The following is a 103,435-nucleotide window of genomic DNA, read 5'->3' as shown; positions in this document are numbered from 1 at the left end:
CTCATTGTTCTTTGTCAAGGAGAAATTGTGTTCCCTGCTCCAATATGCTGCTGCATATACACCTTTGTAAACACTAGTCCACAGCCTTTGTCAGCCATCTGTTTTACACTATTGCTGTGTCTTAAATTACTTCTCTATTGTGAGCATCTTCAGTCACATCAATATATAATATATGGGCCTTTATGCTTTAATTCCGGGTACTGATGCTCCTAAAAAACACTTGCAAAAATATGTATGATTGAAGTGCACTATCCAGCAGAAGTCATGGGTGAGATTTAAAAACTCCTCTGACATAACCAGTATTTACTGTCAGGTGTAGTCTACCATCACAACTGTATGCAAATACCAGTGGCATGATAGTCATGTAAGCTAATTTGTGTTTAGTGCCAGAAGAAATGCTAAAGGGCCTAATTAAATACAAATTTCACATGTTGTACCAAAGTGAGTATTTTCTGTAGTGGGGTTCTTATGATCAGTGTAACCCTAAATACCACCGTGTGTGTGTGTGTGTGCGTGTGTTTGTTAGGTATGTGGGTGCACGCTGGTTGTTGTGATTGCCTGTATGCGTGCGTGTTGATACTGTCTCTATATGTCTTTCTGTCTGATTGAGGTTTGGATTTCTCATGTTATGCATTGCATGATATTGCTGTATTGATTTGCACTTTAATGAATATTTATTGGAAAAAAAATAAACATAAAAAAAAAATTCCGTCTTAACGTGCTTTCATAGAGTCACACAAACTCACACCCACTACAAATGCCGGTTGCAAATGACCTCAAGTAATCATCACATTATGTTGTTTATCTATAATACTTATTCATCTGTTTATAGGGAACTGTTAGTGTCAGAGGCAGGTAAAAGCTCTATAAAAAGTAAAGAAAATTCAGTTGATGGATATCCCTCTAGAAGTTGCAGCTATGATCAATACAGAGCAAATGCTATATTTTATACCTATTATATTACACAGCATGCTGGTTATTTGGGTCCAGTGAAAAAGAAGTCAAACTCAAAGGTCATATGTATTGTAGCATGAGTAGTTACATAGTCCCTTCCAAATACCACAGTTGACACTGAAAACAATAATGAGTGTACAAATTACAAATTAGCAAAAGCTTATGTGCAAAAAATACAAACAATTTTTTTAAATGGCTGGAGTACTGTAGATAAACATAAACCAGGAATATTACTGGTATTAGCTCACATTACTTGCTGCTTACAGCTGGTTAATTGTTTCTAATGGATGCATCTTAAAACAAATGAAGCTTTTTCCAGTATTTCTTAGCTACACACACTTCCATCTGATAAGAAAAACCGCTGTTTCCATTCCGTTGTTCTTTCCCTTATTTCCTCCACTTTAAATGTATTTTCCATTCTGGTTTTTGCACAGAAAGCAGTTCATTGTCCCTACGAGAGTTTCCAGGATCACATTGTCCACAAATACTGTGTGTGTCTGTGCAACGCAGTTCACCGTGATCACTTAAAGCAAGCAGATCAACTGTCCCATGCTGGTTCCACATTGCAGCATTTGAAAGAACAGAAGAAAGATTTCCGTTTGCCCAGATGATATAATTCTCATTGTTGTTAAATGTAATTCTACTTCACGAATGCAGTCATTGGATAAATAAGATCATAGTCCAGCAGGTAATGCTGCAGACAAATGCAGTTCCACCTGGGGGAGTTTCTGTTCAGCTGTTAAGACAGAAAAACATCATGTCATCATGGCATGTGCACAGTGATGGACAGTGAAGAGTCCGGGTGATTCATCCTTGCCTTGTTGTATGATGGCCACTTTACCTTCACTCCACTCCATCGGCATACATGACAGGAGGAGGTAAAATGAGTGTATCAGGAACAAAATCTGTATCTCCTGCTGACACAGCCTCAGGCCTGTAGAAAAAAAAACATGAAAAAAACTCAGTCTTTCATCTATCACCTTATATTCTTAACCCAGTAACTCATTCTTCCCTCGAAGGGAGGGAGTATGTAATTGGTTCTGTTTCAATCAGCTCGAGATGGTTTTATTTTGGTGAAATTCTGGTCAAGGTCAAGGTCACACCAAATGTAAAAAGCAGTAAAAGCTTTATATTACCCATGGAAATATTGGGTATATTGAGTATATGCAATATACTCTTCTGTGCTCTTCTCTTTAAGTGCTCTTGTTATGTAAATGCTGTCTGTTGCACTAAGCACAGAGGAGGGACCTACTTGAGAATTAACAACTCATTGTTCTGTCAGGAGTCAACCTGGCTTAACTTCCTGGTGGCGTTAAGGTGGAGTTAAAAGCTTTCTTTCTCTCAGAGATTAAAAAAAAGGAAGACATTTACTCTTTTCATGCTTATCAAGCTGTTCCAGGCAAAAAGGAAGGAACCCTCTCCGTCTACAGGTCGGACAGCATGTTTGACATTTTTCTATGTGCGTTATTCTTTCTGTACTTACGTGTGATTTGCTTCTTGTGCTGCATTCACAGAATCTGCAGTGTAACCTGAAGATGTATTGATATTGCAATTTAAAAATCAATTTATAAAAACTTTATGATAATACTTTATGAATGTTTTTTTTTTAATGCTTCTTCCAGCATAAGTGTATTGCCTGAAAGTGCATCAGCATTAGGTTTGAAAAAGTAGTACATTAGTGACTTTTTAAATGTGATTTTTAGGGCATTACTTACTCATTACTGGTTCATCAGTGCTGTTAAAAAGAAGAAAAAGCAAAAATTGAAAAGAAGCTCTGGATGTGTGTGTACATGCACGCTCGTGGATGGACAACATTGTTACATTTTTCTCCACCATGCCTACCTTGCAGCTGGCTCTACATTTTTTTGTGAATGGAAAAATGTGGACAACCTCTGAAGTGCTCTATAAGGAGAAATAAAAAGAATTATATGAGTCTGCGCGTGTCTGTATGTGTTTCTGTAAGAGTGAAACAGGTGAACTCACTGGTTGTGGGAGCTATCATGACCCATGTCACTGTGACTGTGCTGGTGGTTCACGCTAAGGTCTTTGTTTCCTAAAGGCGAAATCACACAAGCGACGGATAAATAACTGTATACAAGTGAACATACAACAGTTACACCTAGGAAATAATTCCTAAGTTACCAGACCTAAGATTAGCCATTACATATTTTACTAGCAGCTTCCTGTTTAAGCACCTGCTTGTCTAATGAGTCACATTGCAGGGAATTAACGTTTAAAGAATGCCGTAATGAAAAGTCCATTGTTCATTAAAGAAGTTTAGAAGGGTGCAGTTTTGTAATTTCGGTAGTTGTGAAGAAATTATAATTGGATAGAAACTTGATACAACATCCAGAACATCAGTAAGTCCTCAAGGACTTGTTTATGGACTCAGATTGAGTGTTTTTTTATACTGAGGGCGCTCACACACTCGCAGTTGTGTTGCAACCTCACATAAGCCTTCCTGTGTTTCTCTGAAACAGCTGCTGCAAAATATAAGTCTGTAGTATCTTTGTTTACTGTATCTGTTAACCCACATCAAGATAACAAATTGAGGAAATCAACATGACAAACACAAGTGTCCCATTTATTTTTGTAGTGTACTGAAAGGTGACTTTTAAGTGAGTAATTCACTAAGTGATTCATTATGCTTTGTTTAATGTATGTTTCCAGTAAACAATTAAAGATCTTCCCAAACTTGTTTTTTCACAAGAGCTGACTGGGGAATGGTGCTGCCTAAGTTGTTATGTCTTACCCACATCTGGCATGGAGAATGTCCGGGTATGACCTCTGCAGGGAAAAAAAATGCCAAAAAAACTGTTAATAGCAGATCGATCACCTTAACTCTTGTCCTCAATAGAAACAAGCAGTAAACACCAAAAATAGAGCATAATTGAGCATTTACTCACAGTACAGCCTGTGTACTTGGAGAACCAGAGGGAGGTTCATCATCATCACCGCTCCACTCCTCACTGTCGTCTGTGACTGAGCATGTCAACATCAAAAATATTAAACTGCTGTTGAATAATTTCACTGTATTTTGTTATCTTGGGTAGAAACGGGAAACACTTACAGCTTTCTCCTGGTAATTGATAATGGTTTGAGTCACTGGGGGGAATAAAAATCATCTGTAAATAACTTTTTTAACTTAAAAGTAATAACAGTAGTAGAAGGTTACACATGATAGCTTGTTATTGTATGAAACTCTTACTGTGAAATCATGCGGGCACCGTCTGGTTCGATAAAGTTATTGTTTGACTTGGGATGAGTTTTCCTTCCCAGCTCTAACATCTCCTTGATGTCCAGCTCCACGTGGTCAACTGCGACATACCCATCTAAAAACACATTCACATGGTCGTCATTCAGTCATTTCAGATGTCGTTTCAGATTATAGCACTTATGTTTCAAAAACAGGTTCTTGCATCCTTTTATCCTTTTAATCTTGATTGTTTATTTTTTTAACTCACAGCTGTTGGTGCTGTCTCTGGCCAGCCACTTTCCTTTGGGGCAGTTTGCTGTTCGAATAATGCTGATCGTGTCTCCTGCTTTGACGGGGAGATCAGTCTTTCGTCCCTTTGCAGTTACAACTACTCTTGCCTGGTAAAGGGCATCCTCCTGTCCTGTGATCTAACAAACACAGTTACATGTTAACACTGAATATTCCTCCACTTGCACTCAAATAACCTCAATAAACAATATTCATGTAGCACTTTTGAAAACAACACTACAAGAGGCTTTATACCACAAAACAAATACTTGTGTTCACTAGCTGGATGGTGGGCTAATCGTGTAATTTATGCTATTAAAGAGCAGTCTCCTGACAAATAGTTTGTTGTTGTGCAGAAACACTGAGATGACTCCCATTTGCCTGATGCATACTGTTACTCTTCATTTTAACAGTCAGAATTTACAGACCTATAGTAGACTTCTTAAGTGTCAGAGTGGGAGGGGCAGTTTATCTTTAACCTGCTGTTATGTTCACAGTACTTACTCTCGATACGTGATTTTGTTCCTGATAAGTAAGAAATGTGTATTATTTTTTACAAAGGCATCTTTCTCAAAGCCAACAGGCTTGCATTTGCTGATCTGAAGGTATTTGAGTGACAAGACTGCCATCTAACTGCCCTGTGGAGGCCCAATATAATCTGATCAAGGATTTTTGGAGAAAGCTAGAAACAACCTTCTCTGTCTCACTCCTGTGATCACATTTTTGCAAAAGGAACACATACACACACACACACACACTCACACAAAATACAGATCTGTAGAGCACCGTCTTGTATGCTCACAGTTTTCAAACCACATCGGTACAAAATGTGGTTTTGTTTGTTTGTCAAAAAGTCTGCTGAGCAAGATTTTACACAGATCTCACTGTCAGTTACACAGAAGCTCCCCATAGCAAGTATAACTGCTGTTTTACTGACACAGGTGATGATTTACTTGAATTCCATCATCTGATTTGGGGGTTCTTGTTGTTTTCTTCTAACTTCTCTCTTTCTCTTTCTCTCTCATTGATCGGAGGATATTTTTATATTTAGCAAGGTAACCATTTCGCACTAATCACAAAAAAAGGTTTAACATATCAAACCATTTAGTTGCCAGATGTATGATATTTACCACAGCTAAGCTGTAAGACTGTCAAAGCATCAGCAGGAGAGGCACCAGGCTTTGAATTGATATGATTATTAAAACTGTCTGTGTTTTATCAATAGAGGAATAGAGCAAAGAAGCAGCACATGATGACATAATAAATGTTGACGTGCTTCTTACATGTACAGTACTTACAGCGTGTGACAAATATGACATTAATCTTGTAATCCTGGGGTTTTACACTTAATGATATTAACTGGGCTGCTAGCATTTACTCCATTTTTTGTGTTTCTGGTAAAGGCAGCTGCCTGTTGTGTTAAAAAAAAAACGAAAACAGAGCTAAAGTAGACACAAAACCGCATTTATAGAGTTGTTGCATCTTTTTTGGGTTCATCCCTATGTTAATTATTACAACAGTTTCTGCTACAACACAAACATTAATCAGATCATGTTCAGAACAATAATATTGTAGAAGAATATGCAGAAATAAAGTATAGCCCATAGGTGTTCTGTCAGAAATATCACAGACAAAACAAATGTTTGCTCGTATTCTGTTTGAGCTTGCACATGTTGCTCACTTCAACTCTTCCACTGCCAGGAATGAATCCAGACAGGTTTGTATGCCCGAACATATACCCCACCCTCCCCCGATGTTTCTTAACCTTCCGTGTTCACTTACCTTGAATTTCTTCTTCATCTCGTTCTCCCTCTTTTCCCTCTCTTTCTGTTCTTTCTTTTCCCGTTCTTGTTTCTCCTTTAGCTCCTTCTTCTCCTTTTCTAGCCGCTGCTTTTCTTTCTTTTTCAGCTCCTTCTCATCAGGCCCCTCTGCAGCTGCTTTCTTTTCACTCCTGAGGAAGGCAGAATGAAGAGGATCATCCAGTTAGAAAAGGACTACTGGTTCATAGCAGAGGAGAATATGAGTGAAACAAAAGCAAATCACACTCTCATCGCTAATTCCCCGGGGATAAGAGAAATTAAAAAATCTCTGGATAAAAAAAATTAGGCCTTACTTGCCAAACCTCAACGTCTTGGTTTTCTCTTGAACCTATAAGTAAGAATAAAGAATGTGGATTAATTAACTTTGAATTAAAATTAAGATAAAGAAAGCTTATCTTTTTGAATGAAGAAAAATAAAGTCTTGATTTTACACTGCAGCTTACCGTTACTGGCATTGACTCAACATATGGATCTGTGGTTTAAAAAGAAGGACACAGTTATGTACAATACCAAAGATGCAACCCTTCCAGGCAGTTTCTAATATTACTGTATTAATTTTAGCACAATTCATATTTTTCTAGTATAAATAGTTTCTTACTCTTTGGCTCTTTGCGTTTCTTGACTTTAGTCTTGACTTTTTTCTTGTCACCATCAGGTGTGGCGATATACTCGTACGCATTTTCTGTGTTCTGATAAACATCGTCTTCTGGTTGGGGCCTGCGTGGGACAAAAAGTTGAACAAACACTAATGAATACCAACTTGTCAGGGATTAAGAACCATTTTAATGAGAAATAAAATAGATTAAATTTGCATGTCTTACTCTGATGCCTGTTGTAAGTCCTGACCGAGAGCATGAGATGATTCTGGTAGTGGATTATTTTGGGATATGTCTCCATATGGTGTCTCTGTGTGGATCTCGGTTTGTGGAACAGTTATCCCATTACTGTGAGCCTTTGGCGGGTCATAACCGTCTGGAACATCTGCACCTGGGTACATCTCATACTCCAACTCTGATCCCTGCAGCTCGGGAACAGGAACGCCTGAAGCCACATTGTCAACCTCTGGGACATCAGGGGTGTAGGTCTCTGAAAACTCAAGTGGAGCAGGGATATCTGCAGAAGAGGCATAAAGGATTATGACGCATTACAAGAACAGGCCACTGAAGTTTAGCTTTTCTCTAAATTGTGAGTCTAGCACTGGTGACCACACCATTAACTCCCATGACAGGTGGAGGAATGAATTCACTCAAGTTGGCAGAGTTAAGTATGGCAGGTTCCTCTACAGAAGAATTCAGAAGCCCATTATCTGAAATAGTCATCTTGGGTGGAGGCGGGGGAATCGCCTCAGGGACAGGGTCAGGTCCCTCAGTGATTTCTTGCAACAATGGAGAGGGCTGTCCTGGAAGGAATGACATTACATATGAACATATAACAGTTTAGAAGGTTATGACTAGATATGATTGCTAAAAGATTTTGAACTTTAATCTCATTTAAGTCAAAAAGAACCATTCAACATCAAAACTACATCTGAAAGTGAATTTTCCAACACAGAAATAGAGATAGGGCAAGAAAAGAATAAGAATTGCATATGTAAGGAAACAAAACCAGTCAAACCCACTGTGGAAGTTGTTCTTGTATAACTCTGTAGAGCGGAGCTAATGCATTTATAAGAAATGTGCAGTATAATTCAATTTTGCTACCTTAATTACAATACAAAACACATCTCTAGAAAAGGCTAGCTGCCTTTTGAAGCTGTACAAAACTGTTTGCTGTTGCAGAATAAAAGATTAGAAACCATGTCAAAGGTACTCATCTGTAATTTGTAACAGTAGACTTCATCATATTAAACGAGCTTGACATAAAAACCTGTATGCACAATTTCAAAAATGCAATGCAAATTAAACAGAGCAGCAGGCTTCCTGCTCTTTCTGCACTGTGCTTAACAGACGTTGAACTGTTTGTCACTGCACCTCTGACATAGCAAACATACCTCTGCAGCTCTGCCCTGCCTTCTGCTAAGTTGTTTCTGGCACAAAAGAAGAACGTCACCACCTGAGGCGACCCTGTGGCCAGGTATTTTCTGCAGCTAAAACTCTAAGCTGTTAAATTATGTTTTGCAGGCCTACAGCACATACCTGATGATGATGAGATAAATTCTTCTCAACTTCTTTTGAGGTGAAGTAAATCCACGGAAAAGTAAGAGGTGGGGAAGAGAGGAGGGGGGAGGGGAGCTCTACTGTGGTTATGTTAATTGGACTTACGGTGGTCAATGCCATTGACTTGTGCTGGTTTCGATGGGAAGGCATTGCGTGTCCGATCTTCATAATCAATGGGTGGGAGTTCTGGGAGACTTTCAGTGGGGCTCTGACACTGGGAGGATTCCTCAGGTGGAGGGGTAACAGAATAGGAGTGCATGTCACTTATCAAGGGGCTAAGAGCAGGTGAGAAATTACATCTTGTTAGTGACTGAGCAGTAAACAGAGATGTTTCTTCATAACTGCTGGAATGAAACTGTGTGTGTTCCTGCTGTTTGTGTTCTTTACCTGTTGGTCTTCTTGCGTGCATTCTGTAGAGCATTGAAAATCCTCTGGTCACCTGGTGGTGTTCTTTTTCCAGGACTCATATCCTCTGCCCTCTCCAGGGCAGAGAGTGCTGAGACTGGACGTTCTGGTTTGGGAGATGGTGGAACAGATGGAGGGTTTGTGGCTAGAGAAGGAAGTTTCTCCACAGCAGTTATATAAATATCATCTTTCCCAATCTCAGATGTAATCTCAGGCTCGGGGGGTGATGGAGATGGAGAAGAAACCAGGGAAGGAGAACCAGAGATGACACAGCTGGATGGAAGAGGTGGAGAGACACTGGGTGGACTGGTAATAGCTTCATCTTGGCTAGAAACAGGAAAAGTGGGATTTTCTATTTCAGGTGGGATTTCACTGGTCAAGATTGGGATTTCAGGTGGTGGGCTCTCAGGTATGAGAGGAGGAGGTAGGTTGAAGGCAAAAGATTCAAGAGTAGTAGAGGTTGGGGACATTTCTACATCAGCACTGTGATCTGGTAAGGTGGGGTTGTCTGGTAGATGGGGCTCTGATGTTGAATTAGGTATTGTTTCCCCACCAGATTCAGAAGGCACTGGGAGGAGTGGAGCTAGTCCAGCAATATCTGAGCTTGGGGTGTCCAGAATTGGATCAGCTGAGATCAACACTGAATCTCGTTTTGACTTTTTGAAAAGACTGAAAGGCTTCTTTTTCTCTGTTGTGACTTTAGGTGGGGGTGCTGCTGGCACCAGCTCTGCAGTACTCTCTTTCTGAGTTACAGGGACAACCGAAGGAAGCGTCTTGTCTTTCTTATTAACTTTCTTTTGATCCACGGAATCTTTAAGAAGATTCTCCCTGCTCCCTTTGAGTGTTTTGTGCTTACCGCCTTTCCGTTTCCCTTCACTTTTGTCTTTATTGTCGATGAGAGGTTTTTCGCTCTCTTTCGGATCATCTTTGAAGACCACTCTTGGGGCAAATAGTGTCTTTCTTTCCAAGTTCTCATTAATGGTGGTCAGCAGGGAGGGGCGTGCACCTGAAGGGAGGTAATGACTGGGGCTCTGGGGAGGAGAGACCACCTTTGACTTCTCTGGGAGAACAGGTTTTATCTTGGGTTTCTTCAGTATGAATTCTTCTTGTTGAAACTTGGCCCTTATGGCCTGAAAGTCAATCTGTTCCTCCTGATGAAAGTATCACACAGTACAATAGTCTCAATACAGGACCTAAATAAGGTAAATTTTATTTCCCTAACATATTTGGAGTAAGAACAAAATCCCAAATCACTTATTATCAAGAGGAGTTTAATTCTGGTCTTAATCCGGTAAGATAAACTATGTCATCATAGTAGTAACAACGTTACAGCGTACAGAGCTAAAACTCTGTCTCACTTTACTTAATGTTGTTGTAAGCTTTGATCTTTTTTTTTTTTTCAAATGTCAGTTTACAGTATTGCCAGGATTTATGTCCGCTAACACAACTTTAAATATATCAATAGCATATTATCCAATCATCATAATGTTACGAGCGTCATGGGACATACCTGTTCCATTGCGCGTTTTAATATCCACAGAAACGACAAAAAAAAACCCTCCTTTACGAATAGAGATCGTTCTCTTATTCAGCTTCTCATCCTGTGTCCGTTGGGAGAAAACAAAGAAATTAATTTAAAATAAAAAAGGAAGAAAGAAACTTTAAATAGTGTATTCACTGTTCCAGGTTCCTGCGTGCTTCACCTCTGATCGAGACAAATCTGCGTCCCATGCGCACCCGAGATGGTTTCAGAGGAGGAGTGCGATTGAGTAAAAAACAGTCGGGCTCGTCAAACTAGTCCTGCTGAGCATTTTACGCCACAGCACGATGACTGTCAACAGCTCTCGGATTCTTCTCCCTCTTCTTCAGGAATGTCGCCCGGCTGGCACGACGTGAGTCACTCTCATGAAACCAAGCGGATGGAGATTTTTTTTTGTGTTTATTTTCAAAGTGACTCATTTTTTTAAGAATGCTCATCTCTCTTATAAGAACAGTGTATTTTGCTGTTATGAGAGGATGTGGTATAAAAGTTTAATCTTTGATTTATTAACTGTCGCCTAAACGAATCATTCAAATTAAACGTAGAGAAAATGAGATGACCGAAGAGATGTGTCAATAATGTGACATAAATACATTCTGTAAGCGTTGTCTTTATTTGGCAGCTTTGTGACTGTAGCAGACTATAGTCTCTCATACGCTTAACTCACTACCAAGTTGTGTACACTCACCGGTCACTTCATTAGGTACACTTTACTCGTACTAAGGAGGATCTCTTTTTGTCTTAATTCTCACAGATTCAACATAAGTGCGGGAAACTTTCATCAGAGATTTTGGTCCTTACCAGCATGACCGCATCACACAGTTGCTCTATTGGACTGAGATGTGGTGACTTTAGAGGCTATTTAAGAAACCACTTTGAGATGATTTGAGGTTCGTGACATGGTGCATTCCTAATGGGAGCAGCCATCAGATGGTAGGCACACTGTGGTCATAAAGGGATGGACAACAACAGTGCTCAGATTGTACTGTAGTTTTTAAACAATGCTGAGTTTGTAGCCTACTAAAGAACCCAAAGTTTTTGAGATATCCCACACACCATTATACCAACACCACCCCGAACTGTTGTTGCAAGGCAGGAGAAATCTATTTTTGATGCTGTTTGTTGTTGCAGAAATCCAGACTCATCAGTCCAGGGAATGTTTTTTCAATCATCCACTGTCCAACTTTGGTGATGTAGCCTAAATTTCCTGCACGTGGTGCCACTACTGCTGTAGTGTTTCAAGGTGCAGTGTGTTCAGAGATGCTCCTCTGCATACCCTGGTTGTAAAGGGAGTTATGTTCTTTTCCTTTTAGCTCAAAGATCATGTCTACGTGTCTAAAAGGAGTCAGCTTATACAATGTCCCTGATTAGCTCTGTGTGTTAACTATTAGTTGAACAGGTTTAACTAAAGAAGTGGTCAATGAGTGTAGATTTCAAGTTGTTTGGTGTACATAGCACGTCTTTGCTCAATCTAGTGGATAAATAATATTCTTCATTCTATAAATAACAGAATGAAGTCTTTATTTTGCGGCCTTGTCCTTTGAAATGTATTATAACTGGTGCATGTTTAAGGTGATTGTATTTGCATATTTAAATAAAACATTCCAGAAAATTTGCATTACAGAAGAATTAAATGATTGTAGGTAATCTTGTAAACAAAGAACAATTTTTGTTTTTGCAACTTTACATTGGATACCTTTTAACGCCATTTCTTTTCTTTTTTTTCAGGGAAAGATCTAAGTTTTACTCCCATCTGTATGTGGAAGGTTTTTACCGCATCCTTCATTCAAAAAACTTTGAGTATGTGATTCATGGTGCATTCTATTCCTAGAAGCATGTTGAAAATCGTATCTTATCTGTTGACAAAATTTTCTCAAGTAAAAAAAATGAGCTACTCAAAATCAGATCTGTAAAAACATTTCACACTGATATGCTAACTTTAAACTGGCTTCATCCAGTGCACAAATTTCAAAAGGCAAATTAGAAGATATTTAGATAGCGGATACATTTGATAGTTAAAGATAAGGCTCATCGTGTATAATAAAACGGTTGTCTTGATAGCGTTCGGTTTTTTGTTTATTATTAACCTGTAGCATCTGCCTTTAAACATGTCTGTAACTTTTTGGTTTCTATGGAGAAGACTATAGATGTGGTGCTCTCTTGAAAAATACATAAAGATGGTCAAACTGCTGCTCATCTTTCCAGCACAGCCTGCTGCTCATCTTGGACAATTTGCAGATGTCAGTTTTGACAGCTTTCACAGCTGAAATGTTCTCAAATAAGCTGCACACAGTAGGGTTTATAGATTATGGAGTACCCAGGACACTGTTTGAGGGAAGACAAAAGCTGTCAGATATAATTTTTTAATGGTTAAGGAATAACAAGAAAATTCCATTCACCTGCACAGGTGTCAGAAATCCTACAGATAAGCATCTCAAATACCTGTCACTTCAAATTGAAACTAATCCCACAACCAAATAGCACAGTGAGAGCCTTTTGTGTGTAAAATGGTTCATTTAAAATGTGTAAAGTTCTAGTTCAATTGAATTTACAGAACAGTGCATTAAGGGTGTACTCGTGTCTGAACCCTTTCTGTGGGTAGAAAGTGAGAAACAGAACAAGAGTAGGAAGGTTAGAGTTCTTGTTTTGCGGTTGCTTGCTAATAAAGCTTATGACAGCTTGCAATAGAGTGTAGCAGAATGTGACAGGTCATTAAAGCAGTGTTAAATTATTGCAAAATGCTGTGGCACTTGATGGTGGAGGTGGTGGTGGTGGTGTGTGTGTGTGGGGGGGGGGGGTCACCTCTGCTAGGCACACACCATTAGGCTCACTCTTTCTTGCTCGCACACAAAAGCAGAGGCATAAACACACGTATTAGTCATTTGGGATGTGTTTATTTGTAACAGTAATACATGGTGGAATACGTAAATCAAGATAGAACCAAAAAAATCATCTAAAAACCCACTGTAGAATGTCATATTCATAAAGATAAAAATAATGTGTCAATTTACATTAAGAAACTGTTAGCTGAGGTAAAGTTAAAATAGGTCTAGAAATGTTATGTACTCAAACAGCAACGTTTCCCTTTTTATTCAACGTCTTTGCTCATCATCTAGTTCTCAAAGTTTTAAAGTTAATCAGCTTCATAGTCCAAAAGAGTTCTCGAATGATATGGGGACTCTGGCCATAAAATAGGGAGTCATTGGCATCACAGTTGATGTAGTTGTAGCAGAGGATGCTGCAGTCCACACTCAGACAGCAGCAGTTTGGCACCTGACCAACAGACAGACAGATGGGCAGAGCATCGCTGTTATCTTTGAGACTAGTCTGGGAGAATGCGATGGAGGAGAGGAGCAGTCTGGGCTACAGTGAGTGAGTGAGACCCTGACTGTTGCCTGCAACATAAAAATGATAGTCTTGTGATACAAAAGCTCAGGACCGCGATATAGTGTTTTTGGGTGGGAACTCAAGAAGACACAGCAGGGCACGGTGCAGGCTTTAGGGCTGGAACCAGAGTAATTAATGGTTCACAACATCTATGCACAAAAGAGGGGGGGGTGAGGCGAATGAAACAGACAACAGGAAAAAGAAAACATATGTTGGTATTGCTTGGGTTAACGTCAAGAGTTGCATAACTGAAGCCTTCCTATTTTATGGCACAGAAGTCCAGTGGACAAAATGGTTGTTATCATTATTTACAAAATGAGTTTGGCAAACCAACGATCAGATGCCTTAAAGCCATGTTGACTCTATATCTCCTATAGAGCTGACCCCAGCGGCTTGATTGACTTATAAAATAAAAATTCAAATTTTTCAATTTCTTCTTCTTTTTTAATCAGTATTGTACAAAAGCTATAGAGAATGAACAGTTCAATCACAGAATCTGTTTAACTTGCAGCACTTCCCTCTCAGTGTCTTTTCTTCAGCATGTCTGGTCCTCTGGCCTCTGTATGAGTCTGTCTGCGAGGAGAGACGTTTGGCAAATTACTGTGTGTATGCATGTCAGAGAAGGTGGACTGTGTGTATGTGTTTGCATGTGTGAGAGTATGTAAGCTGATTCCTGTGTGCAAGATGTATGTCGTTGGTGTGTGAGTAGCTCCCAGAGAGTCTGTTTCTGCATAGTGATCCAGCAGACACTCACAAGGATGGGGTTAAACTCCCCGAACCAGCCAAGCAATCAGAAGCAGTGATCCCAGTAACGGGCCATCCCTGATAGGCCCATTAATAGTCTAGCTCCTCCTATGGGATCTCCTCACTACAGATGCAGATTCTGTCCATTAAAACAAAAGGTGATCGTTCTAATCCCGATGAGCGTGCGTGTGTGAGGGAGTGTCAGAGACGGGGAGGCACTGCATGATTCAGTCCCTTCTTGGCAGCACAGTCTCTGGCCAGACACAGGAGGCAGAGGAAAGAGAGCAAAGGAGGAGGAAGGGAACGGGGGGGGGCAGAGAGGGGAGGAGCAGGTTCTATCTGTAAGGCTGGGTGTGAGTCGCCACAGGGAGAAGGGAGGAGAGGAGAAGACTGCGCAGTGGAGGGAGAACTGGATCCGTCTCAGTGATTGATATCCCTTCCTGCCTGGAGTGAATGACCAAGAGGGCTCTCCCCTCTCAGGAGGAGGAAAGACTGCAGACAGGAGGAGGAGGAGGAGGACTGTGGGAGTGTGGAAGCTCCTCCTGGGAGGTTGTTAGCTGAAGGAGAAGAAGAAGGGCTTGGCCAGGCGGGGATGTGCCAGACATGCACGCACACACGCACTCACACAAACAGAGGTTAAGGGTTCTCCTCCTGTTCTCTCAGTGCTGGTCAGGTCTGTCTTCCTGTGTGTCTCTTTATTTCTTCCCTTTGTTAATCTGGGCATAGAGAGGGTCCTTCCTCTTCTGTCAATGAAAGAAAAAAAAATTACCACATTTTTACTTTGTTTTTTTCAAAGGCTTGCTATATCTGTAATGTCAGTGTCTGGCCTCTGTGTTTCATCTGAGTGTTACATAATAAAAAGGGAGTGCCCGGATTTATGATTCATTCTCTCAACTGACTGAACTGCAAGTATCAGCAACCTGCAAGCCCTGACAAGTTAGCTCTAGTTTTGCAGTGGTTTGCAAGTTCCTATAACTGACATCACCACCAGGTGGCAGTAGCACACTGCATTGAAGGAGACCTTCGGTCACTTTTCCTCTTACCTCTTAGGCCGTTCATAGGTCCATCACTCTCAAAGCCATTTGTGTGCGCGTGCCTGCATGCGTGTTTGTGTGTTGTTATCACAGTGTCCATGTAAATGCATATTTTCTCCCACCTCAAACTCCCTCCAGGACCAGCAAGAATCAGAGGTAGTGCCTTGAAAAACCAGTTATGAGTCATCATGTCTGCATTTCTCTCCAGCTGAGCTGGAAGACAACAGTGGATGATGGAACACCCTGCAGTCAAAGCACCAACCCTGCTGCAGTCACTCACAATGGGGTCGTTATTATTGTACACATAATTATAGCCAGCCACTCAATCTGCCATGTAGACAACTTGATTGGAGGCTACTGACTTTCCTATTATATTCTGGGAGACTTCTCCAGAGCAGAGAACTCATTTAGAGTTTGGGGCTGCCCACAGCTCACCTATTAGAAGAAGGTTTAGTTGAGCAAACTGCTCGTAGTTACGTGTGTCTCTGTCACAGTATGACTCAACGTTGGGCTGTTCTGTTTTGGAGGCTCAGCTAGATAAAAAGAAGTCATTAAAATATGTTAAACTGGGTTCTGGAAAACCATTATGTTTTTGTTTTTTTTGAATATGCTGTTTGACATTTTATAGATAAGCAACGAATGATTGAACCTCTCACTTCTACTTGTGCTTAAACTTACATAATGCACAATCTGCAACAGCTTTCATCTACAAAAAAAGAATACTTGGGTTGATGCTGGGAGAGCTGCTTTAGTTAAGGCTTTGGTCTTTGGCATACAAAGCTGTAACTGCAGGGCTGGCCAAGGCCAGACAGTCAGCAGAAAGTAGCTGCCAGCAGCCCCGAGAAAGGTGACAAAGAGGCTGAGACAAGCAGTGACAGCAAGCACACACTGCTCAGCCAATGCACCAGAGCCACAGCCCAGCGGTGTCACCCTGCATCATCTAACAGGCACTGCCATCTGAGGCGGCTTCAGCTCCTTCATCCCCAGCCGAGAGAGCGAGTACAAGTCCTCGGTGGAGGTATGAGTGATTTGCTGGCGTGGCAGCAGCCTCAAGGCCAGAATATCCGGCCTGGCTGGTACATGTGTGGACATTTATGTGCATGCGTGTGGTGGGCCCTCGGCAGGGGGAGCAATGTGAGATTGGTCAGTGAACCGTGGAAGCAGGCCATTTCATGGCTGAGACTCGGGAGCGTTCACTGGACATGATGAAATCACCCCAGAAAAAACACTTACACTCCCACTAGCCTGAACACATGTCTGTCGGAGACACGCAGTGGGAGGGGGAGGACAGGACAGGCGGTCATGGCCAGCAGCAACACACTCACACAAGCACACGCATATTTTTGGCTCCAATATGAGCACAGGTGGTGACAGTATCGATCACAGGTGTGCTTGTCCAGGGAATAGCCGGGACTACTGCACAGGTGTGTGTGTTTGGGAAGATGTCTAAAGCCGATGTGATTGAGCAAGTAAACACCATATGGGAACAGCGTAATTGGACCAGGACCAAAGCAGTCCACCTACTACAGAGGACAGACTAGAAGCTTCTGGCCATAACTGCTAGATCATAACCAGATTTCCTGCTCAGTACTCTAAAATTCGTTCTCGTACTTAAGTGCCACATCCACCTGCTGCCATGCAGCTTTCATAGCGTCTGAATGAGGAGCAAGGCCAACAGGGGAGGGAAGCTGCTTTGCCCCCCTCCTCCTCTCCCGGAGTGGGGAAGGACTTGAAGGCTCCTTGGGTTTTAATTAATGCCAATTATATCGGGGCAGTCATTAATCTTGGCGCTCCAGTATTAGCTGATGAAAACAAAACCATCACATTTTTTTCTGGTGTGAGTGCCAGCAGCTATCATTAAGGAGCCACAGTCGGGAATTGTGTGGGAGAGGACACCGGGTAGGGAGGCAGGGATCAAAATGGCTCTTTTTCTTGGAGTGTGTGTGTGTGTGTGTTTGTGTGTCATTGAATAGGCAAACCGCATATTGACATGCTTCTCATAGAACGTTCAAGCTTATGAAAGTTGTGAATTTCACTGTAGAACAAAGTGCAAAAAGTGTGAAAACATGCCCGTCATCAGTGACTGCCTGTCTATATCGCTCAACGTTTAACATTGGTGCCTGGTGCTTAAGTGACATTGCACACTGTATATAATGCATAAAATGTGAGCATACATCCTGATCAAATTAAGCCAAACAACTGAGATCAGCATATTGCACACAAATCCCAAAAGACATCCTGCTCACTGAAGTGCACAGTTTCTGATTGGCTGTCACACGCTATTGAATTTCCAAGTGAGACGTGTGCTATTTAGAGAACTGAGCGTGATTTAGGTGCACATCAGAATGACAGAACACAATGAGAGCACTATGGCCAAAGTGATGTTGCGTGATGAACTTGTCACACACTGTTTCCAATAAGTCACACATGCACAACACCTTCATCATCAACAGATACTTACAAAACAAAAAATTCCCACACATGATAAAGCATTAAAACCAAACCACACGTGTGCCATCCTTTGAACTTGTGTTAACGAGGCAATGAAAACAGGTAAAACAGTGAAAATGTAACCACTGATGCAAAAAAAACAGAAAGATGCAACACACTTATGTAAGGGAGGTGCAACAGTAAATGAGAAGAAGAGATACATGCAGAGAGTTGAAGGAGTTAAGAGGGGAAGGAGAGGTATTGATACCTACCTTGCCCTGCTGCTATCTAGCTCCCAGCCTCTGGACTGGCCTGATCTGGGCTGGGCTCTGCTGTCTCGCTGGGGCAGGGCGACCCAGAACCACATGCCTAAAGAGTGGAAGACGGAAAGGAAGGAAGAGGAAAGGGTGGAAAGGAAGGTCCATGGAAGAGTATAAGAAGGAAATAAAGGGAAAACAGACAGAGAAGAATAAATCTGAAGGACAGAACGCTTGATTGATAAACTACAAGAACAGAGCAAACAGGAAGCAAAGAGTAAAGCTGTTAATGCTCTGAAGGAGAAACACAGACACTTAGAGTAGAAAACCACAGCCCATCGCAGCTTTTCCTTTTATAGAAACTTCTTTGCAAATACACACAAACAGTAAACATGCACTCATTTACAGTGGTGTGTTATGAAAACCTTTGTGGAGTTACTTCTATTGATCCACTGCTTTTTTTCCTAAAACACTTCTGCTTTTTGCACCTCAACCCACAAAAGGGTGGGAGGTTGTTTTTCTGCGTTTGCTCCATCTTTCCAGTCCTCTCGCGTTTTTTTTTTTTTTTGTAACCTTTTCGCCGCACTCACTCAGTGCCGCCACCAATGCACATGTCTTTGGGTTGGTCAAAGCTTCTGTGTGTTATTCAGGGCTGGTGACATTTTCAGCAGTGTGAAAGTCCTCTATTTTTTCAATAATAGCTGGATTGGAGGCATAAAACTAATGTTTCACGCCTGGGGAGTGAAGGACGAGAGGGAGGAGAGAAGCAAGCTTGAAAGAAACAAAAAAAAGAGTAATTGGAAGACAGGAAGAAAATGGCAGGGAAAGAACTAGAAAAGTCTTGGTTCTTAGAAGGTCACAGATTCTACAAGGACTTTGGTCAAAGGCACTCCCTAAGAATCTGACGTTCTATCCTTCTTACCCCCATTTTCTTTCGTTTTATCTTTCTATTTTCTCTCCATCTTCTCACTCCTCCTTAATTTCACCCATTTTTCTGCCCCAGATTACGGTGCTACAGGTAAAATAAATATTAATTGCCCCTGGAAGAAGAATTGGGGCACTACGCTTCCTATATCTCACCACAGATGAGTCTGTCCACATAGAAGTAGTGATGTATGGATGCTACCTTGCTGGTATTAATAACAGCTTAATGATGTCTCTGACAATTTCACCAGCTAATTTAACGCTGTGTTGACCATGCACACACTCAACCCAATACTCATGCATGCTGCTGCTCATTTTTCCACAGTAACCCACACTGGACGTGCACATTTTCATATGCACTGACACAAACACCAACACACACTCTCACACTAAAGGACACAACAGCGTCGGCCCCCTAATCAGCGAGAGTGATTACCTGGCCCGCCAACACGGCTACAAAGGCTATTTATCAGCAGATCTCAACAAGCTGTGCAGGTTATAGCAGCATAAGAAGTGACTTATTAAAAAGGCGCACACACTTGGCTTACTCCAAAAATTTCTCACACACCAAACCACACCACACTTACAGCATCTTCCTCTCCACTGCGACTGGGACTGCCCTCTGCCTCGCCAAATGAGTCGTCGGTGGGGGGGTCTGTGGCGTCGGTGGGGGGGTCACTGACGTGAGAGGCTGAGGATTTTGAGGGAGAGCTCTGCCTGGGAGCTGGGGTGGGTGCTGCAGAGGAGGACAGAACAATTAAGGCGTAACTACACGCTGGATGGTGATAAGAGAAAAAGCGTGTTACACAGCACAGACAGACACGGAGAGAGCGCTCACGGGAGTTGGTGGATGGTGTTGTGGAGGTGACTGGTGTCAGATTCATCTGAGAAATGTCAAAGTCATCACAGTCATCTGTGTCCTGGGCAGTGCCCACACGGCTGAAGTAAGAGCTGAACGCCTCTGAGGTTCCTGTTAAACTGGGCTGATCAGCCTTCTTCGAAGGCATGGCCGGAGGCTTCGCCAGCTGAAAATCCTAAAGGAAGACAGAGACTGGTCAGCAAGGTTAACATTGAAAGTGTGGACAATCAATTAGTGACCTTTGTTTCAGGTTACTGTACAAATCACTGCCTGTTTTGCAGCCTTTTTATTGATGAAAACACCACCAGACTGGGGAAATACGTTCTCTCATAGACGAGATTTTACAAGTGAAAAATTCTGATATGAACATGCATGTATTTACACTACAGATTAGTTGAATCCTAATCCTAATGAAAATGTGCATTTTTGATGTGTTTGTATGTGGCCTAACTATGTGAACCAAAATGTATTTCCAAAAATTTTTTGGAAGCCTTTAAAGGGTTAAATGAGACTAATTTGCTCAACATAGCTAAAATGATCAAATACAACCCAAATATGTATGACTGTCCATTTGTACTTACATGTCCCACTTTTATGACTCTTTGCACCCTAAGGCTTGTTTCAGACTTACCCAAGCAATTAAAAACTGGTCCCAGACATAGTGCAACTCTAAAAAAATACTTAAATTAGAAAATTAACTGTGATTAATTATTCAAGGAGCAAAAACGAATATTTAGTTTTTATTTTGAATGGGACTATGAAGACTATTTGTAAAAATCGTCTCTGTATTCATCAGTTCCCCACCTTGAACATCTCCTTTCCCATCTTCTTTCCTCTCTCCCCATGCTGTGGACTCGAAGATGCTGAAGGGGAAGGAGCTGAAGCGCTGGCTCCAGTGCTCGAATGGCTCTCGCCGGCTGGAGTCACAGTCGTGACGGGGGTGAGAGTCTGGAACATGGCGGCGGGCAGGGTGCCCACAGGCTGGGCTGGGAGGTAGGCTGTGGGGGGGAAGGCTCCTGCTGCCATGGCTGCCCACTGCTGCTGGGTGGCAGGGAAGATGTTGGCCTGGCCCCAGATGAGAGGCTGGCCACCTGGCAGCACCTGGGCTACCGGGCCTAGAGGAGATTGGACCCCGAAGGCCAGCGGAGTCTGGGCAGCAAAAGCCTGCTGGGACCAGTGGCCAGGAGGTACTGCTCCCATCGTCACATAACCTGGTTGTGAGTGGATTGAGATAAGTTATTTCATTTTTTTTTTAAAAGAGTAAGAAAAGAAGACAAAAGAGAAAGTGATTAGAATATCCACAGTGCATAGCCTGCTTTTCCACACACAAACCTGCACATGCATCACCAGAGAGTGCTGCCCTACTTTTGCCCGCGGCTAATGCAGTGTCTCTTAATGGTCATGGTGAACTATTATAATTACCTCCAGAATGAGGCAGAGTCATTATGAAAAGGTAGAACTCAACACACTCATTAAAATCACTCAGATTCATCAGTAAAAGCTGTTTCGTATTTCACACTCACTAGTCTCCTGGTTCTAGTCTCTGCTTGCTAACTACAGCGGAGAAAGTTGACATTTAACCTTGGCTGCTCTGACACATGCACAGAGAACGGAAAAGAGGAGGCAAGCAGAGGTGCTGAGGGGAGTGAATAAAGAGATGCAAAACCTTTATACCAATTTCTAAACACACAGTAGCTCTGTGCACAAAGAAGTCTTCACTACAATCATCGCGGCATGTTTTATTACTTTCCCCCTGTCTGACGCAGTTGGCTCAGCCACAAGTAAATCAGCAGCATCTGAGGCCGCGGGATAATAATGCTTTTCATATTCAACACACAACCAATGCCACCTTTTCTCCTCTTTCTCTCGTCTACGTTTCGCTTCTGCTCCATCGCTCTATATTTATTTCAGCACAACCCCTTTTCTTCTCTTCTTCAGATGCCCCCTGCATCTGAATCTTCTTAGTCTCCAGTTTGCCTTCATGTCTCTCCTGCTGAGCTTGTTACCCACTGGCTTTTAGAAGCCTTGTATTTAAGCAGAACGTAAACAAGGTCTTACCTGAGGGCACAGACGCAGGATTGAAGGGAGCAAACAGTTCCGTGGGAGGCTGCAAGCCCTGTGAGGGGTCCAGGGTGTTGGCTGGAGAGGCGGGAGTCTGTGCAGGTTGTGGTTGGAGGTCAGGCGGACAACGAAAAGGAGACAACTCAGTGGAGATGCCGGTATGATTTTAAAAGACGTAAATCACAGACTGTGTATGTATAACGGCTACTCACAGATGGAGAGGTGATGTCAGGAGGCGTAGACATGTCTCCAAAAATTTCTAATTGGTTGATATTCTGAGAATTAGAGAAAGAGCATAATAGCAGTCAGGCACAATCGCGGGAATATTAGACTACATGCAATTTCTGAATCGCTCTACATTCCAGTGCAACGTGCATCATACACCACATGCAACGCAACATTAGCTCGGTATGTTAAAGTTACCTACCTGAGGACTTTGGCAGCAACAGAAGAGGTAAAAGAGGGGTGTGGAGAGATGGGATAATGAGATGAAATGATTGATTATGATGGCATACCTACCAGGAGTTATCACAATCTTTGTCACCTGCTTCAGATAAAGATTCTTTCCATCAGTGGATCTAAAAGCAGACTACCACACCCTCTAGTATCATTATTGTAGCAGCGTCGTCTTTTGGACAAGTCATTAATGTTTCCTTCTTGTGGAAGATATGTGGTATGTCCCAGAGGGAATAACTATCGGAGACAGCAGCCTTTGTATTCAATCCGGATTGGTTCTGTACCGCTCTGTTTCCTTTCACAGTTTCACATGATCCTTCACTTTAGTATCTTCCTCTTTTTTTGCACATTATTAATATCTTTAGGCTGGTGGCAAGTGAAGGATAGTCTATTTTTAGTTGATAAAGGAATTTAAGCCTTGAACACATGGTCAGAGATTAGCATAAATCATGGATGCAGATAAATTCTTTAGAGATAATGAATGTTCTTAGAATATCTTCCCTTTTGTTCACTCTCCTGGGTCACGCATAGACCACAAAGTTCTTTTTACACGTATCAGAAAATGGATCTGTGAGCATGGTGTTTTACATTATGAGTCTAGAAGGCTTTTTTTTTTTTTTTACTAAGAGGGATAGGAAGTTGTAATATATACTACTGCTGCAGCAGAGTTTAGCAAAGCAGACAAAATGGAATCAACAAGATAAGCCAGATATCCAAGATAGACAAAATAGTGCATTCACAGGCACTGATAAAAGGATTTCCACTCACAGAACACATTTTAAGAGTTTTTCTAACTTTACAATAAATTTCCTCTGGCATTCATCAATGAATCATTCGTCAATGACAGAGCCCGTGCTGATGTTCTTTAATGTGAAACCACATGCACGGGGAAAATGTACTGCAGAGAGTGTTCAAACAGCACAGGAAGTTGAATATTTATAGACCTTCTGTCCAGTTTCCATTCGCTCAATATTCTTTACGTGTGCGGCGGCGGGTTGGTGAGGTCAGGTTGCTGTGATTATCATAGTGTTATGAATGCTTTATTAATGTGCTCGGAGCCGCGATGACCGCTGCTGTCGGCTAACCCTGCTGACCCCCACACCAGTTCTCTGACAGACACTCTGACCTTTACGTCTACTCCGCCCTTAAAGGACCTCCGCTCTGAGCTAAGTGAGAGTTTTTCTCTCTATTCCATTGGCTTGTCCTCTTTCACACATGGACACCACGGCGGCGTGAATGCATGGGTGCACCCGTGCGGCTCTTGACTTTACTCCTGCCTGAACCTGGTTACTATGGCAACAACAAGGTTGCATGTTTTATTCATAAATGACAGAGGTTAAGAGTTGGGGTCACTTATGACTACAGAAGAACAGAGTTGGAGGTACAGACGAGGATGCGAACACCAAAGATCATCTGAGGACGTGATTAAAGAGTAGTTCACGGCAACTAACGCTCAGGACAGTATGTTCCCTGTTTGGAGCTTTGAACATTGCATTAGTTTGAACTACAAAGTGCATGTTAGTATACTGTAACAACTTACCTGAGTCACCATATCCAGGTCTAAGTCTATCATATGTGACTGCGACTGCTGCTGCTGTTCGGTTTGTTCTTGGTGAAGGGGTTGTTCATGAGAATGATGATGTTGATGATGGTGATGGTGGTGGTGGGGTTTTCTTTTATGTCCATTCTGCAATCACAACCCCAGAGTTAGATGGCAGGTGGGATGAAAATGTTCTCGCACACAAACATGTTAGTTATCTTTCATACACGCTGAGAGAAAGAGGAGGACAGAGGGAGGTGGAATGAGTCTCTTTAAAGAGAGGAACATGATGGATTGCAGGTGTTCTAGTGATGCGCACACACACGCACGCACGGACGCGCACACACACACACACACACACGCGCAGTCACAGAACAGTGTTCTTCTTGTCTGACTTAGACCAAGTGAAGATTTAAAGAGGTTTAAAGATCATCCCTACCTTTTGTCTAAACTACAGCACTGAGCTGGGGTTTAAACCCTATTTGTGTTTCTGTAAAGCCTGCTCCCATGTGTCAGGAACCACAGTGTGAGACTGACAAGCAGGCAGACATAGAAAACAGAGCTGGTTTAACTAACATGCTTCATGTGAGAGCACAGTGAGGGAGTACATAATTGGAAAAAGCCCATTTGCCATTAAAAACCTATAGCCGGGGAAAATAAGACATGTGAAAGGGTCATACCAACACACTACTCCCATGTATTTTGCACTCCAATCTGATTGCACAAAACAACTACATTTTGTAGGCTACAGCACAGTGATGGGCTTTGCGGTTCCTTTCACCAACACTGGCACTAAAAAATGACGTCAGATCGGTCTGGCAGAGCTATAGTATTCACTGAATGACAGCAATCGTGAATGTATTATTTTCGTTGCAGGAAAGCATGAGATATGGCCAGCATTAGTTGACAGTGAAAAGAACAATAACAGATTGCTCAATACTAACCATATTAATTTTTATTTAAAATCTAAATTTTAATCCATCTGATGTTTTTTGGATGGGTGGAGCATATTTTAAATCATGCAGGATCTGCTGTGTTCATCACTTAAAGCTCCACTCTGCTGCTGCCTATTTCTCTCCATCTTTCTTCCTTCACTTTCCCAGTCTGACCAACCCTCTCTCTCTTTTGCCCTGCCAATTATCCCTCTGCGCCCATTATACACTCTCGCCATCTCTTTGCCTGGCCCTTTATCTTTATCAGTACTGCCGCCACCTATCAATTAGCCGTCTCTAGGGAAACAGTAATTACCTGTGCACATGTGTTCTGCATACAATTAACGCATCCCCTTTAATTAACACCACCTTGCTGATCCCCTGCCGTGTGACTGATCACATTGGCACGCACCAAAAAAAACCCTGCTGACCTGCCACACGCAAAGCCACACACACACACACACACACAACGAAACTCATAACACAACCGGACACACAATGGATAACAATAACTAATTTTTAGAGCTCTTTTTCTCCCTTTCTGTCTCACAGGCCACCACACACACAAACACACACAATGTAATTTATAGAGCCCGACCAATATGTATGCCAGCATCAGTTGTTTGGTGATATATAAATAAAGAAGGCAGAGAAGAAACGCCCATCAACCGTGTTATGAGTGTTGCTATTGGATAGTTTTTCCATCATCTTCCCTGTTGGGAATACTTGTTCCAAATGCCACAAAATCAACAACAAGCTAAATATTTGTGATGATGTCACTGATCATGCTACTGAAGCCAATGCATGAGTGCCAATATCTGCAGTTCTGCAACTTTCAAATTCAGGTTGATACCAAAGTGAGTCAATCTCCTTGAAGTCCAGTGTTAAAACACCCAATTTTAACACTGGAATAAACACATTCACAGCCTTCTACTTCGGGTTTCTATCACTCATTTCCCCCTTCATATTAACTGTACTGAAGGAGATGTATTGCAATTACCTAACAAAAAATATGCCTTTCTGTGTGCTTAACATACAAACAGCACAAAGTCTGCACTTCAGTTTTATTAAGGGCAATCTTGTGTTTTACTAATAAGTCACCAAGTAATCACTTGTCCATCTTTTATAAGCAGTCTACAGTCATATTCTATTAAGGTAGTACAGTGTTTGAGTTGGCCATGATGTGTGGTGGAAATACACTGACCTCTGCATGTGAACTCTAAGGTGTTGAGGGCTGCTGTTGATTCAACAGACTCGCTCAGGTCCCAGAGGGTCAAGGGCTCAGTAGATTGGAATCGCTTTATGTGTGCGTGTGTGTGTGTGTGTGTTTTATTGATTTGCCATCATTTAAGACGGTGACAGATTAAACAAGAGAAGAGACTGCTTTAGACAGGAGGTCACATTTCAGCCGATGAGATCATTTCATCTAGGTGTACTGTGTACATCGATGTCATGTTGCACTGTTGTCTACTGTCAGTCCCTCTGAGAGGACGGTGAATTTCTATTGTCAATAAAATAAATATTGAATCCACTACAAATAACAAACCTGCTGCTGTGTCTGGTCACTCAGCTACCAACATTTCTGCTATAGACAACAGAATAAGAAGATTACATCCTAATGTCTATGTTTACACATTATTTCAACTTTATTTTAGCAACACTGAAAACCAAGTTGTCACTTCATATAACCATAAAATTTCCCTTAAATTCCTTTCACCATAATAACTCCATATTTACCAAACTGGATCTTTAGATCCACAGGTAGAGCTCTTTTTGTGATTCCACGCACCCGTCTGAAAACTAATGAGAGCTGTAAACTCCAAACCTGTGGAACAGCTTACTTCTCTCAATTTGCACCCTTAACTCTGTGGTATCCTTTAAAAAAAATCATATTCAGACAGGGTCATGTTTTTGTGTGTGTTACTTGATTCAGATGTGTTCATTTTGACTGTGTTTTTAACACCTTAATGTCTTAAAAGTGCTATATAAATAAACCTTACTTGGACATCAGGAGCGTGCATATATTTACGATATGATAAGATGGCTAGAGTTTGACTTCTGGTGTCACACTACTGACTGAAGAGCAACATGCTCGAAACATTTAATCCACAGAGAGATCAGCGCAGCAGCACTTTTTAACCCTTTGATGCCCGGATTTTATTTTTAATTTAAATGAAAGTATCTGCAAATTACCCTACAAATTGTCTGCCACAAAGGAAATTAAAAAAAATTCTCTGGTCCATTTATATTTCTGTGATCTATGCTCACATTCCGACTGACTGGGAAGCAGAAAAGACTTGAATCTGCTTTATTTAAGCCACAATGGACTGACTAGCCCAATTGGTTGCACAACAAGAGAGAAATATTGGATTTGTTCACGTTCAGACACCTGCCAACACAAAGGCAATCCAAATAACAGCATGTGTTGTGGGCTGGGTGAGGAGAGAACAGAAATACTATAGTGCCTGTAAGCTTCTTACTAAATCTGGGGATAATATACAGCCAGAAAACTGCGAGACTGATTTCAAGACTACCAAAATTCATAGAGTGAGATCGTCACTGCCAGTAGTGACGTTGAGGAGTCCAGTTTAGCGATCTATTACAGCAGTGGAATACACAAAGAGATTGCAGGCACTGGTGGTGAGCTCTGCAAAATAATTAGAGCTAAATGGGAGTGTGTGTTCAAATAATATAAGCTCAAATACTCATAAACCAAAACACACACCAGCAGATCAACAGCTTGATTATTGTGAGTGTGAAGATTTTAGTAGATTAAATCAGGCCGCAATATAACTTCCATCTTTATGGGCAGATAAAGAGCAGCTGAGGTATAGCACAGCCTGACAGTGGTCAAGGTCATCTTTCATTATAACTACCGGCAGTGTGAACAGAGGCTTGCATGTACACACGCAAACAGGAATACAGATTTCCACTGCAAACATTCACTCAAAAGGCACAGACAGGGTGAAAAACTGCTCAACAAAGCTCAAGTATATTTTAAATATATGATGTCATGCACATTTACAGTCAGACGTAATAACATCATTTTTACGAAAATATAACAGTGACAAAATACGTGATCAGTGCAGTCTGGGATAACATCATGCAAGCTTCATGACTGGCCAAACCACAGCCAAGCATGCTTCACTGAGAAAGCTGACATGACACAAACATCCAAACACACACATTATCCCAGTTAACCATAAGGAGCAGGCACCACGGGGCACGAGGAGAACGGCACCAGCCACCATAACTACAGCACAAGCAGTACAATAGCACAGCACACTGCATGAGGCACTGGATCCCAGCAAACCTCTCAGGGGAAAATTAGACATACTGATCACTGTGTGGGAGATATATTTAAAAGGAAGTAGAATAAAATGCGAAATTAGAGCTTCCACATGACCGCATGATGGGGGAGCGCTGAAGCAGAAAGGCTTTCCACGTTGAGTAACACGTGGGACAGCTGAGAGGTTTGTCTGAGAGGGGGAGGCAGGCTGAGGGGGGGTGGGAGGTCGGGCACGGGCATACACACGGTCACTCACTGGGTGTCGCTTTGGGACGTCATAGACCCCTTCCTTCTGCTGACTGGTGGGAACCTATACAATCGACCAATAGATTCAGAGAACAGCCAAGAGAGCCTGTTACCTCTGGAGTAATTAAGCAATAAAACTTTACACTTCATCACTGTTCCAGCACTGCGACAAACTGGATGCCAACACAAAACCCTGTAACCTGCCTCTCCTGGAATTACATCAATCACTAGTAAAGTGTTTGTGTGTGTGCAGGGATAATCAGAATTAAAATCTTTTGAGTGAGAACTCATTTACTAGGTTAATCAGAAGACTATCAGCCTGTGGCGATGGTCTCTCTCTCTCTCTAATAAAGAATGGATAAGGCAGCTTATCACATCCACAGACATGTAATAACTCACATTGTCACACACATGGAGACATGTAATATTTCTATGTCACACAGTCAGATAGATCTGAGTCTGTGTGTAATGAGAAGAAACAATGAGCAGCGATAGCAAAATGCTGATATGTATGAATCCTGAGATTCCTACGGTTTGATTTCTCCTACAGTGGCACAAGGCTTGAAACAAAGTTTTATTCTTCCCCAGCTGGATGTGCTCTAATCAGAGTGGTAAATGAAAAACAAAAAATAGCACAGAGGAAAAATGTGGATATCTATCTAGCACAGCCTGTCCCATTCTTTCTCCTCCTTTCAATGCCTTGTTTACTTCTTTCACATGTTTATTTCCAGAAGCTGCCATCTTTATTCATACATTAGTTCCTCTGTGGCTGGAGGCTGGCTGAGCCGCACGTTTTTTACGCATGATGTGTGTGTGGGGGTTTGTTTGTACGTGTATTTGTTTGCGTACGATTGTGCACGCGCCAGCGCTCCCTCTATTTCAATCCATTTTATTTAAAGATCAAACGAGAGGCTGGTGATTAATCTTTCTTTCCCCCGCTTTCTTTCATCTTCTTGGGAAAAGAGGGAGGGGAGGCGAGAAAAAGAGGAGGGGTCTTCCTTCCACACACACAACAGGAATAACCTCCACATCCCCTCCACGCGCACCCAACCCTCCCCCTCTTTATCCCTCGGAGGTCTACCCACATCTCTGAGGAGTGCACCCAGAGAAAGCCTCATCTCCCAGGAGTAGCTAGCTTTAGCTATCAGGGCCCTCTGGAGAGTGTTGGCTGGTTGTTTGCCTCAGATTCTTAAAGTCTTTATTTCCTGTATCTACAATTGCTGTTTTCATGTGTAAAAACGGCAATTAATTCTATGAGCAGGCCACAGTATATTTATCCCATTAAAGAGTAATGCACCTTGTACCGATTGGACAGTAAATAGGTGATTAAATCTCTGTAGCTTAAACGCTTTTAGGAACTCCCTGTCAGCAGATTAACCACAGTAACTGTAGTTTAAAGCTACATAAGACACAAGCAAACAAGATGAGCTTGTGAGTACCTGATAAATGCTCTCTTCTGATTGGTCACGGATGGGCTCGTGTCCCGCCTCAAACACAATGTACTACAACGTCAGCAGCACGGGAAAGAGAGGGGGAAAAAAGAAGCAGGAGGGAAATTGGAAGATAAAGAAACTGAGAGAAAACTGCAGAGGTGATTAGTCAAACAGCATTGTCAATAGGTTCTCATTAAAAAGCAGTTGAAGAAGAGATCCCAGTGACACACGGAGGAGGCTTTAAGCAGTAATAAATACCCAGAGCAACTGAGAAAACAAACACATCTCTCAGCTAATCATGCACCCACAGCTACAGACTCACGAACACACAGATATGAGTGTTTCCTACTGGCTCTTTGTATACATCGGCAAACCCCTAAACAGCGTGTGTTGTGCTTATTACGAAGATCTACCCAAACAGGAGCTGTCTCCCCACAGTGCACACACAGAGGAGCAAGCTGACTGGCTAGAAATGCAGCAGGTGACAGCAGCAATGGGATTGGTCAAGAAGTTACCTGGTAGACAGGGTCCTCCAGATCCTCCTCCAGTATTGTCTGCGGATGAGCGGCGGCAGCAGGAAAGAGAGGGAGAGATCAAACGGGGAGGAGAGAGAGGAGCAGGGGTGAGAAGAAAGAAGAGAGGGAAGAGGCGGAGAGTTAAGCCGGTGAAGTAGAGAGAGTAGGCGGAAAGCACAGCGAGACATAGCGGCTTCCCAGCATTCAGATAATCATTTGGCAATCATCAGAGAGAGAGCGAGTCAGAGAGATAAAGAGAAAATTAAACAGGAGACGTACAGAAGACAGAACAGAGGAAGGTGAATAAGCACAATGGGCAGATGGTACCACTGATGAAACCTGAAAGTGGGTGCTCCGTATGTTACTCTTTGATGTTTTTTTAAGTCTTACCTGACTCATCTGTCAAGAGTCTCTCACATGAACCTCATCATACTTATGGCAGATGATTAAGGAAATTGTTTAAAAGAAAAAAAAAAAATACCAGAGAGTTGAGAAGAGTACCTGGTACACCGCCTGCTCACACTGCTTGTCTTTTTGGGCCTTCTTCTCCTTCTCCTCTCTCTGCTTTATGTCATAGATAAGCTGGAACAAGTCCCGCAGGTCCAGAATCACAGGTTCAGCCTAGGACGAGGACACATTATCCAACCATTAACACAGGCACACACATTAACAGGAGCACAACACCGATCAGAACTCAAGAACTGCATGTTCATTCTGGTTATGTGGTGATTAATTTCCCTGCCCAACTTCACGACAGGAGTTTAAGGCCATGATCAGACTGACATGAACAGTGCGGAAAAAGATACCACCTCATTCACTTTAATGATGCAGAGGCCTCAGGCCAAAACATTTAATCTGTCCCATCTCACTGTCACTTTATCACACACCCTGCTTTAAATTCTAACAAGTGCACATTTCTCTTCAACTTTTTTAGTAAATTCTGACTTTTAAGACAAGTAAAGGTGATTCTGATCATTACCCTTGCAAGTTTTTCAGATTTGCATTTGCAATTTGACAAACATGCACAGAGAAGAGGCCTCTTCTGTGTCTCTACTGAGCTTTCTTTTTGAGTTATGAAGCTTTCCGTGAAGATGTGAGTGAGTTTGACATGACCCATTAAGAGACCCTGATCGCTGACTGTGACCCAAATACAGAACAGCTGTTTCTGGAGTAAAAGGTGGAAGAAAGCACATCAGTCAGGAGTGTGACCAAGAGCAGGTTCTGCTTTTTACCTTCACAGGGTTGTGCACTCTGAGGTAATCCTCCAGACTGAGGCTCTACTGTAATGTCTTGAACCATGTGAGGGACAACACTCACCGGAAACACCCTGAATTGTGGTGCCAACTAATTAGATGTGGTTCCCCAAGACTTATCAAAGGGCCACCACTTCTAGACACTAGAGGACATCCAGTATGCATTGCAGGAAAACAAGCACAACTGGTTAGAACAGGACCATAGAGTGATTTAACTTAAAAGGAGAAGTCATCTAGGATAAAAATCAGGTTTCTTTGCATTTTACAGACAGAGTCGTGCAACTTTTTAAATGCTCCTTGTAGATTTAACTTGTAATTCTGTACATACATAGTAGAGATAAAAAAAAGAAAAGAACAGGCATTAGAAACTGCTGTACGGGATCTGACAAGTTTTCATTCTCAAAGATGTATTACACAAAGTGCTCTTCTTTGATTATACTTCAACTTCTGCCTACAGAAAGCTGATCCAGCAGAATACACCCTCATAATTTAAATTGCCCAAATAAAACTGTAACAGAAGAAAGACTAATTGCCTAGCTTTTCAGGAATCTTTTCCCAGTATAAAAATAAGAAAAAATGTAATTCAATTTTGTTCATCACAACATCAGTCACTAGTGCTGTGGGATACTGCAGATTTTAGTATCGATCCGATACCAAGTAAACCAAGTGCTGATACCAGTACCGATACTTTTAACCTGTAAAGGCAGCTTATGTTCGGGAGACAGTGTGTGATGACTTAAGAGACGGCTCATCACCACTAACTCACTCTGATTTTTACGTTCTATAATACTTAGTTATCACAACAAAACACATCTTCCAACTTCTCTAAAGCGTTTTGGGTCAAATTCTGTTGTTTGACATGTTTCATAGTGCGTGTTTGAGGTGTATTGTTTAATTCCCCCAAAATCTATAATTTAACACAATTCAGTGGGCTACTTACTGAAACAAAGTATCGATCCTATTTGGTTAGTATCGATCCGATACCAATACCAGAGTTGGTATCGACACTATCGATATTTGGATTGTTCCACCCACCTCTAACAGTCGCCTCAAGGCGCTTTATATTGTAAGGTGGACCCTACAATAATACAACAGAGGAAACCTCAACAATCATATGAACCGCTATGAGCAAGTGCTTTGGCGACAGTGGGAAGGATGCCAAAAATTCTGTGCCACTTTTTTTTCTGTGCCACTTCAAGTAATTAAACACTGCCCTTGAGGCGTAGGGGACGTAACTCAGAACACGTAAATATGTTTAAGACATTGCTGTCTGCACACTTTCATGGAAACGGGCAGGGGGTGAACACAGTCACTGCATGATCTATTGCTTCACGCAGCAAAAATTGTAGCCTTGTGTTACCTTTGTACCTCTTTCCTCGAATGAACAAAAGTGGTGACAACAAACCAGCGAGATGACTCACAACCTATAACTACTGTCACAGCGCAATAACAAAGAGTCTTATAGTACAACGGTCTTTCAAACCCAATCAATTATTGACTGGAGCTATGCGGAGTGCAGCCAGAGTTCATAGACTGAATGTTGTGCAAAATGTAGTTCTATTTTAGTGTTGGCTTTCTGCAAGATATTCTGAGCCGAATAAGGCACATGACATACACGCTGGGGTAAACTTCTCTCCCGCTGAGCCAACACTGAAACATACTGTCACTCTTTTAAATTCAGATCCGTTTTACATTTGACAATACGTGCTCTAATCCTCACTTCCTCTTGTGATTTCTCTCCCATTCTTTTTTGCTTTTCCTCGATCAAAACCTCAAGGCATGAAAAGAGAGTGAGCAGAGAAAATCACTGAATTCTAAAAGTGCTAATGCAGAAAACTTTGAGGAGGAGTGGCCTGCTCATAGGACCAGAGAGATGAGATAACCTCAGTTCAGCACAGATGACTAATTCATAGCCTACGGCAAACCTGATAAATGATTCCAACAAAAAGTAACGATAAAGACTTTTACTGCAGACACAGTTCTAATAAAATCTGCCCGGATCAGGATTTTAGAGCAGAAGATGAGTCTCCAATTCTACTAAATATTAATGCAAGAGATTCACTCTCATTGCCCAAATTAAATTCTGCTGTTGGTTGTTAGCGGAATATCTTGAGGATATTCCTGAACGTATTTCTTGGTGAACTGATTTTTGTTAAACCTGTCTTGTCTAAATTCAATTCAATTATTTCGGTTTTATGAAATTCAGAAAATCGTTAAATCTGGAAGTCATGTTGAAAACCTTTAGGAGAATTTACACGAGGAAGCATGTGCATTAGAAAAATGATCAGAAAAATAAAAACGAGGATGTGCAAAAGTGGACTACTTAGAGAAAAAGACTCATGTTGTTAACTTTGTTTAAATAATTTCTATGGGCTCAAAATAAAGGATTTACTGGCTAAATCTGTTACTGTGTCATAAATTATGTAATACATTAAACTACATTTGAACTCTCTGTAGCCTCTCTACAAATTGAAACCTAGGTTTTGAAACAACAAAAGCGAGTCATGCTAATTACAGCTGCAACTTTTTTAGAAAAGTTATAACAATGACTGACAATCCTCTATTCACAATTAGAGTCTTGCTATCTTCACTAAAACTGGCTAAATAAAAACTGGTCTTTCTTGTCCTGAGACTTTGATTTGAGTGGTAAGCCAATTACTTTTGAACGCGACCTTAAATTGGCCTGTTCGGAACATCTTTAAGTCTTAGTCTTCATGACAACAGAGACACTTTGTTAATTCACATCAAAGCAGTTACTTTCCAATTACAGCCTCGGCCATGAGCTCTGTGCCTCCATCCCTCTTATTGTCTGCTCCACAACTAATAGTCTGAGTGTTAGTGATGGCTGGTTCAAATCCTGAAAATGGAAGTAAAACATAATTATGACCTTTCCTCAGGCACACATCAGGCAAAAGGCAGCATAGCTGACGGATGAGAACTTACCGTTGTGCTTCACTGTTACGCAGGGTAACATTTTCTGAACAACTGTTTTTTAATGGAAATGCGGCTGCTGTATTTGTGAGTGCAGACTGGCGCATATCTGTCTCAGTCAAAGAGCCACGGTTCATGGCCCTAGGAGGATGGATATGCCATTAGGGCTGGTGACACACACTCAAACCCTCATCGACTCACTATGGGAAATCAATATGGCTACAGAGAGAGCCAGCTGAATCCAGACGAAACAAGCCAGGCGCATACAACAACAGCAGCAACAATCATAAAAGGTCTGAAAGAAGTACTCAATATTATATAGAGTATGCCGACGCAGAACCGAAGCTGCGCTGTTCTGAACACACAAAACCTAAAGCTGCAGATCTACTCGGTAAACAGTTTGTTTGATGAACAGCACAAAGCGACACGAGCTGGTATTCAAGGGTCCTTATCTAAATGTCAAGAGGTTCATGTTACTGAGCAAAGAGCCTGATGAATCATAAATTAACCTAAACACAAAGAGAGCTGGGCTACACAACGTCTTTTTGTGTCGTTGGATGAAAAATCCATAAAATACCATATTGTTATTCATGCGGGGTGAGAGGAAACAATACTGAACATCCTCTGGGCTCTGTTTTCAGTTTTAGAAAATCTAAATCATGACCAACAGTTCAGAAGCGCCAAAGACTTCAAGCTATAACAGTGGAGTAGGACTGTAACATCAGCACTGGCCAGCATCACTTATTTTCTATGTTTAGATTAGTGCCGTCAGCGTTAATCTCATTAAAATGACATTAACGCCATAACTGCATTAACGCGGCAAATCTCTATTAGCGAGTTAGTGCTGATCGCCCCGTGCGTGGGGCTGCAAGGCATCAATGCATTAGCGCGGTTAGCTCGTTAACGCATTAGCGCTGTCCAGCCCCATTCACGTCATTTTAACGAGAGTAACGCTGACAGCACTAGTTTAGATATTTCCAAATGTAAATGTCGGAAGAGCTCAGAAAATGGTGAAGGTGAAAGGTGGGGGTTTGGGTTCATTTTCCGCTTATTGGACTGAATGTACATAAATACTAACCGACTGCGCGGTTTTGATAGCCACAAAGCGGTGGTTCCCTTCTTTTCCGCAGACATAGCCAAAGGCTCGGTGGTCCGTGATGTCCTTGGCAATGTAAGAGATCTCATGGACAGCATGGTGGTGTTGGAGGACCTGTAGCAGGGAATGACATAATGATACAGATGAGCTTTAAACTGTAAAGATGCAAACAAAAAGCCCTGTATTTACATATATATATGTTTTAAAAACACATACGAAGCAAACTGACTCTACATCTTTATAAAAAGCAAGTTTATTTATTCTTTCTTAATAATTAAACTGTCTGCTGCAAACCGGTAACTTGAAAAAACTTATACCAGAAAGTTAGGATGCACTCATCTATACTTCCAAACCATGTGGGAAGCATAATCATCTCATGTAAACCCCCTTAAGTATATACTCACAAAAACACACAGTCACACAGAGACCTTGTATCCTACATTAAATTGTTTCTAGCTCCCCTGCCCTCTCTAGTTTAGTCTGGGTGGGGAGTGCCAAGCTGGCATTGCCTGTGCCCCGTGGCAGATGGCACTGTTTTTCCCGAGGACAGAGGGGGGGATCAGTGACAATCACAGCTCGGCAAGCTGTCGACTTGATCACTTCATCTGTGCCCTCACTCACAACACGCACAAACACAAACACACGCTCACAATTCACAGCATAATATGCAATAGCCCCTCTGTTAGTCACACTAAATGTCTGCTTTGTTGTTATTGTCTATGCCAGATGCATGCTGGGAGCAGAGACACAGAGTCAACATAATAACCCAGTAGCCCTTGAGTGCATGCTAGGGGTTGGAGCCTTATACATCAGAGGCTAAACACACACATCTGCTCTCTCTGAAGCTACTCCAGAAGTGCGACATGGCAGAGTAGAGTGACACTATTATAACATGGGACCTATGACACACAAACACACACAGAGAGACACCAACCACCTCAGCAGAAACAGATAATCATTCTGTGAGTCATGTCTTCTAAATTTAATAATTGGAGTAATGATTATTATTATCACCTCTGATTGACCTGAAATTGGCAGCTAAGGATGTACATGTGCACACACACACACACGCACACACACACACGCACACAAACGTACACACACACACACACACACACACACACACACACACACACACACACACACACACACAGAGCTCATTTGCAGAGGTTATTGAATTATCTCTGGGTGGGTGGTGAGGTGACAAAGAGGGACTCTGATTCAAAGAGAGCAGAGAATTAAATGACTGCATAAATTCAATTGCTTCACTTTGTCTTGGTAGCAAGTAGAGCTTAGACAGTAGAAAAATACATATAATCAATACCAGCTTTTTTAATAAAAAGCTGAAAACGTTCACAGAAGCTTTGGTCTAATTAACGTCACTTTTTTAGCATTAAAAACACATTACTGACCTCCCTTTCTGGTTTTAGGTTCTCTGTGTGCTTGACATCTAAGACAAGTACAAAGGTGAAAGTGCCACCTTTCAGAAGAAAATTTAGTGCAATGGGAAGACGGCTTCCTCCCACCGTCCAAATGGACGGATGGATGGATGGGAAGATTCAATAAGTTATGATAAAGTAGCGGACCTCGGTTCTATCTGACATATCTGCCAAACTCTAATTAGAGTAGAAAAATAAAATCAAAAGTCTACTCACAAAGGTAAAACAAGTTAAGATGCTGGTCGTGGAAGGAAATGAGAAATTGAACTTTACACATATAATTTCAAATTTTGTCAAAACACCACTGAAGCTCCAAAACTAGTGATGGAAATATTCAACACTTGACTTCACTTCATGAGACATTTATGCCAACAAGACTGTTACTAGCATTTTTATGGTGGTTTGAATGTTTTTGTAGTGTCATGCTAGAGAAAAGGGTAGAAAAAACAATGTGACAATGCTGCTTAAAAGCATTGTTTTCTTATCACAGGTAGTCGTGGATTACTTTGTCCAATCTGCCTGACTCTGCATGGATAAGCTGGATGTGTGTTGCCATAACTGTCCTCTGGTGGATAAATTACATAACGTGTGTTTCTCCCATTTCTTTAATTTTTCATTTTCATTTATCAGATTATATACTGGCTGATGTCATCTGATGTTTTGAACACGGCCTGCTTTAGTTGGATATAGATGCTCAAACACTGCGTAAAAGCAGGGGTCTGAGGTCTGCTTTTCTCGCTGTTGATGTGCTGTACCAGTCTCACAATCTTTCACACACAGCGTCGGTGTCTCTGAGGGACTGTGGACAGCATGCCCTTCAGCAGTTGCTGGCCACTGAACCAAGATATTCCTTGTTATTCTGGGAGTGAAGAGGGGAAACAGCAGGATACTGTCTCTCTAATATCTCCGATCGTCACATCTCTCTCTCCTGGAGGGGAGACATCATCAAAGGGCCTGTGGAGGCCATCCAGCCTTAAGCCAGTAGGAACAACATGATGGGAGATTAGCAGTTAAACTTAAAGATTTAATTAGCTTTTTTTTTTTATCAGATTCAAATCAGGTCTGGTTATTTAACCCAGGTTTCTTTATTTCTTGCTTTTATTCTGTAATATACGTGTGTGAAACAATATTTGAACTGAATTAAACATGGAAATAACTCCATTAGCTTGTCTATATAGAATAAAGTAGCACACTTTTTACTTTTTGAGCGTATTTTTTGAGAAAGGCCATTATTTTTCCTTTGTTAGACATTAATCACGGTGAGCTGACTTAGGTTAGCATGGTCTGAGAAGCATGCATGCTGGGTTAACTGGTTAGTCTTGTGTGTGGATCTTTGCGTGTGAGTGATTGTCTGTCTCTCTATGCTAGCCCTGTGATGGACAGGAGTTCTACATCTCACCCTGTAACAGCTTGGGATAGACTTCAGCTATTCCACAACCACCAAGTTGGACAAGTAAATAAATTGGATGCATATAAATCGTGTAACTTTTATTTATGTATTATTTTTTAAATTCAAGTACATTCTGAAGATCTGGCGCCATGTTATCTGGCCGTAGCCATGCACCTGCACTACTCTGTTCATAATAGAATAAAGGCTGAAGCTACAGCAGGAGATTGAAATGATCAGAGCACTTGTGGCCTCTCTGTAGGTGTGTTTAAAAAGTGCTGGCGGCTAATATTAATAAACCAGAGCACAGAGTGTAGCAAACTTTCATTCGCAATCACTGGTTTAAGGTCACTACATCAGAAAACTGTATGAATATAGAATCAAAGAAAGAAGCATGATACTAATTTTAATACTATATACGCACAGTTCATCATGCATTGGCTGAAAATAATGGATCATGTAAGTGAAATTAAAAGGACACAATACTGAGGTGTTTTTTTCCTCAACTAAAGGCACTAAAGATGTGACTATAACCATATTTTATGAAACAGATTTTGAACTACTGTGGCCAAGCTGGGCATAAAAGTAAAACTAATTTGGTTAAGATATGCTCTGACAGACATAACCCCTCTAATATGCTAAAATCAGGCAAGCTATGAATTAACACTGGTGTGTGATTTGTGATGTGTACCCACGCCTGGCCAGTGTCAATCAGATCACATATAATCGTTAATGTGTGTAAGGATTTCCTTTTTTTCCCTAACCTTTTCCTAAAGTACTTTTTAAGATTAAAGCATAAACCTACATGTCTTTTTCTATTTTTTGCATTTGATTAAAAAATAAAAAGCAGCGTCCTGTGCCCACCTCTACACTGTAGATCAAGAGAGTCCACTGCTTTAAATAAAAAGAGTTTCTGTTAGATGAAAAATAATTGCATACTTGGAATTTCAGAAATTTTGATTATTACTGGTGGTTTATATTTCTTTTAAATATTTGTTTTTAATCAGCTACATTTATTATGGGAACTTCATATTAAACATTAAATTGATTTAAAAAGCACATCTGCAGCGATTCTTTAAAGTTTTGGAAAAGCATCTGAACATCAAACATAAAATAAATGTATTTAAATTTTAATTGTAGAAGGAAAAGAGGGATGATGATGATATAACAAATGTGATTTTCTGTCTGAATGCTTGTTTTGAATAGATTCATTGTGACATTTATAAATAGGAGCCCACTCGTAGAATATATTATTATGTAAATGTAGTATATGTTTAGCACAAATGTAGGGTATTTGTGCCAAACACAAAGACAAATCAGTACAGAAGGATGGTGGATGCGTGATATAGCTGGTGGCATATCAATGACAGCTTAGAGCACGAGTCCAGTTTATTTTCAACCCGGCTTATTTTCCATTGTGGCTCCTGCTGAGTCTCCTGCTAACTTTGCATTTGTGTACAACGAATGCATGAGTGAGGATAACATGCACTCTTGTTTGGCCTCATTCTTAATGGTGAATTAGTTTGTAGTTACGTTGTGACCACCTGGCTTCTCTCCAACAAGAAGTCAAGGACCATTTACGCAGACAATGTTCAACTTCCACGTGAAAGAGTCTGGATGTGAAAAGGCTGAGTTGTGTTTGACAAACAGATGCCAGAGCTGTTGGAAAATAGAGTTCAGGGACACAGAAATTGCTTTATCAGACCTGTTCGCTCTTTAACCACACTGACAAGGTTTTAAGGCAACAGTGGGGAAAGATGGTTGCATACCATGTTTAAAGATGTTCGTGATAAACATCAGAGCAACAGATCTGTTTGATTTCTTAGGCACAGTCTGACCTAAAACTTGTTCTAACCCTCTGCCTTCCAATGTAAAATGGGCCAAGTTCGTTTGCACAGAATTCCAATTGGTGCTCACAACCTTCCTGGTGTTTTGCCAATGGAGCAGTTTTCTTACCGCATGCTTAAAAATGATCGAATACCAGCTTAAGTTTGGTAACATTACAAGGCTATAGGTCTATTTTCGTATTAAAACCTAAAAAGAATTTGTCACACATCAGTCAGCACATGTTCATAGATAGTTGGGATTTAATACAAATTTTGATGTCAAAAATCACATTCCTGTATCCCCTGTTTGCCACCTTCTCTCATCCTTAGTGTAAAACGATTAATGATGAAACTTGTTCATTGAAAACAAGCACTGCTTAATTCACAGCCACCCCCCCAAGGCTCATCCTATGGCCTTCTCTAATTTCAGCCCCTTTCATTCCTCTAGCCCCACAGACCAAATAATACTATAAATTGGGTAGGTCCATTCAGTGACAATATATCTGATAAGACCCAAATGAAATTTATTGAATTGTCTGGACGCCAGTTGTTTGTAGTCTTTTCTACTGGCAGAAAAGTTGATCTTTCTGATCTCTCTGAGGAGCAGCGTGCAAACTAACCATTTCAGCAATTCACTCATGCTAGTTTTTCATCTGCCTTGGTATTGTCTCCTTTCTGAGACTTGGCCAAAGGGGTTGAAGAGGGTAGTAATGCACACGTGTCTATGTATATGCACATGTGTGTGTTTTAAGAGAGAGGCTGACAAGAAGAGAGGCATGCTGGCCTGCCCTCTGTTAGATTAATGTCTCCCCTCTTATTCTCCTCCATCTCAAGCACCACCTCCCTCCATCCTGCACGACCTTCCCTACTCCAAGAGAGAGGCCATCCATCCATTCGTTCACCCATACATCCATCCGCCCATCTGGCTGACTGATGCACAGGAGGGGAATGAGACTGTCAAGATCCCTGAACCTCAGCAGAGTCATTCTCTCTTTCTTCCCGTCTCCCTCTCTCCCTCCCTCCTTTGCCATTAGGAGTGGTTGAAGGGCTGATAGTAAGGACAGCATATCTCTATAGTTAATATTAATGTGCAGAGACAGAGGACAAGGTCTCCCTGTAGAAAGCTTTACTTTGACATATGCTTACTGATTCTCCACCTATCCCTCTAACTCTGTTTCAGTCTGCTTCTGCTCCTCAATCACGCGCTTCCTCTATTTATCTTTTTCACATCCTTTTTCCCCCTCCTCCTTCCCCTTGGACTTTTCTTGCTTCTTCTCCTCCCAACTCTAGCTCTCTACTTCTGCATCTATCACTCACTTTTCTATTTAGCTCTTGTTATCCTTCAGTGTCTAAATTTTGAGCCATCAAGAAGAGAAATACGATAAGGATTATGAGTGTTATAAGAAGAGGTACAAAGGATTGAATGTGCTTGTATTCAACATGGCTGCCACGTGGGTGGTCGTTGTTTACTGAGTCTTGCCTGTCTAATACAAGGTACTTTTGAATCACTGCTGGGTACACACACATACAGTGTCAGCTCATTCCGGCTCCCGACAAAGTGTAAATCTTAGGCTTACCGTGTCAACCACTAAAGCTCGGTATGGAGCGGCGAGCTTTATATTCTATCTAAACCAGTCTACATTCACAATCAGACACACTCAGAGCCAGACAGTGAAACAGACAGCTCACGCTGCATATGTACACATCAAAAAACAGTTGCTGTATTATGTTTAAAAAATAAGCCTGGTTTTCTGCAGCTGCCAAGATGAATATAAAAACAAACATATGGAAAGAATTGCTGCAGCACAACTCAGCCAAACACCTCAAAATAACAACATTAATTCGTTGGGACAGATTTTTACACGTTTATAGAATTTAACTCTTTTCCATCATAAAGGCAATATTTGATGACTTCCTCTGGACCCCTAACGAAAACATAAACAAATATCAAAAAGGATTTGGTTTGACAACCACTGCAATATTTTCCCTGTTTTTCCAAGGGCAGACACCACCCTCATTAACTTCTGATGCAATATGAGAGAAACTTCTTTAAGGGTTACTCCGAGTAGGCTTTCAAGGGGTAAAGAGTTAACAGGGAAGTAATTCTACATTATTAGACACAGAAAACAGGGGGGAAAGGCCACTTTAGTCACCAGAGGACCCATATTCTTGGAAAGGTAGATATTATAGTTCTTGATTAAGGATACAATGACAGGTACCACAGGTTTGAGCCTAAATAACACCAATCAAATAATCCTAAACAAGCCTGGTCATTTTCCCTGATTTACAATCATATTTACTCTGCAATGGCATTTAAAGAACCCTGTGTAGGTTATAGGCATTACCTATTACCATAGATGGAATATGGTAGTCATAATTATAATAACCTGCAACTATGTTTTTGTATGCACTTCCAAGGAATCCGTTATGTGCAACGGCCTTGTTTCTACAGTAGGAGTAGTAGATTTGAGCTGGGAAGCAAGAGGAAGGAAGGTCCATTAAATTTGTTCCAATGCAAACCTCCACTAGAAGCCACTAAATCCTACACACTGGCCTTTCTATAACTACATTAATCTTCTTCTTTACTTGCGTCTGCTTCAAATATATCTACGGGTTGTGGGTACTTGCCAGTAAATTCAATATTACACTTCTTGTTTTATTGCTTTTTTGCATGGATTTAAGTAAGTCTTAGATCTTATCAGCCACTGGGAAAAACTCCTAGCAAATTAAGTGATAGAGGGAGAGTCAGGGTCAGTTAACAGACAGTAAACAGAGCTAAAAAATGAACCAGGGGATTGACTGAAAACAGTCGATGAAGTCTGGACAGATCATATCGGTTAACCAAAGAAGAAGCCATGTAAGATGGAAAATGCCTAATCCTGGGGCATAATATAAAACCAGTGTAGTTGCTGTTTGCACACAGGAAGACAATGGGACGGCCATGTTCTCTCATCTACTGAGGCCTTGTTCTCAGGGTTTCAATTAAGGCCTCCTGATTTCCCCAGGGGCCCCTCCCTCTTATGGAGATGCCTCATTAATAGATGAAACACAAGTGCACGGACACACAAACACACACACAAACACAGACCCACAAGTAAAGAGAATCAAATTTGCTTCAGAACCTACCCCTGACTTCTCATCAAAGATTTTGATCCCTCCAAAGGAAACGGTCAGGAACACCTTCTGTTTGTGTTCTCCTTTAGACCGTGCCGCTGCAGCTATTCCCTGAGGATGCACACACACAGACACACACAGAAACACAATCCATACAACCATGTCAGAAGCAGTATAGAAATGTACATGCAGTTGCCAACAACTGTCAATAAAGGTAATAACTATGTGTTTAAAAAATCAGCAATGAGTTTCATATACTGGCATCAATTTATAATCTTTAAATTATTTGTGGCAGGTTTCTCATTTATTCTCATCCAACAAACAACAGTTTACTATATTGTGTACCAGGGCACCATGCAGTCTTTCTACAAAACGACTAGGGATGATGTGAAAGGAGATCGATATCAATTACTAGTTTATTGAGAATGACAGAAATGTTATGATAGTTTTTATTTAATAATAAAAAGTTGCTTTGCTTAAAAATAGCTTGCTGCTGAATGGAACAACTTAATTTATATAACTTGTTTAAAAGGTTTGGGAACGTGCTTTTAACACAATACAACTGCTACGATGCACTCAGCATACAGTCAAACGACATACTGATTATTTATGGCTGTAAGTATATGTAAAGGTTTAAGTTTCTCTCCATTTTCACCTCGTCACCATTTGCATAGGCGAGTCACAAAAAGAAGACAGGAGAGAAGCAGGATCACAAAAACGACAGATCCCGGATAGAAAAGGGAGGAGCAGTATGAAAGAAAAGGTGGAGAGATCAGAGAAAAGGAGTTGATGGATTTTCTGTCTGAATAAATGAGGAGGAGGGAAGCTGTTTGATCAATGAGCTGTCGGTCCTCTTCTCACCCTTACGGGTCTCCGCTGGATAGAGTTTTCACTACACGTAAACAAAGCGTAAATGTAATTTTCTCAATTCAAATATCTCCTGCAATATGATTTAAAGGGAAATTAATAATGAATGAGGCACTCTTCACTCCGACAGCGTTTTCAAACTCTTTCAGCATACATTTGTAGAGACAAGATGCAAAATCTAGGTTTTGTTTAAAGATGCGACTTCTTGGGGAAAAATTTCAACATTTTTTATGTAACAGAATTTCAAAGCCTGTTTTTCATAATTCTGCAATCAATTATTTCAGAAAACAAGGTCGTTCATTAGGCCTGAATAGAAAATGGCCTATTTTTCTTCATCTTCATCCTCACTCATGTCTCTCTTTCACCTATCATCCAAATGATTCCCCTCCTATATGCCATCTCCTCGCTGCTAACTGCCCCATCTGTCTACCCCTCCCTCTAATTGTTTCTGTCCTTGCAAATGAGACATTCATCCCAATCCCCTTCTCATCCATATGGCTAACCTCCTTTACTTCCTCTTGCACTGATCATCGTCATCCCTATAAATTATAACAACCCCATTTTCTATCCTTCCTATTCAACTTCTCGCTTATAGCAATTTGCATAGAAAGACGGCAACAAACTCTATATGCATGCGCACACCGTCAAAAGCGCAGTAATGCTATGATGAACAAAACATGCATATTTAAATGTTGAACTTCAGAATATGCATGAAGCTGGCAACTGATGTCTTTTGTGGGTCACAGAACTTCATGCAGCTGCAGGCTGTAATATAACATTAATTCTGGGTGTTGACGTCCTCTGGTTTTTTTTTAATTGCTCGCAACTACCGTGGAAAGTTTGTTTTAACAGCGAGTTTAAAATGGTACAATTAATTTGTAATTTGAGACAGATCAAGAGGAGGAGAAATACTCTTCTTACCTTGAGCTTCATCATCGAGTCCTGGCAGAGTTTGTCTCCACGGGCGGCGGTAACCTCGTCCAGGCCAATGAGCTTGGCCTTGTAGCGGACGCCATCGCCCTTAAAACGCCTGATGAGAGCTGTCTCGCTGCGATCCTGCCCTGCAGACACACATACACACTCACTTTGCAGTCTACAGTACATCTTCAAGTCAAGGACCTCAATCTACCTCAGACCAGTGCTATTACCTCAGGATCATCAATCACACAAACCCCAGAATACTTCAACAGTAAAAAAAAAAATAACCCAACTATGGTATAGTTTAAAGCCACTAATGTCCAAAACTAACTCAGATCACATGCACTGAACTGTGGTATCATATGAATGATAATGGGCAGTACACTCATTGACGCTCAGTGTTTGGCAGGATTAGACGAAACTCTGACTGTTCACATCTTTGGCCATTTCTCATACAAAATAATGGTGTGACATTTCCTCCTTATCTTCCCCGTCTCCAGCAGTCCCTCGTCTCTTCTCACTTGCTACTGTGTACCAGATTGCCAGCACTGTGCGCATGTATTAGTAAGTGTCAGCGATGGCGTGCATGTGTTGACCTTGCTCTTGTCCAGGAAGTCTCTGTGTTATCTCCTCCAAACCTCTTTACACACAATACAGAGCACAGAGAGAGGGAGAGAGAACAGTTACTCATAAGGACAAACTTTTTTGTGTCATACTCTCTCATTCTTTCTTCCTCTCAGTTTCTATTTCTCTGACCTGCAGCGTGCACGCACACACCAAAAGTTGTACAGACAAACACCAGAGCATCTCTGCATGTCTCCGTGTTCTGTTTTTGAGTGTGTATATGCGAGACTTTGAGTGTGATTCTGAGAGAGAGGCATAATGATAATGCAGCATATTCAGATAATATATTGAGGCATTAGTTCTGTACTCTATAAGAGCGTGACTCTTGGAAGGTCACAGCCGGAGTGATGGAGAGGTCCCACTCCTCCTTTCGTCTTTCTTTCACACTCCCTCCATTCACACCGAGTCCCTACAGCGTTGCAGCATAAGAGAAATGTGCCCTTTTAAGACCATCACGTTACGTGCAGCTATTGAATCATTTTTGTGCAACACAAACCTCCCACGACTTCGTTTGTGTGCCCTGACGCGAAAACAAGCGAACACGAGTATTTTTTAAATCTGCATTTGAATCATTGAATCAAATGATTTAACAAGTTGGAAAGTATTTGAGGACAATTCAATATAAGGCCTCGTTATCACACGATGGTCGGTTAGCCTTTGTATTAATAACCCTGCTTTGTTAAAACCGCAAATAGAAACGTCCAAGGCTGCCACAGATTATTTTGTGAATATTAATTTGTCTAAGAAGCTTCATCCTATGGGAAGAAAAACTTGATAAACTACAAGAAAGGAAGAAAAAAAAAAACCCACTTACACCCTATTTTCCATTGATAAAAAAATAACATACACATACAGAGAGACACACTCAAAGGCTGCAGATGAACTCATACCTCTGAATCATTGAACAGACACACTCAGTCACACTGCTACTTGGAGTAAATCACGACTGTCTGTCTCATAGTCCTAAGAGACAAAAGAGCCGAAGAATATCAGTCCTTATTTTGGGGAGAGTAAGAGAGAGCAGCTCTCTCTACTGTGTCACGTCTCAGCATATCTGAGATCAAAGTAAGTGACTAAACCTCTGCAGGACTGTGTTGTTCAACAAGGAGATGTTCATTTTGGAGACATTTAAATATTGCCTTCATTAAATATGAAACGATGCTGTAAAACGAGCGCGCGCGCACACACACACTCATATAAGTATGTTGACAATAATACTCTGGTAGTGTGATGGCAACCCCCAGATTTCCACACCCACTAGTTCCACATCATCTCTTCTCACTGTGACAATGACATGAAACATACTGCATGAGCTGTCTGTCAGGAAACATTCACAAAAAAAATCGCTCCAGATCTCAAAAAGTGTCAAAAACCTTTCTTCACTGTGCAACAAACTAACAACTCTCTGAAGCTGAGGTTTGATTAATACAATTATTTTTTTAGAGGGGAAAAAATAACAAACAGTGAAATAAAACACATTCTTTTTACTACAGCACTAATTACTTGATCACAACTGCCCCACGAACAAACAATAAGATTTATTTTCAATTCAGCGAATAAACTGAATAATATTCAAACACTGCAACTTTTACAGACTGACATGCTCTAACAAGGCCCGACACCCTTGTACTTGTTTGTGTCGTGATTCTGGTCACAGTTTCAGATTTTTAACACCTCTAATCCAAACCTTCAATTCCAGTAAGCAAAAGCGTTTGCACTGGTAGGAAACCAAGTTCACCAGGCTGAATGTGAAATCCATAAAGCGCAATTTAGAAAACATCCACAATATTCCCACTTCATGGCATGTTCACAAAAATCACTGAATCCTAAAAAAATGTAGCATGTGTGTTCCTGACAGAGAAAGTGGGGTCAAGTTCAAGAATATAAAAGAAAAAGGTGGCACTGCAGCAAAAGCTCGAGTTTAAGTATTCCTCTATGTAATCTCTAAGTAGATTTAATGAAGAGCCGGAACAAGCTCATAGTGAATATTAAGATGATTTAGCCAATTTTAAAGCCCTTAAAGGAAAAATAAAAAGGGGTTCAGATGAGTTTTATATCATACAATTAGAGCAACTTTATTCATTTAATTATAAACCAAATAAACTTGATTTTAATGTTTCATTGAGAGGATTAGTGAAAAACACAATTTGGTATTTTATCTTAATTTAGACTGTTTTGTCAGATACTGTATAATTTGATTGTACTTTTTATGCCCTTCTGAGGATCCATTTGTTCATTGTTATAGCAGTCCACACTGTGTAGGACTTCATCTGTGTGTATTTATATGTACGAGAGTTAAATAACACTGGTTGTGTCCAGATGACTCTGTCTCACTGGAACAGTGATTTTCATTTGAGTTTGACATTTAAGACATGCTTGCTCCATCTGCACCCATCACCATTACTGCTGCTATACTTAGCTCACAATGAAAGGACGAGTGAGAGAGTGAGATAGACAGAGAGTGAGAGTGAGAGAGAGAGAGAGAGTGAGAGAGAGAGAAGTTGAAATAAAGTCAAGATGGGAAAAAAGAAAGGAAAAGGTAGAGAGGGTCCAAGGTTACCACTCCTGCTGAGTGGTTTATAATATTACCTTTTGGGAGCATGTTCCATGAAAGACCTCCCTCTGTGTGTGTGTGTGTGTGTGTGCCTGTCTGTGTGTGTGTGTGTGTGTGTGTGTGTGTGTCAGTCAGTGGGGGAAGCATTCAGTCTGCTGTAATTAAATGTCCGCTGTTTCTGTGACCCTGCTGAGCTTCAAACACAACTAATGAAAGAATCTTCCATTTCATCTGTCACGGCTGCTCCACAGACACACAAACGCAAACTCGTGTGCCTGCCTCACACTCGCACACAAAGCACTTGCAGACTCACGCTCACACGCATCCCACCTACCATACCATAACACTAATGAAAGAATCTTTTGGAACATCAATCACGGCTGCTCCGCAGGTCAACAAACACACAAAAACATGCAATCTTTTCTCGGATCTGTGCAAACTACACTGCAGTGCTACGCTGCTATCGCAATATCTGGAATTCAAGTTTTTACGCTACAGTCAAGCGCTGCGTATCGAGTGTACGTGTGTGTTTGCGGTAGCACTTGGTATGCAGGGTTTGTTCATAACTGTCTGTCTGAAGCAACAAGCAGAGAGGGAGGGAAGGACATAAAGCGAAGAGCAAAGGATGGAAAAACGTGATGGATGGATGAATGAGCGAAGCCTCCATTGGATAAATGTCAGTCAGGATTAGAGCGATATGACAGGCAGAACCTCCCTGACTCACACACACACACACACAAACTTTCACATGTGATAGATGGCAGGTGACTGCTGGTACAGTGCGTCTAGCCCTTCAGGAAAGCCCCTAGCATCGCCCCTGGCAACTGTAACCTTTCGCCTCCTGTGCGCCCGTCCATCCCCGTCTTCCCCCTTTTCGCCTCTTCTCCCAACCCTTCTTAGTCTCTGCGTAATTCCACCTCTTTACATGGGTGACATATTGAAATCTTATTTACTTAAATATTTGCCAATGTCTTTCTTCCTGGCAAATCAGGTTATTACTGATTTTTTTGTAGTTTTGGCTGTCACTCATTTCAATTATGATGACATTTTACTTACCAGAGCGACTGTCTGGATTTAGAAATCATAGCTAGAATGAAGTCTGACAGGTCCAAGACAACACGGATCATCTACTGTAATAACAACACCATATAAACCCAATGCAATGCACCAAAATCATGATACTGAATCCTCATCAGACAAACTGTGCGCAATCAAAGCTTCTTAAGTGCGCACGGTCTAGGTGGACCACAGCCAGATTACCTGTGGGTTTGTTTACAAGTTGCCTAACTGTCTGTCTTCTAGGTACTTCTCACTTTATCAAGCTGTATCAAATGTATGTTAGACTTACAGATTGATGCAGATACATTCTCATGTATCCAGGCCTGTCACAGATGTATGCAGGGCTCTCCTCAGCAGTGCAGATTTTCATTCAAAAACATTCTGATCATCCAGGCTTAAGGCTGGCAATGAGTGTATAGGTTTTAAGTGTAAGGCCAATAAGGCATAACAGTCTAGTTCATTAATTTCATTAGACGTTAGAGACAGAGGCTATTAGTTTGAGACCACTGAGTAAGAATATGGGAGAGATGCGGCACCTCAATAGCAAAGAAAAGTGAACTCAAGACTTTATTTGATTTCTCGCTGTAAGAGGAGGTTTTTTTGGGCATCATGTCATCTGATATTCCTCGGAAATTAATTAGCTACACAAATGTTGTTGCCACTATCACCCATTTACTTTCATAAGGCCAGCATTGTTTGCAGTGGCTGGTAAAGTGTGGAGCTTGATTCACTGTGCTCCAGATGAAGAAGCACCCAGAGGCTCTTAACTGCAGCTGGGATGGTTCCCAACAAACACTCAACAGCACATGAGGGAACCCGGCAGTTACTCTCCAATTAATCCTGCTTCTAAACCCTGCCGCTGAATGTCTGTGTGCGTTTGTGTCAACACGTGTGGGGTTTTGTGCTTTCCTTACCTATCAGAGACTTGTTCAGATGAAGCGCTCACTCATACCCAATCTCAGACAGACTCTTTTAAATCCACAAAACAGTATGTGCCAAGAAAACAACAAGTTTCCCCTTCAGCTCCATGCTTAATTTTGGCAGATTGATTTGGCACACAAAAGCTCACACTTGACTGAGTATGCACATAAGCGCACGCTACAAAAACACAACCATAGTAGCTGAAGTGAAATAGCTAGCAGCTGTAAAATGAGACGATGAAGCACTGCGGCCACTCAATCAAATAAATGAGCGCTGCGCTTTTGCTCATGTACGTTTTTCGGTCCTATTTCCAACACGACTGCGGCTGTGTCTGCCAAATGAAGTTGCTTCTTTGAACCGTTCGTGTTGCGAATGATCTTGATAGGACTGATTTGTGTAATCAGTGTGACTAACTTAGCATCCATTCTTGAAGAGAGCTGCTGCTCACCTGTTGACTATGAACCACAATCATGAAAGGAGATTTCAGAGGGAGCAAATAAGATTAAACAGGTAGAGCGGTGTCTCCCCCCTTTTCTCTGAATTCCTTTTTTCAGGGTCCGTTTTGTGCTTCCTTTCCCCCACTCTCACCTCTCTCCCACCCACCTGGATGACAGGGACGCAGTCAGAGACCTGAGCTCCCTGCGCATGTGTGTTGCTGCACATGTGTCCTGAGGCATCCAGCCATCCTCGCTGGCAGAAAACACAGAACAAATTAGAGCTGAAAAATAAGTTAGGGACAGACGGAGCACATTGCCCATTACCATCTCACAGGCACTCACACAGTCAGACACTCACACCTTCTGTCAAGGTGACTTTTGGAAAAGCAAACAGAAAAAAAGTTTTGACTCGATTGTATGGTGACAGTTGGGAAAGACACATGAGACCTTCAGATAAAATCTTATTTTTATGGCACACTTTATAGACACATTTATGGTAAGTTTACTTATTTAATTTTTGAAGATCATTTAAATCTGCTGTATTTACTTCTGTAGGGGTTGGTATAATGAGGTAATCCCATATTTCCCCTATCATCATTTCTATAACATGAAACATAATATTGCTAAATTTATCAAAATTATTAGACCACAAATTGTTTTTTTGTTTTTTTTAGAAATCTATCAAAAGCAACTAAATTCACTCAATTGGATTTATATTTTACCTATATTTGAACCAAGACACTGGACTTCTCTGAGAAGTCTAGTAGAACATTCAGCCGCATATGTTTCAGTTTTTCTATTTAAGAATTCAAGTAAATTACTGCAATTTTGCATCTTATTAAAAATAAATAATGATGTGCTTTGCAATTTTTCAGCTTTTTTTGTAAAACAGTAAATCTGAAATAACATAGATAAAAAAACAAAAACTATATTGATGGCAGCTTTGACATAAGCATTTCATTGGTAGTTGTCTAATGACTTCTACTGACTAGTGTCTTTTGACTGCTTGCTGTTGCTATAAATAAAAAAGGATTATTTATTAACTAGAAAATACTTCTGTAAAATATTATTTTGAAACCATAGTTCTTAATTCTATCACACAGTGTTTGGGTTGTTAAGAAGTGTTTTCTTTTATTTGAGCGCACTGTCCTTGGATTAAAATGTTTTTTTATTTGCTTGTTTTTTTAGACCATTGAGCTTTTTATAAAGTCACATTGTAAATGCATCTACCTGACTACAGTTGATTATATCATCTCAAGATGAGTGAAATCAACAGAATGAGAGAGACGTGGAAGGAAGAGTTGAGTTGCATACAGGAGTATCAACTATTAGCCGTGATGTCCTTCAAATCTCAGGACTGTCTTTCAAATTTATAAAAAAAATATTTTTATAAATTTGCTCTCATGTGATGTCTCTTGTTTTTGTCATCTCTTATTGTTTTCTAATTAATGGTGTGTTATTTATTCTCTTTTCTTGAGAAATTCTTTTTGTGCCAATTTGTGTTTTCGATTTTTCAGGACAATGGTTTTTTTGTTTTGGTTTTTTTTTACGTATTAACTTCTTTAACATTACTCAGTTTTAATTCAGTTTATTATCTCTCACTTTCTGTTTGGATGTAGTAATCTGTCAAAGCACTTTGTAAACCCGATTTCAAAAGGTGTTATGTAAATATTTTATTTTACTTTATTTAGAAATACTATCTGGACATTATATGATCAGGAAAAATGGACAGGCCCTGACATCACCTCATCTACTGGGACTGTCCCAGCTTGACTTTGTTTCCTACCGGAAACTATGGTATGCTCAGTTTTTACACTCGCTTGCTACTAAAGCAAAAATCCAGGAAAGCTTTTAATACACTAAAAAATAGCAAAAGCAGCACTGGTCTCGCCTCTATGTTCACAATCCTGTCAGGGATGATTGCATGCTTACTGACAAACCTGTGTTTTAGGTTCTTTGTAATCCTAAAAAAGCATTTAACTCTATGTACTTACTATGCTGATTAGAAGTTCTCACAGATCTTCCTTACCGTTCATTTTCACCTCAACCTTCTCTATTTTCTCCCTGTTATGAATTAATATGATACCTAAACTAACATGAGGCTATGAGTCTTTTTCCTTCCCATATCTCAATCTCTTTTCCCAACTATCCAAGCAGTCCTGTGTATATCTAGAAATCTTGGTAGTCAAGCTCTTTTCTCTCTCTGGCAGTAATTAGAAGGTAATTGTTCTCGCAAGCAAAGGGGAACATGGGGAACCTGAAAATGTGCATGAGTGTGTGTGTATGTAACTGTGTCTGTGAACATGCATGTGCATGTATGTTTTCTGATATCTGTGTATCAGGGGTTGGTGTGTGTAAACATGCAGCTAGCATCCTGTCATGTGAGATGTTGAAGCTGTTCCACCCACAGAGTGCTTTAACGAATGCACCTCAGCAGCCGCTAATACACAAGCAGTCGATTCCACGAGTGCAGAAATGTTCACATCCTGCTGCAGAAGAACAGGTAGCTCTCCAAAGTCCTGCACTATGAGCCTCCACAAAATACCTCCTGTTATCAGAAGAAATAGAGAAGGCACCACTTACTTTTTTGTCATTGTTGTTCCCCTTGTCCCTTTCGTGAAAACACAGACACAGGTAGGGATGGGTATTGAAAACCGGTTCTTGTTGAGAACCCGTTCCCACTGTTTCAATTCCTTGGAATTGTTTGCCATTTTTGCAAACGATTCCCTTATCGATTCCAGTCGCCCCAAATGACGTCACCACGTTGTGGAGCATCATTTACCTGGCAGGGCGCCTAAGCGGCTTAAACGCTCAAAAGTTTGGTTATACTTTACGAGAACGGATGACTACAGGGCAACTTGCAATACTTGCAAAGTAGAGATTTCATTTAAGGGAGGAAACACTACGAATATGCAAAAGCATTTGCTCACAAAACACGCGATGACCTTAAATGAATGTCATGTTTTTAATTCCGCTCCGGACTCGTGAATCTCAACCCAGCAGCAGCGGTAACGTTTGCACGTCCTCTCCCGTCAATGCGGCAGGTAAATAATCAACTAACAGTGCATATTATGTTAGTGCGATCTGCCTTATTACAAAACCTGCCATTACTGTGCATTTAGGTGACCATGATGAGACAGGCAGAGTCTGGCTGGCTCAGATGCTGGCAGTTGTCGCTGCAGTCTACCGGCAGCGTCTCCTTTCAGGATAGACGAATGTCACCGAGCAGTGACTAAGTTTGTGGTAAAAGGCTTGCACCCATTTGCCACAGCAGATGCCCCCGATTTTCGGTAAGTGAATGTGTTTAATTGTAGGCAGGGACATTACTGGATATTCTTGTCTAATTGCTACTGAATAATTTATGTTATACTTTGTTATTGCTACAGAAGAATATTTATTTTATTATTTGACATTTACAATTTTTTTTTCCTGGGGACCCTGTGACACCCCATTGAAGAGCCGTAGGCTGGATCTCTTTAAGATCTCACTGCTGGGTTTGTAAGGCCATGTTACTCCTAAATTTCTATCTTGTTCAAAGAGAAGATATAAAACAAAGTTCTAAGCTAATCGACCTTAGTGTTCTCCTTTTTTAAAAAGAATCGATAAACAATCGAATCGTTAAACAGAATCGAAAATGGAATCGGAATCGTGAAAATCTTATCAATACCCATCCCTACACACAGGTCAGTGAGTTCAAGCACTAAAAGACAAATCTGAGTGAAAAGTGGGAAAACTACTTGTTTCTTAAATTCCGCATTCTGTGTGAACAGGAGGCGTGTTTGTAGGAGGATTGTGAACATCTGTGTGTGTGTGTGTGTGTGTGTGTGTGTGTGTGTGTGTGTGTGTGTGTGTGTGTGTGACTGTCGCTACTGCTTTCAAAGCATTAGGAAACACAGGTAACTCCTCAAAACACAGCAGTCTTCCTTTCATGCCAAAATGAGGGTGCTAGAACAAAGCCTTCTCTCCTCCCTGTGATATATCCGCCAAAATATGGAATCACTTGAAGTTGCTGTCCTTCCCCTCTCTACTTTTCTGTGTTGCATCTTGCTTAATGAACCCTCTCCTTTAATTCTCTCAGCCAGGGTCCTGGAAGAGAGGATGGAGTAAAAGAAGACTGGCAAACATTATTCAGCCTGAAAAAGGAGAGGAAGTTCTCCCATCTGTTAGATTGTTTCTATTACTGTGTGTAATCTCCTCACGTTGTCGTCAACTCTTTTAAGTAAAAGAAGATTTCTTCTCTTTTTTAAAACTAAATGACATGTTTTTCCAGCAAAAACAGTAGAAACAAAAAGGAAATTTTAATTTTCTATTTTTTGTCAGATACATTAACAACAAAGAAACGTGTAAGGAGAGATCTAAAAAAAAATGCAGCGACTGTGTAGTTAGAAAGTATGCATCTGCTAGCATTAAACTTCACATGTATCAGATCATCTGATCACACAAATTTCAGTCTCTTATGTGACAAGATATTTCATTTGCATGCTTCGTGTACACTGGGATTTAAATGTTTCAATTGCACTTCGTATTATCCAGGAGTATATACTTAATGAAATTGCAAACAGTAAGAGACTAGTAGTGATGTGGCACCAGAGAGCATTGAATGTTAAAATCGAGCTACTTGTAGAGACAGGAGTAAAAACTGCTCATAATATAAAGCTGGTGGGTAACAAAGTATCAAATGCCAACTCTGAGGTGAATATGCAATTAAAGCAATAACCAATGGGAATGTAGGCTACAACTAACACACATATAATGGAGCAGGAAATGTATAAACAGGATTACCTGCACAACCACAGCCAGGAAAGTCTACTAGGAAACTGTTACAAAGGAAAGGCCTATAAGAAAGGGGCTTTTTTTCCATGTTGTGCTGCACCTTGGCTTGAAAAATGTGCTTCAAAAGAAACATTAATGGAATGAAAAGTGCACAAAGTGATAAATTATGCGGAAAAAAACCAATGCATAGTTCCCCAAGCTATTTAGCTGTAAAAAACTTAAAAACTTACCCAGCTCGACCAGTTTAGATGATATCACTGTAACTAAAACATCTTAACCAGCAGAAGTGAATACACTACCAAACTGGTACACCAGACAACCTGCAATCAAGTTGAGCTGAAGAGAGATTTTAGCCATATCTCCAAGGTTGTTTTGTCTTTCAGTACAAATCAAAATGAAAATAATAAATGTGACAACACTTGTTCTCTTAAATTTCCTTTAGAGACACAAAATGACATACAGCGTTAGTAGAAACACACTGTAAGAGGATTACATGTACATGCACCTTCTTAAAATAAAATTTGCAAAGCAGATTTTTCTTTTTTTCTTTTTTTATCTGGTTTGATGGAGTGTGCAGAAAGTCAAAGACAAACAACACGGGGACACAAACATGCTGCTGTGCAACAATAAAAGGTCAAGAACTCCATAGCAAACCTTTAGCTCACTTATAACCCCTACAAGAGAATGAAGTGACTGAGTTATACTTTTCAAACAAAGTAATAATTTACAGCATAGATTTAGCTATATTTTACAGCATGTCTCTTAAATGAGCCTTAAACACACTGCGTTATGAAAATGGAAATAGAAAACAGCAGCCTACCAAATCTCTAACAAATAAGAAATGCCCTTTCAGCACACAGTCCTTAAACCAGCACAGCAGGGTGAGACTATCGGCCTCTATTAGAGCCTGTGCGACATTGGGACATTTTCCTTTTGTGCAAATTATGAGCAGGGAGCAAACTGTTGCTATGGAGACAGTAGTTAGTGATGCGGTGAGCAAAGCCACACCAACTTGTGTGGAGGAGAGGACTAAGCTGAACATACTGTGAGGATCACAAGCTCCTGCAGCCACACACACACACACACACACACAGTCCAAGACTCAGGAAAGCAAATAAAAGGCTTTTACCGATATGTAATTTTCTTTCTGAGTCAGGCATTCTGAATGCTAATTTGGTGTGGTCACATCTTAAACCTTGGATGAAGCTTTTTGAACACTCGGGAATAAGGGCAGAAGAGCGTATCATTGAAGCTGCTGCACAGTTAGAGGATGTGGCTTTGCTGAGAGGAATGAGACACCTGCTTGGGAAAAAAAAAAAAACAGATCACATCTCACCACCCTTAGTGCCCCTCTTAAGTTATTATAGGGAAGAAAAAAGTGGATGGATAAATAGAGCACACGTTTTCCAGGGATAAAATGATGAGAGGGGATGACAGGAGAGGAGATAGAAGAGGCAATTACCTCTAAATATAGTTTTAGTGCAAACTGAGAGAAAGGCCATGTTTGCAAAGTGCGTGTCACTATGTGAAAGTGAGTGTTGTTTTTTTGTCTTATATCCCCAAGTATTCACTATTGGCCTCCAATGACAACCACAACAGCAGACAGCCAATTCAATTCAATCTCTGTCTGATTGGAGGGAACAGATCTGATTACCTCTCATAGAAGGCACACACACACACTCAAAATGCCGTTGTTTGTGCTCTAAGATTCCCCAGGGAAAGATGTTAGAGTAAATGGCTGCGGTGATTGTGCCAGATAGACTGGATGTGTGCATAATATCCACACGAAGAAGATAATGTGTTTGCTAATCGCACACCAGAGACAAGCAAACACACACCCACACAATCCACACACACTAACACAAAGGCTAACAGCTGCACAGCTATAACCCTTAACCACTCTTTTCATGCCGGTGGCTGCCAGCTACACTGTAGAAACACCCTCCCACACATCCAGCCAAATCCCGAATCGTGATTTTTCAAAGTTGTGATGACTGCGAGTTTTGACAGCAGCGGAAGTTATTATAACTTGTATTCATATTTGATGTCGCATTAGGAAAGACAGACATGCACTAGTCGATGTTTTATTTGAGCATTTGATAACGTTATGAATGCAATACCGCAAATGAAAATGACAAAACTCTGTATAAGTATAAAAGTCAGTTTTGGAATGTTTACATGTAGCGGTTAGGAAACGAAGCACAATCAAATCATCCAAATGATTGATGGTTACGTGCCAATGCGACTGCTTTTGAAAGACAAGCTTAAGAATGACAGTAACAATTTAGCAACATTTGACAAGCCGCAAACGTTCATTCACGAATCCGACAATGACCACACTTGTTGGAACAACAATACGGGCACAACGCCAGCTTCAAAGAGAAAACCAGAGGGGTTTTTTACGATTTTAAGTTTTTCTTCCATTTAGTTTTATCAAAAGGCAGGAGGCAACATGAAAATTTATGCTCCATCAACTGTGAATAAACGATGCAGGCAATTTGTTTTTGTTCAATGTTATACGAGTGACTCAACCTACTCTTGTTTTGACAAGAAACTTTAGATCCTCTGGTGGGTGAACCAAAAGCATAGCATGCATTCAGTACCCATTCACTAACAGCTTAAATCTATTCAGTAATTATTTTAACTGCACTGCATTTTTCACAACTGCATCGTTGTTGAAAAGCTACAGCGATGTAATGTCAGAATGATTTGCGGTAAAAGGCGAAAATGCAATTCAAAGATTCTCCAGAGTTCGGCAATGGTACATCACACTTCATTAGCAGGTGGGCGCTGAAATGTAAAAGTTTAAAGTGGAGACAAAACTGTCTGCAGCTGTTGGCTCTTCACAAATGTCAAATTGGCTTGCTGTTCTAATTTGACATTCACATAAAAGTGTTTGTACTGGCAGACTGTCAACTCCATGTTTTATTAATAATGAAGAATATCAAAATGAGTTTCTTAAAAAAAAAAACGTTGGCATACTACTGGAGTCTGCTCATCCCCTTAACGTCAAGGTTGGAATCAGCAGAGAGGGAAATAAACAGCGTGCAAAAATGTGATACAAACAGAAGAGGAGGGAGGCGATAGGAAAAAGAAATCAGAGGGGAATAGCAAGGTGGAAAGATCCAATCTCTCTGGATTTATTAGGGCTTAATAAAGACAATTACGTCTACTTCAGGGATCAAGTCTGACCAATAAGACTGACTAATTTACTGTTAGAGTATCACAACTTGGCAATTATTTCACTACGGTCATGTAAATGCTAAATATCAAAGGTTATCTCTACCCTGTCATAGTAATTCAATAAAACCTTCTGCTAGGGAAGAAAAGAGCTCTTAGAAAAGTGACCCCTGAGCTAACAATGGAAGCGTAACTGCACTTGTACAAAAAACACATGCGCACAGACCCACACACCGATCACACAACATCTGTGATAAATGTATGACACATAGCAGTCCCACAGTCTTTTTCATTACATTCTTCTCCGAAGAACTCAGAAACAAAGGCCCGAGATTAAACAGCTCTCATTCGCAATGACTCATTAGTCTCACTCACTCCTCACTCTCTTCATGATCAGTCTCTGCTCTGTGTCTCACTTATACAGGACAAGGTCATTTAGGAGTCTGTGGAGTGGGAGAAAGAACGATGAGAACGGGAGAGGAAGGATATTAGAGGAGTGAGGAACTATCCTTCAGGGATTTTCACTACAACAAAACCACTATTTACACCCTAATGACAACCATCTATTCTGTGGATCTATTTTCATTTAAATTCAGCCACTCCAGAGGGACAGAAACCAGAGGACTGGACAAAAACATGTATATGTTCTGCATAAACACAGGTCTTACACATGAAGCACATTAAGGTTTCCTATTCCAAAATCATGCCCGTTGCTTGTGTGTGGTATATGATTGCATTTGACTTTCATCACCCTGCTGAGAGTGTGTGTGTGTGTATGTGTGTTCATGTCTGTTTGTGTAGATTGGGTGTGCTTGTGTCTGCCTGTTTAGGAGAAAGACCCAGATCAGAAGAGAGATGAATGAACCAATGCATGTGAGCCAATCTCAACAGGTCTGTGGCTGAGCAAATTCTACATCCCATTTGTAAGAGAGACATACAGATAGAGACGAGTTATAAGGTGAGATATATGTACAACTGTGTGTGTGTGTGTGTGTGTGTGTGTGCGCGCGCGCGTGTGTGTGCGAGAGAGAAAGAGGGAGAGGGAGAAAGAAAGTGAAAACCCTTAAGTCTCAATGCTGAAGGCAAACCATTCATCTTCCCTCTCATATGCTCTTCTGGGCTTCAATCCCAGTCCCAGTGTGTGTGTGTGAGTGTGTTTGTGTGTGTGTGTGTGTGTGTGTGTGTGTTCGCATCTTCCAAATATGGAGAGCAGTCTGAATGATGAACATGATCTCCATTGCAGCAGAACAATACTATTTCTAAATAGGACATGAGAGGCATTCAGTGTTCCCTCATACACTGTGTATGGGGGAACCAATGCTTGTTTGCAGGGGCTCAGGCGCACCATGTGCAATGAGGCATCTGCTGCAGGTGATAGCGAGTGTGTGTTTCTGTGCAGTTGCGTGCATCCATTAAGTGTCATTCCCAACGGCGTCCAAAGTTTTTGCTACATCAATCAGATGCTTATTCAGAGAATGCTGGGCGTCACTCTTACAGTCGGGCAGGTGGCACCGAGCAGCTGGGTGATGGCTGCCAGCCTGGCCCCTGGCATCACCTCTGCTCTGAGACCGCCCAGGCTTGCTCTCATACACCTGCTAGCTACCTGCCTCTGGAGCTTTTCACACCTGGATATTTTTGCTTCTCACCAAACACAACATCCCCGCACCTGTTTAGTGGAAGCCTACTGTGCTACACCACCAGTTAATTAACTATGAACGGCAGCAGCCCTGCATTCTGTATCCTAATCCACAAAGACACAATTAATAAAGAGAAAAAAGTAGCTCACAAAGCTGTGTTTGCATGTATATGAGTGTGTGTATAACAATCATTTCTAGTCAGGGCTGCAGGTACTACCTTAAAAAGTAGTGACTTATTAAATTCAGAGTAGTCTTGCCTTCATGATCTGATACAGTAATATGAGATTAAAAGGTCACCTTTTTCAATTCTAACATTTTACATATCAGGGCATAATAAAATGAATCATCTGTTCCTTCCCAGGTCTTACATTTTTTTTATAAATGTAACCTCAGATGAAAAACAGCACATAACAAAATTGCATCATGTCATTATTTATGTCACAGAAATGAACCCAAAATGCAGAAGCCACATGTGGAAAAACTAAGTATACCCTTTACTTTTTCTTGTCGGTTGATTGCTGTGGAAACAGAAAGTACTGCTAATTAACTGCACCTCATTAACTGATAATCAGCAAGTGTGATCCTCTCCATAAAAACAGAGGCTTTGGCAGTTTGCTGGTCTGGAGTATTCAGATGTATGTTAACACAACACAAAAAGAAGGAATGACATCAGTAATGACCTTAGTGAAGCAATTGCATCACCACATCAATCTGTGAAGGGTAATAAGGCCATTTCCAAACAATGTGAAGTTCACAATTCTACAGTGAGAAAGATAATTCACAACTGGAAAACATTCAAGACAGCTGCCAGTCTTCCCAGGAGTGGACGTCCCAGCATATTCATTCCCAGGTCAGACATGCAATGTTCACAGAAACTGCAAAAACCCAAGAGCCACATCTCAGACTAAACATGCCTCAGTGAGCATATTAAATATTAAAGTTCATGAGAGTACAATTAGAAAAAGACTGAATGAGTGAAGTGTTGTCAGGAAAAGGCTCTTATCTCTAAAAGATTGGAAAAGCTGCATCTGAATGGACTCAGGAACAATGTCCTTTGAACTGAGGTAGTGATCTCTTGCCATAATCCACAGCACCACTTTTTATTAAACCTGAAGCGTACCAGCACAAATGCCTACTGTCAAGCAAGTGTGGTGGAGAAGTAAAGATCTGAGCTTGTTTTACAGCCATATGACCCAGGCACCTTACAGTCAGAGTAAACCATGAACTTCTCTTTATATCAAATTATTCTAAAGTCAAGTGTGAGGAAATCTGTCTGGCGGCTTAAATTTGGCAGCAAGACAATGAACACAAGCACACCAGCAAATCTATAACAAAATGGCTAAAAAGAAAAGAAAAATTAAAATAAAACACCAAAAATCAATGTGTTGTAGTGGCCAAAGTCCAGATCTCAACGACATTTGTTTAACAAATGGATGGGATGTACTTAACTTTTCACACACTTCTTCTGAATTCTAGCCTAGTTTTTGTTAAAAAAAAAAACAAAAAACAAAAACAAAAAATAAAACTTCAACATATTACAGCTATTAACTGTACATAAATCATGGACCAGTCACCATACTGGGACACATTGAGGTCATACACTGTTTTTTTGTGGATTCCTGTTTTTAAATATCAAGTTGAGCATTTGAAAACAGACAGGTGGCAGATCTGATCCAAACACTCAGGACAACAGAATTTTAGCAACAATCAGTCACTAGATAGCCATTCTTTATGCCATACCCAGCTTTACCACATTTTACTTTAAATGGGACCAGAACACATATTATGGTGTATTGGATAAAACTCAAAACTACCAGCTAAGATCAGAAACTCACTAAGTAAATGCCTACTGAGGTATTAAATCAAACCCAAAAGAGAAAAAAAACATCCTACACTGTCTGACTTCTTTTTATAACCAGAGAAGTCACCCACTGCTGATGATTAGAGAGAAAGCAGACTGAAAGCACCTCCGCAACGGTCTTACTTTTCAGAACCTCGGGCTATGTCTATTTTTTATATACAGTCTGTGGTTACTTGGCTGCCAGTACTGTGCATGCTGAGTCACTTTCATTGTGCTTTTTTGACTTTAATGTCAAAATGCTGCTATGATGAGGGATTTCTCTTGTGATGTGAAACTACTTTCATGTCACAAGAGAAAAAGATTTTTTTCTCTCTTTGCAGAGTAATCAGTGAATTAACCACATTACCCTTTCAGTTACTCATCAGTTAAATGATGAGTAAACAGTAATATCTTCAGAGTTGTTCCTGACTTTGATGCTGCACTTACCTTTCCTCTTGGAGTCCCGTCTTACGCTGCTGGGCCTGACCGCTGGTTGTAGCTCTGTCTCTGTTGACATCCTCAGGCTCCAACTGGTTTAGACTCCGCTCCGCTTGGCTCAGCTGGGATCGGCTGGGCTCCGAGGGTCCAGTTCACAGCGTCAGTGCCGGCTGTGCGTGCGTGGCCGCCGGGTGTGTGCGTGGAGGCGCCAGGTGTGTGTGTGGGCACACAGGCTCATGGGAGAGGGATGGGCTTTAGCCCTGACACAACATCCTACACACACCCACAGAGAGCTGGAGGAGAAAAGACAGGGAGAAAGAGGTTGGCGTCGGTGAGGTTGCGCTTACTCTTGGCAGGTGAGACCTAGAAAGAGTTCTCAGCAGGCATTAGAATGACTTCGTCTCTGATCTGCTTTGAGAAGATGTTGCCAATGGTAACAGACTAGAGAGACCTCCACTACACTTTCTGCTTTCTATCAATAATGTGCCTCAGCAAGAAATTTTCTTGAGAAAATGTTCTTCCTCTTGAAGCCAGGTAACCAGGAGTCAGATTTAAAAGTACTAATAATGCATTCAAACGTTTACACATGACGTAATCTGTTAGATCATTATTATGTTGGTTTTATCTTCCTATACTCCCCAAATGTTTGGCTATGACATGGGAAGTCACTAACCTAATGTCAGACAGGGTAAGAAACAACAAGCAGGTGGAACCAGCAAAGTAGTATCGACAGAATATCTATACCGCTTTATTTGCAGGTAAAGCCAAGCATGAGTTCACCTCCAACATGTTGCAACAATCTCTTATTGCACAGGAAAACTCTGTTTGCACAAACTAAAGGTTTCAGGAAGAAAAATTGTTAGACCCGGTGCCTGTGATAGCAACATCTACCTGCCATACCGCATGCCGCAAAGATAGAACAGTAGAGCAGCATTGGCGCTGCTCTCGCTACTTCTATGACAATGACACAATGCTGCTGGTGAGAGGAAAGAAAAAGACTCACTGGGGATTTTATTTCTCACTTTGAGTCTGAACCAAAAGTAACAGGAAATAACAGCAGGGGAACACGGTTAACCTTGTTTACAGCTATGAATGATTTAATGACCATAAGTGGACCCATACTTGCTGAACAACAAAAGATAAAACAATTATAATTCACAACATTTGCTTTAATTCTTCATAGTTCTGCTAAAGCTTCCAAAGTGTTTTTATTAGCTTGAAAATAATATGCTCGGGTTGAAACATTGCTACAGCACCCTACAGTAATTCAGAGCTGAACCAGGAAGTCGAAACAGTGATAGAGAATTATGACAGACAATTTGCTCCCTTTATCTTTTCTAACGGGTCAATTTTTTTAATATTTATGCATTCTGTATCCTGACAGCAATTATCTGATATCTTAGCAATTAACTTGAGGGTTCCAGTGTTATTATTACGAGCACGAACAGGAGCTTAAACTAACAAGACCAAGGTTGTATTAATTTCTTTTTAATGCTAATTCCAGCTGCCCTTCTTAGGACTGACAGGCCCCTTTGGCCCCAGCATTTTGTATTTTTCCTGCCCATCTGCTGCTACTTATTCCTAAGTGTTGACTGGCAGTGACTACCATAACTTAGCAGCCAAAAACACTCAGATTCACACTTTAATGCTGTTGTGTGAATGCATGAAAGCACGCTCATTTACATGTGCACACAAATCCAGAATAGCTTTTTTTTCTTACTTGGAGATGGTAAAGCACAAAGACGGGCAGCTGCAAGCTGACATGCTACATAATGAATCTGACTACCTTCTGAGCTGCTCTTCCAATCTTCTTAGAATATAAGTCTTGACCTCTCTTTCCTTCTCCGTCTCCATCTAACAGTGGCCGAGTGCCGATTTAAACAAAACCAAAAGACTTGTGCTTCTTGGGGAAGAGGGAAATCTCTCTTATTCTATTCCTCCCCCTCTCCACGGTGTTTTTGTGTGAATAGGAGGCCCCTGTAAGCCTTGGGCGAGAACAGATGAATTGAGAGGCTTTTAATTTGCTGCAGACAGAACAGAACAGAGTCCATTTAATTCTGCCAGCAGAGGCCATGTCGGCAAAATGCTGACAATATTCTTTATCTGGTCCAAACACACTGGAAAAGTGTGAGTCACTCCAATTACAGGCATTATCAGCAGCACTGTTCCACCAAATGGATGGAGAGAGAGTGAGTATGAAGAGAGAAGGGTTAGAGGGAAGAGAAACGAACAGAGTGGAAAGAAAGTGAGGGGTGAGGGAACATAGAGAGGGTGAGAAAGACAATGAGCGAGGGGTAAAAGGGGAGAGAAAAAAGCCCAAGGAAGTAAAATCAGAAAAGAAAGGATGGGGTCTGAGCAGCTTCAGCTTCAACCCTGAACATGTCCCCTGTCCGTCTCTTCTCCTTCCTTTTTTTGTTCTCTGAATTTGTTCTCCTCCTTCTAGCTGTGAAGTCTTTCATGAAGCATCTGGAGCTCGTGTTTAAAAAAAAAAAAAAAAAGAAGCAGTCTGTTAATCCTCAAACTGGACCAGAGACGAGGCAATCCAGCAATTCTCACTGCACACGCACAATCTACAACCAAACGCACACACAAATAAGACCTCGTAGACAAGTTTCTGTAGTGCAACTTTGATTTCACAAACAAATTTAGACCAACTTTAAACTGTGAAATGGGTTCACAGTTTACATCCTGTCTGCAAAATTACTCCTGTAAGAGAACAACTCACTTATTTAAAGATGTTCTACCCATCCAAGCATTACAAGCAAAACAGCCACTACTTCACTGGTGAAAATGAGCAAGAAACAAGATTGTGAGACTGAAAATGAAAAATCTGCTGCAGAACAGCTCTCCAGACATATGGTTGTTTCTCTAGAGACTCGGCGAAGAGTTCTACATCTTAAGCTACCGTCCCTGGAGAGGAGAACAAGCTAATTTCTCAAAACACAGTCCATGTCTAGCTTCAGCTGTACAAATTCCCTGCCTTGAAAGCACGCACAGATAAAGTGAAGGAAAGAGCAGCACCATCAAAAGCCATCGTGAACGCTGTAGTGGTGGTTTGACCTGGAATCAGCGCGCAAGCTAAATGTAGCAGCAGAGCAGGATGTGAACATGGCTTAGTGTGTCTGGATTTAGACAGCAATCTGAAGCCACGCCAGAGGAGAGGCATAGTGCAGGCAAGGAGGAGAAGGGAATGAGCAGTAAATTGGACGTCCGTAAATGGGGCGCTGCCAACAGGCGCTAGCGGGAGATGTGACGATCTGCATGTGTGTGCACGCGCTTCACTGTACTGTATGTGTGTATGACTTCATAAACAGGATGCTGCCAACAGGAGCTTAATGCCCAGAAATCATCTGCAGCTACAGGAAAGTATGCCAAGTGAGTGGAAAGAAAAAAAAGAAAGGGCGTGCTCTCTCTATCCACCTCGCCTTTCTCCCACCTCTCACTCTTACAGGGTAATTGTGTTCCGTCCATCAGGCTCAGAGTTAGATTGCTGGCTCCACTCATTCGGCTCTCCTGCCATCTCAATAATGAATAATCATAAAGACCCCCTCTACACTACTCGCACACGCTGTTCTCAATACTTGTGCTCTGTCCAGCCTACGCGCACACTCACACTTTACCAGTGCTACCTTTGTATCCTGACACCATTGCACCGAGTCCTTATCAGCAGCACGCTTCTCCTCTGAGGTGTATTCGTTGATGAATAACAATGTTGGTACTAAAGGTCAACCAAGTTACATTCTGGTAGGTTTCAGATGTTTTTACAGTGAATGAACGGTGTTCGTTTTAACCATATAAAACAAACAAAATCACATGTAATTTTAAAGACCCAAACGGCTACATACACCTTTTAAATGTCAACTGACAGAGCACACCATCAAGCCGAAGAGAGAAATAAATGTCAATAAATTTCTGTTCTGTCCAGAAAAAGAATAAAACTTAAAGATATAAAACCTACCAGTTCATGAGCCTTAGCAGATAAAAATATATAGTGTCCACTCAACTTCGGTAGTCCAAAAAGCTCAGGAAGACGAGGCGAGGAACAAAACAGTGGAGCAGAAATGAAGGAAATGAAGAGAAGGAAGGGTAAAAGATCAACTAATAGAGGTTGGAAGAGAAGGCGTGCCTATTGGTGTATGATATAAAAGGTTGTTTGCACTTCTGTAAAAAGACTGGGAGAGTGTGGGATTAAAAAAAAAAAGAGCAAAAAACACGAGGTCTGGACTAAAGTCCAATGCTATGCAAAGATGCTGCATATCACTGCACTTTGTCCAGCATATAACAATAAAAGAAGTGTACTTTCCACAATCTAATCTCCTTTTTGATGAGGGATTTGTGCAGACAGATATAAAGCAATGATGAAAAGAAATGCAATTTCCTGATAAATTTTGTATCAGGGTAACTTCATAGATAATAATCAATAAATCATTAAATGCTTTGGACATGTAAAAGTTCATCTGGCAATGCAGAAGTAATGCCAGTGAAGTGGTTGCAGGGATAGTTGCAGAGGCATACTGCACCGCGAAATCATCTGTGAACTCATCAGTGATCAAATTCTTATCATTAAACAACTTTGGCACTAGGATGTTTTATCAGCATGATGACATTTTTATTGATCTAAAACAAGACTGTAACCTTTAGCTGATTAATCAGTAACAGCATTAGCCGTTTTTGTACTTAGTTTTTAAAGCATTATCCAGTGATGGATTTTCACATCAGAAAAATGTTCCTTTTATGTCTTATGTAATAGAAACCAAAAATATTTTGGACTGTTGGTTTGGCAACATCACCACCTTGATACTTTGAACTATTGAAAATATGGTGAGGATATTCAATATTTTCTGACATTTTATAGGCCAACCAGAAATTCATAAATATGATGGAAATACTCTTGAGCGACAGCCTTGATCCAAAATTACCCCAATATCATCAAAAGATGTCGATTTTTAATTGCTTTTTAAAAATTAAAGCTCACTCTAGCTACTTGTGCAGCCACATATTGCATTTGTTAGCATTATCCATCTCTGGTAGAAGACGTTAGATCTTAGCAGTAGAATGGCATCATGGGTCAACGCAGTTATCACACGCTGAGAAGCAACTGTCAAAATGCATGTGATCACAGCTCACCACGCCATAATGAAGCTAAAGTATTATATAGCAGCTGCGTGGTAAAAGGGCATTTTTGACATTGATCTAAATAGCCAGTCCACCCACGCTGCACATTAGCCTAGCTGAATTTCTGAGAATTCCTTTTGGGGCTGGGGGAAGAAAAAGAAAAATTGCAATTCCAACAGCGGTTACATGACAAAAAAGAAGGCCTCAAAATTGTTACTGCAGCTGTCTAGTGGCTGAAACACCAGCCTGGAGTCCTATAAGAACAAGTGTGCCTCTAGTTCAGCAGGCAGTCAGCCAGGCCACCATTCAGCACAACAACACATTGCAAGAGACACGGGTTCTGAGCTGCTCTAGGTGCTCCACATGGCTCCCTGCCTGCATGAATGACTAGAAGGAACATTCAGTGGGGGTCTCATCAGGAAAAGGTAAACATACACACGTGCACACAATCACACACACACTTTCCCACCCACAACCTCTTGCCAAAAATAGAATACGCCACAAGATGACAGGCTCACTTGCACGTGCAGATCACAATTTAACACAAAATATACACATACGGATACAAACGCGCACATCATCTTAACCTAACCTATTTACAGACACAGGGCTGTAGATATCAAAGGGTTGTGCTTTCTTTTGGGATTTCCTCCTTTCTCATGTTTTAAGGGGAAATAGATGAAAACGAATCCCGTTCTCCTTGCACCTCCCCTGTGTATGTGAGTGTGAGTGTCTCCTCTGACTTGTTAATGTGCTACATTTTAAATTGGTCCTGCTAAGCAATGTGTGTAAGACTGTCTTTTTCATGCAAAGAGGAACCAGCAGCTTTTCCGACAGACTGTGGATATGCCTTTATCACCAAACCTGCACTCTGATTCCACCTCTGTGTCTGCATGTCTGACTGACTGATCCTCTCACTGCCTCCTTCATCTCTGCTCCCTTGTTCTACTACAGCAACCCACATCATTCTCAGCTTCTCTATTTACACATGCCCAAACTATTTGCTGATGTGTAAGGTTGGATTTACGGTGTGACATCGTTTAGTAATGCATCCTTTTATTTGGTTGTGCTGTGGCCTTTCTCCTATTCGTCTCTGAAGTGGTATGACTTCGGATGGCCTTCACACAGGCAGACCTGCTGGATGTTATTTCCCATTCCCAACACTAAGCAACATGTGGAAGTGGAATTGTAGCTTCATCCCTCACAGGAATGATTCAGTGATTTATGGTTGCTTGTAGTGAAAAGAAACAGGCAATTGTCAGCAATATGGAAATGGATTTTCACGAATGACGGAGCACTGTGCAAACATACACCATACCCCGTGACTACCATTTCCCTGACCCCTCAGATACAAAAAAAATATATAACTTTTATTCATTTTCATGGGGTCTTTACCTATTTAATTTTATGCATCAGTGGTGGGTGAATGAATAAATAAATTGTGTACACGGAATGACAGAAGGCACAATAAAGAAGTGCATAGGAGGTTTTGCAATGGAGGTAGAGAAATGAACCATGCTTGGCTAAATACTGGCATAATTTAGAGTTTGGCCCGTTGCAGTCAGAATATCCCCAGCAGCTCTAAAGCCAGAGGTCACTCTTTTTTTCTACAAAACCATCATCACTGCATTCTGGTGCTGGCCTGGTAAAAGTGTCTACTCAATATGATTTAGATCCCTTACAGCCCCTCTGGACGCCCATCAGCAGAGCCTAAAGTGAGTGATGGATTTGCTACATATGTGGAGTGGAAGAGAAGAGAGGAGGATTCTGGTGCATAAAAATAGAGCCAGAGCCTGCTGGAGCACAAGAGTAAGACTTAATGAGGGATGCAATCATCAATTATTCAAAACACTTAATCATGGTGTCGCACGGTGCTGTTGCACAAACACATGCACACACACACACACACACATGGACATGGACACGGACATACCACAGGCTTGTCAAACTGTGCCTCTAAAGACAGACATTGAGAGAGAGATTGATGGATGTAAAGGGGAATACAGACATGGGATTACTGTTGCTTTATTGTGTATGTGGACATTTTCTCCTACAAATATTACACAATAAAAAAATAGGATGAAACCTCTCCCACTGCTTATATACAAGTTTTATTATAATGATAATTATCTCTTTAGATATAATCAATAAATTGGTCTTAGTACTGTAATTGATTCAATATATTAGTTATAATGTATTAGCTACTAAAAATCTGCTGTAGTACCAGCAAGTGCCAGTAGCTGGAGACTCTTACTCTGACATGAAAAGAAAAAAACTTATCTGACTGCACTCCAGTTGAGCTATTTGAAGGAAAACATCTATAATGCTAATAGAAGCCACAGCTGAATATATAAGTTGCAGATGTCTATGGGGGATTATTTTGCAGATGCCCGCGCAGAGTCAGTCAGACCAGTTGGACCAGTGGATACCTGCTGATGTGTAAACTGTAACAATCCTGTCAGAAAACTGAGAGCTTATGTTGCAAATGTTCACATCAACTTTGCCTTAATTTCACCCATTTCCAACACTTACCATTACCAGCACAATAATGTGATGAACTACCAGAGACATTGGCCCGCTTTGTCTATGAATGCATTTCAGTGGAATACTGCAAAAAACTGACTGACGAAGGTTGTGCGATATTATTTGTGGACATCTGTTGGATCTGAACAGCTGTCTCCAGCAGCTGTACTGACATTAACTATGATAAACAAAGCACGATCCCATCTTGCAGATACAGTATGCATATTTTATATTAACAGTTAAAACTATTTGATGTGAAGCCATGAGGAGAATACAACTTGAGCACTTCATCACCATTAATAGATTAAAAATGGTTCTGACTGTAATTGTTAGATATGGCCAACAAATCTAGTCAGATCTAATTTATATCCTCCACTGAAGCCATAAAGTTGTGTAGCCATTTGATTTGATGTCATTTTTTTCTTGTTCAAACTATGGAAATTGCAGACATTTTGCATACTCTGTTCAGAGGCACCTGCCAGCTGGTTGATTTAACATTAACCTAGCTTACCCCTGCTACATGCTGCTCATCTCTCTAGGTATTTCAATCGAGTTGACTGAAGTACAGTAAGAGATTTTCAAGTTTGATTTATGCATCCATAGCCACTTTACAGGTTTTCAATAACATCAACAACACACAGACTCCTGACAGATTAAACAGTAAGTAAATGATTGCTATTATAGTGTTAGATGCTTGAGAAATTAGCACATGTAAAGAAGTAATTTTGATACATTTTGAACAGTGCTCCTGGTTGGCACTGGTCTGATCCATGATGCTACAATATGCAACTTAAAGGAGTAACTAATCTGCTAGTAAGTATCCAAATATTGATTGTTTTTTAATAACCCAACAGGAAGCTGGAGCTACTGCGATGGACTGCAAAGAACCAAAAACACATCGGGCATGGTCATAATTAATGTGGATCATTACAGTATTTTCATATGCCCAGTAGTGGTACTCTTTGTAGCATCTCACGAGGATGTTTTAGTTCTTGTAGGTGTAAAATCCCAAAGTTCTGCCTAATCTCTCTACTTGCTTTTGAGTCAGAAAGGAAAGACAGGATACAGAGAAGGGAAAGAACTAGATGTTTGCAGAGCAGAGAAAGTAGAGACTAAAAGAAGCTAAGAATGCTTCAGGCTAGACCTTCAAAAGTGACATCCCAAAACTTCTTCAACTGCAAGCCGCTGGCGAGCCTTAACTCAACAGCTCACTGCCTGCAATTGGTACCAAGACACACATCTGGAGAATTTTACGAATGTCTATGTCAGTCAATCTGCCAGAGCAGAGCAGCAGGAACAGATTCTCCACCTCTGGTCTCTGAGGCCAGTTAGTGCGCTGAGGGAATGCCTAGGTTGAACCCCAGGAAGAAATTCCCAAGGGGGTAGAAACGCATCTCCCACCTAGCACTCCCCTGTGCTACCTTGTACCGCTAATGGCCATCAGTCAGTTACAGCTCCTGCCTCCTGCCCGTGTGTCTAATCGCCCACGCACACTGTCACAGTCGCCTGCCCTTCCAGTTAATACAGACAGCCAAACAAAATCAATCTTAACCGAGCGTCCGTGTTTGATAAGGCCTTGTTGTTTTTTATGGACTCTGACAACATGATCCGCTCCCACCCACTTCACATGGGAGTAACAGCTCCAAATCTAGCACAGCAGGTTGGCTATTTAACACTTTCATATCTTACAGTTGTTATGTACTTTCTGGAGATCCATCCATCTTTCTTTCACAAAGACAGACATGCACATGGCACACCAAGCCCAGATAAAGAATACAGCATCCACTGATGTCATCAGCCTGAAAGTGAATCACAGCAGGATTGTCATAGTCAGGACACGATTTGCATAATTTCCTTCTTTGAATTCCCAACTCTTTTGAACTTGTGGGCAACCATTTCCAGCCAAACACACACACACAAGTACACAACTATGACAACGTGCAAAAATCTCTGTGAAAGTTTCCTGGAGGTGAAAACTTTCTGCCAGCTCTTGAAATAGCCCCTTTTAGCACCCCGTGGTCTATTGGACTGCTGGGCTGTCTGAACACTCACAGAGCGGAGGGGCTATTGGCATTCACTTCCCCACGGGGCTCGGAGTCGATACAAAGCTCTTAAAACTCAGAAAATGCTGTGTGTGTTTCTGAGAGTGAGTGTTTGTATATGTGTATATGAGACCGAAAACAGAAGAAAGAAGGAAGGGATGTTAACATTCATGTAAAAGTCATGCAAAAGAAGCCGTGCAATAGTTAAAGACAGATGTTCAGCTACACACACAGACAGTATCGGTGCGAAACATCCATGCTTGCTTCTGTATGTGCAACCATTTTCACACAAACACTTTGATGTCCTTTTTCACTTGAAGCACACAACAAGAGACAGACTACTTCCGATGAATTCTCACTATCTACAAGACTCCATTCAGTTTAGATGATGGTGCTACCTGGGTAGCAGGTAGAAGAGAATAGAGGAAGCAGTACACACGATACCCACCGAGTGATTTCACAGCTGTTCTCATACTGGTGGAACTGGGCATAATCTGATATCACACAGGCTTTATACCAATATAGCTGACAGGCTAAGAGACGACTGATGTCCGATCCAAATGCATCGGGCGTTTGCATTCTCACACGTTTCTCTGTCACGTCTTGGTAAACATCTAGAAAAGTTCAGGTCTGCAAGTGCACGTGTGAAAATGGCTTATGTGTATGTGGCACAGGTAATGATTGTGTGCTTAAACAGAGCTCCACCCCACTGGGCCTCAGCCTCTTAGTGTCATCCATCATGGTGATGCTGCTAATGATACCAATACATACACCAGCACAGAGGGAAGAGGTGGAAGGAAAGCAAAAGGGGGGGCAGGGAGAAAAGAAGAGGAGAGGAAAAATGGTGATGCAAAAGGTAAAGGAACAACAAGAATTCTAATATTATTTTAATGTCAGTTGGGTTACATAAAGATCATTGTCACGTAAATAAAGCGAATTTTAATTTACATTTGCATTTGAGAGGGAAGGCTGAAGAGGAGGAGGAGGGAGAGGAGAGAGAGAGTGCTGGTAGAGAAGAGGCAACCAGCATGAAGAGGGAAGGAAATGTGCTGTCACAGGCTGAGAAGTGGAAGATAATCTGTGTGACTGGAATAGGCAATCTGATTCTCCCTTTCCTCCTCCTTGCTCTCTTTCTCTCTGAAACACACACTAAAACACAAACACACACAGTGTATACACAACACTGCCCGCTGCCAAACTCACAGAAAAGCTGAGGCTGACTGTGTGCCCTGCATGAGCTCCATTGCATCTGTGTGGATTAATATCACAGCCAGTAGATTCTACTTCAGGAATAAGACACATAAAATTAATTGTAGAATTTGCTTCTATTAAGAGAGAATAAAATTTGAATGGAAACGTGAAGAAGAAATATTCTTATTTTTAGGATTTTTGCACCCTGAAAATACTACCAGTGCTAGATTGGACTTTTTTAATGTCTCACTGAATTAATGTGGTTAAACAGGAAAGAACACCTACATTCATAAATGTCTCAAAATGTCACATTTAAGTCTTACAACGGCAGAGCTACTGAACAAGAAATTAATGTTGGAGTAGTGCATTTGAAAGAACAAAAAGATAACCGCTCAAGGATTTTTTTTGACTTGCTGGAATACAAATGTGATTATTTGATCAGTTAAAAGGCTTTTTTTTTTTTTTTGTTTAATTCTACTACATTCTTAAAAAGGTCTCTCAAATCATCACAAATGTTTAAATATTTAAAGTTATATAAGTATCATAATACTAAAAATTTGGTTTTACAGTATTTAAATAAATACATGCATCTATTGTGCATGGAAATCCCCTCCATAGCATCATAACAGTATATTTTTTAGGTCAATTTTGATTGAAAATTTGTATTTTCCAAACCACCTCGACTACCTCACTCAGAATTCAGCTAGATTAGTCATGAGAGAGGCTGTGAGGAAAAAGGCTGGAGTATTTCTTTCTTCCTTCTCATCTCACTCCCAAGACACGTTGTCCTCTTCACTTCCAGGAGCAGGATGAAGGCCAGCGGGGGTTTTAAATTAGCCTATCAGATGCCTCCACCAGCTAAAGGAGAATTCTGAATATACTAATAGACAGGAGATTAAGATATGTAGCTTGGGGCACAGCCACATCTCCACACACATTTATATTTTACAGACACACACACACACACATTCATATACTCACAGACATACACTAAAACCTTTTTATTCAATGATTACAGAGGACAAAATGATCATTTCAGATCTCAAGAGCAGAGGCAGCTTTTCAGAATGTTACGGTGTCTTTGATAAGGATATGGGTAATGATGAGGATTATTTCTTATGTGAAGCTGGACGAGAAAAAGAGATAAAAAAGATGCAGATGTGAGTATGTATAATGATATACAGAGAGCATAGAGAGAGGCTCACTAGATTACACAGTACTATCTGCTCCAGGCAGAAAGCACAGGTGAGGAAATCCCTCCTTTTCTCGCTCCTTCCTCTTATGTCCTCCATCTTTCCCTCAGCCCTATTCCCGTTATCGCAGCTGTACACAAACAGGTACAGCTCCCCTGACCCGGCAACACCCCCTAAATCTCCCTGTCCTCGATCTGCTTTAACAATCTACCCATGAAAAATATCATTCCTCCCTCTTCTTTGTCTTCTCCTCTGTGTTTCCCTGTGTGTCTGATTGCTCATCTTTCTTCATTGCTCTGCCTGCCTCTCTCCCAGGGCTTGCCATCTGTACAGTAACAGGTGTGCTGTGTATGTGACTGATGTGTTTGTTACCTGTAGCACTGCCTGCAGCCACAGCCTGCATGGAGAATAGCTGCTTCTATCTGACCTACTAGGTAATGCTCTGCTCTCTTTTCACTAATCCTCCTCCCGTGACTCCTTCGGATGGCGACAGAGTAAAGAGAAGAGTAGGAGACGAGTGCGTAATGAGTTAAAGAAGCAACGGCAAGCTGTTGTGTATTTGCATACGCATTTCAATGAGGCTTACCAGTTGTGCTGTGGCAGTGTGTTCACCGTAGTAGAGTTTGGGTAATTAGTCCCACCAGTCTGTGGGTGTGCATGTACATGTGAGCACATATGGGTGTGTTTGTGTGGTGTGGTCTCATTAGTCACACAGGTGAGTGATTAAATGCTCTGCAACACCTGGAATTGTTCCCCGTTTCTTCCTTCCCTCCCTTTTCTGCTGTTGTCTTAATTTACAGCAACACCCTTGAGAATCTTCCTGACCCAGTCACAAAGCACACTTGAGAATGGCTCCACAAACTTAATGACAAACACGTCAATGCTTAAGCCATCCGATGAGGTGTGGCTGTTTCAGTATGAGGTGTTTCAATAATTGCCACAGTCTTAATCGTCCATAAAGAAATCATCCATTTATATAGTCCAGATCACCACTTGAAAATGGCAAAAAAAAATCATATTTTGAATGGTTGGATCTTCACAAGGTTCCAAGTAGAGCTTCAACATGCAACAAGAAGAAATGGGAGTGAGACAAAACATTTTTTTGAGCATGCAGTTTATTGAAAATAACACTTAAACTGAAACAGACCGTTTTACAGCCGATCAAAAGTTTAGGACCACATGCCTTTAAAAGGCCAAATCTGTGCAAAGATGTGGACTCATTGTCATTTCCTGTCAGATAGTCATACTGTCATGACGTTTTGATGGCAAAGGTAAAAAAGCTTTCCCATTCTAAATGCGGTTGGGTTGTTGAACTGAATAAGCAGGGTGTCTACAGTAAGACAGTTATTTGGAATTTCTTAAATGATCCTAAGTGTTTTGGAACAAAGAAGTCAAGTGGAGGACCCAAAAAAATTTCACCAGCACTGAGCCGGAGGATCCAATTAGCTGTCTGTCAAGACACTGGACGATCCTCGACCCAAATTAAGACTGACTGCAGCCCCATAACCATCAGACGCCATCTGAGACTGAAGGGCTTCAAAAAAAAAAAAAAAAAAAAAACTCTTCAAAGCCCTCGTCCCTTTGAACGCCACAGAACTGATGGTTTGGACTTTCTTCCAGCTTTCAATGTCCCATGTTTGGTGCTCTTTTGCAAAGTTTTATTCTCTGATGAGAAAAGAATTTAACATTGATGAACCTGATGGTTTCCAACGTTACTGACATGACAAGGAAATCCCACCTGAGATGTTTTCTATGCGCCACAGTGGTCCCCAGACATAATGGTCTGGGGTGCTTTTTCCTTCAGTGGAACAATGGAGCTTCAAGAAGTGCGGAGGCATCAAACAGCCGCTGGCTATGTCCAGAGGTTGCAGAGAGCATCCCTCATGACTGAGGGCCCTCGTCTGTGTGGTAACGATTGGTGATCTAAATCCACTTGAGAACCTTTGGGGATGGATGGCAAGGGAAGTTTACAAAAATGTACAACAGTTCCAGAGAGTAGATGTCCTTTGTGCCGTCTTCACCACTTGGAGAAATGTTCCTACTCACCCCGTGGAAATGCTTACATCAAGCATGGCGCAACAGATTATTGAAGTGATCAACAATAAAGGTGGAGCTACTCATTACTGAGTTCATGTCTGGAACTTTGATTTCTGTGTTGGTGGGGTTATGGGGTTTTTTTTGGACGTGTGGTCTTAAACTTTTGATCAGCTGTAAAACAGCCTGTTTCAGTTTAAGCGTTGTTTTCAATAAATTGCATGCTCAATGCTTAAAAAAATGTTTCGTCTCACTCCCATTTCTTTTTGTTGCATGTTGAAGCTCTACTTGGAACCTTGTTAAGATCCAACCATGCAAAATTGATTTTTTTGCCTTTTTTTTAAGTGTTCTTAAACTTTTGATCGGGACTGTCTTAAACAATACCGTGTAAACAGTGTAGTTTTTATAAGAATTTGTTTTCACAAGTGTGGAATACAGCTGTAGAAATGAAATCATATTTTAACCAATCTGTAATAATGTCCATCTATCCTTTAAAGTTTGGTACTTTAAAATGATACTCTACAGGAACTGACTCAGTTTTGGAGCCAACTTCATGTGGCCAGTAAATTTCACTTTTACATTGGCTTTATATATTTACATCAGCTACCGTGATATCACCCACTGATTTCTGAAGGGTTGAAATAAATGTTTCAACTATTTCTATCTTGGTGGCATAAAAGCAGAAGTGATAACGAAGGATGGCTCTGACTGTGAGGTTATCCAACACCGAAGTTGTTTTGTTACCGTTTGTGCTTCTTCACTGCAACATTGTACTCAAATCGCTTTAGTGTTTAGCTCAGTAATTTGCTGAACTTCAGCTGTTTCAAACCCCCCCAAAAAATAAAAAAAGAAGAAGTGCTTTCACTTTTCTTTTAGGCTGCTGGAGTGATGTAATATAAACTTAGTTTGCAGCGGAAGCTTTAATTAATGCCCACGGTGAGCTCAAGGGTTCTCTAATAAATGTTCTCATCACTTCCATAATTTATTAGCTGCCTATTTTATACAGTCCAGCAGCGCTCAATAAGTGTGGCTCTGATTCAGTTCCTATTTGCAACACATGTGAACTCTTTTGTAATTTGTATCATAATCAAATGACAAATAACTATGGCAACAGTGAATGATCATTTTTTAAAAATGATTGTGTCCGTGAGAACATTTTTACACGTGATATAAGAAGCTCCCCCAGAACTTAAAACTGGGTCATCCTAGTTACTTCTTGGTTCATTAGCCCTGTGTTACCACAGCCTTTAAAATAATGTGATAGTATTTAAGACTTAATCCAAGCTGAAGGTGTTACAGATTACTGTATGCCTTTTATGAAAAACAGGCTTTGGGCTATTCATGCATGAAATCAACATATTAAAATATCACTGTGTTAGATGATCTGGTGGAAGGTTTTAAGAAGCAGCATACACATTAAGTTGGAAAAATTGGGTAAAAGCAGCTGTGATTAGAGAGAAGGTGAAGGATCAGGAAGGAGTCCTTCAGGATATTGATGGGGTTATGGATACTGGATCATACTGTCAGCCTTACGTCCCGAAATTCTATTGGAGCACCAGAGAACCAGAGCACACGATCAGCTCTACACCTAAGATTTATTCTCATATGAACTTTGGAGAATTATGGGATATATTATTTATGTGACTGAGTTCTCCGAGTAACCGTCAAAATGGAAGGACACATTCACTTCAATTTTATACAGCGCTAAATCACAACAACAGTCGCCCCAAGGTGCTTTATATTGTAAGGTAGACCCTAAAATAATGGACTGATTCTTATATAGAGCTTTTCTACTCTCCCGGAGTACTCAAAGTGCTCTATACAACATGCCACATTCACCCAATCACACAAGCACTGTTTTCTAAAGTTCTTAGTGCTTCTTAACTACCATTCATACACATTCATACTCCGATGGACGCATCAGAGAGCAATTTGGGGTTAGTATCTTGCCCAAGGATACTTGGGATGCAAACTGGAAGAGCCAGGGATCGAATCACTAACCTTCCAATCAGTAGATGACCTGCTCTACCTCCTGAGCTACAGCCACCACCAATAATACATACAGAGAAAAACCCAACCATTATGTGGCCCTCTATGAGCAAGCACTTTGGCGACAGTGGGAAGGAAAAACTCCCCTTTAACATGAAGAAACCTCCGGCAGAAACAGGCTCAGGGAGGGGTGGCCATCTGCTGCGACCGGTTGGGATGAAAAAAAATGATGCTACTTTGCTAGGAGTGAATGTACCAGACCTTTACCTGTCTCTTAGACACTGGCACAAGACCTAACACAGACCTTATACTGGGGAGTGGGCAGATTACAGACCTGTTCATCTCTGAAGATCTGTGTTTTTGAACCACTGTTGGGTGACGCCTAGAAAAGTTCCGGATTACGCACACGTGTGAAAACAGCTTAAGTCGATGTAGGATGAAACATGTTGAACAGAAGATCACAAAAGGAGAAACCACACAGACAGTCATTTAATATACCATGCAGGGATCCACAGCAGCAGGAAAAGAAGTCACATGGCCAGTTGTATGTGGCTGCTCTGATATTATTATTGCACAAGTGTCCCTGAGGGCTGAGGTGTGATAGATGTCAGCGGTGTATGTAATAAATTGCAGGGGTCAATCCACTCTGGTGAAGAGGTCCGCACTCATGGAAGGCCACCTGATAGACAATACAGGTTTCAAATATTCCCTTCAGAACACATTTCCATTCATTCCTCTGGCCTGTGTTCATCAGACAAGGAATCATTAAATTGTTCTCTCAAGAGAGCTGTCATCCAAGGCAATGTGAGGGGATCACGGTAAGAACTCATTTGAGGGGCGATTTACACCAAAGGCCAAGGTAAGCGTCTGTTTTCTCTAGGTGACCACAGTCTCCAGAGAGAAGGGAAAGGGAAGGATGAGACTGTAGACTCATCACCGACTCTAAAACCCATGTTGTGCTTTATGAAGTATGAAGCAGTAAAATAGCCCTTCCATTCTTGGTCTGCCACCTTACATTTATAACATGGCACAAGAAAGTATAAGAAGGAAAGATAAATGAAGAAATCTGTTTATAAGTACAATCTATTCTACAGTACCAGTGCTATTACCAGCTGGCACAGCAGACTGGGGCAATGTGAAGCTGCCAAGTGCAGGAAAAATCATGTGTGCTTTTGTTAATGACAGAAAACCACACACCAAATATGGTGGCACACTCATTCTCGAACAAATTAACAACTTCTAAATGAGTCTCTGTCAAATATTCCTGTCAGGTCCCACCACGGCTGGCATGGCTGTGTGATTGAAACCATCACCTTTACGGTGCGAGTTTTATGAGCTCGCGTGTGCATACAAATACACACAGTCACACACTGTGAACTTGACCTCAAGGCTGAATGGGTGGTCTTTTAACATCCTCATTACCAAAAATTACTTATCATACTCACCAGCCATCAGCTTCTATTGACAGAGAAGTTATTATCTATAAGCATATCCAGCTAATTGAAGGCTTCCTATCTAAATGCTCATACTGAGAATGGATGCAGGGGGGGGGGAGTATGTGTAAAAATGAGCAGGAGAGTGAGATAGATGGAAAGAAGGGTCATGGCCTAGGGGTAAGGGAGCCATGAAATGCACCATTATATTGATATAATTGATATATATATATATATATATATATATGGGTGTGTCTGTGTGTATGTGTCCACCAGTCCAGTCAAGTGTGTCTCTCTGATAGATGCTCAGTCCAATTCGATCAAGAAGCACAAATGACCTGTGAGCAGGTGATTGAATCCTCCATTCGTCCTTAAAGAGGGTCCCTGACACAGGCGCGCACACACACACACACACACACACACATACACGATTGCAGCATCACTAAATCTGCTAAATTCACTTTCGGTGCATATTTACTGCTAATACTTATTCAATGGATCTTACATCCAAGTCCAATGCTTGGTTCGTTTGCCGAAGACACTTTTTAAATTGACAGTGGATATGCTGAGTATCTGTTAGATAAACAGATTGGCAGTCTCACTAATTCCTCTGAAAGTAAACACCTAAATCTGTAGTTCTATACACCTTTAAGCAGCTTTTGCTTTACCGATTTGATTTACTGGTCACACACATAAAAACTATGCCAGTTCATATAAAGCACTACCAACCCACTAGTTCACACAAGATGTTCTTTCCCTGAGTTCAGTGTGAAATTGAATAGCCAAAGGACAAATTGCTGGAGAGCAAAGCCAATACCCAGCCAAGGAAATACTTGTTTTTCTCAGCAGACCAGTAAATACTGGACTTAAATTGCACAGGTGGAGGGGAGACTCAAATGGGGTGCCCATAGTGCTCTGTTTCTGTTGGAAAAGAATGCAACTGTTTACTGACTGCCAGTGGCTTGGCCATAAGAAGTTGATATAACATCAAAGCTCCTCCCGTCAGACTTTTTTTAGGGTCTCCTGGCTTGCAGTTTTTTAAAACTGCTTTATGGAGAATTAAATTCTTTTAGCTTTCATAAATTAAGACTGCATCTTTGTTTTCATTTATTGTAAATGCTTGTAATGAATTTGCACACAGTCACTAATACTAAACCACAGCTTATTCAAAAGCACAAAGCCATACTAACTGGCTATAAGCTGATTTGAGCTGTAAATTTCAGCAGTCAAGTGAGGACTGCGTCATTTCATCTCTAATGTGTATTTATGTGTCTGTGGGTCAAATCCTCTTACACGAATGCCTGTAAACAACATTTAAAAGTGGATAAAGTGCAAATTGTGGTATTGGAGGGATAATGTTTAGTCATTAGAAAGGGGGCTGATGTTCCACGTACAAGGGAATTAGCAGCTTTATAGATCATAATAAAAGTAATAAATCTTATGTACAGGATACTTTTTGGGGTACTTAAAGACACAAATAAAGATTAAGGTGTAAACATGCATTACTGCATTGTTTGTGAACTATAAATTATACCTAATGAACATAATATAATAGTGACAATGCTGCAACTATAAAAAGTATACTTTACTGATTTTTTTGTGTGTGTGTGTGTGTGTGTGTGCCAATACTGTCTGACAATATCACTGTTCACTCTAGTTAAAGTTCATAGCTGTGCTGTGATTGGGGATATATTTACATGTAAAGTGATCACTCACAGAGATGGAACAAAACATCTCTTACTTATTTCTCTCCCACAGTGCACAGATTACAGTCTGGGTGCTGCTTGCTGGTCTGTCCAGTCATCATTAAATCTGCTTTGATACAGTGGTGTAAAGCAAAGGTGATATACTTGAATACAATAACATAGTATGGCTCAGAAGCCAGACACTGACCAGTCTTTAACATTCTTAGCTTTCTACACTACAGTTTCATAAACTGTGTGTTTTAAACTCCCTCAAAATATGTACATGAGGTTCAAATCTGTGCCTTTTTTTCTTGAGCTATTACATTGGGTTTCAACAGTACTTAAGATCTTCATACTGTTAAAAGGTCAACTTCCAGTTCAATTTCAATCTTCATACAGATGAGGATCATCCCCTGAAAAGCTATTTTTGTTTACTGTTATTGTGGCAAATCAAATCTATCTTTTATTTATCTGGTTAAAGTACGTTATTCCCAAAGACCTGGTCTTTCATAAATGTTCCACGTCAGTTTGACGATAAGCTGTTCTTTTTAGGACAGCAAGGGCTTTTTTTTATTGCACGCCAACCCTGCGGGTCTAATTTTATGTAATCCAATTGCAAATTAGGGGTGAGAAACTGTCAAAAAGATCGTATGAAAATCTTTTGGGATAGAGGACAGGTGTAATTGTGTCACAACTACTCAAGCCTTTGCTTAGCGTTTGTTAAGTACGAAAGTTTAGTCTTATTTACATGAGGCAGGACTGTAAGGTTACCCACCCTTACTGCAGATCCATGTATTTTGATACCAACAACTGTAATATTTACAGTCAGTCAACAAAACTGCACTACTAAATCTGCCAAACTTCCTTACAAGGGAATGGTTTCTTCCAAATATGTTGGAGATCTTTAGATCTGAGCATAATAACACTACACACACCACACATCCTTGACCTCTGATCGGGATTCCTGATTCTTATGATTTAGATTTGAAGGTGCAAAAACTGCACAGGTGAACTTATTTTTCCAAATGTATGAAATGTCATTTTTAGTTACTTAAATAATTCAAATCAATTCAAAATGTCTATTTTTAAACGTCATTTGTTTGATCAGATGAAATGTTTGCTTGTCTATGTTTTTAATCTGTCTAAAATAAAGATTTCCACTTACTATTTTTACATGACTGCTCAATTTTTTTTCCATCTTTCTGGAACATTTTATCTATTTGGATTTACATTTAAACTGAAGAAATTCTGACTGAGCGGCAAAGAAGAACTGATTAATTAGCACCACTGGGTTAGCGTCCGTGGGTGGTGCCAAGTGTGATATCTCAAAAAAATAAAAGATTTCTACATTATCGAGCTCCGCTTTCTTTTTGCAATAAAATATAAACTGCCTTTTACAGGCTCAGCATGCTGCAAATCTCCAAAACTCGAAGCCACCAAGACAATCCTAATGACACGGCAAACCTTAAAGGCCTAAGAGTAGCCACACGCTATGATTCTGTCACATGATGCCCTATTTCAGTTCAAGTCATTATAATGAACTACAGTAGTACGCAAAGATCAACACAAGAAAAAGCAGCATAAAACATGCAGTGATTCTTTGCGATCATTATTGGCACAATATACCCTCTACTGACACCAGTATTGTTTTAAATTTACCCTACTTCTTTAGTTATACTCTGGTTGCACCCCCCACTCTGTGCGTGTGTGTGTGTGTGTGTGTATGCGCGTGTGCATGGTTGATGAGCAAAAAGAAAAGCAGCATGCATGGATTAAATTGGGATTTGTAATGGTGAAGTGGGGGCTTAGTGGGTTCAGTTTTGGAACTGGTGCATGCGTGCTCAGGAATCAAGGCAAAAATATTTCTAAAAAAAAGAAAAAAACCATACATTTAAATCAGATCTAATTAATAGATGTTAAAGAGCAGGCCTCTGATAGAAATCAGCCGCTGTATGGTCTGATCTGCTCTGAATGTGGCAGTGAGTATAAGAGACGGCTGATTATAAAATCTTTCTATAAATTCACTCTCCCGTGAGGCTCCCAGTTAGCTTAATCTAACAGTCTGTCTCAAAATAGGCCACATTTTGTTAAATGTATATAGCCAATGTTACAAAAATAAGCATTTTACATCTTACAGACAGTTATTAACCCTTTTACTCATAGTGGTCACTACAGTGGACAGCTGTTTTCTTGTATTTGTGTCAGTGTTGATGGTATACTTGCACATAAACCACTACATTGGACACTGATGTGTCACTCCATACCCTGTCACCCACTGGTCAGCCAGTGTTGTCCACTTAAGTAGACATGTAAAAAACTCTTTGAAAAATACATGGTTGAAAAATGAATTTCGTGCATAGAGATGAATAAAAATCCTGATTGAGGTTGTCATAATTCATGGATGAAAGGGTTAAACACGAACATATTTTTAAGTCACATTCTGACCTATTTCACTCCCTACCTTTCCATCCATCCATCCATCCGCTCTGTTCAACTGACACAAAACAGGCAGAACTAGCTTTTAGAGAAACCACCTGAGAGCACGAAGGCAAATCCTGCAAAATATCCCATAACTGCAATTTGCAACATTTTCACTCTACATTTGCAATTAACCTAAGGTTGTAAGACTTTTTATTTTTGTACACAAGGTCAACATCGCAAACCCCTCAAAAACAACTTTTTTTTCATTACAAAATGAAAAAGTAGCCGATAGCAGTGTATATCCACATTTTCTACAAGTCTGTTTGTTCTTAGATGTACAAGTTGTTGATGAGTCAGCACAGAGGATAAACAGTTAAAGCTATGCAATTAAATGACCACTCACAGCTCTGCAGAATCATTTACACTAGTAAGCTTCACCTTAACCTCCTCTGAGCTTCTTTTCTTTGATGCTTCAGTTAATTTTTTTTCATGAATAAACATTTTGTCTGTTATCATGATTTTTTTTTTATGAGTTTTCCTATTGAGTAGTATCTACGAACTGAAACGATTTTTGCAAAAGATTGGCTATAAGTACAACACATAAGTGAGAAAAAGACATAAAAAAAAAACACTGGAGCAGTTTTCCTGCTGTGAAATTAATACTGTATGCAAAATCCAAATCCAATTTTGATCATTTTTATGCCTCCACCTGAACTGAAACTGAACCTGGTTTATGGGTTGAGCAGATTTCATGATCCATGAAACTAGATAAGACTCCATTCAGTGTTTACAAATGTGTTTTTGTGAAGCTGAAGTGCTGAGCTCCATGAGCTGAAGCAGGAGGTGCATGTGTGGCACGCATGAGTATATGCTAGTGTGGCAGCATACTTCAGTTTTAGCTCTGCAGGCTGAACGCAGGAGCATCTGGGCACCCACCCTCTCCTCTAAGCCAAGCAAGCACTATATGAGCCAGGCACCAGGTGCTCCAGGGAAGCAGCCAGTACTATGGTTCCAACCCAGAAACAACTCTTCTGTCCTAGACACAGATGCCAGACTCTACCTCCCATTTCATCTACTTAGAACAGATGTTTAGCACGCAAAGCAATCCTAACATGTCCTACGAGGAATTTAATTAGGTTACCAGCACTTTGTCTTTCAGACAGGGTCAGACAGGATATAGCACCTTTACATGACTGCTACACAGCTTCCTGCTTTAATAAGTAAACATGCTATGAAACATCACTGTGAATTTCATGGAGGAGACGGTGTATGATGATGGATATTGAATTACGCCTAATCTTTACAAACACCAACAGTAAGAGAGAGACAAAGGGGAGAATCATGGGACGGTTAAAAATTCATTAGTGAGCAGCAACAGAAAAGCGCAGATGGAGAGAAATCATGAGAAGGGAAAAGAGAGAAAGAAATAGGAGGAGAAATACAAAGAGGCAATCCTCTGAGGAAAACATCTTTCCACTCCTGTCTTTGTCTATTTCTTTCTCTAACTTTGTTGCAGTCTCCCAGTGAGTGTGGAAGTCAGTGGAGCCGATCCACAGGGAAGAGTCACTTGCAACCCCCCTCAGCAAATCTAAGGGCCCACTCCCATGCTCCCTTCACACCATAGACACATTCATTATCTATTGTATTCTTTGAATAAAGAATATTGTACAAAACGAGGCATCTCTGCTCCTTTGTATATGCCTGAATAAAAGGCAAAGCATCGCAAATTAAAATGTAATTTGCGATGCTTTGTTTGTTGTGCTCTCTCCAGCACCTAAAACGTCATAAGGCGCATGTAATACTGCTGGGGTCTGCTGAGGCATAGAGCACCGTACATCACTGCTGTGTGTGTGTGTGTGTGTGTGTGTGTGTGTGTGTGTGTGTGTGTGTGTGTGTGTGTGTGTGTGTGTGTGTGTGTGTGTGTGTGTGTGTGTGTGGTTTGAGGGAAGGGGGTGGTCAGGGATCTTGACTTCTGTGGAAATTAGAATGTAAGGCGCTGAATTAATTGAAGTGTTAATGTGCTGTGACTTCAGTCTGTGTGTGTGCCCGCGCCCCCATGTGTATGTGTGTCTTCACCTCCTGAAAATGCCTCCTATAAAGTGCTTTTGTTTGCTGTTAAAACTCATTAACAACGTGAACACCTTTGTGATTTTACCCCAAAGTGGCACTCGCTGGAAAAAGAAAAGGAGGACCGATGTGTAAATCAAGGACGGGGGGGAGGGATTCAATGTGATAATGATGCTGAGAAATGCTAATGTTGATGTGAATGTGAGCAGGGAAAAAAGAGGAACTCAAGAGCCTTAGTTCCATAATCAGCATCTTATCTGAAACAAGAGGATCCCTGAAGCTATGCTACAGAAAGAGAATGATGGAGGGAGAGAGAGGGAAGGAGAAATAATGAAATACAGACTGAGAGATAGGGTAGACCCTGAACAGGGCAGGGATGCAAAATCAAAAACAGATTAAGAAAGGACGAAGTAATGATAAAGAAAGGGTTAAAAAGGACTTGATAAGATTCACCAAAAAGGTTAATAGCATGGTTGTTCAGTTTTTTTAAAGCAGAATATGTTTTGTTGGTCTGTAGGAGTGACTCTGTGGTTCATCCTGGACTACAAACTTTCCTTGTGCACTTTAAACCAGGTCAGTTTTACAAAGAAAATGTGTCTTTGTTTCCCCACAGCAAGCTATTGGTGTGAAAAAAACCTCTAAGCCTACAGATATGCATTATCCCAACTGACCTGTAACAGGTACGATCCAACCCATACAAGTAAAAAGCGGAAATAACAGACAGCATTCTTTTTTCCTACTGATCCCATTTCAGAGCAAAGCAGAGGATGCTAAACCCATAAAGCAGTCTTTTTGTGGTCAAATATAAGGACAGTGAAAGTGCATTGTTGTCTCTGCAGATGCTAATCCCAGTGCTGTGGACAGATTGCGAGTGTTTTAAGAAGATTACAGACTGCAGAGGCAGATTAGTTGGCAGCTTAATCTGAACCTCTGGATGGACTGCCCTGCTCACTCACAGGCCCTCTGTGGGGGTGTGCATGCGTGTAATGTGCTTTAGTGTGGCTGTTTGCGTTCAAAAGGTAGTCATGATTGGTGGTAATGACAGCTTTGTGCACATACGGCTTAAAAATGTGTTTGTCTGGGTGGATATTGATTTGTCAGACACAAACACACTCTCAGTTTTCTTCATAGTTAATAAATGGCAAGAAATAGGGTACATACGTACACATAGAGTCCCAGTGGGCTGTAAAGATATTCTCAATGCTAATTATATGAGACTGCGATCACACACACACACACATGCAGAAAGTGGATCAATGAGAAGGGCACCCAGCCAAGAGCCACTCAATTCTCCCCCTCCCTCCATGTGAAACAGTGGAAGCCCTACTGAAAAAATACCCTTACTTAACATGTTGCCACCTGTTTAATATACCACAGAAAAGTAAATACAAGAATGAGCAGGGTTTTATTTTATTTAAGATTATACCTTTGACAACGGTTTAAATCTAAGAAAAAGGGAGGAGTTCGTCTTAAAGTTCTTTCAAACATAATATTAGAAGCTCATAGTGTAAGGAAATCAAACCCGGCTTTCGGCACTGAGATACTCCGATGGACTTGACTTAATTTACAGTTCTACAGGTGGAAAAGCTCCAGTGACCGTAATGCATTAATTGAAAGGCAGTGGCTTCCTAAGAGAGAGACTGTGGCTTCAAGTCCCATCTGGGGTGATTTAGAGAGTCTAAAAGCTATCAAAGGAAAGCTGTTTCCTTTGGCAATAGACAAAAAGACTTGAAGAAGAGCTGTGTGTAAAAGCTGGCATTGCTTTGGGAAAGGTCAAACACAAATTTCATTTACACAATTTCACCTTTGAACTGAATAATATATTTGTTTTTGGGATATCTACCTAGGAAGCAGACCAAACTAGTACATGCATATTAATTTTACTACTACACAATCTTAAATTCTAATGAAACTGTCCCTTTTTAAACATACTGGTTCAAAATAGACCCAAGAGTAACTAAACCTGAGTATGAACTAGTCCTAAAGACAATATAGAATTGGGAATTATTTTGTGTTGTGACATAAGATATAAAGCTGGGGGGGAAAAAGACACTCCCCTCAAGTTTCCAGGTCAAACAGGAAAAGAAAATAATGAAGGCAGGGAACTTGATGAATGTTAGTTATCTACATGCACAAGTATAATTCCACTGCAGCTGCCAGCTCATTGTTTTCGCCACAGCTAATTTAACGAAATGCCACTGAGACACACACAGCCTCTGTCACATCCAGCAGGTAACTTGAATAGGCTGTCACTTTATTGTGATGTTGAATTGTATCCATAGCAACAAGTGTCACTGGGGTGCCTCGGCAAAAAAGGCAACAACGTGAATTATAAGTCAAACTCTGTTCATTACAAAGAACAAATGGACTAACATACTGTATGCTATATTACCTTTACTCCTTTCACCTCTCATGATGGTGCTTCAGTATAATAATGTGAAACATAACTAATTAAAAAATACCTCACTATGTATTATTTTTTGGCCAACACAAAAACTTTGTGGTCTACCCGCCTGCAGCTAAAAGCAAATTAAGTTGTACTTGAACTAAAGCTCAGTGATCAGCAAACAGCCAGGTCTACACAAAGGCCTCAACATTTCTCTGTGATAGCAGTCGTACCATTTAAACTTCACACGATGCACAGTTAAAGCAAGACCTTGAGCTCATTGCAATCCTTTTTAGATGGTGCTTTATTTTACGACAGTTTGTGATTTTATGCAGTGATTTACATGGTGTCGCTAGAGTTTCTGTAGATCACAAAACAATGGGGTGAAAAGAAGGTTTTCCAACTGAGATACAAAATCAGCTACAAGCCAGCTTTTACAAAGGCAGTGAGACGCTTTAGGAACAGAACAGTAAGCTCCAGCTTCCAAAGATTTCATGACTTCAAGACTACATAAACTTAGAGAACCCTTTTCTCTTTAAGATTTAGTCCAACATTCATTCAGGAGCGTTGTCTACCGTTATCGAGTACACATAAAAACTAAAATTGCAGGAGGCAGCCTGGGTTCTGAAAAGTGACTGAGAATAGGCAAAAGGGAGGCTGTACATGGGACAGAAGGAGCTGAGAATTGAAAGAGGAAGAAAGAGAGCCTTCAACAGTGTTTTCTTTGAGTTTCCTCACAATACTCTGAGGGTTTCTATGACAACCTGGAGTCGCCAGCTGGGTCTATACAGGCAGAAGTAGGTCTGTTTGGCAGAAGAGGAAAAAGTATCCAAATACTTTACTCAAATCGAGTAACTCCAGTAAAATAGTCTGTCACTCAAACGTTTAGAGCTAAAAGTAGCATGTCGCAAGTTTTATTTAAAAATTGGCACTGGTCTGGTGTGGGCATTTTATCTGTGAACTAACAACAGGTATCAGGAGTGGCATAATAGGTGAAGTGTTTCCATCTGAAATGCAGTACAGCAGAGCACCATAAATTCAAAATACTCAAGTAAACTGACAGCACCTGACAATAAAAGAGCAGTTGTTGGGTAAACACATATACACGGAGATGGGCTTGGGTTGGACCAACCATGACGCACTGATGTTACCATATCCCTAATGACTGTATCGCAAGAAAAATATAATCTGAAACATGGGTATAAAACAAGTATTCACAATGGCATAAACCAGTTACACGAGCTACATCTCAGCAATACACTACGATGTATATAAAGCTGATGCAGCTTGTGCGCCAGACAGGGAGAGAGAAGAGAGTGAGGGTCTGCAGAGCGCCACGGCTTCATGATTAATGCGGCTTTTAGCTGCAGCGGATCCTGGGCCCCCCCAAAGCAACCTGACCGGGTTGCCCATTCAACTCTCCTCCCCTGGATCTGTCGCCCTCTCTCTTACCCTATCAACCAAAACCTAGTGATTGAGGACCATCTGTAGCTCACACACCATTGCATGGATTTCTACACTTTCACTTCATCAACAGAATCTCATCATGTTTTGCGTTTCAGTACATTTCATACCCCTCCTATTGTGAGACAGCCCTCTAAAACGTGGACAAACGCCAATACATCAGAAACAAATGGAAGACCTCCATACATAAAAGAGAATTAAAAAGTTTTTTTTTTATAAACTTGTTTATTTAAAAAAAAAAAAGTCAATCACAGTAAGGTCACAAAAGACACGTAAAAAAGCTATCTTCAAGAAAAATCCAACAAAGTATAATACGGTAACTATAAAGTCAGGGCACTCCTATGTCAAATTTTGCCCCAGTGGGGTAGGAAACACGTGTGTTTCAGAGAGAGAAAGGAATAAAACTTATGGTTTCGACACTTTATAGTCGTTAAGCGCGTAAATCTGTTGCGGAATCTCCGAGTGTGGGGACGCCCCGTAAAACTACACACGCCAAATGCACCAAACCGCTGTCTTCCCTCCCGCCTTACAGCACACACACAGCCTCCCTCTACTATTTCTCTGAGAGGGTCACTCCCCCCCACAAGCTTCAATCCACACACACACAAACACACACATACATACATGCGCTAAAATCCCGATGCACCAGCAGCAGCAGCAGCAATAGATAATTCATTGCAGTGTCAGTGGCAGAGCACACAGAATCCACAGGCTTCTGATCACATTCAACTATCACACAGCGATCTAAAAAGTACACGCTGGCAGGACCTTACGCACAGGACGAAATTTGCCACTTGTTCTGTTCGTTTCCATTCGGGCTGTTTGCATTGACGCACTTACCTTTGCACTACTGCGAAAAAGAGCACTGTTAGTTCCCATTTTCAGAAAAGGCTTTAGTCTCCATTCATTCCCGTGAATCCCCTCCTGGTTTATTCAGACATCCACAGTGTGTTTCAGCAAGGAGAGTAATCCAGTTTTCCATGCCGGAGAGAGCGCGTGCGAGCTTCCTTACATCTTTTCCCACAATCCTTACAAAACTATGCCAGGCTTCTTTCAGCGCTTTTTTTTCTCCGCTCCTCGGTCCTATGCCCCCCTCTTCTTTCCTCTCCCTCTCTCTCTCTCTCTGAGGTTGCCTGGTTACCTCTATCTGTAGGCTGGTTCAGACCGCCGGCCTGCAGCCAATCACAAGGCTGGGTTCATCTTAACCCCTCCGCTGCTGAACTGTCCTGATTTCCAGCTTTCAAGGAGTAAGGGGAGATGGGAGGTAGGAGTGAAGAGGAGAAAAAGAAGCACTGGGTGATGGTGAAGGATTTAAAAATGTCTATTACAGAACTATAATGACCACAAAAAAAGAAAGAAAAAAAGTGGATGAGTGTGGAGGAGGAGCTTACTGGTGGATTTAGGTTTAAAATGAAGACACGTGGAAACAAAGTCCTTGTGAATGGAGAGGCTGCATCGCTGTTGGGACAGACAGCACTGGATGTAGCTTAGAGGCAAGTTTTAAGATGACTGTACTGTCCAAAATTCACCATCATCACACATCAACTCTTTTTCTGCACACCAAGTATTGCTGGCATACAAAACCCACTCACCGAAACATGAATGCACCAGCCAGTCATCACCCAGTCATTCAGCACAGACTATTGATTGGTTAACCACCCACAGTTAAGTCATGCAGCCCAAATCATTTCTGAGTCATGCACTTGGCAGATTCACCATGGTGTCTAACCTTCCTGCTCAGAGAGTGGGAGCACACACTTAAAGTTTTCAAGTTCAAAGTTTTGAAGAAATAAAAGAAAAGTGTCCTAAAGACAGAAAATACATCTTCCTTAATGTTGTTGATTAATTAGTATAAGACTGACAAAAAAAATGTAATTATAAGAGTGATGCAACTATACTGAGCTGACTGAATCATATTTTTCAGCTGCATGATTTTCCTCCAGACTCCCATAAGCCTTAATCTTGTGCAGCCTGTCCTCATTTAATCCTTCCCTTTTACTTTTTTTTATTCCTGCACCTCATCTTCTCTCTTTCTCCCCCAGTCTCTGGCCTTAAATCATCCCCTACTCTCAAATGTGTTGCGCTTCTGTGGGGAGTTTAGGAGCTTCAGCACGGACACGATTCCTCTGATCTCTGCAAACACTGGAAGACACTCGGCACTCCTCCACCTAAAATCTCTTCCATGTTCAAACAAAGATAGAGGTCTTTATTTTAATGTAAGAGTATGACACGAGCATAGTGTGGAATATGTTAAAAATACTACTTAGGAATAAACAAAAAGGTCTAAAAGTATTTTTTCCAGACAAATTAATTTCAGAACATCTTAGCATTAGTTTTTGCCACTTCATACGTCATGCGTAGCATGATCTTGCCATGTTTCGAAAACATTTTTGCAATACAAATAATGCTAGCTTTTATCAAAGTAACCCAGTTCAGAGAATGATCAGGGGATTGCCAGTTCCATGATGCTCAGCATAAATATGAACCTACATCACATAGAAACAAAGAAAATGGCAGAGCATTCACTCACTCAGAATGTAATCCATCCAGTGAAGGTGAATGTTTCCAACAGCATGCTTAGACATGGACACCCATGCGACGAAGCTCACGGTGCCCAATTTCTGTGTTGACGTTAACGCTATGAGACTTTTGGAACTCAAAAGTCATCAAAGTGTTGGCGACTTTTACGCATCGTGTGCCTCAGCAGTCAGCAGCCCTCCTCTGTAATTTTATATGTTCTATCACTTTGTGGTTGAGTTGCTGTGGTTCCTAAACAATTCCACTTTGCTATAATACCACTTACAGCCACTCGAGGAATATCTGGAAGGGAAGACGTGCAGCAGTGACATCCTCTTACAGTACCACATTCAGATTCAATAAGCTCTTTTGAACAACCCAGTCACTATGGTTGTCAGAGCAGACTGCATGGCTAGGTGCTTAATTTTATACATCTGTGGCCATTGGATTGAAAGCAACTCAACTCAATGATTAAAAGGTGTGGACCAATTTTTTTCTCACATAGTGTATCTTGCAGCATCATTGTTTCTCCTGTTAACCTCTGTAAAGAAAGCCTTCCATTGCTGTACCCTTCTGTTCCAATTCATTAACAAACTTTTCCAATTATCTACTGTCACTAGAACAGTTAAATAGGGTTTGGCCTTTGTTTCACCTCCTGAGAAGGACTTTAGCGACTGCTGCTTATCCCAGGAAATCATTACTGAGTAGTCTTCTCTTTACAGGACTTTCAAATGTGCTTTTCTATCTCTGCAAAAGGCTTATACACATGATATTGTGGGTAACTTCTGGTTTGCTTGACTGTGCTTTGAATAGAACTGGTGCAGTTTTCACAAAGTGTTTTTTCACCCAGACGCATACCCCTTAGACAACTTCAGTCTGGCCGGGATCAGATGCAGAAAAAGTCCTTTTTGCTTAGAATAACAATTTAGCTTCAGACTTCTTCACTCTTCTTCCCTTAGTCCTTAATATCACTGTTCCTTTGAAAAGAGATATATACCCCACCGATGCCTACACATAGATTTACACATATACTAACACATATCTTTTTGGATTATTTCAAAGTTTTCTTCAAAACATGCAAATTAATGGTCTCCTCAGATAAAGAAAAATGTATTCTAATATTTTTGGATCTAACTGTGTGAGAAAGTGAAGAAATAGAGAGGACTGCTTTATCTGTTAGATCAACAAAGAACGATTGGATTACTCTCAAATTATAACTACAGCCACTACTTAAGATGTGTTCAGACTAGCAGAGACTAGCATTAATAATCTAAATTAGGCCAGAACAAAGGTACAGATATGATGGTAACAGAAGAGTCTCCTAAAAGAAGAAAAAAACATGGATATATTAAAATGCATATTCCTGGTACAATACTTGGATTCTATCTTTGGCTATTGCCATGAAATATAAATGTTATCACCATCCACAGTTGTTTTTTATAGCCACGGTGCAAGTTTTAGCTTCTAAAAGGGATGTCAATCGTATTTCATCACCTCACAGAAACCTCAAGTAACACATCCCCATGAACGCGACGCCCTGTGTTTTGATTTTGGGGTTTTTTGTCGTTTATTTTTTTGTCTCATTACTATCAATCCTTCATGTTCTTTCTATGATTACTGGTTAGATCTTCAAGCCAAGAGATACTGACATTTGACCAGGAGTGACAATGTGATGCTGAGTGACTGAATATCGTGCAAGCTTTGTGGTTATAAAATGGGTAAAATGTTAGTAGCTCTCATGAAGTTCACAGGGACATATTTATATTGTTCATAAATCTACTCCTGTGCTTCTAAACCTCATTTGAATAATAAATACTCCTTCTCCACCTCACATTTCTCCCTAAACTTTTCACCCCATCATATAACCTCATGCAGTGCCTCACCACTCTCTCCTAACATCATCCTTTCGCTCCCTGTGCTAACTGTAGTCAGCTCTCTCTATCTATGCAGAGCCCTCCTCTCTATCTCCTTCCCACACTTCAGTATCTCTGCCCGTTTTGCCGTATCATCCTCCCTCAGTATCTCTTCTCTCGCTTACCTTTCTCTGCTCTCAGTCTCTGTCCGTCTGTCTCAGCTTGGTTGAACAGATAATTCCTCATGTGGGAAGTGCTGGGAGTGTTACTTTAAAATGTATTTCAGTGCATATTACAGAATATATTCATTTAAATGCTATCTTTAATGTATTGAGTCAGATTGCTCAAAGTGAACAACATATTTAACGCTTTGAAATTTGTACTACACTGATGCCAAAAAAAAGAGTTTATCTAATGACGATGTTTTGATTAGCGTTTACGTAGCACCAAGTTCCCATAAAAACCAGCAGACCAGATAAGAATTAAACTAAATTTATAGTTCCACAGAAAATTTCGCTTTCACTTTGCTGCGTTACAAAAATTCATCTTAAAATAAAAATATCAAAAGGTTACTGGCCATTGAACAGAATACAGGTTTAAGGTACCTCCTAACTGGCTTCACCTTTCAAACTCATCACAGCTTATATAGAAGAACAAAAGACAGGCAACACAATTTTTTTTAAATCTGGTACAGTATATTTTGTCAAACAGTTGGGGAACAGTATTTCTTTCAGCTTGCAAAAGTCACTGCATGTCACTAGTAGGCAGTATAAGTAGGTGCAGTAGCAATAGATAATTAGACCTGCATTCAACTAAACTATAAGTATTCTTTATGATGACAGCAGACTTTAAAAAGTAATAACTTCATGTACTCTGTTGATTGAAGAATGTAACTGTCTGTTAATTACTAGATATTTAGATTGTAACTTTGACTCATATTTTGTATTCTAAATTCATTTGACTTGTAGTGTACCCTGCTACAGCCAAGCACTGGATGTTGCTAAATCAGTAGCAACCTTCCACTAACACCTGTCACACACGGACACACACACATAACCACTCATTCCCGTGGACACATACAACTCTTTTAGGGTAATCCATGGGAATGTCCAGATGGATATAATCTGACAGTCAGCTCCAGTGTACTGTTCAAAAAGAATATTTATTTCAGAGGATTAGGATTTCTCTAATTCACACATATTCAGCAAGGGGACAAAGAAAGAGATAGGAGAGGAAAAAAGAAAAATAGGGACAGAGACCAAAAATAAAAAGGGAAAGAAAAAAATGAAGCGCAGAAAGAATGGAAATTTGTGCATATTATCAGCAAAACTGGTCAAACTCGTTAAAGGCAACAAAAGCAGCTCTCTAATTGCCTGAGCATAGTTCTGCAGAGCTGAACTGATGTAAACGCTACACAGTACAGTGGTACCATGGACAGTCAGTTCAGCAAAAGCTTGGGTAGAACCTTGAGGCCTCTAACATGTTGACCTGCTATAATTCAGATTCAGGGTTAAACATAAGCTGTGACTGGGGAAATGTCTGCATAGAAGGTCAAACCATATCTTATCACAACTCAACAGAGATGTGATGTCAGTGGTGTCAGTTACAGATGCACTACCATCGAGATGGAATAACCCAACCCAACAGAAAAGGAGTTGAGTGATTATTATTTGTGTGTCTGCTGAACACAAGTTGTTTCACTTGTTAAAGAGCCAATTGTAGCCATGTGTTCGAAGTCTTGTACCTCTATACTGCAATCAAATATGCCCACTGTGGTCACATGACTATACAATAAAACTGTTACAATCACTTGACACCTATGAATGACACAGTCTCCTCTGACAAGGCATCAATATGTCTGGAGGTGAATTTGAGAGACCCATCTACACAAGATGGGTCTCAACAAAACAAGATTAAGTGATGAGCCAAACGTACGCACAAGGATACAATGACCTATCTCATCAACTCTCTCCTGTATTTCGCCACACATCCAGGGTTGTGTGCGCGCGAGTGTGTGTGTGTCAGGAAGAAGGAACTAAAAAGTGAGAGGGATAGAGGGATAGCAGAGGTTGATGGCATGGAGATATGACACTGGAACCCCTTCTGAAGATGAAATATCACAGTTCAACTGCAGCTATCAAAGCATGCCACTCTTCAATAACTCAGATGTATCAGGATATCAAACACCTGACAGATGTGAAGGGAGGAAAAGAGCATGTGGAGATGAGGAGAGATGGCTTTTTGAGATGGAAAATAGATCAGAAAGGAATATATATATTGACTGTTATAGAAATATCCTACTAATGGTTGGTAGGACCGAAAAACAGGGCAGAGGCACTAATCATGGCAGCATAGAAACAAGCTCTGAGCATGAGATCAACAGAGGCTGGGGTCTACCACACCAAGCAAGACCCCAGGTGCAGGCGGTGCAAAGATACCCTTAAGATAATTCAGCACATAACAGCAAGGTGCACGATGCGAGTAGGCAAGGCATACATGGAACGCTATAATAAAGTGGCTGGTATAGTATACATGAACATCTGTGCAGAGTATCAACATGGGAAATGCCCCCTAGAGTGGTTGAGAGAGGAGCTTGACAAGAAGTGGAAGGTGAAGTGACCGGTGGTGCCTGTGGTAATCTGAGCACTTGGGGCAGTGACCTCAAAGCTGGGTGAGTGGCTCATATGTATTCTCATGCACTCTCAACACCAGAACAAGGTTGACTCGAGTAGTTGACTTGGGATGATTTGGTTTGTGTGTGAGCGCGTCTGTGCATGTGCACCAACCTGCAGGGGGTTAAACACAACAACGTGAGGCAGAAATGTCACACATTTATGCTTTTATCAGGATGTGTAACTTTGAGGGCTTCTGCCTCTGAAAGCTTCCATCATATTTCATCATGTTTCATTAAAACATTTGCATATACAGACATGGGAATCTACACACATAGATGCCCTCTAGCTACCTTGAACGAGGGGGGGGAAAGGGTATCCCATCCCTCTATAATAACAGTTATGAGCCCTACCACCATCCTAAACTCACTTTACTTTCAGTCTAGACACCCTAAACCAGGTTTTCAGATTAGTTTATATCTGTGATACTAATGTTATGTTATGGATTGATACCAATTCACCAGTTTTACTCGTGGTGGTGGTGGGGGCTTTATCAATAGGAACAGCTGCAAAACATGTGAAAAGACAGTTAAAAGTACTTCATATATTCATGTACTTCATATATTCTAAAGTTGTTAAGTGGGCCAGATTGGAGTCTTTGGCAGGCCAATTTTGGCCCCTGGGCCTTATGTTTGACACCCCTGCATAAGAGTTTTCAAAAAATTAGAAAATAAGCAGAGAAATACACAAACCCCATGCTTAAATATTATATGAATGTATATATGTATCATAATAGGAACATAATTTGGGCCTGGGAAGTAATTAAAGAAGGTTATTAGCAGGAAAAGATTAACAGGATTTTAAGTGACAGGCGCAGTGGTGATAACATTACCAGCAACATTAGCATGAGCTGATGTGTTTTGTCCATGAATTAAGTTGTCAGTGAAGCTTTAATTTCCATCAGTTTTGTAGACTGTTTTGCAGCTCTGATTTATTTTTCTGTTTATTTGTGTTCATGAAAATTATTCAAGAAAAAGCCTTTTATTTGATTTCTAACTGAATATGGAGCAAAGATATTAAGCACCTGCTAGTCAGACATTCTCCTATACTGGCAATGTGTCTACTGCTGTCTGCTATCTCAAATATTTCTAATATACACACAAAAACAAAAGCACATTTATAGATATTGTGTTTTTAATGCAGTTTCTGATAAATATAAAATACTAATTTATGGTTTTTACATTACATGCTTTTTTAAATACTGACAATGAGCAAATATATGTAAAAAAAAAAAAATCATCAGTTTTTATACCATTATATTGGCATACGATTGCAACCTCAAGCTGTACTGAAGAGTTAAAAATGCTCGCTTGTTAGTGAGTATCCTATTATAACAGGTGAAGTTTGGATAGTCAAGCTGACAACAGTTTTAGTGCATGCTCAGTATTGTAAATAACGCAGAATAGGCTGAGTCTCATGGATGTTGTCTTCATTCATTTTTACTGGTTCAGTTACACAGTAGTACTCAAGCTTTCTTTGCTTCCCTCTGTGCTTGATAGCTTGTCCAGTATGTCTGGACATGTGCAGATGTAGGCATGCAGGCGTGTATTTAATGTGATAAACACACCTTTTAGTTGAGGTCACAAAAAAACAACAGGTTAATGGCTTGCTGCTAATTGCTTTTTGATTGCTGAAGTTAATTACTAGACACACACTTCAGAACAGGTTTCCTTTATAGCACTGGTATTAACCCCACAGTGTCTTTCTCACTCTTTTCTGTGTGTCAGATTTAGAAAAAATGTCAAGTGACTTTATAGATTAATATAAAATTTGCTTACACTGTTGAATTAAAAAAAATGCAAATATTGTGCTTTGTGACAGTAATCAAAACACATCCCAGAGTTGTTTCAGGATTATGTCTCTTGATGGCTCTGCTAAGACTGCCTTGTCTCTTTTATTTATAGCATTTTCATGTTTACAAACCTAGGCAGGTTTAAAAAATTGCAGAATAGAAAATGGTATTGGTTTTTAGAATGCCTTTTCCTTTTGATGCTGTGAAGCACAATGCTGAAAGCAAGGACACAGCAGGAACTCCAGTCCTCTGTGTTTTCTGAGGCTACACACTATTGCTAACTGCATTACTTTAGTAGATATGGCCAGATACACAGCTGATGAAACTCTGTACCCTCCACCTCAACTTTAACTCAAAACACGTGTATACTTGTGTTTCAGGGAGAAATTGTGTTTCTGTGCCAGTGTGAGTCAACGTGTACTTTGGTTAGTGAGTGAGGGATGCCTGGGGCTCATTGCTCATCTCAGTGGGTATAAATAGAAAAATTGAGAGCCAGGAATATAAGGGCATCATTGTGTGTCTGAGGGGGGTGAGAGGCTGCGAGAAGAGAAAAAAAAACATCTAATCTGATAGCAGGTGGATTCAAATCTAAAGAAATGTTAAATCTAACAGCAGGTATAATTTGTCTGATTGAAACTATATTCAAATTGGCACCAGCTAAATAACCTGGGTCAGTATAAAGTGTAATGTTAGCATCCAGAACTAATTTTTCAAAAGCAGGCTCAGATTTTTTGCAAAAGGGGCCTTCATGACACTTTTCCCCCCTTCCTCTGGGTTTTCTTGGGTCATTCATTTTTCCTTTTTCTTTTTTTTTTTTGCAGCAGCAGACTTTTGGGAATTGGCCACCACCAACCCAGCAACAGCTCCTTGAAAAGAGTCCAGACATCTAAACAAAATAAAGATTTGGTTAAAAACGTGAAAAGAATTGAAACATTTTTGCAGGACACTGAAAAGATATTTAGAAAAAGACATTCCTATGTGTGGTACAGCATGTGAAAACCTAATTTCAAAACTTCTATGCTTTGCTTCTTCTTATTAATTTTTATGCTTCCAAAAACTTTGAAACTTCTAAATTAATATGTAAAAAACAGATGCGATTTATCTAACTTTGATTATTTTTCATGAATTCTTTTCTTGAAGATGTCAAACTGTGTCTGTTCTTTGAATTATCATATTGTAACACATTCGTAAACAATTAAGTGTTGATTAAAAGCTCTATGAAAAACTAGGTTTACAAGAAACCATCAATGGATCACATTAAATACAGCATCATCGCGACAGATTGAAAAGCCGTCCGCATTAACATTTTGCTGGCTGACTATCCAGGTTGAACTCCTCTGCATGTGTGGAGTACTGAGGGAGGGGAATGTTTTAGGATGAGGACCACCTTCACTGTGCTGTTTATTTACAGTTTCATGTATCAGAAATTGTTTGATAAACAGCATTTTTTGGTTTTAGTATTGAAAGATATTCCATTGAAGTTGAGATAAAAATGGGAAATGATGGAACGTTGTTCTTAAATACATGAGTTCTTCGCCGTGTCTTTGGCTGATTTTTCTCCATGCGGCATCAAGTATGTCATATGACACATTGCTTACCAGTTCACCACTGTTCCACCTAAGCATTTGGGAACAATACTTACATGTACTTTTCATAGTTGAAAAAAAGATAAGCTGCCATTAGTAATATTTGTACGTGTACCTGGAGCCGACATTGTGTGGATATCAGATCACAACAATTCACAACCAAACAAAATAAAAAACAACAACTAGTTGTGATCTGTACACATATTAAAATTTCAGTTTTGAAACAATGTTTAACCCATTTCTGAAAGCTTAGTACCATTTAGGCATCTTTCAGACCTATAATCAATGGAAAATTACTGTGTGTAAGCATGAATTTATGGTTAAAATTATAGTTCTGTTTAGGTCTCTGTCAAAACTCTTCACCTTTCCATTTACTGCCACATTTAAAAGCAAAGGGGCATATTTTTAAAGACTGTGAGTGGCTGACCACATTTAGTCCAGACAACAACATCCATGGATGTCTGATGCTTTATTGGGGTACTAATTTGTCTATAGCATTTAGTGTGAGTTTACTCTACTGTTAGCAGTAAATTGAAAATAGTCATTTTCCATAATCAATAACAAAGAGTAACAAATATAAGCTTTGCAGCAAAATGCAAAACAAAGAACTGTAAACAAGACATGGTCTGTGCATCTGACATACTTTATCATTCACTGAGGATATTTGAGTGCTTCACACAGGGTATTGTATTCACACAGACACTAAAGTGTATTACACAGTGCACAGCGTTCTCTCAAAGTGTCACATTTTTGGTCAACTTTCTGAATAAAAGGTAGAATTGAACAAATAAGATGAGAGGGCAGCGCCTCTCATAACGTGTTAAAAGCACACAAGTGTGTGTGCTCTCAGAAGTGAATGCATACCTTAGCGTCACCACACCTGGTGTCCATATCACTGCTCCTCAAAGAGGGAAAATGCACCTGTAGAAGAGAGCGAGGGAGAAAAAAGGAAGGGGGGAGAGAGGGATACAACATTAAGAAAAAGCACTTGTCAGGTAACCCATTAGAGTACCATTACAATACCAATCTCTTTTCCACATCTTTCCCTTTCACAGTGTGTGTGTGTGTATATAATTCTCCTTGTGTGCCTCCAGTCACCAACGGGGATATGAGATCATTACCTGTGACTGCGAGGCTAATGTCATGCACAGCCTCAAAACACACATATACACACATAAGCGTACACACAAGCAGACTAAAGAGAATAATGTGACTCTGCCTCAGTAACAAAACTACGGTGACCGCAGGGCTCGTCTCCATTTGGATAAGGCACGCTGTTTTACAACCTGCTTCCAACACCGGCAGATGAGAGAAACAAGAGGATAGAGAGAAGAGGGAGAAATGATAGAAACATGAATTGAGGGGATTCTAATTGGAGACATGGTGGGAACGAATAGCTCGCTCTTTCAAAAAAAACAGATGAGCTGCACTAAACCGGGAAAAAGGTACAGCTGCAGACATAATATATGCCTCAGAATACGCTCATTAGCAGTCGTGGGAATGTGAATGACAGATGCAGATGGAGATGATGGGAGGGGTGGAAATGGGTCAGAAGGTGGAGATGACTGTCCTGGCCTCTAATTAACTTTTCCATCAGCCTATGGCTCTTACTTCCTATTATCGCCACTTGCTCCTTTACTCCTACTGCAACCATATGACAAGAGTATGTAAAGGAAAAAATGCAGGAACATGTGTCTTTGTCTACACTAAAGAGACTATTCATTTTCATACAGAAATATGCCTTTTTTTAACTCTAATATTCAACATCATTACAGGCGCAGAGCAGGGATTTGAAGCACAGGTTAATGATTCCAGTTCAGATCAAGAGTTTCCATCCAAACTTCCCTCACAAAGAGAGGCTGGGTCAACTGGTCAGCTTTTTTTGACATGCAGGTCCAAATGCAACATGCTGACTTCATCACCATAAAATATTTCTCTGCATTAATCTGTGGAGACATTTGTATGTACCATATTTTTCGGAGTATAAGGGCGTACTTAAAATCCTTCAATTTTCTCAAACATCGACAGTGCACCTTATAATCCAGTGCGCCTTATGTATGAATTCTGGTTGTGCTTACTGACCTCGAACCGATTTTATGTGGTGCATAAATATGTTTTAATACGACATTCGTAAGCTACGAAGCCGCATCGCTTGGTGGATCGTCGGAGCATTACAGCTACCGTAGTCAGGAGCCTTGCGGAGTAATCTGGGACCAAAACTCTGTCCGCTTCAGGTCCCAAAGTCAAACGAACACTGTGGCATCACTGAGAGTTAAAAACTGTCTAAATCCTTTCATCTTTAATAAAATGACCAGCATTGCTGATTTACCAGGTGTAACAATTAAGTTTAACATCCAGGCATCCATGAAAACTGAATTTATTAAATTTAACGGAGTTAGAAGTTAGCAGGAAGTTAGCTCGCTAGTGTCCACCTAAACATGATATACCATGTTCTGACTGAGAGATTTTTGAAAGAATTAAAACATACAGCTCTGCTATCACTTCCAACATAAATGAAGACAAAAAAAACAAACAGCAGTGACTTTTGTAGGGTTACTGAAGATGGACTAGGTGGTCTATAATGATGTGCTACATGATCACTAGCGACACAGCTATGTTAGCATAACATAAATACTGAAGCTGGAGGATGAACGCTAACTTTTGTCCACTCGACAAAAGTTAACGTGAGGGTTCTCGATGGTTAGGCACAAA

General features: G+C 40.7%; 2 protein-coding genes across 5 annotated transcripts; both read right to left on the bottom strand.

The window, feature by feature from the left end:
* Nucleotides 1-1,004: 1,004 nt before the first annotated feature.
* On the bottom strand, nucleotides 1,005-10,531 carry LOC120738618 (FYN-binding protein 1). 2 transcript variants are annotated; one of them, XM_040039965.1, is made up of 20 exons: nucleotides 10,330-10,531; nucleotides 8,802-9,970; nucleotides 8,520-8,689; nucleotides 7,469-7,657; nucleotides 7,080-7,371; nucleotides 6,857-6,975; nucleotides 6,690-6,730; nucleotides 6,552-6,586; nucleotides 6,221-6,389; nucleotides 4,419-4,578; nucleotides 4,163-4,286; nucleotides 4,025-4,059; nucleotides 3,861-3,936; nucleotides 3,707-3,741; nucleotides 2,938-3,007; nucleotides 2,797-2,856; nucleotides 2,670-2,689; nucleotides 2,438-2,483; nucleotides 1,772-1,888; nucleotides 1,005-1,690 (listed from the first exon to the last, which is right to left on the bottom strand). In XM_040039965.1, the coding sequence occupies exons 1-19, from the start codon at nucleotides 10,336-10,338 to the stop codon at nucleotides 1,798-1,800; spliced, it is 2,910 nt and encodes a 969-aa protein (XP_039895899.1). In that variant the 5' UTR covers nucleotides 10,339-10,531; the 3' UTR covers nucleotides 1,005-1,690; nucleotides 1,772-1,797. The 2 variants fall into 2 exon arrangements, with proteins under 2 accessions (XP_039895899.1, XP_039895900.1); XM_040039966.1 differs by having other exon boundaries at nucleotides 2,670-2,692; nucleotides 6,702-6,730; nucleotides 10,330-10,530.
* dab1a (DAB adaptor protein 1a) lies at nucleotides 10,407-91,805 on the bottom strand. Of its 3 annotated transcripts, XM_040039967.1 has the most exons (17): nucleotides 91,144-91,805; nucleotides 62,770-63,053; nucleotides 45,301-45,440; nucleotides 43,525-43,623; nucleotides 35,729-35,860; nucleotides 30,968-31,087; nucleotides 30,467-30,505; nucleotides 29,958-30,020; nucleotides 28,529-28,582; nucleotides 24,052-24,198; nucleotides 22,268-22,330; nucleotides 22,053-22,149; nucleotides 20,799-21,205; nucleotides 19,974-20,169; nucleotides 19,723-19,871; nucleotides 18,227-18,323; nucleotides 10,407-15,233 (listed from the first exon to the last, which is right to left on the bottom strand). In XM_040039967.1, the coding sequence occupies exons 2-16, from the start codon at nucleotides 62,837-62,839 to the stop codon at nucleotides 18,243-18,245; spliced, it is 1,857 nt and encodes a 618-aa protein (XP_039895901.1). In that variant the 5' UTR covers nucleotides 62,840-63,053; nucleotides 91,144-91,805; the 3' UTR covers nucleotides 10,407-15,233; nucleotides 18,227-18,242. The 3 variants fall into 3 exon arrangements, with proteins under 3 accessions (XP_039895901.1, XP_039895903.1, XP_039895904.1); XM_040039969.1 differs by lacking the exon at nucleotides 24,052-24,198 and having other exon boundaries at nucleotides 14,194-18,323; XM_040039970.1 differs by lacking the exons at nucleotides 24,052-24,198; nucleotides 28,529-28,582; nucleotides 29,958-30,020; nucleotides 30,467-30,505 and having other exon boundaries at nucleotides 14,194-18,323.
* Nucleotides 91,806-103,435: the final 11,630 nt, after the last annotated feature.

This window comes from Simochromis diagramma, unplaced genomic scaffold (assembly GCF_900408965.1).
Source record: "Simochromis diagramma unplaced genomic scaffold, fSimDia1.1 OVJJ01000026.1, whole genome shotgun sequence".
In the NCBI taxonomy this organism is placed as follows: Eukaryota; Metazoa; Chordata; class Actinopteri; order Cichliformes; family Cichlidae; genus Simochromis; species Simochromis diagramma.
Note: the sequence above shows the minus strand (reverse complement) of the source record. Positions and strands in the feature narration are given on the sequence as shown.

What these genes read in the sequence shown, in the direction of transcription:
- LOC120738618 (XM_040039965.1), bottom strand. An exon ending in GCACGCAAGAAGACCAACAG is followed by an intron (nt 8,690 to 8,801) that starts GTAAAGAACACA and finishes ACCTGCTCTTAG; the next exon opens with CCCCTTGATAAGTGACATGC. An exon ending in AGATGAAGAAGAAATTCAAG is followed by an intron (nt 4,579 to 6,220) that starts GTAAGTGAACAC and finishes TGTGTTTGTTAG; the next exon opens with ATCACAGGACAGGAGGATGC.
- dab1a (XM_040039967.1), bottom strand. Translation starts at nt 62,839, where the DNA reads ATGTCAACAGAGACAGAGCTACAACCAGCGGTCAGGCCCAGCAGCGTA. An exon ending in TCTTTGATGAGAAGTCAGGG is followed by an intron (nt 35,861 to 43,524) that starts GTAGGTTCTGAA and finishes TCCCTGCTACAG; the next exon opens with GTCCTCCAACACCACCATGC. An exon ending in ACCTGGATATGGTGACTCAG is followed by an intron (nt 22,331 to 24,051) that starts GTAAGTTGTTAC and finishes TCTAATTCTCAG; the next exon opens with AATATCAACCAATTAGAAAT.